Genomic DNA, 116,871 nt, shown 5'->3' with positions numbered 1-116,871 from the left:
ACATTTGATGCCAACCATTATCATCAACAGCTTTTCTTTCTTTGGAGCCCATAAAGAGAGCAAGAGCCCTTGCTTTCCATGCACTTCAGGAGCAAAGGTAATTTGAACCATCAAGCAAGTCTGTGAGGGTTGGGAGAGGACAGAAATAATGGTTGACCTGTTCAGGGCAGGTAAATCATTAACATGCGTCAGGAAAAAGGCAGCATAAAGGAGACAGCTGTGCCGTACACACACAAAGAAAACTGAGACACACAGCAAGTCAGAGACATTTACATTGTAAAAGAGGAAGTTAGCAGCAGACAGGTTTTCTCAGTTCTTAACATGTGAGAGCTGCACATGATATTTACTGTAAATTTAAGTAATCTTTTAAGTTACCTACATGCCCCATCAAAGAACAGGACAAGAGATAAACATAGACTCTAGAGACAGCCCAATGGACTTTACAAGGTGCTAAAGACATAACTACTGGTGTATGATGAATGAAGAACTGTGCTTACCATGAACAGTGGATAGCCAGTGCTTTACCTTATTTTTTCATCTTACTAGAATCCAAGTAGCTCATATGCTTTAAGAGCCTTTTAGGGATAAGTGCTCTCTAGGACTGTATTTGAAGCCTTGAATAGCTTAGCAGCAGGAGAACCACAGGAACCACTCCCTCGTCCAGCAACAGTGTTAGGTGCTTTTGCTGACACAGTAAAAGGTAGTCATCCCAAGAACACGCACAGATATCTGCACACCAATCTTGAAGAGATGCAAGGGTAACCCAAATTTTGTTTGTAAGCTTTTCTTTTCTGGAAAACACCTGGTTTGCCTGTGCACTTGTACTAGTGTTCTGAATCACAACTGCCAAACCTATCCGAGGCAGGTTCTGCTGCAGGTGGCCAGTCTCCCGCAGCCATCACAGCCTTGTTTGCCAGCTGGATTGGCAAAAAGGGCCCTCTAAGCCCCTTCTCATTTTCTAGCTGGAGCTACTTTCAGACTTTACTTACTGCTTGTTGCAGAAAACATTGCTTCTTCTCCTAATCATCTGAGCCAGAACAGTGCCTTTCATTTAGCTGAGGCTCTCTGACAATTTTTCTGCCTAGGTCTCTTCCACAACACCATTGATGGCAGTGACTTTCCAGGAGCAGTTTCCACACCACAAAGGAATCCTTCCTTAGACGTGTATCATCAGTTTTGCTGTGCGACAAGGTGAGAATATGACTCAGTCCTGCTCACATCTCTGGATGAGCTGAGTTTTGCAGGGAGGTTTCCCCCTCCATCTGTGAACATTCACTGCAGGTGAGTGTACAGAAGTGAGTAGTCACTGCTGGGTTTGCATGGCTTCTTGGCACCACAAACACACCACAGTGTACTCCACTATTGTCAAGGCAGCCTGTTTCAATAGTTACATGTTGACCTACATGTTAGGTTCCAGTTCTGACATTTTAACAATAGTGAATTTTATGAACTTTTGCAACTACGACAAAGCTATTCAGATAGAGAAATTTCCGTGTAAACCCAATGTCCTCATTTAGGGCAAATTTGGGAAAAATCCTCCAAATAGGATCCCTCTGGGGAGCAAACCCAAACGGCCCCTCCCCTAACTGGTTTGGGAAAGAGCTTCCTCAGAAAAAAAGTGGAAAAACTATTTAACAAACGAAGTGCCCATAGGAACAAAGAAGGAATAATATGAAAAATAAAACCTTTTGTTGTTTTGAAATGAGATGGCAAATTCAGAAAGTCCTTGCTGTGGGTAGCTCAGCTCTCCCAGTCTCTTATCAGTCCCTCCAGAGGTCCAGGCCCCCGTGGGCCCCAGGTGCAGCCCCCAGTGCTCCCCTGGGTTTTTTAAGTCCAGAGCAAGTTTAAACCATCCCAAGGAAAAAAAAAAAACAATCAAACACACCACCACAACAAACAAACAAACAAACAGTCCAGGGAACTTCTCTGCCCTAGCTAGCTGAAACTAATTAAAAGCAAACAGATCTCTGTCCTGCTGTTGTCTATGCCTCAGATGAACACTGTCTGGAGAAAGAATGTGTAGGAGTCAGGCAGTATCTGAAACAAATTCCATGCTGCTTCTTTCTCCCCCTTTGCTCTTGGAACTGGCCTTAAAGGTACAGAACCAAACAACACAGAACAGACAACTGGGGATACAAGCATCAGAGTCACCCCAGGACACCCAACTATCTCAAATCTCAATTAACAGTATTAAAACCATTAGATCCATAGAAGAATGTTTTGCATCTGAGATTGATACTAGCAGGAGTGAAGGAAGAAGGTTCCCCAAAAATAGAGTGAAAAATTACTATTGCAAAAGTATAAGAAATAATCTTAAGTGTATGAAAGATGTCATTAAAGGGGATGTTTAATAGAAGCAGTGTCATGGTGTCGTACATATATAATATACACACGTAATATATATTCTGCTACTTATGTATACATTTTAAACTTCCTGCATAATGTATATAGTACAACACATAGACTAAACTGTATATACAAGTAAACTTAGAATGCATACATACATACATTATATAACAAGCTACATTATATACACATTGGGCTTCTCAAATGAAAACTGGTAGTGACTCACCTCTTCAGAGTGTATTGCTTGAATGCACTCTGATTGCAACTCAATCTATACCAGGAAGGAAAATTAAATCACCCGCAAAAAGTGCACTGCAGTCAGCCAAAGAGGCCTGACTGAACACAATGAGAAAACCAAAGCACAAGCACACCTGGCCAGCCTGTTCCCAAAAGTCATAACCCTGAACCAGCAGATTTTTCATTTTAGTCTGCCCCATGTCTGAAAACTATATACGGAAAAAAGAGTGGGACTGTGGCTGCTCTGGAGCCTACATCTTACAGATTTTCACAGCTGAGAATTCTAATTCAGATGCTGTTTACCATTTTAAATCTTTCATAAGTCAAATTTTACATGTATGTGTTATGGACAGTGATAGGAACAAAAGTTTTATCCTGTAGGAACTCACGCAGACAAAGCTAAAGGAAGTAGGAATCTTTTTAGGAAGACAGAGGGCTCTGGGACCTGTTTGTTGTTCCTGGGCCAGAACAACATGCTAACAATCACAGCCTTATCCATGAACTGGGTACATAAAGATGTCTGAAAACATAAGTTTCTTTTAGAGAGTAGGAACTCCATGACTCCAAAAGAATTCTAACATACATCATTAAAAAAACAAAACAAAAACAAAAACACAACCCCAACCAACCAACCAACCAACCAAAAACACCTCCAAAGCCAAAGGTCAACAAAGAAGTGAATGCTAACTTTGCAGAACACCTGCACTGTGCTGGTTAGGCTATAGCTGGCCAAGCTGACAGGTGTATACTGTGGTGCAATCCACCAGAAGGGCTTAGAGCTGTAGGAATATCAATAACAATAAGCGACTAGTACGTGTTACACCCTCTCTGAATCGGAACAATCAACAAGGATTTTACCTGATTAGAAGTTTGTTTTGGGCTTTCAGAAACAAGTGAGTTAATGAGGAAAGCAAATATAAATCCCCATCTGCCGTGTGCCGCACAACATCTGCAAGCGTAAGAAAAAAAATGATCTTTGGTGTAGACTTGAGTAGCTGCCGGTTTGCACTTTGAACGTGAGACAGATTCTTTATCCAAGCAGCATGTGGTGACAAGAGATGTACAAATAGCTCTCTCTCTCATATAATTCTCCTGTTTCTTCACTAGTGACTCACATTCTAGTTCATGGGCTGCCATGTTCCTTGAACATGGGAAAGGGAGTCTGACAGAGTTCTCTCTCTGCTATGTTCAGTGTCCATGCAAAAGCTTCAGCTAATTTTGCCAGATTGCAGACATTTTGCTGTGAGAATGCATTACAAAGATGGTACACCTGGATGAAGGAATGAGAACTGACCTTCAGATCAAAGTCCTTGAGTTATTTTGTTTGTTTCATGCTCAGACCAACAAGGCTCAGAACATGACTTGTAAGGCAACTGAGTGTAACAGTAAGAAACAGAAATCTAAAAAACTTCTGAGGAAGCCATTGAAAGCTCACCTCTGCCTATTCAACCATCTACTTTTTTCTCCTGTCCCTTCTCATATTTCTTATGCCAATGTCCACAAGGAATTCCATAAAAGCCACTAAATTACATAACCTTGCTAACAGTGAAGCAGTTTCTCTTCCCTTTCTCTGCCGGTCTCTGAGATATGAAGAAAAATGAGCAACCAGAAAAGGGAGCTTTATGATTAATTGTAACAAATCCACAGTCCATTCTGCCTTGACAGATATTACATTACTCAAGGAATGCAAAAGTACAGTAAAATCATACCAAGAAGTTACTTTCTAAAATTGATTCTTGATCACATTACATGCACCTAACAATACATCATGGAAACCTAATCCTTTAATGGATTTTAATTTATTTATTTGTTTGTTTGTTTGTTTTTATAAAAACATTCTGCAGATGGGATTGGGAAAAAAGCAGGAAAAGAAATGGATAATCAAGGGAAAGAGGTATTCAACACATTTCTGGGAATATGTTACAGTTATGTCTGGTTGGAGTCTCCATCTGATTTTAGACAAATAAGGTTGTATTTGTACCAATTTTCCCATGACAGTTATATCACCTGTGCTTGGCAAATAGGCAGAGACTAGGAAGTTACTTTGAAACTGAAGATGTAGTTACTAATGCTAAAGGAAAGGTCAACCATGAGAAGATAGTTGTGAGACAGCTATGCTGCTCAAGACACTCACAAAAGGAGCCATAGACAAGATATATTTCAAATGGATTAAAATAAATACTGCCTCTTTCTAAATTATGGTTCCAATAAATTTAGAAATGACCACTTTATTAAATGTAAGAACTTGCTAATTTAGATTAAGTCTTGGAAAAAAAATAGGCTGGGGATTTCAACAAATTTTTAATTGTGTGGCATGTAGTTTGTACTGTCTCGTCATAGCTCGATTCCACACACAAACAGGTTGGTATTGAAACTGAGCATCTTCACTGGCAATATGCCTGTGAGACAATTTGTGAAAAAGGAATTGCATAAACTAATTACTAATCAATCAAACAGAAATTTTTGTTATATTTCATAGCTAATGACACTTCTGTGGTCTCCCATATGTGTAAGACTACCATAGATCAGGCATTTTAAATCAGGCTTTTGAAATTAGGCATAAAGAATCAACAACAAAATAAAACCAACAAACAAGCCCTAACCAAAATGAAAGAAAACCCCCTAACCCTAACCCAAATAAACAAGAACAAAATTCTTCACTCATGTATTTGTTTTTCTAGCAGCATTGCAAAAGGTATAACAGGTATCTTTTCTTATGATGTAGAAATGTGGACACCCAATAGCTTTCTTTTATGAAAGGATGCACTGTGCAAGCCTGCAGTTACATCCACAACCTAGTAGCATCACAAACACTCAGAAAGTCACAAAAACTCACCATCTTCCAGTGGATGTTCAAATGGCAGGTGTGCTGCAAAGTAGCAGTGGCAGTCATGAAGAAAGTGCTGGAGGAGTCATAGATCTGTTTTAATCTGAAGAGTGAGAGAGCACCACATGCCCCCGTCAATGGGAAGGGCATTCATGTTTCTCTTTGGAGTGAAGAAGACACTGATCAGAACAGTTAGATAAACTGCACGGTAAGATCTTATAAGGACTAACCTGAAGCATCTTAGAGAGATTTTTTGGTAGGACAAGTTATAGTTTTCAGTCCCTTCGAATAATGAGCTGAAGCTGTGCAGGAAAAATGGCAAATACAGAAAATGAGTACAACAAAACTCTGTATGGAGGAGATGACAAATATTTCACCTCACAGTGTTGTTACCGTAACAAAAACTCTTCTACGCTCAGTTGTGCCCATGGTCTTCTCCCTCCTTTCCAACAACAAGCTCATGCCACGGAAATAGGCATCAAGAATGTAGTCCTTTCTTGTATCTTTTATCTTTGGTGCCTTTTCTCCTAAGGGTAGCAGAGGGTTTTAAGACCTCAGCAAAACAAAGCGAAAATAAAACCACATGCTCAAATAGTTAAGATGTGCTCAACATTCACTTACATGCAACTATCTCTAGCCTTCTCCAAATGGAAGATTCTGATCCTGTCTACACACTCCTGACCAGCTAACACAGCCATGCATACACCTCACTATCTTTTTCTCCACGGGGTAGAAGGAAGTGTTACAGAAACTTTTATTCCTGTATTTCTTGTTGCATCCCTCAATTCTTTAACCTTTACAATCAAATCTGACATTTTCACAGGAAACAACTGATCCACCACAATGCACCCAGCAAATCAACACATGCCTTCCTATTGTAATTAAAGTTCTCCTTCTAAAGGGTATTTATTTTACATATGCATGTCATAAAAGTTCACATAAACCTACCTGAACCACTTTTACTTTTCCCAGCTCAAGTGTCTGTAACCACAGCAACAATAAACCCAGAGCAAGGAACTAAAGCCTTCCTCAAGGACTGAGTAAACTCTCTTCAGTCTGCCTAGCCTGACAAAGCTGAGCCGTACTTAATAAGCACCATGTCAGGAGGAGAGGTGACAGGAGAGGAGCTGACCCCATGAGGTTATCAAACAGTTGCCTGGTCTGGTATTTGTTTGTCTGTGCATCAATACACTTTGGGGGTTTTGCTGGCCTGACTTTATCATTGACTCAAACAAAAAATCCTGTATATTCCTTTGCAGGCCAGCACAGATTCATTTACATTGCCATCATTATCCTTGATCTTCCAGACAGCCATGAGACTATCTTTTTAGCAGATGCTACTAGCAGGCAGGACAACTGCTAATATAGAGATTTGATATGCTTGCAGAGATGGGCTAAGTAGTCTGATTTTTTTACAGAGTCCTTGAAATTCCTTTATTCCATTCCACTCACCATAAATGGACATTTCAGAACAATGAATTTTACAGATAACATGCTACTTAATCTGTTTAAATGAGGGAAGCAGAATTATCAAAGAGTGAGGCTCCAGGCTTAAATATATGTATGGTTACCTGACTGGAAAAAGGCATTCTGCCTTGGAGATTCTGGAGACTAAATTCAGTATTGAAGAAAAAAAAAAACAGCAAAAAACCTAATTAAACATATAGTCTCAGAAACCAAATTGTTTCATTAAAAAAAAAAAAAAAAAAAAAAAGAGAGACCACTATCTCTCTATTCTAGCTGAGCAATTAGGCTTGTCAGCAAGAGATTTAAAATGCATCAGGGTATATTTTTGTTGCAGGATATATTCCAGGTGTATATTGATGCTAAGAACCTTTTCCCAGGCAGACTTCTGACATATTTCACAGCTGGGGACATGTTAAGCACCTGCATCAGGCACCATTACGTCTTACAGTATGCTTCATAGTATTGCTGCATTTATTTCTCTCCTCCTACTCTTTTTTTTACTGTTGTTAAATAGATCTAGAGTAAAATGTGGAAGTGGGAATGTGAATTCATATCAAATGGCAGAGAATTATTTCACTTTTAGATGTAGGTGAGAGCTGAAGAAAAAAAATGGTGAAGTGGTTTGGGTTGGAAGAGATCATAAAGATCATCTAGCTCCAACCCCCCTGCCATGTGCAGGACACTTCCCACTAGACCAGGTTTCTCAGAGCTTCATTCAACATATCCTTGACTCTACCAGGCATGGGGCATCCACAACTTCTCTGGGCAACCTGTTCCAGTGCCTCAGCAGCCTCACAGCAAGGAATTTCTGGAGAAGTCCTCTAAAGGATGCTTGTTATCAACTGATTTTGACATGCCTTTACACTCATTCTAGAGTAGCCACAGGCAAAGCCACGGGCTATAAGACTACTTCAAAAAGTGATTGGCTGAGATTAATGAAACTGTTTGCAATTGAATCTTATTTTAAAAATTTCAGCGTTTCTAAGAAGAAGCTTATTTGAATAGTATTTTAAATTCTCAACATTTCCAAAAAAAAGCTGCACTTCCTTGATTGTTAGCTCTGCATCAATCTATGGACTGTTATGGAATAATACATACATATGGAATAACACAAATACATAATGTTTTCCATATGGGACATTTTGGGAGCTAAATCTTCAGGGAAGTTTGCAAGTCCTACATTTATAGACCAGTTCTGCACTTAAGGCGCCATTTTCTCTGTGCATGTGACACCCACAAACTCAAAAACTATGATTTCTAAACAGAGCATAGGAAAAATTCAGTACTTCTAGAAGTTAAAAATTTCTCTTAAACTGGATAGCAGAAAACTAGTAACTGATGCTACTTGTCATTTCTGTGATTCTGGCATGGCTTCCCAAGTATTTCTAAAGAATATTCTGAAGCTTCCCCTTTAATCTTTTCCCTTCCTTGTTTTATAGAGACTTACTGCAGTTGAGTTTTATATTTATTATATTTGTGCTCACAATACAACAAATAGAAAAAAAAATTTTATATTGAGAGATGCAGTAGGAGAACAAAATGGAAATTCTAAACTTAGATCAAGATTTTCAGAAATATTTCATGTTCTTGAATGTAGCTGAAATGCTTCTTGGTAGATGTAATTGTAACCAAAAGAAAAGTACTATTACTTATTGTTGCTTTCTAGTCACTCTTTCCATTCTTGAGGCAGCTTCTCTCTTTGTCAGATACTGAAGATGAGGAGAAGTTACCTCCAAGCACTTTTGGTTTTTTCTGGTGGCAATACTTTCCTATATGAAGACATACAGGAATTAATGCTCTTTGCCAGGACATGCCCCCTAATCCTCTGGTCTAAGATTCTGCAGATTGCAGAGGATACTGAAGAAAGTTATGCTACATACATATAGAAGTTAACGTAACAACAACCACAGCAACAGCAACAAAAAACCTAAAAATACATAAATGAGAAAACCCACAACATTTCCTTTCTCCCACTCTCTTTTTGATTGTCAATTGGGTTACTTCTTGTTTTTGCATATCTGGTCTTTGTCTCTGCTAGGGGATCCATAAGCTTCCAGATCACAAATTATTATAGTAATTAATTAATTAATTAAACAAATTAATAAAAGCAATTATTTACATTTTTATGACAGAAATCAAATAGCCACTTGAAATTTCACTGAAAATTCTAAAAGCCCCTAGAAATTTAGCAGTCTGGTTTAATGCAATCTAAATTGTGAAATGGTTTCTATCATGATTTTATTATGAGCTGTAAATAAATATTTTAATGTCACTAAAAGAGGACTATGCAAAGTGCCAAGTGGAAACTTCTCAATGATATTGGAAACTGCTTCTCACCGACTTGCATACAAGAAAGATCAAAGTATCTGTCAATCCAGGTAAATTCAGATAAAGTTGTAAAGTTTTAAATATTTGAACCACATTTGGCCCAAAAATTCAACATGTGTAGATACCTTTTGGAAAACACCTATCAATGCCAGGGCATTGAGTTTTCTTGTCTGAAGTAATATTGCATGATCTAAAATACTAATTCCAAAGCTTTGCTTTTGCAGCTGTACATGTGCGTCATTGTATAGGGCTTGTGTGTCCGGGTTCTGGTAGTGGAAGCTGCTTCTGTGAGAAGCTGCAAGAAGCTTCTCACATGTCAGATAGATCCAATCCCAGCTGGCTCCACGATGGATCCTCTGCTGGCCATGGCCAAATCAAGAAGGAAAAGGAAGTTGTTGCACAGATGCAACTCTCTGCACTCAGAGAAGAGCAGAGAGAATAGGAGAGAGGAACAGCTCTAAAGACACCAAAGTCAGTGTAGGAGTTGCACCAGAGCTCAGGTTCCCCTGCAGCCCGTGATGCAGACTATGGTGAGGCAGCTGTGCCCCAGCAGCCCATGGAGGTCCTTGGGCATGCAGAGATCCACCTGCAGCCCCTGGAGGACACCCAGGATGAAGCAGGCAGATGCCTGAGATGAGTCTGTGACCGTGTAGGAGGTCTGTGCTGGAGCAGGGTCCTGGCAGGGACCTGCCCACCCATGGAGAGAGGAACCCATGCTGACGCAGGTTTCCTTATAAGACTTGTGACCCTGTAGGGGACCCATGCAGCAGCTCTTCTTGAAGGACTGCACTCTCTGAAAAGGGACTCACATTGGAGCAGTTTGTGAAGAGCTGTATCCTGTGGGAGGATCTCGTGATGGAGAACTGTCTCCCACGGGGGACAACCCATGATGGAGCAGGGGAAGGACTCTCTTCCCTGAGCAATGACAGGGACAATGTGTGATGAACTGACCATAAAACCCATTCCCTGTTACAGGGACACTGTTAAGGGGGAAGGAGACAGAGCTGGGAAGAAGGGAGGAGTGGGGGAAGGTGTTTTTAATTTTCTCATTATACAGCTCTGATGTTTTTAGTAACACATTCAATTAATATCCCCATGTTCGGTCTGTTTTATGATCTATGTGTGATCCCTTCCTCGTCCTTATCTCAGTCAATGAGCCTTTCATTTTCTCTCCCCTAACCAGTTGTGGAAGGTAGTGACAGAGCAGCTTTGGTGGGGACCTGACATCCAGCAGAGTCAACCAACCACCAACTACTAAAAAGTCCTTTTTATGTCTCCTGCCTGGGCCTGATTTGCTGTATTCATCCCTTTCCCTCTGTGCGCAGACATTCATGCAAGCCTCCTCTGTTCCACCCTGAAAGTGCACAAGCCAGTCTCAGAAAACTCAGTAGAAAACTTCATTACAATCGAAATCACCAAAAAAATTGTGCCACTGAAAGACAGGTCCTACACTCATTCACGGTTAGGGACATTTGCGCTCCGGACATTATGTGGCATATTAGCCTGCTTTTGTGCCTTCATGTCAATCTGATAAGTGTGAACAAGCTATTGAAGCATTACAATAGCAGAGTTTCTCAATGTGGCAGGATGGAGTCAAATGTCAGCGAACGTGCTTTTTCACTGATGCTTTACTGGTTAATCTTTAACATCTGAAAGTTATTTAGATTAGAGTTTCTAAGAAAGTTTCTTGGTGTTTTTTTTTTTTTTTTTTTTTTTCTTCCCAGACAGGCTATAAAGAAATGTGGGGAGGAGAATAGTCTAAGTAATATAAAAAGGGAAATAGATAAAGGAGAAAAAAATGAAAGAAGTAACCAGAGCATATGTAGTGGAAGAGTTTCCCTACAAACTCCTTTCATTATGCTGTTTTTGTTTTTTGGTGGTTTTTTTGGTTGGTTGGTTGGTTGGTTTTTTGGTGTTTTTTGGTTTGTTTGTTTGTTCGTTGGTTTTGTTTTTGTTTTTGTTTTTTTTTTTTTAAAGAATCTACCAAGACATAAGAGGATTTTCATTCATGGAGAGCAAAGAAACAATCCAATCTTGCATCAGAGCTTGCTTTCTTGCCAATTGAGGAGAGGTGACGCAAAGTAACTTTTAATCATTTTGAGTTCTATCACCCAGTTGCCAAGCAAGGACATCCCTGTACCCGACTCTAATGTCTTTAATAGCCTTGAGAAGTTCAAAAACTGCAGGCAGGCAGAGATGGCAGAGCAGTAAACTGGGCTGACTGTCCCTGATTTTGTCATCTCTTGTAATACCTTTGTCTTCTTGAATAGGTGACAGCTCTGTCTGGAATAACATTTGGTGACTTTGGAATAACACATAACATCTACTTACTGGCAGATTTCTGCAGAGTCTAATCAAGGAAATCTCTGGTTTGTGTAGCATGAGCTCAGATTTTACACAGTTTGGGAGAACTCTTACTCTGCTCAAGATATTTTTGACAATAGCTGTTAACAAAGCCAGGTGTCAAGGCACTGTAAAGCAATACAACTTAGACAGCCCCTTTATTTCTTGCCTAATATCCCATAACAATTTATAATAATGTATAATACAATTTATAATATTTAAAACCTGTGGATGCAATAAAATACATTTTTGCTTTTCTGTTAGTGTTACATTAATGTTTTCATCCTTTAAGAAATCATTCATATGTTTAATGTACCTCTGCTAATAGTATTCAGTGGTATGAGAACTGAAGGGGTTAAAGCTTTAGGATAGCAGAAAGGAAGAGTGGATGATACAATCATGCAAAAGAAGCAAGGTCTAATGTTTGTCAGCTATTGTCAGTTGTCCATTTTCTGGTTTAACACTGGCCTGGGACACCCACAACATTAGGATGGCATAGAATGCTGCTAAAAGCACAGTGCAGGATCATCTGATAAAGTGGTAAAATCTCAGTTCTGTATGGAGCAGAGCTTGCAGCTTGGTACCATGGAATCTTCTGTCTTGGACATAGTGACAAGAGACAAGGCAATGAGAGTATTTTAAGAGAAATTAATTCAGTTTGGACTAGTGAAACTGGATTTGAAGTTAACAAATTTGATTTGCATTTAACAAATCCTGATATGAAAGGCAGCAACATTAATTTAGGTAAAGAAAGAAAGGAAGACCATCTACAAATGAGCATAAACAGCAAAGCTGACAGTTACATTGCAAAAATAATTATAAAATTGAGAAATACTTTAATATAGCAGTTAGTAGTAGAAGCAGTGATGATGGTTTACAAAGATTTCTGTAATACATCAGCTATACTTTTATTTAACTGAATCTCTTCAGAGAAACTAGACCTAGATTTATATAATCACTTTTGTACATGACTGCAAGATTTTAAGAAGCTGCAGGTGACTGAGGAAAATAGTGAACACACATCAACTATGAAATGAAAAAAACCCAAATGACAAGTTTTCAAGGCATTTTTGACTGACTTAATGAATAAATGCACCAAATATGAAAACCAATGACCTGCTAGTCCATAGAAAAATACTGTATCAGGTCCAAGCGAGTTAACAAGCAGCCAGTGATTCCAGAAACGGCATGTATATGATAATACTGGGTTATAAAAAAGCTAATGAAATCTCCCTCCAGTTTTCCTTACTCTGTGGTACATTTCTGATTTAACACAGTCAAGTGTCTTTCAGAGCAAAGTTTTCATGTTCTTTTGCTCAAAACTATTTGAATTTGCAAAGTGCTACATGCATCTAAGCATGTAACCAAATGGAAATCGAGAAGACAGGGGAGGACATGTCTAAGGACTGCCCAGAGAGGTTGGGTGATACTTCAAAAGCAAACAGAACTACCAATTTTAATACAAGCTTGATGAATTGCATTGAATGTATAAAGGACTGAGGAGTTTGGTGCACAGACAGGCCAGGATTACGTCGTGGCTTGGAGAGCTGTGTGGGCATGGCTGTGTGCAGCAGAGAAAGGAGGCACAAACTAATAGATTATGAACAGCCTGCTGGGGAGAGAGAAGACAGGAGCTGGGGAACATGAAGGACCTATATTTGATTTACCATAGATAAAGCAATGGAGATAGAGAGAAAATGCAGCAGCGTGAAAAGCTTTGCTTTCACAGCTCCCATGACCTGGTCCACATGGAGCTGGACTTTTACCTCCAGATTTGGAAGATCAGGGCAACACAGAGGTGAGCACTAGCCCCGGTGAGGCACCACTGTAGCATGGAGAACTGCTGAACACCCTGCACATCTTGTGTATCTTGTGGCACAAGTAGGGTTCTACCTTTTAATCTGTGAACTAGAATGGCTCCTTTGTTTCTTTGTGCTTGTTTTGTCTGGGGTAGAGTTAATTTTCCCCACAGTATCTGTCATGGGGCTACCTTTTGGATTTCCACTGGAAACAGCATTGATAACATAGGGATGTTTCAGCTGTTGCTGAGCAGTGCTCACACAGTGTCAAGGCCTTTTCTGCTCCTCACCCCACCCCACCAGCAAAGAGACTTGGGGGGACACAAGTAGCTGGGAAGGGATGCAACCAGGACAGCTGCCCACAACTGACCAAAGGGATATTCCATCTCATATGGCATCATGCTCAGCATATAAAGCTAAGGGAAAGTGAAGAGTGGGGAGAGGCAATGGTCTGGGGCGAGCAATTGTATTTGCATTAATCGTCTTTCTTGAGTTTTATTGCTATCTCTTTGTGGTTTGGTGTTTTCTTTGTTTGGTTGTTCTTTTGTTGTTGTGCATTTTTTTTTTGGTGTGTGTGTATTGTTTTTTCCTTTTTCCTTTTAATTACAATTTACAGTTATAATAGTAATTATATTTTATTTCAACTTTTAAACTATTCTTATCTCAATCCATGAGTTTTCTCACTTTTACCCTTCCATTATCTACCCCGCTCCATCCTGGGGTGGGAGGGAATGTGCAACCACTGGTGTGGTGCTTAGTTGCCCTCTGAGATTAAGCCATGACAGTCTTCTTTTTCTTGTGTTTGTCACATTTAGTGCTTGAGCAGTCTCGTGAACTACTACCTTTTGACTTGCATAATTCTGCCTCTTTCTGGCAGGGAAAAAACTTTGCTGGCAGTTTTCAAGGCCACTAGAATATATAATCAACCTTCTTACTGCTATGAGATGTACTGCTAAGACCTTTCACATGTTTAGAGCACACAAAGCAAGCCTCCTTAAGAAGTGAAGCCTACAGTCCAACACAATTCTGCTAAGCAGGAGTATAATTATTAGACTACAAGATTCAGCAATTATCACAGATATCTACATTTAATATAGCAGCTCATTGCTGAGTGTTATTTAAATTACTTTGATATACTTCATTAGTCAACCTAAACTTCAGTAGTTAACCAGAGTGGCAGAACAGGATGAAGCAGCTATTTCAAACATTAGCTGTGTTATTACAGGTGTATTAGCTGTCTGCAACACAATTAAGTGTTCTGGAAACTTACTTTATAAATAATGATGAATAGTATTCAGGTGTCAAAGTTCCACGCAACTTTAGACTGGACTACTTTTTTCTTGTGAAACAATTTGTGCACTACCCTGAGAACATGCAATACATTCCAAGCACCTGCCAAATGTGACCATTTCCCACAGATGTACACGAGAACTGCTCAGTTTAAGGCTCCTGTTGCAGTAGTGACAGTTTAAAACCACTGAACAGCATTAGACTGTTTTAAGACTTAGCTTAACTTCAACTCTCATAGGCCATAATGCACGATTCAGGTACAAAAATATATTCTCTGGACCATAGACTCCACCCGGAAGAACTAGTGACAGGGAAATTCTCTTATTTTATGAAGTCCCAAAACATTTTTTTTCATCTTTGCTAGCATGAGAATAATCCTCAGCTGATTTCCTGTGGTGTTACAGAACAGCGTGGGAGGTGATAGCAACAGTAATTAACTGTTGAGCAACACAAGACACTCCCTTCTAACTGCCACAAAACATGAGAACTTGATATTCTTAACATACACCTACTCCTTGGTGTATCTTTTATCACAGCAAACATGGGCTCCCCGAACAGCTATATTCATTGTGTCCCTTTGACACAGTGTACCTATAGAAAATAGGAAAGAAGCATATCAACAAAGCTCCATCCATCCAGGTGAACCAATGAAGTGCCCCCAGGCAGGCAGATCAGCGTGTGGTGGGGCTGCTCACATCTGCTGAATGTAACAGCTTTGTTTCACGCCGCTGCCTGCAGAACAGACGTGCCCTAAGTCTGACAAAAGCATTATCCTTTTTTACTCTTGTCTCTCTGTTTTCTTCCTAGGCCCCCCCTTTCTGAAAATGGCAATGACATGTTAAAGATCCATCATACAGACCAAGATATATTTGTGTGGATGAAATTAAAATACTGCAGGCAGGCATTAATAGCTATATTTCTTTCAGAGGCTATCATTAAGCTTTAAATTTTATATACAAATGGAACTGGCTGGCTACTAAATTTAAGTTTAATTCTTGTCAGTGATCTCCAGCAAAATCATAACATATTTCTTCATTTACAATGAATATGCATTTTGAGATAACTTTTCAAAAAATATGATTCAAAGTTTTCTTAGAAGGTCTCAATAATTTTGTTGGGAGCTAAGACCTTTAGTTAATGAAAAGTAGTCTATTCAACAAATGCCTTGCAATTAGAAACAAAAGAAAGGGACAATGCTCAGTATTTTCCAAATGTGAAGAGAACAACAACAACAACAACAAATCTTTTATTAAACCCCTTTTCTCTGCCTCCCACATTAATCCATTTTGTATTAAACAAAAGCATATACATATAATTTTTATTGCTGAATACATTACCCAGTTCTTGCTTAAACATGTTACTTTAGATTACAAACATATGGCTGTAAAAATAACTGGTTGGACTGATTTAAACTGCTGATTAAAATCTCCAGTTTGGCATGAGGAAATTTATTACAAAACCTGTTTAGGACTGCAGATGTATCTCTGTCTCAGAGCTGTAGGAAAAGGGTGGACTTGCAATCTTCCCAGTGTACACGTCTCAGTGAATGTCTGGAAGACTTCTCAGCACAAAGCTAAATGTGTCACTAAACATATATTGTTTTTTTCCTAACATGATTTGAAGGTAAATGGTGATAAAATGAAAATTAGGAAAAATGTTGTATGCATATGCAATTAAAATATTCTTTCATATGTAAATAAAATGCTTCCTTAATAGCCCCAAATATTTTCTTTTTCAGTCTTTTAGGCTCAGTGGAATTTGGCAGGACTGGGCGTGGTTAAGGGTTGCCGGCATGTTGGCTGACATGAGTTAGTTGTCATCTGGGCAGTGCCTGTGGGCTGGTGGGTAAGGCTGACTACACACAGAGGCATGATTAGAAGAGATGAAGATGTGGGGAGTAGTTATTCACCTGCATGAATTCCTGGCCACTCAGTCATCCCTTTTTATCCTCCATTCCCATTATTTTTATAAAACAGACTAAAAGAAAAAAACGGTGGAGGATGGAAGAAGGCATGTCCATTTTGTAATTCAGTCTTAACCACACAAAAGGACTTTATTGATGTTTTACATAGTTTTGTTTAGTTGGGTGTTATAACCACTAACTGCTGACCACTGAAACTAATATACTGCTTTCAAGAACATCTCTCAGGTGCCAAAACCTCAGCACACATCTTGGTGGCTAAGTATGCAGCCAATACTCAAGCTCTTTCTTTAAGGACTACTTTAACGCAAAAACTCTATATTTGCACAGATGTTGCTGTTTAACTGATATGCCCATAATGTGACTAGGTATTGCAAACTTTACACGTAGTAAGCTACCACTAAGCTTACAATTCACTCTGGCAGGTGCTAGGCCAGTGTGCGCTGAAGAACTCACAATTCTCAACTACATGTAGACCCTTGCCTCCATGTAAAAACGAGGTAGGAACAAAACCAAGAACTATCCTCCAGTGGTGCCAAAGCAGTGGTGTTTCAAATACTTTTATATCTTGTGTGCATAGATATTTTTCTGTGTATACATTCAAGGTAGGATAAGAACTACAATGCAAATATTTTTTAAAAAAGGGAAAAAAAAAAAAAAAAACACAACCGATCCTATTGATGTTGGCAAATATTTTTTTCAGGTTTATGAATGGGGTTCTTGAATTTTGGGTCCTAAGCTGACTGAGGAAATGATTCTTGATTTAAAAAACAAACACCCCCCCCCCCCCCCCCCCCCCAAAAAAAAAAAAAAAACAACAAAAAACAAACAAATAAACAAACAAAACTCCACAGATGTCTTGTGAGAAGCCTGGCCTGACTACAAACCCAAACAATGCAAAAAAAGATGGCAAACAAATCCTAAATTTTAAGATTTGTCAGTCTGTGTGCCAGAGTTAGTACACCAGGCACAGAAAAAAGGGCAAAGGGAGATAAGCATATGGTGCTAACTTGTTATTCCCACTACTTGGGAGATAGCTGTATAGAAATTCTCACGTGCTAAGGCTTTCCTCCAGATCTGTGTACAGGAAAAAAAAAAGAACAAGGTTTTTCTTGGCTGTCTTAACATCAGATACTTTCTGAGCATCATAACCTAGGCATAAATAATCAAAGTTCTACCTTACTGCCTCCACAGAACTCGACTTCTACTTAAGCTGAAGGAGACTTGTCTTAGGCTCTTTGTATTTCTTCAGCTGGACTAGTTTAGTCTGACTCCACCTTCATTGTTTCCTCAGGCTAGAAGGGAAAGAAAACTCTTTGATCTCTTGTAAGAACAAATAAATTCTTCTCCATCTTTTGATACTTACTGTATCAAACTCAAATAAAAATCTCTGCCTTGGCAGACAAAGAAAGCCTTCTAAACAACATTCAATTCCCAGAACTGCCTGAAAAGATTACATTCTCTAGAATCTAAGATTAGATTCTATGGATCTAATATGTTCTCTGATACAGTATGACTACTAAATCCCAGTACTACTAGTGAGATAAAAATGCAGTTCATTGCGGTCTAAGCTCTCTCCTTAAACTCTTAACTTTTACTGTTAACAGCAAGAATCCAGCCATGAGCTACTTGACTCTCAAGTGAATAATTCTATTTCAGTATAAACAAAACACCCATTTTGACATCTGACTGGATTTTTAGATGTGGATTTTTCTGACTGATGGGTAAGGATGGGAAGTTTGATGAGGTCTATACCACTCTACTTGCTCTATTTCAGGTTCTCTAAGAGTTTTGATACTACAGAAATATATGCAATAAGCATATAAGCAGAAAGGCACAAACAAAGGGGAAAACTCAGTTACTTACAACATTTAACTTATACACAAGAAAGAGATTGCAGTTGCAACTGATACTGTTGGCTTAGTACCTAGTTCTTGGCAGTGAGAAATCAAATACAGTATATCTTCACTGCTCTAAAATTTTCATTTTGAAGACACCAACACCAATTTTATATGCAGAAGATATAAAATACAATTTTTTTCTAGCAAATGGTTAAATAAAAAAATTAACACAAGAACAGAAGGAAGTAGTGAAGGAAATAATAGCAAAAATGCCATTCTTCAAAGTAGAATTTTCACAGAAATTGGTATTTGAGATGCTGCCTGGCACCAAGAGGTTTTACACCTCACAAACTAAGCACCACGTATCAGCAACTGCCATTATTATGTGGAAGGCTTGCAGGTGCTGGGTTGTAGAATGTGTCTGGATCCTTGCCCACAATGAAAGACGGTGTTTCTCATTTCCCTCAGAAACACCTCTCCTTCCAGCAGAGGACAACAGTCAAGACCAAGATTAACACCAACTGATATATCACCAACAACTGATATCGGAAGAGGACTTGGAAGGACTCCTGCGAAGAAGGTATTAGTTGCCAACAGGTGCAAGAAGCCCCCAGAGCAACTAATTTCTATTTTCAACTGTTTGAGACATTAACCCAAAGGTATCTGGGTAAGAAGATACTTGGACAAGTAATTCACGTCTTCTTGAGCTGAATCCCATGTTGCTTTCATTCATGGTGCAACATGAACAAAAACTGGTATGTAAAAGGTTATTTGGCAATAGTGCATGAAATCTCTCTCCCAATGTTATCTGAGAAATGATCATTAGGAACAACACCCAGACTGAGCCTCTCTTGACATACCAGTAAAAACACTGTCTGCTCCCAGCAATGTGTGATGTCTAACGAGCTCCTGTGTTTTAATGAACAGCCTTGGACACTTTTTTTTTGCCTGAATAAGAACCCAAGTGGAATAATATGTTTTCTTCTCACACTTCCAAAGAAAGTTCCCAACGTGAGGTGTGGCCAGGATGGAACATTGTTATGACCAAAGCACCCTCTCCTGCAGCCCTACGAACAGTGCTCCCAAGCGAGACCCTTCGAGCTCTCCTGGGGCAGCAGCTGTGACCAGCAAAGCCCCTCTGAGTGGGGCCTCTCAGAGCCAGGGAACTCCCAAGTTTGCTGCGTTCAGAGGATCCCTGAGCAGTGATACACCCAACTCCTCGAGGCTCCACCCTTCACAATGGCATTTGAAGTGGCTATTTCACTACCTTCGAGGGGAATTTTTCACCTTGTACAGGCTCTTTGTGTCTGTGTGCATCCAAGTGTGCCTATTCTGTAACAAGGGCACGAGAAATGCCACTCTCCCGGATCCTCTAAGTACTTTAGGTTTGGGTGTTAGGTCTGTAAGGAAGATACTCTTGTGGTATAGTAAATCTAGATAAATCCCTTGCTAAATAATTTAACTTCAGTTATAAGTTACATGGCATAGTTTTTGGTTTATTTTGGACTGGATTGATTGACTCTGGATTTTTGTTTGCTTTTCCTCGTTGTGCCCTTAAGAGTGAACCTTGCCAATGAACCTTGTCATGTTGTTGCTTTTATACTGGACCTGTTTTTACTGGTACATTTGCTGGTGATGCTTTAAGAAATCTGAAAACATTCTTTAGTGACAGAGACTACATTATGTCTGAAGCACAAACTAGTAACTGAGATGAGACAATAACCCCACAAAACTCCTCCCTTTCAAAACAGAGAAGGCATTAGGACCACAAATGTTTTAGATGAAAACAGTTTGGAAGGATTACATTCAATATTTTTAACTTGAAATGTGATCTACTTTCTGCCTTGTACTGTACCTCAACCCTGTTTCTGTCCAGGAATCCTTCATGTTTGCTAAGGATGTGTGATTCATACATAGAAGACTGATGTTAAAAGGAGCACCAAAACCTCTAAACTAGTTTCTATTCTTAGCTTTCTGGGGCAGATTCAGATAGTAGATGATAGTGTCACCATATAAACACTTGAATGGAGGATCCCAGCTATACCTTTTTCTGAAGTGAATACTACATTTATGGAAAAAAAATGCAAAACTGAAAATACAAAAATAACAGGCATAAAAATCTGTTGACTCCTACAGCTAATAAGCACTTGAAAAGAGATACAATCTGTTCCATGAAGACACTGATAAAAGTAAGTTGGAAGCATTTCTGAGCTTGCCTTCTTTCATGGAAAATCCTCTGTATCATGTGTCTTTGGAAATGAGTGGGTTCTCATGTACTAATAATAACAGGAACAATGTAATTTTGACTGGTCCCAAGGGCTTTTATTTTTTCTGTATCAGCTGGTTGACACTGAATAAAGTATACCAATGTGTAAGTACAAAAGTCAGCAAGTATGAAAAAGTAATCCTTTGGATTTAACTTTACAGTGAAAAAGAAACACAGAGAACAGTGGAAACTAATTTCTGAAAGACCTTGCTCTAACAGAACTGTACCTAAAATCCAGTTGTGATAAATCCAACAATGTCCAATTCTGAAGATAAAGTCTGAGAATGCAGTGCTTGAATGTCAACTTTATATCAGGTCATAATTTAAATTCAGCCTTCGTCATCACTGCTGCTCCATGCATCTTCATATGCTGGATTTAAATGTTGTTGAGGCAGAGACTAGAGAAAATAAAAATTCCCAGTGTTTTTCTTAATTAAAAATATATACATATACATATATATTTTAATAGATATAATATTATACACACATATAATCAAATAAGGGCAAAGATAAATTAACTTTTTAAATGACTAGATGTAGACAAACGATCTCTCACAAGTACTGGGTTATTTTTAATTACTTTTTTAGACATTTTTGCTGATTAGAGACATGACAAATTATAAAAATAAATAGTCCTGTATTTAATTCTGCTTTCAGCATAAAATATCTGGAGGACTGACTGGAAGTATTACAAATGTTTGGTACATTAGGTCATAATTGCCTTGGCCCATCACAGCTTAGCGCTACAGTGTCAGGAAGCAGTCCTGACCTCCATCCACATCCAAGAAATATTTCTCACCTCAGCTCCACTAGGGTCCAACTAAAAGGTTTGTGTAGCTATGCAGTGCACTGAATCACAGTGACTTAGGGTAGGTTTTTTTCTTGTTTACTTCTATTCTGGTTTCAGATTCTGGTCATACAAGCACTCAAATACCTATTCTAGCACCAGAGAAGGAGCAGGAATTAGTGGCCTGTGGACAGCAGAACAGCTTCTTACAGAGAGAGGACTCATCTACAGCATTTGCAAACAGCAGCTGTAGTTTAACAGATTACAGAACAATGGCATATATTACATAGTGCCACTGTGTCAAATTTAAAGGAGCGGTTCTAATCAGAACTAAGTAAATAGTCTTGTTGCTGTGAGTTTGTTTCTGTTTTTCCGACTAAGAAAAATACAATTCATTCACATCAAAATTTTCACAGCAAAGATGTTAATTTAAAGTCAACATATTTTGGGTTTAGGGTATCAAACCTTTGGAACTGTATTTTTCTTTTCTGCTTAAGTGTAGGATAGTTTTTAAATATAGAAATGTACAAAAGGCAAATGTTACAATTACACTTCTTATCATTTCCCCATCTAAAATGGAACAATGCCAAAATTTTACAAAGTAGAATTTTCATATGCTATCAGCCATAACATTAATACACCCTCATTTTTCAACATTAGTACAATTCATCAGACTCTGATTCTGTGAATGGTTTCAGTTCCTTAAAATATAGACTTTTTCCCATTCAGGTTGTTCACTGAAATATTTTTTGCCCAAGAGGGAGAGAAAGTACTTTACAGGAAAACAGTCTTACATATGGTCTTCCCTGCAATCACCCTGAATGTCTTGCCTTGATCAAAAAAACCCCCACCTTATTTATAAACTCCTTTATTATATTTTCATATCAAAAGTATTTGTGTATGAATTGTGGTATCCCTAATCTTACTGCTTACAGTATATTCTTTAAAAACAGGACAAACAGCAGAAAGCAGTTTGGAAATTAAAGAAGCAGAATTTGAAAGACCCTTCATAGGGTATATGATTTCAGAAGTACTTGACTTCATGGTCAAATGACATGGACTACTCTTAACTATGTAGGAAGCTAGCAGCCTGCAAAAGATTTGACTATATTTTAAGAGAAAATGTCTTCTCAAACCCCTACAAGAATGAAGAGATTGAACAGAAATAATAGGTGCTTCTCCTTTTAATGAAGAATTATTAAAAATGTTGATGGTGAATCACATACTTCATATTGAATTTCCACACAACCTGCCCAAGTGTAACTGTAATAAAAAAAAAAATACAGTTCAAACTCAAAAATTCACTACCTTTTCGGAAATATCATCAGGAACTGGCTCTCGCGGAGCTGGTATCCACGCAAGGATATTGCAGTCTTTGCTACCACTATAAAGTTCCTGTACAAAAAACCAAACAAAAGTTACTTTCACACAAGTTTACTGAATAGCGACATTGTTACCATACTGGGCAGGAAAAAAGGTAGAGAAAATTATTTCAAAACAAAGGCAAACAGTCAATTTGTAATTTATATTATAATCTGGATAATTTTATAATATATTATTATCTGGAGCATTTTAAATAGTATGCCAAAACAAAATAAATATGTTTTTATATTTTTTCCCAGGTTGCTGACCAAAACCCACATTGAAATGAACTTTGTTGCTTAAATCCATTTTCCTTCTTCCCTCTCTCTTGTCTCCTGAGAAGACACCTATTTTAACAGTCAGGAAACTTAGGAGACTGTTTATGCAAAAGTAAAAAAAAAACCAACTTAAAAAAAATCCAACAACTTAAAAAACCACATAAACCATAAAAAGGCAAATATTATAATTTAAAAACAGGAATGAACTCAGAAGAATCAAGAATCTAGTAATACATGTCAGAAAAAAGTGTATGTATGGAACAAAGAAGTATTAAGTGAATATAGTTTCAGTATGCCTAGGGAAGGAAAAGAACAGAGTACAGTGTGAGGCTTGTACCCTGTTAAGAAGGTATAGATCAGAAAGACCAACTTACTAATTTTAATATAAATAACTCTATAATGGTAATGACGAAGGACTGAGATCCCATTGCACAAGGCACCCTGCAACAAATGGCAACAAACAGGCCTTAAACCAAATAGCTGTAAGTCAAATATATCTTAATTTTCTTATTTCTCTACTAAAGGGAATACAGATTTCTCTGTCACTTTAAAGTGGGGAAATTTTACTGGTGAGAAATACTAACACCATCTTTGCAGTCAATTTTGCACCTGTAACACTTGCATTTTCCGAAGTGCTGCTTAAATAAGCAGGTATGAAAATATTCTTAAATGTGCTACTTAAATGAAAAGGTATGAAGATATTGAAGGCATATTCACATATGCCTTCAATACTGAATTATATTCCTGCCTATTATATGTGATGTCGGACAACTACTGAGTATTGTCATATATTTAAACTCCCTGAGTGAGACATATAAAGGGGTTTTTTTGTGATATTCAGGCTGACAGTATGAAAGTCTTGCTTTAAGTATGTTGGCTTTTAAACTAGCAACTCTCTGCACATGTGCACATTACGAGTACACTGATGCAGTATAAGCTCAATACATTATCACAGGTCTGCCTTTGCAGGAAGTTTTCTATATAATTTATGTGTAATTAGAGCTGCATGAATTATGTTGACATTTGGTGCAGAAGCTTAATGCTCAATTCCTATAAACATTTATGCAGGTAATCTTATTCAAGCGAGCTGCCATACTTTTAACAAACTGGTCCTGTGCATCAAGTTGTTCATGTATAAGAAACATTCAAGATTAGAGCTTACAATTTTAAGAGAGATAACCTTGCTTAAAAGAAGACATGTTACACCAAAGTATAGGTTAAATTCTACTTTATTCTGTCAGCAGTGCTCTACTTTTGCCTTCTGTCTTTGATAGAATATAGAATATCACTAAGAACTTCAAAAGATCTTTCCATGGCAAAATATCTCCTTATAAGCAATGTCACAGTGACATCAGCATACTTCCATTTAATGTTTCTTACCACTTGTCTCACTTTCTGATCCTGATATGGCAAGATCTTCAGTTAATACCCACTGCATTAAGCAATACTTACAATTAATTATTACTATCTAAACTGGTGACTCACACCATAAGTCAGTCAAAGGAAGAGCTAGTGACCTCTATGTAGAATTATGGTACAATACAAGACAGACGCATATATTGCACTACAAACATGCTCTATGCATGTTTATAGTACAATATATGGAAAGATTGCAAATAAAACCTGATTTAGTTTTCAGTTAACTTTACATAATAGCCTACAACTGGATCTGCCAAATACTTTGGCAGTTGTTGCTAGCATTTCTTCAACAGTATGAGCAGCTATAATTTAAATCAAAATTGCTTCCTGTTGCATAGCTACTATTTTAGGACATGTTATTCATGCATGACAATATATGTGACTTCTTTTTCTGAAAGGGAAAGGTAGGTCTTGTTTGTTTACTTAAATCATTCTAAGCAGATAATATGGCACACTGGTATCTAGTGTGTTAGATTCAACTGTAAACATCATCTAAGATATTGCACAATGAAGATTTTCTCTTCCACACCACCCTTGAAATTACCGACCTCCTATTAAATTAATGCTTCTTATTAAAGGGCCAAATTCTGCAGTTCTTATTACTCAAGCAGTCTAATATCTTATTAAGTTTACTGAGCTATTTACATAAGAACAGTACAGGCAAAAAATAATATAGTGGATTTTATGGCTCTGTTCCTAGGGATCAGAAAAGGCATACATACACACATTAACTAAAGCTCACATCACTCTCTGGAGACAGCTCTGTACCGTACCTCAAGCATAAAACATATATTTCACACAAACATGCTAATTAATTTGGATAAGAATAGATAAAGACTAGTATAATTGAATTCCACATAGCTAGCTGCTTGGTTATCAGTGATCACATTTGATTATATGGTTCCAAGTAACCAGAAGACACTTCTCATCTTAAATACATAACTGGTGCAAAGTTTAAGTTCCTTCTTAGAGCCTATTCTAGTCATGAGGTGAAATAAAGATGGCAATTAAAATACAGTAAATGAACAGAAAGAACATGAGGGACTGCTAGCAAGCAATATCAATAAAAGATTCTGAATACAGTAAAAAAGAGTGAGAAAAATCTGAGGACCAGATTTGAGAATGGGTAGGACAAAAACCAGGATTAAAAACAGCAGAAAAATTTAGAAGACTGTTAACATGAAGAACATTCTTAACAATGACAGAGAATACTAGATAGAAATGGCCAAAACTACAGAAAAGAGGTAGACCTTGTTACCCATGAATACAGTATACTACAGTCCAATTAAGTGCTAAAAAGTAACAAAAAAGTTACAAAGCCATCTGCTACACATTTCAACAGTATATACATAGTTTAGGCCAGAGAGACTAACAACCATCAAAGAAAACTTCCAGCTTTCTAAAATTAATTATATTTTGATATGTAATTAAAAATTCCAAAGGTCAAAGTGAGCTAATACGGCATTCAGGGGGAAAAAAAAAAAAAAAGGCAGAATAATATAGACAAGAATGAACTGTCTTTTTTTCTTTTTTTTTTTTTTTTTATCCTAAATATGACAACGGAAAAGATTATTAAATTATTCAGTTACTGTAGAGTTAAAATATAGGTATATAAATATCACTCAACAGACTTTGCAACAGAACAGGTTTTGTTAAGCAAAATTGATTTTACTTACAACTAGTAACAAAATACAAATGTGCAGCTGTGAATAACTTTGCAGCATGTTGATTTTAATAATGCTTGAGAGAGTAAAATAGAAGAGGTGACTACAAATTTTACAAACAACATTACATTCTCAGGAATCAAATTTTACAGGCAAAAATCATAATTTCTACTGGAATTACATGAAGACTGATGAATGCACTTAATTGTCTCAAGATAGGATAAGATACTTGGAACTACATGTGTGAAAACAGTGAAAATAACCGTACCACTTCCTTTGGTGTTGACAACCTGATTACAGTGCGTTGATTTGGCACAGCCTGGTTTTTTGGTAGCAGGGGAGGGCCACAGGGGTAGCTTCTGTGAGAAGCTGCTAGAAGCTTCAACCATGACCAACACAGCCAATCTGTAAGCGCTCTGAAGATGGACATGCTGCTGGCCCAGTCAGAAAGGTTGCCAACACCTCTGTGATGACATATTTAAGAAAATCAAAACAGCACACAGGCAGTTTTTTCCCTGGCGTGGTGAGGCACCGGGGAAACCACCACATCTGTGCGGCCTGCGGCTTCTCTTTGCCTGCCTGGCCACCCCTAGCCAGCCATGCTGCGGGCAAAGAGGGCAGGGGCAGCAGCGGCTTCTCCTTCCCAGCACCCTGCATGAGGAGAGGCGTTAAACAGCACCAGCGCCACCGCGGCCGCCACTGCCCACGCGACGGCGGTGGGGCCACATGGCGACGGTGAAAACATGGCAAACGACTTCCCAACGCGGAACCTGGACAAGATCAACCTCTCGGCACAGCAGGATGCTGCAGGAGTCTTTGAATTTGTGGAACTTGTTGGCAATGGCACCTACAAGCAACAGCTTTTCTTCTGGTGAGAGAAGAGGAGGAAGTGAGGACATGTGAGGGAAAAGAACATGGCAGCACCAAGGTCAATGGAAAAAGAAGGGGAGGAGGTGCTCCAGGCACTGGAGCCAAGATTCCTCTTCAGGCCGTGGTGAGACCATGGTGAAACAGGCTGTCCCCCTGTAATGCACGAAGTCCCTAGGGGATGCAGAGATCCACCACAGCCCGTGGGAAAAGCGCTCACGCCAGAACGGGTGGATGCCAGAGGGGGCTGTGACCTAGTGGGAGACCCAAATGGAGGGAGAGGGCCCCTGCTTCCAGAGACAGAGACAGGCCCTTTGCTTCCAAAGCAGAGCAGCCTATCCTTAGAGGACTGCACTCCATGGAGGAGTGACCCACACCACACCGGTTTTTGAGAAGACGGTCTGCCCGTGGGAGGGATCCCACAGCATGGCAGAGAAGACTCCTATCCCTGAGAGAACTGAAGATGATCTTGGGTAATGAACTGATAAACCCCCACAGCCTGTCTCCCTGCACTGTTGGTGAGAAGGAGGAAGGGGCTGGGGAGAAAAAAGGTGTTTAAAAGGCTTGTTTTAATTCCCATTATCCTTCTCTGACTCTGTTAATAATGAATTTACACTTTTAAATTTGAACCTGTTTTGTCCTTAGAATGTTTTTCTCCCAATCCTTATCTCAACTCATGAGCCCTTTGTTAGTTATTTTTTTCCCTCTCCTCTGCCCAACTGTAGCAGGAGAGGGTAAACGAATGACTCTTGTAGGCGCCTGCCATTTGGCCATTGTCAAATCATGACATACAGCAATATTGTTGCTCAGACCAACTATTTAATACAACTGAAAGCAAAGCATTTACAAAAAAAGAAAATTCAGTCACATTTCTGCAGTACAGAACTGAACTCTGGAAAAGGGTGCTTCTGAAAAAGAATCAGGAGTCACATCAGATAAGCAAATGAAGTTGTTGACATCTCAAACTTCTAGATACAGTGACTGATGTAGTTGTGTGCGTATGCACACACGAGTGATCCTCCACCATGGATCTTAAATGCCAAGGTGGAGCCACCACATGTAAAACATGTTATACAGAGACCTAATTAGCTTCACCTCTTCAGTTTATCAAAAAGCACACCAAAGACAACTTTACATAAACACACTGGAAGTTTTGTTGGGAAACTATTCTTGAAAAGACAAAAAGCTTTTCAGGAATATTGTGGAAAAGATATGCTTTAGCCACAGTGTGAATATTGCAATTGATGTATCTCATTGTCTATTCATATCAGAACTGCCTTCCAGGTCTAGCAAGGCCTATTAGCTTGGGGTCTACCGCATGTCCATAATGTGTCCGTAATTTTCAGTGAAGTCTGTTTCAGTGATACAGTCTCAGTGATTCAGTCAAAGCTACTGGACTCAAAGCAGAAGCTACCAGAGTCATTTCTGTGATGCATTGTATGAGAGCTCACAAAAAGGTATCTACATGCCCCTTCTCCCTCAAATATTTCTGCCTGATGCTCAGAACAACAGGCAAGGAAGAAGGAGCTGGAACAAGAAGTATGATCCTTAACACATGAGGGCAACTATGTAAAGGCCTGAAAATCCATACTATCATCCATTCTGCTCTTGGCACAAAACACACCATATGAACAATCTTTTCTAAAGTATCTCACAACAAATTAACCTTTGTTATTCTTAACTCTTTTGTTACAAGAGCAAAATACACCAGAGGGGGATAGGAAAAGAAAAAAAGGCAGAGAAGAATAAGAACAAAATCTGTCAGTACTATGAGTCCCTGTAATGCTATGGTATTCCTCAGTTGAAATGCTCTCGGAATAATTTAAGAATCTTGTAATGTTATCAACACCTTATCCAAAGTGTAACTACAAACATTTCAGCAAGATCACCTTAGCAAACTACTGGAGAGCCTTCTCAGTACTCACAGCAATACTAATGCACTTCACATTCTTCCTTACTGTGATTACTCTCAGGTATCTCTGAGAAAAACAACTCTTCTGTTTTACAGAAAACAAAAGCCTTCACGCATATGCTTTATTAATGACTAAACAAGACAAAAAATTACTGAAAGTATATTGAGAAGTTACATATGTGAGACAAAACAAGCAGTGTAAGGAACCAAATCCAGAAAATGTCATCCCAAAAACTTAACTTTTCCTGGATGACACATAAGCCACAGTACTCCCTCTTATGATCTTTGATTAAAGCCTACACCTGAGAAGTGAATGCTTTTATAGTGCAAATGGTATGGCAATCTGCATAAATATTCCTGTTTGTCTAGAATATTTGCTTATATTTTACTTACCTGAAAATGAGGTTGAAATACACAGCAGTTGACAGTACTATAATGCCCTCTAAGCATAGTTATCAGCTCCCCTGTGAAAACTGTATAAACAGCAATGGTACTTCCATATGGAACAAAGGCAAACTCTGGATTACAGCCACAAGAGATGGAAAATTTGAGTCCTTTCCTACTTTCATTACAGACTTTCCCATAGTTCACCTGCAAAATGAAAGATCACATAGATTACACAGTCAGCTATTAAACCCACTGGAAATTAAATGAAAAGATCAAATTTACTTCATGTTTAATACTCAATAAAATTATTTTTGGGTTATGTTAATATCTCTTGATATTTCATACTACAGATGTCTATCAAGAGAATTATTTTTATGTTCAATAAAGTTTACTCTTCTTAGTATATTTTTTAAAAAAGGGAAAGAAAGAAATGCCTAAAAATTAGCAATTCCACACTAAGAAATAGGATTTGCACAGGCTGTTGCAGGCCAGATCTGCATCAAGCACCTAAAACCTAATGGAAATTAGACATCTTTCAGGAATGTTGTGGTTTAGGAATGGTATTTTCCAATTCAGTAGTCCTGCTATAACTACTCGCTCGCCTGCCAAAGCACAAAAGGCAGAGATCACAGGTTGAAATATGAACAATTTACTGGAAATAGCAATAAAAAACCAAACAGTAACAGCAACAATATTAGTAACAAAGGGTATGAAAGAGGGAAATCATTTACAAATTCAACAAAAGAATACTGGACTTTTTTTTCCCAGAGTAGCTTTGACAGGAAAAATTTCTAAGACCTTACTGATGAGGTGTAAGGAAAGCCTTGCAAATTAAAATAGTATAAAAGCACCTTATTAACACCTGCACTAATGTCTCGAGCTACAGAAAAACCAAAAAATCAGTGATCCAGCTGGTAACAGAAGACTGAACAAACTGTATTATATACTTTGGTGGTGGTGATTTGAAGACAGAAAGATGTTTGTGTATGAGGTGCTGAAAACTGGCTGGCAAATATGGGTAGCATGGAAAGCAGTCTCTTTTTTCCAAATATCTACAAGGAATTCATTTTGCTCTGTTCTGAAACTAAACAGCAGAATTAAAAGATTTCTGAGGTATAGAAATTTTCTTTCCTTCTTTCCTGATAGCAATGACAGACCATAATTACAGCTGACTAAAATTCCATGGACACTGACTTACCTAGTCATGTTCTTCTTTCAAAATAAACAAAGAAAACAATTTTCTTCACTGAACAGAAAATTAAAACAAGACCCTTCAGCACAAAAAATTCCACAAGCCATTGAAAGGACTGGAATATCAGAAGAAGTTTAACATATTTCCCTCCCCTCCTTTCTGCTGCTGTGTGATTACAACACAAATCTGGAAGGATAGATGAATAGATATTTTTAACACTGCCATGCAACTCCACAGGAGATATTACACAAAAACAGAAAGAGAGCTGCAAGAAAGCCAGGCAACCAGTGAAACTCTCAGGTATGGCCAACTGCTCTATGGATAGTACATTTACAACTAATAGTTTGAAAAAACTCCAGACTTTCTACCAACAGTCACTGCTTATTAAAGTTTTTATTATGGTATGAAGTGTACACAGCTATACTCTCAAATTCATGAACTTGGAGTGACCATATTCAATCCAGGCTTCTTCATATTCTTTTTCTTTATAATAAGTAGAAAAAAAGAAATCTGGAAGAAAAATATTTTCAACAAGTCTTCCAATGAAATTGAGAAGCTACATCCTTTACAAAAATGAATTCCAACAACTACAGAAATTATAAATCTCTTAAAATTAAGTGAAACTAAAAATGCAACTGAAGTTCCTTGAAAACTTACTAAGGTGTTTTCTCCAGTGGAGCTGTTCCAGAGTCGCATCCGATCATCTGTGCCAATGGTTAGCAGGTGAAGTCCATCATTTGTATAGCATAAACCATTAACTCTCCCATTGTGAGCAGTGTTTGCTGCCGGGGAAAAAAAAAGCTGTCTCAGGTTTCTAGAGAAGAATAACTACTTTGTATATATCTTTACTTCAATGTGGAGCACTGGAAGTGCTGTTTAAATGGTAACATTCAGTTAAAAATAATTAATGTTTTGTTTCTAAAAGCATCTGGCCAGCTAACAGCCACCAGCAGTGCTCCTCAGGGTGTGGTTCATGGGCCAGTCCTGTTCAATCTGTCATCCAGTTGTTGATGCCCCCTGCCTGTCAATGTTGAAGAGGCCTCAACAACACCCTCAACAAAATACTGTAGCTTTTGGTCAGCTCTGAAGGAGTCAGAATAAGGTCTCTCTGTATTATATTGCAATACCTAATTTAGACATACCTTTTAGGTAGAAGTGTGACCTTTTTAAGTGTGTGCTTTTTAAAGATTTTATTAGAAAATAATTATTATCTGCTACTGGTTTAGTTTATATATGTTTCAGTATATTAAATATCCTAGCCTATACGATTGATACTAGATAACCAAAAAATCATTTTGAACCTGTCAGACACAAATAAAGTCAAAAAGAAAGATGTTGTGATTGAACATGTTATTCAAAGGAATGTATAAAATTGCACTAGTTATCTTTACAGTTACATCAAATAATGTTTTTCATTAAACAATATTTCTCTTTCTTTGACCAAGTACAGGCTTTCTTTAGAACATTTTCCTCTCAATAATTTCTTAAATTTCAAACAATATTATATTTTTATAAAGGCTAATCTACAGCATAAATGAATTCTGCCACTCACGAGATAACAGAATTTTCCTTTTTATTGGAAAGCCATTTAGAACAAGATAGACTGCTGTTGTTAAGGCAGTCTCTCTAAACAAGGTCCCAAACAACAAACACTGACTCAGAAGTAACAGAAGTATAAGAGAAGTAACTGAACAAAGCTGAATGGCCTCTGTTATGTACTATGTAACAACTGGATTATCGCTACCCTCCTTGCTGGTCTTAGTATTCAAAACATTCATCAAATATAAGAAAGCTTCTAGTTACATATGAATTACCACCAGTTATATTTTTAATTACCTGTCTCAGAAGATGCTTTGGACTTTTCCCCATTGTGCTGGTCAAGTGTACTCAGACATCCAGACGCTCTCCTGACATCCCATAATTTTACTCTACCATCAGCACTAAGAAAGATTTGCACAAATTAGGGAAATTTGAGTGCACTATGGTTCAGGAACTGTCTTTGGTCAACCCACCTGGCACTCACCTTGGTGCAGCAACTATTCTGAACCACTCATCATGCAGGCACACTCAAGTCAACAGAATTCCATTAAAAATATTTTAAGACAAACTTCAGACTTTCATTTACATGTACTAACAACTTTACCTGGTAAACTACCAGGACCTAAGAGAGAATCTTCAGGACCTAAGAGTGAACTTGTCTCTTTGATTGCAACATAACACCCTTGCATACATACACAGCCTAGGAATAAACTTGCTAATTCTTCTGCTAATTGAACAGCAGCTACAGACTCCAGCATTGTCTGTAATAGTGATCTGAAACTCGGTCTTTTGTTATCACAGATCTACTGTATGACTGGTACAGAAATTGATGACAAGTATACAATTTTTCATCTGTTACAACAAGACAAACAACAACAAAAAGCCCACAAAGAAACAAACCTCTAAACAACACACTGTTAAAACATTTTCCAACTTTGATGAGCCTTTCAGAAGCCTGACTTCAGAAACCAAAGGTCTACAAATCTGGTAACTTCACTAAACCTTATATAATAGCCATTCCACTAAACTTATGAAATAGCTATTCTTCTCTGCAAAAGAAAAAAAGACATGGCATCTATAAAGTGAGAAATATCACACTATAATCAAAAGTGAACATACACAAAAGTTATAGAAAAGCCAAGAGGATGTCTGGACAGAAAACAAAAAAGGCCCAGGAATATCAACATACAATCAATATTCACTGAATGACTGTAGCTTGGAAAGTTACATCAGCTAAGCTACCCGAGTTATTCTCTTTGATGTAAGTATGATTATCAGAATGGTAATTTGAACTACACATTTTACTTTATTACAACATGGATTAGCAATGCGCACACTAGTAAACAGTAAGACGTGAGTATCTCCTTAATAATCTACCATTTTCCTATGCCAGTAGTTACTGTTTCAAAACTCTGCACAAACTTGCTATAAAATAAGCATGACTTGTACAGCTCTTAAGGTTTCATTTTTCTAGGGAAAAGCTATAAAATTGTGAATAGGTAAAAGTCAATGAGAAAATTAACTCCAGAAGTGCATTTGAATTGAAATAAGTCTGCATAAAGAATACATTAAACTTTTACTGACCAATATTCCAGTGTATTTAACAATTCAGCAACATCCCTACCTTCCTGTTGCCAAAATATATTCATGACGTGGGGACCACGACACTGCCAATACTTCTTGTCTGTGACCTAAGAATTACATGAAAAAGCTTATTATGCACACCATTTTATGTAAATAACAAAAAGTAAAAGCAAATATTTAGTTGCATAGGATTCACCAAGGCAGAATAATAATTTGAATTGCAAGATCAATTTAAATTTTGTGAAACTATATTATTTTGGGTCAGAAGTTACTTCTCTTTCTTCTTCCTTGAGTGGGATTGCAGTGAGCAAAAAGTGATACACACATCATTACATGTCTATAATTTTTGATAATAAAGATGGTTTTTACCTATGAAAAACACATTACAGCTCAGTCACAGCTTTTTGTGCGTCACTGGTATTCTCATACATTGAGGGAACTCTCCATTTATTTTTCTTCAAATCTTTTAATAATGTTCAATATAAACTATATCTACCTTACATATTTACAATTTAAACCTTACTCATTTTATCCTCTAAGAATTTTGTCCTGAATTTGCAGTATTTTTTCCCCTAACTTATGGGAAAGTTACCAATGAAGCTAGTGAAGGGTGTTGAGCACAAGTCCTGTGAGTAGCAGCTGAGGGAGCTGGAGGTATTTAGTCTGGAGAAAAGGAGACATGGGACTTTACTCCTCTCTAAAATCACCTGAAAAAAGCTGTAGCCAGGTGCGTGTCAGTCTCCCAAGTAACAGACAATAGGAGAGGAAGTGGCTTCAAGTTGCACCAATGGAGGTTTTGATTGACTATTAGGAATAATTCCCATACTTTCCAAATAAAATTCTGGCTGGAAGAGACTGCCCAGGGCAGTGGTTGAGTCACTACCCACAGGAATATGCAAAAGATGTACAGACGTGGCATTTAGAGACAATTCTGTGGTGGATTTGGCAGTGCTGGGTTAACAGCTGGACTCAATGATCTGAAAGGTCCTTTTATATATAATTGTTTGTTTGCCTTTTTTTTTTTTAATGCACACATGCACACACACACAGATACACAGGTACACACACACTTTAAAACTGGGAAAGTTATATTAAATAAATACAGACAATGGGAAGGATAAGATGTCCTAATGGAAGTGGAAAGACTGCAATCACGCTTCATGTCATAAAAGAAACAAATTGTTGAAAAATAAACCAAATCATGCAATACATTTTTGCTAACACGGTTTAGAGGCGGTGTGAACCTTGTTCCTGATGCATTTTCTAGTATTTGCTTTCCCATTACCTGAATTAATCAAAGCACTGTAATGACCAGGCTAATAGGAAAAACCTCCAAGATACAGGTACTACAGGATACACTTAGAAGGCTCAGAGCAGATAGATTTACTGTGATCCATTAAACTACAGCCATGCATATATCTCCATTTCATCTGCTAGAGTTAGCCTATGTGAAAACATTTATACATATGGCCAAGACTACTGATTACTTCAGTTCTGCAAAGAATTAATAGATTATGCTAAATCAGTAACATATTCTCCTTCCACTTATTCCTCCAATCTAGCACTTGAGGTAACAGGCTATTACAGGCTGTGTACAAAGACACAACAGAGTTTGTGCCTGGAAAGCACGAACTCTTGTGTCAAAATTAAGAAGCCCTGATGATACTAAGCAGGATCTTTAGAGAACTGTTTTTGTCACTGCCCTCCCTGGAGCTCTTGGTTCTAGAAACAGAACATGAGATGCCTGTTACAGCCAATTCAGTTCACAGAAGTTTAACAGCTTAAGCTCTGCATCACAAAAAAAATCACCTAGGCTCCTTTTAGGCTTAGCAGGCCAGTGAAGAAATAAAGATGCACTGGCACATTGTTGGGTCTGACTAAATGTTTTTCTACAGTTTGAAGCATGAAAATTCACCTCATAATTGCCTTCTCTTGAGTATGAATATATACATTAACACTTTAAAAAGTACACCTTAGAAAAAGGCCATCAAGGGCAAATTCTCATTCAGTGCCAAAAATAATGGATTATGGAAATTACAGAACAATAAAACTTTACATTTAACTGAATCAGAAAAATACAAAGGATTTGATAACATTATTCTATAGAAAACTTGTTCTACAGAAATCAGAAACTTCTGAATAAATCCATTCAAACACATGGGATATTTTATTAAAAGGAGTAAAGTTTTATTTTCATTTTGGTAAGGGATTTCTTTTCTGGGGTGTGGTGGGGAGTCTCTGTTGTTTTACTTGGTCTTTTTTTTTAAAGACCAAGTAAAACACCACTTGTTGACCACTCCTTAACCCCCCAAACCAATGACTACATTTAAACATGTAATAACTAGTAATCAATATTGATTAGACCATGAAAATGCCCAAACATCTGTAGTAACTGATTGATTAATGTTTGCATTCTGTAATTCATTAGCTTTACAGAAACACCCAGAAGAACATTTTGCCACTGTGTAACTTTCACAACCGGCTATAAATAAATTAGTCATGCTACTGACAAAGAATACATTGTATACAGTGTTTCTTTACAGGACTTGTTTTTTCTCAAAGTAGTTATTGTTTAACATTTATGTTTCAGACTAAAAAGTACCCTGCAGAATGTGAGAACTGGATCCAGACTTCAAGTCGCAAAGCTGTACTTTGGGGCTTTTGGTACCAACTGTAACAAGAGAAACAAAGAGCTAAAAAATCCCCAGCATTTGAGAGAACAATAACAATAAAATCTTAGCAATTACAAAAAAATAGAAGAAAAATGCTAGCTGCGTATCTGCTCATTAGTCAGAGCAAGGCTTCTATTAACAGATTTATATTTTTAGTACAAACAAATTTACCATGCAACAAACAAAATTCAGAAACAGCAGGTAAACAGGACTGTACTTGGGAAACCTAAAAATAGCTCCTCAAATATTTTTTTGCTAAACATAGTTAAATTGTGTACATGTAAGCAATACACAGATCTATTTACAAAATTTACTATATTTGGATCTAATAACCTTTAAATAAAAACTTATGTAATGAAAGAATCTAATTATAGTGAAGAATTTTATCAGTCAGCAGAACTGACTGATGCATTATTTCGGAAGAACAAATATGATACTATCATTGACATCATCCAACTAATGGACAGTATTTTACTGTACCAGTAAACTTACATCTTATGAAGACTTGATTTATGTAAAAATAAGACAGTATGGGAAAAAGCCCAAACTGAAATATTACTTGCTTATTATTATAAACCTTATCTATATATATATTTGTATCTATATATATATATCCATTTCTTAAAAATACATACATACCTGCTATTAAACAATGCTTTGTAGCAACTGGAGACATGTGATGGCTATAGACTGTTCCCTCAAAGTGAAATATATCTGCAGGCTGATAATAAAAACATTAAATTAATTATAATGCAAGTATATTAGCAGAATGTAAATGCTTACCATTATTTTTCAAGTAACAGCTACAAGTAAGACTAGTATTACTATTTACATAATAATGATAACTCTCCTGGTTAGAAGCCAGATCACACAAACATCACAAAGTAAGCCTGTTTCCAACCAGAGCTCAGAGATGACCCAAAAGACAGACCAACAAAACCGACAAATGAGAAGCATGAATGAAAATGATTACAGTTATCAAAAATTAATAAAGCTAGTAAGTAAACAAAAAGGTTATCATATGGAAATAGAATCAACACGAAGAAGGCATTCATGGATATTACACACTATTTTCAATTCCTAAAAAAAATAAAATACTTCCATGTAAAACTATTATCTGCCTCATGAATGTTTAAAACAAATGCAATATATTTACTTTAATAAAACTTAATATTTACTTTAATAAGTAAATTGCTTTCAGGTAAACTGCTTTTGTTGTCTCATTCTAAAATAGAGTATTTGAAAAATCTCTTAAAACTGAGTTGTCCCTACTTTCAGAACACCATTTAGTGGCAGAACAGGTCATTCAATAACCTTCATGTGTACACTGCATCTTTCAACAGACGCTCACAGAACTATCTGGAAACTTAATTGTTTATGAGAAGATTTAGCAACTGCCAAGATAGCTTTATATTAAAAAAAAAGGTAAAATTTCTTCCCTATTATACTCCTAGAATGACAGATCTCTTTTCAAAAAAAATCTTCCGCTATCTGTGAAACAGCAGTCAAATAGTATTAATGTAAATTCCTGTTCCCTATGAATACTTATATATCAATGATACTATGATTCAATGTAAGTGCTCATAGGGAACAGGACAAACTGCAGTCATGAATTCACAGTTCGACACAAGATGCTAGGATTACTGAGTCAAAGCAACACAAATGCCTAAATAATCTGTTTACCTTATTGTCAGTTACATTGGTTAGAATATTTTTAATGGTTTCTCTCACTCTCTACTGATTTTTAGAAATGGTGTCTATAGTGCTGACAACAGCAGAATTTTGGACCTGGATCCTGTATGTCACGACCACCAGTCCTTCAAAAGCGCTGGTTATTAAAAGTAAGTAGCCCTGCCATATACTGCCATTAGACTCAACAATCCCCAAGAATGAACTGCAGACTAGACCTTACTGGACAAGTTTACACAGCAAAAAATTCAACTAGTTGTATTCTTGTTCACAGCAAAAGCAGAAAGGAATTGTTCCAAGGGTTCAAAGCTCTCCTACAGTTTAGACATTCAGGTCTTCAGAAATGGGCAGGTACACACCAAGGTTTACACGAATGCCAGGACCAGATCACCCTGCTGCTGCACCCACAGTTTTAACAGGTGTCTGGTTTTCATCTTTGGGATGCATAGTCCTGTTCACCTCTGTAAGAACTTCAGATATGCAATAAATAACATGTACACAAAGAAGGTTGCAATCTGTAGAAACTCTCTTACTTGTAAAGTATTTGTATCCCATATTTTCAAGGTTTTATCAAATGAGCTCGATGTAAACATGCCAGTGTCATGAGGATACCACTGGACTGTCTCCACACTGAATTTATGTACATCAGGATGACTCCTAAAATCAAGGAAAATATTACAACTGGTTAGAGTTTTGATAATCATCTTGTAGTCATCTTGGTATTTAATGACAAGGTGAAAACATAAACATTTTTCTTAATTTATCCTGAGGTTTTCAAGAACTATATTATTGCTGGCTCGATTTTCATTCAACTAACACTCATTACTTTGAAGAGTCTTCATTTCAAGAAACGACAGATCATTACCTTTTCAAAATACGGTAACTGTAGCATATCTTTAGACACTCACAAAGCATAAAAAATGTCTTTTGAAATGTTTAAGTTGCAGTGTTTACAGACAGCATGTTTAAATGTGATGACCTAACACTAAAAAGCATTTAAGCTTCTTAAAAATGGATCCACTGAAAAATACAATCATACATACAGTTCAAAAAATTCCTTAGCATTAGTGAAAAATTACAGCTAAATAGTTATTGACAATCCTTGTCTGACAAAGTCACCAGAGAGCAATAGGCTAAGTTACTGAGAGTCATTTACATTTATATTTCATTCAGAAATGAAAGAGGAAGAACAACAGGAAATTTCAACTAAACTGTGGATACTTAGAGACTGTAATGTAATTAATAATTATCTCTGTCAGAAAGAACTGACAGCAGAGCCAAACTTGACAGCTCCAGGATACAGACTCAGCTGACCAGGCTCTGAATAATATATGTCATTCAACTACCTGGCAGACGACTCATATCTGAGCTGGATTTATATGGATACAGCCTCAGGGGCCCAAAACCAGCGATTTGTTCACTCTACCCTCTGCAATAGGATGAGGGAGACCATTCAAATGGTGAAGGTGTGAAAAGTTGTGGATTGAGATAAACACATTTTAGCAAGTGAAAGGGAACAAATCAAACCCTACACCCCCAGGGATAAAGCGAACAAACAAAGGAACAAAACAAACCCCAACCAGTAAAGTCATGCAAAAGTAACCCCTCACCATAGGCCCAGACTGCTGCACATGACATTTTATGATATGGAATATCAGTATGTCTCTGGTCAATGTGGGTGAAGTGTTCCAGCTGTTTCTTCATAGCAGCCACCCCCTGAAGGGGCAGCGAGGAATGGCGAATGCCACGACACTACCAAGCACTGTTCAGCACTCACTACAACATCAGTGTGTTATCAAGACTGGTTACAAGTCAAAAACATACTACTATACAAACTATCATGAAGAAGACTAACTCCATCCCAGCCAAATGCAGTACCAAACAGTTCAAGAGGCTCAAACTGTGTCTAGAAAAGGGCTCATGAGATTTCCTTGCTTCAGCTCACGTCTTTGCATTGTTCTATTGAATGTCCTGGCCCCAACAAGCAGTAAGTATTGCAGCGATATGATTATGCAAACAGAGAGGTAGATCTTCAGTACTGCCATGGATAGAAGAGCATGTACTTCTGGGTGTACCTAAATCTGGATTCCTGGCCTAAATTTGTCTACAGAAGCACTGCATAACACTACCTTTTAAAGGCAAGAGTGGATCATCACAAAGGAGAATGAAAATCAACACCTTTCACCTCTGAAGGGAATTAAAGGAGCCATCATCTCAATGGGATGCTGAATTCAAAATAACTAAATGCATGACAACAGTCTTGCACAGTGTTGTAAGCTATGTCAAAGTGAATTATGCTGAAGGAAAAAAAACATAAATACTTGTTCTTCTAAACATGAATGTTGGCATACCTTTAAAATATTGCATCCAACACTTGTGATTTGTCTTTGAATGAACCCAAATTCTCTATTGAATGAGGACCTTCAATTCAAAATTGCTGAAGTGTGCCATTTTTAACAACTCAGCCTTCTATAGAAGTGTCTCCTCACACCTATAGCATTGATTTCTCCTTATTCAAGAATATGGGTCAACAGTAAATGTTATTTAACCCAACATGGTTTCTCAAATAAGTTGAACTGTTGATGCAGAATAATGTTTCCACAATGTAATCAGCTCGCTCACTGCTCCTGATACCTCTTATGCAGGATGGACAGCATGGCTGCAAAAACAAACCCTTACTTCCTCCAGGCAAAGCAGGAAGGATGTGACTTGCATCCTGGGAACAGGATGGGGAGTTCTAAATGGCATAGACTCTGATTTATTAAGGAACAAAGCTAGCCACAATACATAGTGACTTAAATAAACTGAAGCACTCCCTATGATCTTCCCTTTTGGCTTTGGGAACTAATCAGTGGTTTCAAATAGATATATTACCTCAGTGGGAGGGAGTTAATGAAAAACACCATCAATTGATTACAGATGCACTTAGCATAGTCCAAAACAATGTTTCTTTAGCTCTTACTACTATCCAAGCTCAACTATGGATGCACTGACGACAGCTACAGTCACAAAGGAAGGCAAAGAAACCATTACTCATTGAAATTCGAGAGGTAATTTCAAAGAAATTCTAGTTCTGCTGATACTTTTCAGTTTTACCTATGATCCCATCAGTAGCACAGCCACAGCTTTTGTGTTAACAACACACAATGCCTCACTACATGATATATACCCAGTCATTGCATTAGGATTAAAACACAACAGAACGACACTCATCCTCTGGAGTACAGAGTATGGGCCTGAAAAGACGGAAATAAATAAGAGACTACTGATGTCAACATGTGCATTGCATGAGAGCAACAAGGATACATTTGTGAACATAACACCATCAAAATCCAAGGCAATTGTTGTGACACCATGCAATATATTTTGAGATTCATCCTAATGAAAACTTGGAAACTGTGTATATTGGTAAATGATGTGCTTTTATGAGACCCTCTTGTAATTTTGTATTTGCAGATAACATTACTGTAGACACAAGTAATCACTCTCATATTTGTGCTATAACTTTGTAAAAATTATGAAATATAATTTTAGTTATTCAGCTCCTATTGTATCCTATTAAAATATTAAAATCTAATTATACTCCGATTCAAGAGTGCAGCAGACTCCCATGGGTACGAACCTCATGCAGGTAAAGAAATTGTTACAGCAAAAAGTTCTGAGCTGCTTGTTCAAAACAACCACCCGCACTCCTCCCCCCCCCCCCCCCCCCAAATGACAACAGTCTTTGTTTACTGTCTATCATGATCTGGAAGAAGTAATCACATGACTGAGTAGGTGAAGAAAGTGGTAGGACACCCTTTTTGGATGGCGACTAAAAGCTACCAGAATTCTCAACAGAGTGCTTCACCCTGTTGTCATTTTGTTGATGGCAATTCTTTTGCTTTTTGTTCTAATAATTATATTGTATGTTAAGGTTTGGATAATTACCTAACAATTAGCCTATGGGCTACCCTCACTGATACCAGATAACCACACACTAGAAATATATTAGATCATCTAGACTGTTTGCGTGAAACATTCTCAATTCTGTTTGGATATTGTGAAGCTTGAGTGACTAGTCATGGGTGGATTATGGGGAAAGATGGCTGGGGGTAAAATTACAGGAAACTGAGAAGTTATATTCACATCCTAACAGAAGTTATAATAATGTGAGAATTACAAGGTGAAGTGCAGTTGCTTCTTCTGAATGGAATGTGGTGAGCATGACTGAAAGCTATTCCACAATGATTCCCCCTACCAACAGCTTGCAACCTCAAGCACCTGCTATGGTGGGTGAAATGGGGCAGTGGAGCCATGACACCATGGCCAGGCACTGCTGAAATCCATGCAGGGAGGGAGGGGTACCTTCTATCTGATAAACCACACAGCACCTGTAGATAGAAGATGTCTTGCTGTTGAACCAGCAACTGTGGTGAAATTGCTGTCCTTGGATGAACTTGATTCATTATCATCTAATTGTAATACTAACACAGACCTACATGCCAAAGTTCAGAATCACAGAATATTCTCACTTGGAAGGCAGACACAAGGATCATGAAGTCCAACTCTTAAGTGAATGACCCATATGGGAATCAAACCCACAATCCTGGCATTATTAACACCATGTTCTAACCAACGGAACTAACCTCAAGTTAGCCTCCTCCAGGATAAGATCACCCCTCACTGAGCATGTGCTCTGCATTTTATTGACTGTATTTTCAAGAGCAAAGGGAGAGAATTTTACACCATTCAGTAACAAAGGTATAGCACCTAAAGCTCCAACTAAACTAATGGAATAATATAAAAGTAAGTCAAGAATGCTGAAAGTAGGGAAGATTCCATTGTAACTTCTAGGATCAGCCAGCAAGGTGATCTGTCTTCTTCTCCAGAGGAATGCTTGTTAAAAAGAACCTTACTCTATGTGTGCTTTATTATGGATTATATCTTCTCTATATATTGGTCTGAACATGTTTTTGCAGTCAGAAACCATCATTAGCAGGCCTTGAACCTTAACCTGTCATAGTTTTCTCTTATTAATAAAGTTATTCCATAGTTAGAGTGAGTCCTTCATGGACACTGGTACCCACTGGCAGTGGGTAATATACATGAATAAAGTGGGAAGCCCCACTGCGGGGGGTCTCTCTTATGCTGCTGGTGTGTGTCCCTGAGCAAGTCAGCTGAACTACCCTCTGATCCAGCAGGACTATTCAGTGAAGGGTCCCTGTAACAGGGTGCTGATGGGCTAGTTGGACACAAAGGTCTCAGCTTTCCTAGGGCATTGCAGACTAATATAACACTAGGGGTTGAGGAAATCTTCCCTTTTCACATGACACCTATGATCTGATTTCATTTGAGCTAACAAACCTTTCTGCTCACTTGAGTTGCTACAAAGCAGAAAAGACAGGAGAGCTAGCCTGAAGCCAGCACTGACAATACTAAGCAAGAGATACAGAGCAACTTTTGAGCTTAGTTTAATGACTTCTGCACTGCTCCTCCACCTCTGAGGCATATCCTGGAATGGCCTGTTACTCTGGCACAGTGCTAAAAATCAACAAATTTTATACAACTACTCTTCAGGGAAGTGTGCTGGTTTTGGCTGGAGCAGAATCAATTTTCTTCACAGTGACTGGCATGGGAGGCATTTTGGATTTGTGCTGAACAGAGCTGGTTACATAGAGATGTTTTTGTCATTGCTGAGCAAGGCTTACAGAGAGTCAAGGCCTTTTTGGCTTTTCATACTGACATGCTGGTGAGGGGACTGGGGATGCCTGAGAGGTTGGGAGGAGACACAGCCAGGACAGGTGACTCAAGCTGATCAAAGGGATATTCCAGGCCATGTAACATCAAGCTCAATATATAAAGATGGGGCAAGAAGGAAAGGGGAGGACACACACTTGAATGATGGTATTTGTCTTTCCAAGTAACCACTATGTTGATGGGGCCCTGCTTTCCTGGAGATGGCTGAAGCAGTGAATTAATGCCTTGGCCTGCTTGCATTTGCAGCTTTTGCCTTCCCTATTAAACTCTCTCAAACCGGAAGTTTTCTAGCTTTTACTCTCTTGCTTTCTCTCCCTGATCCCACTGGCAGAGGAGTGAGCAAGCACCTGTGCAGAACTTGGTTGCTGGCTGTAGTTAAACTATGGCAAGCTAAAAATCTTTAGTACCTGCAGAACCAGGAAATCAAGCTTGACTCGGAGTGAGCTTACTCTTGGAGAGGCATTTCTAAGCACTGTGCAGAAAAATTCTCAACCCATGGAACTAATTATTTGGGTACAGTAACTATAAGTGCACAACACTGGACTGTAATCAACTGCACAAGAACAATTAATTCTCTCATAATCCACAGGGCTGAGGAATGAACTAGCAAACTCTTGAATAGCTCTGCAGGTATCATCTCTAATCTGGCTAAGCTAAGTAGTAGCTACACACCATTCAGGCTAGTTTCATGTCTCAGGATGTACATTATTCCCAGTTCATTCCATATGAAGTATTTTCATCCATTACTCAAAATATCCCAGCCTTTTCTACCAAACATACAGAATTTATTCTATGGATAACAAGTCACTGTCATTCATTCTTCCTAGACATGTTTTGAGTAGTAAAGACTAACATAAAGACAAGCATTATCTGCATGTCACCTAGAATCTGGTACAGTTTGGTTACTCTTAAATGGCAGTTTTTGTCACAGGACAGCATGAATCATATGAAACCAGGTAAAGCTGTCTGCGCTGACTCTCAAGAAAACAGAGAAAGTTTTCTTTTTGTGTTTGCAACAGTGGCCCTATATTCTAGATGAGAAATATGAAAATCATAGCCCACCATCAGGAATTCTCTTTTGTTGTTCTATATCACTGGATCAACAGCAAGCCCCATTCAGGGTCTATTCAGAAATAGCTCTAAAGGGCTTCTAAAGGGCAGGAGCTTATTCTTTAAGCAACTTTGAGACCAGACTTGTGTGCTGCCCTGCAAACCTGGAAGACAGGCAAACTTTCACAACATGTCAGCACTACATCCTTAAAAGATAGGAGCTAGACAGTCAGAAGGAAGGTGTTTCTGAAGTATAAATTCATTTATTAAGTCAGGAATTCTGAATAATACTCCAAATATGCAAAGATATATATAAACTGTAGCTAATTAGTTCCAGTAAGTATTTAAAACATACTAGGAAGCTTCATGAATGCTATGAATAAATAATTGAGGCAAGAAACCTACTAAGTTTATTTAAGCAATAATAATCATAAGCCTGTCATTTAGAGCAGTGCCACACAAAATCCAATTCTACTAACAACACTGATGCCTCAAGTGGTAAGAAATAAATGATGCATCTATGCAAATTAACACCTACTCAAGAAACAGACAACTCACTGACCACCCTCCTAGACAGAATCTGCAAGGACGGAATATTTCTACTGACCTAACTGAAGTTAATGATGGCCTGATTTTAGCACAAATTTGACAGCTTTTACATTGTGCCTTCTTGGCATGAATTTCTTCAATTTGCTGCATTTGTTTCAGAATTCATTTCGGTTCTGAGATTTGGGGATGTATAGTCATTATACATTCTTAACTACAGTTTAAGATAATTTTGTGCAAGAAGCCCAGCCATCAACACTTGTCCTATTACCTATGGGCTAGTTGCCTTTTTCTTTCTCAGGATCCAAGATATTGTTAAGGCTTTTTATTGTTACAAATCTCTTCTGTTCTTTTATACCTGACTCATGAAGACTTTGACTTTTAGACCTCAAAGGATTTGTAGACTGGGAAAAAATAAGGGGAAAATGCAGCTACCAATTTTTTACAAAGTAGAATATCTCTTATTGTGAGTCTTAGGTGAAGTTCTAACCTACTAGACAAGCCTATTATCCAAATAAAGGAAAAAACATCTTCTGCTAGAAGACTTAATGTCTGTAATGGAAAAATTTGTACTGCCTGTAGGGACAGCCTGACAAATCAATAAAGGCTTTGACTCTTGATAAAGATTACACACAGCACAGTAGTTCTTTAGAAAAATACATCCCATGTTTTCAGTAACACATCTACCTTTATTCAAACATGTTTTTATGAATTTTTGTATAAATCACTTCTGTACCTGCTGAATACCTGATGAATCAAAAATTGTAAAGCTGGAAACAGAGAGTGGGGAAATAAACAACTGCAAACAGGTATTAGATTTTTCTTCCAAACAGATGAAAAGGATTATGCAAAAAATTGCATAATAACCCTTCTTAAAATATATTTATTCAAATTCATTATATATTATACATATATTTATTCAAACTAATTATATATTTGGGGGGGGAATACATGGAATATTTCTGTATTCCCTGTATAAGACTGTATAATTCTCCATTCTTGTAGAATACTGTTGTATTCTACAGCAGTGCCAAAACTTCCTTCTCAGTTACTGGCATAGAGACACCAAATTTCAACATGAAATAATAAGAAAACTCACAGGTGAGAAATTATGCCTTAGAGGAAGGTTTGGGTTTTGTTTTTTTTTTTTTTTTTTCCCTGTCTTCTTTTTCTAGCGCTAAAATATGAGGTTAGAGTACTAGGTCTGATTTCTTTTTGTGGTGTCTACAGCAACATAAGACTTAATAATCTTAGTTTCCATATGAGTACAATTTATGTCCTTAGTTTTAACTTTTGAAACTGCTATAGATTTGCTCAAACAATACCACAATCACTGTACATATAGTGTAACTATTAGAGCAGACAAATTGAGAAGAAACAATTAGCTCCTGCTACTACCCTTCAAAGACATCTGGCAGCATTTTCAACTGCCTTTTTATCCTAGAAATAAGAACAGAGATTAATTCGCAAGTTTAATTCTAGTCACACAAGAGCTATATCATGTACTTTTAAAAGACTTTCAGAGTACTTACCTTCCAACAGAAAAAAGTGCTTTACACGTGTAACTTGGTTTCCTGCTCAAGTTTTCAAGGTCATAAAGTACAATAACACCATCCGATCCACCAGATAACATGCTGAAAGTGTTAAAAAAGCACAGAAGTTAAAATACTCATAATCTCAATATGCTCAATATAACAGTGTTCAACAAGACAGCAAATCCATAGTATCAACACACAGTGAATTACCTATGTACATTTTTACCAACCAAAGCATGTACTTACTATCTTCCCTCAATAGGCTCAATATCAAGGGTGTTGATACCACTTCCGTGTATTCTTTCCACATCTCTATCTTTATTTAATTCCAAACTTAGAACCCTACCCGCAAAAAAAGGAAGAGAGAAGAACAACAAATTCAGAATTATTAAATTTTATTATGTAGCTCTGAATAGCTGAAACCTAGTTTCATGCTTCTTCAATGCATTTAACTCATCCTTGCCATTTTTTTGCAAAACTACATAATACAGAGACAGAAATAAGTCTTGTGAAGTTGGCAGAAAAAAATACTTTGCTGTTTGGAAGGCAAAAGAGAAACACATACATAAAACAAGCTCAAAGAAAAAGCAAAACTGAATTTGGGGTCAACATATTAAACAAAACCTGGAATGTAATTTGAAAACAGTAAGAAAAAGTGGAATTAAGAAGGCTGCAATCACCACAAATATTGGCTACTTTGAAGCTTCATCACGCAGCACACTTTCAGGCTTCATCCTGCTTGGAACTACGGACACCTAGTGGATGAAGTAATTTAGTTTATCAAGCTTACAGTATTTTCTTTAATGAAAGGAAGTATGTATACTACATTTTCTGCAATACTAAACAAAAGCTAGGCTTCACCCCATGGTCAAACTTCCAAGACGATCTTTTCTGACATGCTATTCTTAGCTTGTATTTTTAAATACATTAATATTGCATAGTCCAAAAAGAAATACTCTGCTTCATTAAATCATAATATAAAATTTAGCCTTGCAACATGATCAGAGCTTTCTATGGCACCATTTTTTACACACCACAACACAAACATAAGTAAGTAGGTAACTGGAAAGCTGTGAGGCAGAGTGCCCCTACGCAGCTTCAGCTCAAGTGGCAAAAAATCCTGATGTGAGAACCTTAGGCAGCTACAGGCAGGTCCCCAACATCTTGTCTGCAGACATGCCATATAAGCAGCAAATCATTTAAGCTCTCTAAAACTATGTGAAATATAATTATGCAAGAATTCATCTAGAATAAGAATTCTGACATATACAAAACAACCAATTTAAAACCTTTGAGCTCCAGATGGAATTTTAGGAAGCAAGAAATGCCCCAGTGCAAATGAGTTAAAACATATGACTTCAAAATATAAGTAAAATCCACTTAATACTTCATTTTTAAATTTCTTTAAAGTCAAAATTAGAAAGTTTAGGAAAGGAAAGGCTATGCAGACAATTGCCCAAGTAAGGTTAAGTCGGCCCAGTGTATTATCGTTCTTAACACTGAATGCTACATGAGTGCTGAGGGTACAGAGGGACATAACTGAGTCGTCAAAATGCAAATGCAGAAAGAAGCTTCCTGAACTACCAAAATTCATTTGTGTTTTAAATATTTGTTTTACAATGATACAAGGTCATAAAGCCATAAATCACCAACGTAGATCCAGAAGCTGTGTGAGTAATTGAACTAAGGTACGCTTTATTTGATTTATCTTGAAATTCATCTGCAAAGTAGATTCTCTGATACTGAACAAATACCACATTACAACCTCTAGCAGGAATATTAACTATCCGTCTATGCTCCCACCACTTCCCAAAAAACTACTAAGAAAACTGCCGCAACTAACTCTTTTTCAACCCGCCAAAAGGCTGGGTTTGGGAAAAGGAAAGACGAGCATCTGAGGAGACATGGACATTTCCGAACACCTATTTCCTTACAAGCGGAGCGCTGCCGCACGCAGATTGAACCCCCGCAAGAACCGCGTCGACAGCAATGGCAGTAACTCCCAGGTTCGCGGAGCGGGGCACAGCTTATTGCGCTGCGCACACTCCGCCCAGGGCTGAGTACACAAACACCAGGGCTGCTGACCCACCCACGCCACCAGAGCTCCGCGGGGCACTCCCAGCCGAGGCGGGTGGGCGCGCAGCTCCGCCGCCCCGGTCCCGCGCACAAGGGGGCCGCGGGGGCGCAGCCCCCTCACCCCGCCCCGGGCCACCCCAGTGCGGGCCAGGCAAGCGAGGCTTCGCGGCAGGGCGGAGCCAGGGGCTGCCGCTCCGGAGCCTCCCCGCGCAGGGCCACCCGCCCCGGCCCCGGTACCTCCGGGTACGCTCGGCCCGGCGCAGCCGCTCGGGGTCGTCCAGCCCGGCCTGGCGCGCAGCCATGAGCCCCAACATGGCGTGAGCGCCCGGCCCGCTCTGCGCCGCGCCGCCATCTTGTGGCGGGCGGCGCCAATGGGCAGCGGCGTTGCTGGCGCGCCCGGCGCCCATAGGCGGGATCGGGCCGGGCAGGGCGGCGCTGCGCACCGGCCGGCGTGAGGCGGCGGCGCCGGGCAGCGGGGTGCGCTCCGTGCGCCCGTGTCTCTGCGTCCCTGCGTCCGCGTCCCAGTGTCTGTGGGCGGCGGCGCCGCGGCCTTGCCGCCGGGATCCCGGTATGAGCCGCGCCTGGCAGGCTCTCCGCGCTCTGCGGCTGCGGCTCGTGGGGCCTGCCAAGGAGCTGGTGGGCACGGACCAGTTTGGCAACAAATACTACCGGGTGCCCAAGCACGAGAACCGCGCAGGTACGCACCGCGGCTGCAGGCGGCCGCAGGGGGGGACCTGCCCTGTGCCCTTGCGTGGCCCCTCACCCAGCGGGGTGGCTGGACGGCGTCTGATAAAAAATTATAGCGGCTGAAAAGTAACGGGAAGGGAAGTGCCGCGCATAGGGAAACACATGCGGGTTTCTGGTGCTCTAATGCCAGAAAAACCGTAAAGCCACTCACTGGAGGGTTTCAGCGCAGCCCGTACAAGTTTGATAGGCAGCAATTATCTGCTCTTCTTGGTAGTTCGGAGCACTTCTTCATTAGCTTTTAAAGCTGGAGTCCAGAGAAGGGCAGTGGAGCTGGGGAAGGGTCTGGAGCAGCAGTACTGTGAGGAGCAGCTGAGGGAGCTGGGGGTGTTTATCCTGGAGAAAAAGAGGCTCGAGGGCAACCTTATCACTCCCTACACCTGCCTGACAGAAGGGTGTAGCCCAGGGCCAGCCTTCTGTCTCGGGCAACCAGTGGCACGACTAGAGGAAATGGCCTCAAGTTGCACCAGGGGATGTTCAGGTTGGACATCAGGAAAAATTTCTTCACAGAAAGGGCTGTTAAGCATTGGAACGGCCTGCCCAGGGAAGTGGTGGAGTCACCATCCCTGAAACTGTTCACAAAACAACTGGATGTGGCGCTTAGTGCTGTGGTTTAGTTGATATGGTGGTGTTTGGTCAAAGGTTGGTTGCACTTGATGATATCTGAGGTTTTTTCCAACCTAACTGATTATGTCATTCTATGAAATTAATTCTTACATGTACATTTATTGCACTCCTGTAGAAAATACTTTTCCAGGTTTCTGGCCATGTTTCAGGAATCTGGATGCCCTTGTTGTCTGTGGATGCTCTTATTCTCTATGGATATACTACATAATTCATGGAAGGTGAGGTCCCTGAAGATGGCCGGGTACACATGCTAAAATGTTGTACAGTCCTCTTTCCTCTCCCTGCACAGGCTTTTTTATCTGCTTGCTGTACTCCACATCTTTTGTATGACTGCATCAGCTGGAGCATCCTGAGGCTCTGGATGCTTTTTACTTGTTATTCTTCAGAATCCAAAAAGAGGCAGAAAGTCTGAGACTGTGCAGTTACTTAATCAGTATGCATTCTCTTTAGAAACACGTAGTATCTGCTGGAGTAATTTTCCATTTAGAGCAGTTCCTCTGACATGTTTTGCCATTAAACTTCCTGAAGAACTGGCAGTGACTTAAAGCAAATGTCAGACAAGAATCTGTGAAGAAATTGTGAACACCCTTTTTTCACTTGTGTGTTTTTCCTCAGGGTTGATATGCTGCTGTAGTTAATATGCTTCCAGTTAATATGCTTCTTCTTGATCTTGCTTTCAACTTTTGGTCTTCTCACTGCTGGGGTTCATGCTGTCTTTGAGGAGTTTGTCTTTTACCAAAAGGCTTTGTCTTTTACCAACAAGAAACAGGGAAAACTACAGTCAGATTTCTTCTGTTATGATTGCTGCAGTGTCATTCCCTGTTGACCAGTTAAAAATTACTTCTATCAGAAATACTAGTAGTATTTTTTCTTGATATTTTTTCCTTGATATTAGAACATGCCTTCCACAGTGATAGCCATCTGCTGCAACTTTTAGGTTTACTGCAATGTTTGGAGCTGCAGTTATAGTGCCAGTAGGAGGACAGGAAAGGTGGAACATACTCTGCAGGAGCACAGTATAAGGGGCTTTTAAGGTTAGTAAAGAGTTGAAATAGTTGTACCTAAGACCACATTGTGGCAGTCCTTGTGTTTCCCAATTTTTATGCAGACTGTATGTGTAATATTACTGAGAATTACACTCCAGAGATGAAGTGGCTCTGATTTTTCTTTGAGCAGGAAGGACTGGCTCCTAAATGCTCTGCAGTTGCAGCTCTGAAATCTGTGAGAGCAGCGTGTATGTGAATCTTAAGGCTCTTGCACGTGAAGTCTGTTTTAGTAATACATATGGGAAGTACTACTGCTATGATTTTGTGAAAATACTACTGGTGAAAATTCTGCTCATTTTCTGTGTATTTGTCATTGTGCTTTAGCTTGATCTAAAAAAGCCTTAATCACTCAGCATCAGCAGAATTACAACGCTGAAAGACATAAGCATTTCTTCTTACAAAATGTGATGAAATGTATGTGGGGTGTTTTTTGGTTTTTTTTTTTGTTGTTGTTTTTTGTTTTGTTTTTTTTTTTTAAATTAAAGTGTTCAAACATTGCTTTTTTATTCTGTTGATTTCTCCTATGTTAGGATAGTAGTTGAGAGTACTCACTCTTAGAGATACTTGACCATGAGATGTGTGTTTTAACATTAGTCATTAAGGAGAAGGGGAAATAAGTAGAATGAAAGCAGCATCAGGCTTCGCAAAAATTCTGAAAACAGGTAGGAAATATCCTGTGAATGTCTTACAAAGAATCTGTGAAAACTCATGAAGGTCATATCATAGCTGTACCTCTTCCAGTGGTTAAAAGAACAAGTACAAATTACCCTAATGTGGATGAAGACCAGGAAGTATAGCAATAAATTAACTGGGCTAAATAATAAATTTTTAGTGACCATGAAAGAAAAAAACAGATCCTCCATAAGTCATATTAACTGGTACAAGTGCTGGAAAAATGGAGGAACAGGTATTATCTCCCAAGTGTATTCACAAGGTAGTGAGTGAAAACTGATGTGAAATTGTTGGTTTGAGAAGATAGGTTTGTATCTTTTTTTTTTTTTTTTTCTGCTTGGGCAATACTTCAGTGTTTTTAAGACCTTTTTGTGTGCTAAATTTAAGAATATGGGTTATGAATTTGCTATGCAGGTGCATAGCAGGCTAGCAACTGTTCTTGGAATAGTCTGAAATGCTACCCTGTCAGATGCAGGGAATCCACCAGCTGCCTGTCAAAGGCAGAACTACTCAAAAGTTTTTATGAGGCATTTGGATGAAGAACAATAAAGTATTTTTATTACATTTGAAGGTCAAACTGTGCATGAGGAAATGGGAGCTGTGAGCATGTCATGGCAAATCACTGTCAAACTGTCATAAAATTCAACTAGGGGATCCCAGGTAGGCTGGGATCAAGACCTACCTCTTAATAGAGAAAACATATAATTTAATGGTTAAAGGGTTCTGACAACATGGATCTATACAGCTGGCAAATTTTCTGTAGTACAGCATGTAGCAAATATTGTGCTGTTACAAATTTCATTTCTGTGACCTCTTAATTTGGATACCCATTTTCTTCCTCCCATTTCCAGCTGACAGACTGTCATCCACTTTTCTTACAAAATGGACTTCCTTGTGAATGTTCATTATTGTTTTAAGACACTGTTCTCCCTGACCTTCGTTGTTTGGGGTTAATTGGATGTAGGATATTCTATTTCCTCACATACTGTTGACTCATTTCCACTGTAATTCATGCCTTTACGTCTGTGAACGGCCAGCCTTGCGGTGTCAGTAAGAGAAGATACAAAGTTTCACCTATTCCAGAGCAGGAGAGTATGCCAGTTCTCCCTCAGGCTTGTGGCTGAGGAGGAAAATCATTTTGACACTAGTGAAGTGATTACAGATGGTTGCAGCCACTTATATGGGTAATGGTAACCAACTGCCTCTCACAACATTTTTAAACAGCATCCTTTGCTGTACAAACAGGGTCACACCTGGCATTTGTGGGCTTTAATAACTTTGTAAAGAAGTTTAAAGATATGGATGGCGAAGGTAATAGAAATTGAGGAAGGTCTATAGAAGTTAAAATGTACACAAGAAATTTCTGATGGTTATTTTTTAAAGAAACTAAGAATTTAAAAGTGCTGAGAAAGCAATGCTCTCATTTCAAGTGTTGGACAGCGTTATTTGTTGTACATTAGGAAGATCTGCTGCATATATAATTCATAGCTCACCTAGTGTCCTAACCATATAGAGACCAGTGCAGGATTGGAGCGATGCTGGAAAGTAAATGAGTTGTAGAGGAAACCAGTGAGATGTTGTGTGCAGGTTTCACTGCAAGGTCACTGCAGTGTGTATGCACCATGTTTTGCTGTCTTCCCCATGGATTTAGGGAGGACTGAATATCTCTGTCATTGGCCGAGAAGTGCTTGATCTCTTTGTACTGTACTGGATCAAATGTTGCTGAGAGTGCAAACTAGACAGGTCTTGCTTTCTCTTCACTTAGACAGGGTAGATCTATCAGGACAGGCTGGGCTTTGTTTCAGACCAACATCCTATCTTAAGCTGGAGGTGAGAGTAAATAGTATAGGTAGTGTTTATGCCACCTTCTGCTTTGATCAAAGGATATCTGACACCTTTCATTTGGCCTGCCCTGGTCTTTGGCAGGCATTTGGAGCAGAAATAATGGAGCGTGTGATGCAAAGAATTAATGTTTTCTTTCTGTCAGTTGTGAATTGTGTTCTTCTACACTGAGTTCAGGGTCCAAAACACTTTCGGCACCAGAGACGTTGTCTGTAGTAGGGAGTAGTAGGAGCATGTCAATGTATACAAGTGGTTGATGCTGAGGTTCCTAAGTGGTTGATATTAAGTTTCGTTATACCTCCATCATCTGTGATTCAGAGAGTTTGCTTCTTAAAATTTAGTCTGTTTCCAGGAGTGAGTATCTGCAATATAGACTTCAGAGAGCTCAAAGAGGTGCAAAATTTTTAGGTATATGCTGCAGGTATGGCTTTCACATTGCTGCAGCACCTAATATGCTGTTATTTTTTAAAATGTTTTATAAATGAGAATTTCTTCTTAAAAAAGGCAAATTATACACTCAAAAACTACTTTGATATCCAAATCAGCACATGGTAAATAAATACAATGCAGGACTTGCTTTGATTCAAGTCACTATGGTAGATGTAGTCTCACCAATATCCTAGAGTCTTGAATGTCCAGGTCAAACTCAAGATGTAGCAACTTTACCCCGAGACCACGTTTACCTCTATCATCACAGGAAAGTTACCTTGCTTTCCTGATTTTGCCTGAGTAAATAGGCTCTTAGGAGAAGAGCCAGATACTTGAATAGGTTTTGTTGGGATGAAGGGAATAATTGTGGAGATTAAAGAAGTATCAGTGATGTGCAAGTGCTGATTTTAACATGTTTTGCCTTCAAGAAGTTCTAATGAGTATTAGTAAAAAAAATGTGAGTTTGCAAGAGTATTGTAATTCTCTGGGGTGAATATAGAAAGGATTGGCCTTTTGAAGTGGAGGGGTAAACAGATGTAAAATAATGCTGTTTCAGTCAGGTTGTCTTATTTCTCTAGAAAGAGTGAAAGTGAATGAATGCTTAAAGTCCCTAGACTGTAAGAATAAGAAGTCATTAGATTCAGTAAAGAAAGTAATGGCTAGAAATAGAAAAAGAGTTAAGAAAAATTTGAATGCCAATATAGAGGGAGAAGATTCTAAAAAAGTAACTACTGTCAACATGAATATGGGAGAATTCAAAATTGGAGTAGTTAATTTCCTGAAAACACGAAACTTGAGACAAGGTACACTGTTTAATATTTATCAAGAGCTTTTATTTTAAAGTTGGGAAAATGTCATCTTGAAAATCAGGTCACACCTTCAACAACGTACTACGATTGGGCTTATTTGAACGTAAAGATGGTTCTGTATTCAATAGCATTCTGAAAGTGGTGGGTTTTTACAAGATCACCTTAAAGTGATGACAGTGATAAAATACAACCACACCAAACTTGTCATGAGAGGAGCATCCAGCATAACTCTTTAACGCTGAGATAACTCTTCAGTTGATTGTGATAAAAGATGGGAATAGGCAACTGAGTAGTGGTGACTGATGACTCAATTCAGTATATTGGACAAGTATTTCACTAAACAGACTAGATTTATCAATGTAAATAATTTGTTTTTCTTATCAAATAACATACTGCCAGGGCATTGCCATAGCTTTAGTACATGATTAATTGTTCCTGCAGTAGAACATGGAGTGATACCTAAAGTGTTAATATATTGCTAGTTGAAAAACAAATTCCTTATACAGTTTGTGCATTTATTACAACCAAATATATCCTGCTGGAAATAGCTGATTCCATTTTCCATTGAAAATAATTTATAAAAACTCTTAATAACCACTTTAGTTTAAAAATACAGGAACCTAACAGGCCCTAAATACATAATACCTGGTGTATAATTTTTTTCTTCAAAAGGCTGATTAATGAGCAGGTTATATTTAAACTTTTTCAATATCTTCATTTGCACTCTTATGTATTGTAATGATTAAGAGTTAAAGTGAGCACTGTAAAGTACCATCATATGCAAATTTTTATAAGAACAGTAGGTCATCATCAAGGGGTCAGTTTATTTCAAAGATGATATTGGTGTGTTAAAAGCATGGCTTAAGTTTTAAAGTTCTCTTTTTGGTAACAGCAGACTAAGCTTTGATTTGATTTGGACCTTCAGCTTACACAGAATTACTAGAAAAAGCATGAAGTATTTTGTATTACATAGGTTTTGATACGTTGCACAAACTTTGTATTAGGCAAAACTTTGCATATGTGCCCTAAGCTTCTGATGCTATGAGCTTGAAGAAGGAAAGTGGTAAGCTAAAGTTTTTCACTATCCTTATCAAGTACTATTGAGAAATACATGTACTGTTGAGAAATACATGTAGCATTGCCAAGTTTGAGTGGTAAATTTTGTTGCTAATAATTGAATGCAAGCACTGACTTCTGTGAGAAGCATTTTCTTCTTGTGAAATGCCCACTCACATCTGCATAAGTCTGTATCTTGTACAGGAAATTCTCAATAAAACAGAAATACGTAAATAAAGAAGAATCTGTATAAGGAAAAGTACCAAGTATTCAGTTGCATTATATATATAAATTGTGCTATATCTGATTGAGTTCAGTCTTCAGTTGCAGTATGTACATTTTTAAATGAAAGTTTTTTAGAAAGATTTTACATTCTGTTGAGATTAATTGACTCCTCCATGATAGTGTTAGTTACTCCTTCTTTCTTGTTTTGGGTAGTGGCCTGTGACCTTCCTGTGCATCAGAAGTTTAGAGTAGAATTTCTACTTTCCTTCAAAATCTTTTATAAAACACAGCTTTTAATTGAAGACTAGACTGAAACATTCCTGTAATGCTTTATGATGAATGGCAGAGAGTGGAAGAAGCAACAAATTCCCAAAGCATATCTTCAAAGATAAAAGCTATGGTTTTCTTCTGAGTCTGAATGTTAGCTTCCTTGCTAACAGGAATGAAGTCTGAGGAAGAGACCGAAACTGGTTGTGATTGTATGAAGCATTTGTAAGCTGATTATTGAGAATTGCAGGTAACTGTACATCATATTACTGAACATAAAAAGTAGTTTCTTGAGTTTTTCAAATGCTGGTGGAAAGCTAATAAATTTTAATTTTACATGTCTGATGTTAAGATATTAATGAAACAAAGAATTTTAATATTGATTCATGAATAGTCAACCAAATTTTAGAAGATCTCATTATCTTGGTTGTGGAAATAATTCTATTGAGAAAGGGTGCGTTTGTTCTCTTTCCAGTTGCAGACATTGACACTGCAGCAATACCTGTCAGTTAGAGGTTTGTCCAGGTGGTGGCAACATTGTTTTAAAAACAGAAGAACAGCAAATACTGACAGCTCTCTGCGTATTCCTTTATGGAGATATTATAGAATACAGGAGCATAGTTCTCAAACAATTGTGTGTATGTTTGTACAGAAATAAGACTTGCACTGCAGACTGCTAGTTTCTAGGACTGTAATTCTGGAATGACAAAACAGGCTTTTAATCTGGATGATACTTTACACAGCAAAGTAATTACACTTTGAAGAGCTCATTGCAGATTATAAAAGCATTAATATTTGAAAAACCTGTGTTTGTTTGCAGTGATATAGAATCATAAAGGTATGAAAAAGACTTCCAAGTTCATTGAGTATAACCTTTGGCCAAACACCATGTCAACCAAACCACAGCACTAAGTGTCACATCCATGTGTTTTGTGAACAGTTTCAGGGATGGTGACTCCACCACTTACAATGTTTAACACAGCCCTTTCTGTGAAGAAATTCTTCCTGATATCCAACCTGAACCTCCCCTGGCGCAGCTTGAGGCCATTTCCTCTAGTCGTGCCACTGGTTGCCCAAGACAGAAGGCTGACCTCGGGCTACACCCTTCTGTCAGGCAGGTGTAGGGAGTGATAAGGTTGCCCTCGAGCCTCTTTTTCTCCAGAAAAAATACCCCCAGCTCCCTCAGCTGCTCCTTACAGCACTGCTGCTCCAGACCCTTCCCCAACTCCGTTGCCCTTCTCTGCACTCACTCCAGCACCTCAGTGTCTTTCTTGCACTGAGGGCCCAGAGCTGCACACAGCACTGGGGGACAATCCCTGCCCTGCTCCTGCTGGCCACACCATTGCTGATCCAGGCCAGGATGCCATTGCCCTTCTTGGCCCCCTGGGCACACCCTGGCTCATGTTCAGCTGCTGGCACCAGCACCCCCAGGTCCTTTCCAGCCACCCTGCCCCAGCCTGTGGAGCTGCTAAGGACAGGATCTGGCACCGGGCCTTGTTGAACCTCACCCCATCGGCCTCAGCCCATGATCCAGCCTGTCCAGATCCTTCCAAGAGATAATGCTCCCACCCAGCTTGGTGTCATCTGCCAGCTCTGACGTTGTTTTCAATATAAATTAATGTATACAACTGATGTTGTATTCCATCTCCTCATTGAGATCATCAGTAAGGAAACTGAACAGGGCTGGCCCCACTCATGACCAGCCACCGGCTGGGTGTAACTCCATTCACCACCAGTCCCTGGGCTCAGCTATCCAGTTTTTAGTGAGGTAAGTGCATCTGTTCAAGCGACAGTGGCAGCATTTCCAGGGGATTGCCATGGGACAGTGTTGAAGGCTTTACTGAAGTCTGAGTAGATAACATTCAGCTTTTCTCTCATGCACTAAACGGCTCATCTGGTCATAAAAGGAGATCAGGTTAGTCGACCTGCCTTTCCTAAACTCATGCTAGCTGGACCTGATCCCCTTGTTCTCCTGGATGTGCAGCATGAGCACACTCATGATAATCTGTTCCATATGTTTTCCTTTTTTTTTTTTTTTTTCTGCCAGAAGCAAACTGGCAAGAGGCATGGTATGTTAATCTCTGACTTGAAAAACCAGGAATAGAAATAAGTAGTCATGTGGACAGGTAGTAACTTGTGTATTATCTGGCTGTTGCTACAGCCAGGCTTGATCTTCAGTGTGCATATTGGTATTAAACTGAGATGCTGATCTTGTTGAATTCTGCCTGCTACTATTAACATTCATATGCTGTGCATTTTAAAGTTAATTATTGTGCATTCGGCTTGAAAAGCTGTTTTGATTCTTTCTGTAGAGGTGTGTGAAAAGGTAATGGTGTGAGTGGACATCTTTTTTTTTAGGTTTCTTCAATTACCAAAAAATCAGATAGTTTAAAAAAAAAAAAAAATCAGAAAACTCTTTTAGTTAGTAACTCTTTTCTACAGTGTATAGAGAGAAAAAAGTGGTGTAATGCTAGAACAATAATTGTTTTTAAGAGGTGGAAAAACCTTAGTAGTGTTTTAGTTGTGGTGGTTTGAACCGCTGACACCTGTAGAGCTGAGATTAATAGGGCTGAGCGTGTTGCAGACATGATCATTATACCGAACAGGATTGTTGGCATATCATCATGCCTGCTTTGTGACTAAATTCCATGCCTTTTAGTTTCATTACGCTGAAATAAAGGAGAATTCAACTTACTTTTCTGGTTCCAAAGGAGGTTAAAAATCTATCATTAATATGCATAAAAAGAACAAATCATCTACTATGTGTAAGATTTTAGGGTCTGAAGTCATATTGGGAAATGAAATAATAGATTTTACGGAAGAGAGTACAAGTATGTCACTAGCAGGTACAGGCAGCTTTTTTCCTAATGTGTGTATAATTAATTTCTGTGCATTGTTTACATGAATTTGGGTAAACAAGATTATAAATACTATATACATGCTTTGTTACTTGTGATTCTGATGTGAAAATTTGCAGTGTCCATTTTTGCTGGTACCTAATTGGGTGTATCTTTTTTAAGGAATTGTTTGTTACTATAAAATAAGAGTGCAAATAAAATTAATCATTTAAATAAAAGTGGTGGGGCTACCCACCAGTGGTGTCATTTTAAAAGCGAAGATAAAATGACAAAGAGCTTAATAAAAGAATGCAGTTGAGAAACCATGAGATTTAAAATAGCTGAGTAATGTTGGCGTGCTACCCTGTGGGCCACTCTAACTTTTTAAAGTTCTCCTGGAGAATAGAGAATGTGGTAAAGAATTAGGCCTCGCTTCTGCTTTGTGTAGTAAGTTTATTGTGTTCTTTATAAATCTTTAAAATAACAAGGTTTCTGTCACCAGAGGCTTTATAGTGGTAAGGTCAGGTTTGGCGATACAAAAACTGCTTTGTTTTGAGGAGAGGGAAGAATCAGTTTCATGCTCATGCTCTGGGCAGAGGGGTTGCACGGAAAGGAAGAACATCTAGAAATTAATGTGACAGGTTGAGGCAGTGGAAATGGTGAAGTAGGGAGGAAGGATCTTAAATTCTAAATGTCCTTTGTTTATTGGCCCTGTGTGTATGAAAAGCAATGTGCTATTTCATCCTTCTTGAAGTGAAGGAGTGATTTGACTAGCCTCTTTCAACTAGATGATCTGGGAACACCATCAGCAGGAATTGCAGTCAGTATGAAATTTAGAAGATATCAAAGAAATAGTGGATTCTGACAGACTTCTTCAGGCAGTGCTGTAGGAACTGAAAATGTCACCAGCTTTGGAATTATTAAGCACATGTACTGACTGATATTTTGTGTCTGTAAGAGGGATATCAAACTCCAGGATGAAGAAAAGTTAGTGCAGACAACTACAAACAGGAAGATAGAATGGAAAGATGCATAGCAATATGCAGCAGGATGTCCACTGACTATAACATCCACTACAGATGAACAAGTGATACTTCTTCAAATAGAAGTATATGCAGCAGTGGGGGAAGATGTTGGAAAATTCTTTTAACTTTAGCACAGTATTGTATGACCCCTGTATTCATGGTTATTGCTTAGTTTTGTACCATGCAGTGATTAGTACAAATACCACATGTCAGTGAGTCCTTGTGATAACTCACTGTTGTGACTAATAAGTCTTGTGGCGCCTAATGCTTTATTATTGATTTATATTAGCGATTAATATGTACTAGTCTTAGTTTTAAGAACTGAGATAGAGTGCTGGAGTAAAGAATGATAAGAGAAGTTCATCATGACCTGACCACATATTTGAGGTAGTCTTCAGGGAAGAAGATTCTTCAGAAGATCCAGGACCATAAAAGGGAATTTTGAGGGATGGGATGTTTCCAAATGACCACAAGAAAATTCTCGAGACACTCCTAGCAAGATATGTTTGGGCTACAGGAAAATCTCTGTTTTGGCACCTAGAACACCTTTTTACCCTCGTTCTTTGCTTTACTGTGGAGTCTGCAGAATTTTACCTCTCACATATTCTCACTCTTCTCTGATTGCAATTTCATCGGTGCAGTAACTTTTTTTTCTTCTTAAGTATGTTAAATCAGATGTTCCACCAGTGTTGTTGATAGGCTTGGCCTTGGCCAATGGTGGGTCCATCCTGGAGCTGTCCGGCACTGCCTCTGTCAGACATGAGGGAGTTTCTCACAGCTTGTCAGGGAAGAGAAGCTCCCTGTAGCAATCCCCTCCACTAACAGAACCTGGCCACACAAACCATATATATATATATATATATATATATATATATATATATATATATATATATGTGTGTGTGTGTGTGTGTGTGTGTGTGTATATATCAGTGACTCGTTATTATGGTCAAGAATACCCCAGTTTACAAATTGTAACAGGAAGAAATAGAAAATAATGAAGACATTCAGATAAGCAAATTGAGCTCTTTCATATCATGTTTTGTTCTCTGGATTATAATGTGCTACCCAAGGACTGCAGTCAAGGTCAAGGTTCTGCCTGAATCAGGGGAGGAATTCATCCAGGAGTATAATACATGTTTGATTCGTATAAAAGTTAGCCATTAAGATTGATAAGTAAATTTATTACTGCATTGTTAAACTTAAGTTAGCTGAATATTGATATTGTTTCTCTGAATGTACGGTGCATAAGAGAGGAATTTGAATTTTTGTCTTTATTCAGCATCTTCAGTACAATAAATTGATACTCAGAGGAGACTGCTCTTTCTCCTATAAAGCAGACCTACTGACTAGGAATTGAGGAAGCGGGGGAAATAAAGTTCCCAGGCACTCAGAATGTCAAGATCTGTGCTTTCCAGTAGGACTGCTGGCAGTTATCTGTAACAGATGCATCCAGTAACAGGATGCTAAAGGAACCCTTGCTCCCATGACTAAACATTATGAATTATTTCTCTTAAAGAAAAGCAGTTGCTAACAGTAGCAATTACGGGGAAGGAGGTGAGGGAACACCCAGAAAACCACAGACAATTTTAAAAGACCTCGCAGTTAAGGATAGTATGTATGGACCATCTCCTTGATGGTCCTGCATTCTCACTCCAAGTGGTCCTTGCAGCTACTTCTTCAGACTAGCACAAGGCCAGCCAGGCACAGCAAGTTCAGTGTTAGCCTAATTTGCTTGTATCTAGCAGCATTCCTTGTTCTCCTATCAACAAGCCTTCATTTTGTGTTGAAAGAAACCAAAAAACAAATAAGTCTGCTTCATGCACAAGAGCTTCATAGACGTATGAGAGTTGTGAAAGGTCCAGGCAGAGCAAGAGAGAAGCCTCAGAGAAGCCTCCTGGTTATAACAAAGAGACTGCAAAGACTGTTTAAATAAGTCTGAAAAGTGCTAGAGTTGATGTTTAGCCATCAGACCTTACATGCATGTGCTTTAGAAGTGGTTGCTTTTCCCTGTATGTTAGCTACAGTGCTGGTTAGTATAGTCATCACAATATTGAAACAACTAAAGCTTCAGATGGACTGATGCTCCAAAAACATTTAAAAAAATTTTGGTGTGGTGCCAACAACCTCTAATTATGGAACTGTGGATGTTTCAGATATAGTGACACAGTCTTCGTATGCAGCTGTAATGTGTCTTTTCCTACATTTAGTCAGTTAGGTAATGTTTGTTATAAATGATGGCTTTATTATGGTGAAAATCATCGTTCTGTTTTCTCTTTTACTACATAAAGGTTTTTAAAATCCGGACTTTAAATGGATTTCCATAAGAAATGACACAAAACGTATTCTTTTGAAATCAATGACAGAATATCTGTTATCTTCCAGAATTTGACTTTTTGCCGTATTTGCAAAATACCTATTGAGAAAGTTCTGTATTTAAATGGCTAATTTAATGCATGTAGTGTGTTCTGGTGTTTAAACCAGTGTATAAAAACAAACTGTAAATACTTAATCTAGGCAATATGATAGAAACACTGAACTCTAAAATTGCCAAAAATTACACTGATTACACTGCTAATAGTTCCATTTTCTGCAAAATGACTTGGCTGTAGTAAAATTATCATCCATATTTATTTGTGTCATAAAGTAAATCTCTGCTCTGAGAGTTAGTAGAGTCTAGTATTTCTGCCAAGGAACCAGCGATCCTCTTCCTTCCTCTGGCTGCTCATGTCTGCCTTCTAATACTCATTACAAGTGTTTGTGCAGCCTTTTGCTAGTTCTGTGGCCCGTCTAACCTAGTGTGCTGATTTTTTTTCAGCAAGAGGAGTTACTTGGTCTGGTTCATGGTACAAGCTGTGTAAATGCCTAAAAAGCATCCAGGAATGAGAACAATCCAGGTTGGCTACTTTCCGTGGCTCCTCTGGTTTGAAATGCTAGTTGAACTACTAATCCAGGTAATTCTAGTAATTCTAAAGAGTCAAAGACTGCATTTTTACCTGTCTGTAGAGATTTGCAAATACTGGTATTGTTCTTAGTTCCTATTTGTAATAGCAATAGAACTTTGCCACTGTTGTCTTATACAAACCAAAAATCTAAATTAAACCTATGTAATGATTATGAAATAATCAAAAGAATAGTTTTAGAAAAAAGTTATGATTTTTTGTCTTTTCTGGGATTTTTTTTTTTACTACTCAGTGTAATAGTTTGCATCTCTGTAACAGTTTTTTAAGATCAAAATGGAGACATTTTTCCATGCTATTAAAATGCACTTGATAGTTCTATATGGTTATTTTCTAATTTCAGGGAAGAAATTTTGCTTAATCTGTCACACAGACACACAGAGAATGATTAGGTTGGAGGAGACCTCTAAGATCGAATCCAACCCATGCCCTAACACCTCAACTAGTCTAATGCACCAAATGCCACATCCACAGTCTTTTTTTAAACACATCCAGGAATGGTGACTCCACCACCTTCCCGGGCAGACCATTCCAGTACTTTATTATTCTTTCAGTGAAAAACTTATTCCTAATATCCAGCCTATATTTCCCTTGACTCAGCCTGGGACTGTGTCCTCTCATTCTGTCAGTTGCTGCCTGGAGAAAGAGACCAACCCCCAGCTGTTTACAGCCACACTTCAGGAAGCTGTGGAGTGATAAGGTCACCTCTGAGTCTCCTTTTCTCCAGGCTGAACAACCCCAGCTCCCTCAGTTGTTCCTCACAGGGCTTGTGTTCCAAAGCCCCTCACCAGCCTCGTTGCCCTCCTCTGGACTCTCTCGAGCATCTCAACATCCTTCCTAAGCTGAGGGGCCAGAACTGGACACAGCACTCAAGGTGTGGCCTGAGCAGTGCAGAGTACAGGGGAAGAATGACCTCCCTGCTCCTGCTGGCCACACCATCCCTGTTCCAGGCCAGGATGCCATTGGCCTTCTTGGCCACCTGGGCACACCCTGGCTCATGTTCAGCTGCTGTCACCAGCACCCCCAGGTCCTTTTCCTCCTGGGCACTGTCCAGCCACACCGTCCCCAGCCTATAACGTTGCAGAGGAGGGTTATTGTGGCTGAAATGCAGGATTCAGTGCTTGGACTTATTAAACTTCATCTTACTGCACTCTGCCCATCCATCCAATCATTCCAGGTCCCTCTGCAGAGCTCTCCTGCCTTCCAACTGATTGACACACGCTCCCAGCTTAGTGTCATCTGCAAATTTACTAATGGAAGACAATATCCATGTCATCAATAAAACTATTGGCAGAGCTGGCCCCAGCACAGACCTCTGAGGGACACCACTGGTGCCTGGCTGCTAGCTGGATGCAGCACCGTTCACCACCACTCTCTGGGCCTGGCCATCCAGCCAGTTCCTAACCCAGCACAGAGTGCTCCTGTCCAAGCCGTGGGCTGCCAGCTTTTCCAGGAATGTGCTGTGGGAGACAGTGCCAAAGGCCTTGCTGAAGTCCAAATAGAAAACATCCAAAGCCTTTCCTGCATCCACCAGGTGGGTCACCTGGTCATAAAAGGAGATCAGGCTGGTCAAACATGACCTACCCCTCCTAAACCCGTGCTGGCTGGGTCTGAGACCCTGGCCATCCTGTAAGTGCTGTGTGCTGACACTCTATAACTGCTCCATTACCTTGCTGGGTACTGAGGTCAGGCTAACAGGCCTATGATTACCAGGATCCTCCTTCCCACCCTTTCTGTGGATGGGTGTCACATTGTCCAGTTTCCAGTCATCTGGAATCTCACCAGTGAGCCAGGACTGTGGGTAAATGATGGAGAGCTGCTTTGCTCATCTGCCAGCTTCCTCATCACCCTGGGATGGATCCCATCTGGGTCCATAGATTTACGAATGTCCAAGCAGCTCAGCAGTTCTCTGACTGCCTCCTGGATAACAGGATCATTCTGCTCCTGTACCCAGGCCCCAGGGAGGCAGCACACCTCCCTGTGGGATGGGTCCAGTCAACATATGGGGCCCTCTGTTCCCTCAGAAGGCTGTCACCCCCCCATGACTGCCCTTCTCTTCTTTTTGATGTTAGAGGTGGTGATCCATCCCACAGATGAAGCATAATTGGGAGCCCCAGTAGGCAGATAATTTTCTTCTAAATAATCTGGGCCTTCTAAATAATCCAGGGCCTCATACCTATTCTGAAGTGGTACCTGGGTAGGTGATGGGGGTTGGGAGGAATCTTTATTATTACCTCCCCAAGCAGGGAGGTAATTCCACTCCCCTTCTTCCACCAGGTGTCCTCCTATTGCCTGACAGAGGCGTGGGAGTCCTCTGACTCGTGGTGGGCCTCCCTCAAGAATGGAAGGGTAGAGCTCCACCAATCCATTTCCCTTTCTCTTTCCCTAATACTCCTTAGTCTTTCAACTTTCTCCCTGAGCTCAGCCACCAGCACAAGGAGATCATTCATTTGTTCACAGCACAGACAGGCTTCTTCTGCCCCTGGAACCACTGATAAGCTCAAACACTCTGCACAGGAATGGGTCTGTATAGACTCATCATCTTTAGAGGTTTCTATTTGGTTATGCACACTTGTACTAACTAGTTTTTGGTTGTGTGAAAGCCATTACTAACAAAAAAACACCTAACCCGACCAACCAACAGAAACACAGCAAACATCAGACTAACCTCAGTAGCAGGAAAAACCTGCAGCCCTGGCTGTTTGCCCTACCTATGCGAACTGCCTCCCAAACTGCCGAGCCACACCCTCAGAGACGTGCCACTCCCGTTTGCCCACTCTGGGTTGCTGCACTCCCTAGAGGGCTCTTTTAATCAGCCCGCTACTCATGGGTGGAGGAGCCATACCCTTGCCTGCGTGACTCACAGAGTGAGTCCCTGATTTGAGAACCAAGAATCAGTATCCTTAAGCATTGACATTGGTTTAGTGTAATGTACCAAAACTTCCTAGGTTGTTCTTGAAATAATTACGTGGGAGATAACGGGTAGTTTATGAAATCAGCTGGTTTTGTGACATTTTCATCATCTCAAATTGAAAAGACATGCTGTGGTAGCAATTTCTGAGCCAGGGCTGGAAAATGGGCAGCTCTGGATTTGTTTCTGACCCAGATATGTAATAGCATGGGAAAAAGTCCAAAAAACTGGAGCCAGAGGGTGTTGTGAACCTGAAGGTGAAATGCGGTTGACTTTCTTGATTAACATGAATTTGTCATTGATGAAAGGGAGAGATCATATTCATCCTTTGCCTTCTCTTCTGCAAGCTGACAGTATCATTCATGAGAACCATTACTGAGCTAGTTTAATTCAGTTGAAAAATTTGAACATGTGGTTGCATGAGTTAAGAAGGTGGGACAAAGAAAGACTTTGGAACCTTTGAGCTAGAAGTACTGTGGAAGGCTGGCGACTCTGGGTGGAGGTACCTTGAAGACTGCCAGCAGAACACATGCCTCCATATGTAGCTTACTCCTTAGTGTTTCTATAGGATTACTGATGAGGTTCTGCTTTTTGTTTTGTCTTAGATTAAAACAGATCTCTTGTATGAGAAATAAATGGTAATATTTGCAGAAATAGGAAGCTTACTATGATTTGTTGCTATGATCACAGGGTTTTGGCAGGTCTGTTAAACTGTTCTTCAGTTCTGGAAGAAGCCATTTAACCCTGTCACAAGAAGAGAAGATTATCAAATTGAGTATTTTAAAAAAAACTTCATAGAAACTTTTTGCCAATGTGAGTATTTTAAAAAAACTTTATAGAAACTTTTTGCCAATGTAATGTCTACTAAAAGGCCTGTGTGGTCTGTGCAGATCCTGTACAATAGTAAGGTAATGCTTTTTGAGGAGGTCCTTGTCCTTTCCAGACCAGGACTTTCTTCTGATGGCAGGGAGTAGTTAGGAAGGCCCAGTCTCTTGAAGGGCATATTAGATTTCAGACTTTTGCAATAGGCCCTGTATTCCCAAATGTGACTAACTCTACCCTCTGAAACAGACCATAGGTATTTTCAAAGATGTGTAAATAAATAGTTTCTGGAGTAATTAATTGGTTAACTGATTTTTGCTGCTGTGTTGCTTCTGTGCAATAAGACAGTTCAGAACAGTCCGTAAGCCCGATTTTTCCATGTTCTTTGGTTGTTCACATCTTCCCCTCAGTCAAAGGAAGTTGGCTAATCCAAATCAGAGTTAGAGGCCTTGAATGCCTAACCATACTAGCCTACCAAAATAGTTTCAATGTACCAGAAAACCAAGAAAAAATATGCTTGTCTATAAGTCACAAGTCAGTTGTATGTTAGATTTGCTTTAATAATATTGAGGCAGCTGGAGAGCAGACTGTTGAAGTAAAGAAATAAGCATGTGTCACCCAAGCACCTTGGAGCCATTTACAGTTGTGTCTAAAAAGGAAAGAGGGCTTCAACTAGCTGCACATCCTGACATGCCTCCTGAGTGACAGCTTGGCGCTGTCTCTTACTATCTGTTTTTTACAATTTCTGACTGTATCTCTGAACTTGTGCCTTTAGTATGAAGGGTAGTCATCAAACTATCTTGTAGTAATACATTTGTGAGTTACTGAAGTACATAAGACATCAGGTCTTTCAGTATGAATTACTATCTCATGACCCAAAAGATACTGCATTGAATTTTACCGTGTGATTAGGGTATAAGTATTGTTTAGTTGACCATGAAAGGGAGTCATCACAACCAGTGTGGTTCTGGGAGAGTGATAGGGGCAAGCACTCATGTTGTTCCACCCAGGGGAAAATGGAGATCTCTTTATGTTCCATTGTGTTGGATGTCCAATCTAAAAGATCAAGGTTTTCACTCTGGGGACCTACTGCTATGAAAATCTTACTGCTATTGTTCCTGGACTTTGCCAGAAGAACTGTAGAACAGTTTACTGACATCCATATACCTACCATGCAAACTGAATGCATTCAGTAATCTGGTTTGTGGTAAATGTTTACAGCACGGCTGGTACTCTTTAAAAGGGGTTGTAATGGAAATGCCATTACAAAGTAACATTACCTCTGTTAATCAAGACAGAGGATTGGGGATTAAAATGCATCAGCTTGCAGACTCTGTCCTCTTGAGCTGAAAGGGATTGTGTTGCTTCTTAAGTGTTCTTGAATCCCTGTAGCTGTATTATCCTGGTGTAGAAGACATGAAGGAAATCTTCCTCTAGTAGCAAAGTATGGCATAACATGAGGCAGGACTACAACTACCTAAATGTAAGTGGGGAGTTAAGTGGAAATAAACTGCATGAGCTCGAAGAGACGAAAATAGTTACAGTAACGCAGTGGAAACCAAAGACAGACTCAGTGTGTCTGTTCAAATATGTGAAGTGCAAATGTGTGTCTTCTTTATAAATGGGTGAGGGAAGGAAATAAATTTTACCTGCTGTTCTGTAAAATTGGTTTGTTGCGGGTTTTTTTCTTCTGTTGGCAAACACGTCCTGAGATCAAGTCTGACTTCAGTGTCTAGCTTCTTGACTCTTTAGGTGTAATAGATATATTAGATAAAATAGTTAGGCATTACTTAATGATAAAACTACTGCTGCTAGATCATGTGTTCTGCATGCTATCAAGTCTGAATTTATAGAGACTTGTGGTTTAACCCCAGCCAGGCACCAAGTCCCATGCAGCTGCTCACTTCCTCCCCCGCCAGCAAGATTGGGGTAAGAACTGAAAGGCTAAAAGCTGGGGAATTTGAGGGGTATGAGAAAGACAGTTCAATAAGGAGAGTGAAAGCCATGTATAGAAGAAAATCTGCCATCTCAGGATAGCATAATGGTTACTGAGGAAGAAAAATGCCATCACTTCAAATGTTGTGTCATGTGTTGTACACACACACACACACACACACACACACACCCCCCTTAGTCCCTTACTCCTTTTTGCCCCTGCTTTGGATACTGAGCATGATATCACATGGTCTGGAATATCCCTTTGGTCAGCTGGGTCACCTGTCCTGGCTGTGTCTCCTCCCAACCTCCCAGGCACCCCCAGCCCCTCAGCACCATGGCAGTACGAGCAGCAGAACAGGCCTTGGCTCTGTGTGAGCTCTGCTCAGCAATAACAAAAACATCTCTGTATTATCAACCCTGTGTTCAGCACAAACCCAAAACACAGCTCCATACCAGTCACTGTTTAGAAAATTACCTCTACTCCAGCCAAAACCAGCACAAGGCTGCTAAGTGGATTATAGGCATCTTGATTCATACACTGAGATTGCTCAGTGTAATGCACTAGTAGTGATGATTCTTTGTCATTTTTCTGTCAGCCTCCCTTACTCTATATTTCTCCCTTTGGGTGTTTAAAAAAAAAGTCAAACAAAAAAAGTAAGTTAGGAAATCTCAAATACTTAACTTCCTCCATACTGTAGATTTGTTGTCTGTAAAAGCCTGATTTCTATCTTCCATATTCTACCAAAAAACCAAATACCTTGAAAAGAAGCACCTTCTGAAACTAGAATAAAAATAATTAAATTTGAAGAATAGTGAAGTTCTCTTGCTGCTGGTAAAATGTATTTGTTTATATACAGTTATTTCACATTTTTGACCTTATAGTAGGAAACACCTGCTGTGGAACTACTCCAAAACTGTTTGTACTGCTGAGGAAAGAACAAGAGCCATATTTACTTTTATTTTATCTTCCTGGATATTGCAGCAAGATTTTTCCCATCTGTGTTGTTTACATTTATTTTCAGGTTTTTATTATGCATTGTCTTTTATCTCTAGTACCTGCTTGATCATTGAGATGGAAAGATAGCCTTTATCCAAGGTGTTTAAAGTTGATGCCTAAGAAGAGGTACTGTAGATAAATAGGGATAGTAATGGCTATCCCTATTAGCAAAACCACAACCCACTCATGGTAGAAATTTTACACTTCACATCAAATAGAAGGTAAAAGAAAGTTTTGAAATTATTTTGCGGGTATCCATGGAGTTCTTCCAAAACTTGCTTGATTGATACAGACCCATATGTGATAGAAGTCTGCCTGTCTCAGGCCGTAGAAAGAGAAGGGTACAGAGGAGACTCCTCCTTGCATAGATGTTTGAAAACAAAGTAACCTGTAGTCCAAGTGAAAAATAGAAACCTTGTAGAGGTTCTAAAGACACAATAGACTTCCCACAGTTCCTGACTAGACAACCAATCTTTGTAGCAGTGCTATAAATTCTTGAGTAGGGTGGGATGTGTATGCCGTGTCAATGGATAATTGGGTTATTATAGTTGTGCCTGAATGGCAGATTTAGCAGTGTGGAAAATCAGGAAAGTCTTACTGAAAATATCTTATACAGAAAGAACCTGCACATTGCAGAGAAAGCCTGAGTACCAGAAAGAAAGGAGGAGAATGATGGCATTTATCATGATTATGTGGAAAGGGAAGAAATAAGACCTGTTTTAGACATGCTAATTTTTATATGAAAGTTATACATGCATTTGGAAGATACAGACAGAGAGAGAGAGAAGGTAAGACAGAACGAGGCAGACTAAACTCTTAGTAGAGAAGAATTTGTTTCTCTGTACATGATGGGTGAACATTGAGAGGAAACTCAGCAAAACTGTGGAGTAATTTATTTTAGCAGTAATTTGCATAGAAAGAAATAGCAAAAGTGATTTATGTTGTGGTATCTGTATTACAAATACTTGTCTGAAGGGTGTTTGTGTTGCAAAGATTGCAGTGTCTCCAGAAGTTAAACAAAGGAAGACAAGCAGGGATGAAGGACAGGCAGTGCCATGAGGCAGTTGCCTTGTAAGTACTGCAAGATAATTATTAGTTACATATTTCTGAGAGTAGCTGTTAGAAAAATTGCTGCAAATACGGTAGTGCACTGGAGCTTTTTTAGTTCATTTTGCTGATGCAAAGGAAAAAGCTGGAAAGCAATGAAACAGCATATAGAGAAAAATGTAACTGTAGTGAGAAAGGGTGTGGTGGCAAGTATTTTTGAAAGCAGTATTGTTGACAGACTGTATAGAGGAAATGTCATGAAAGGCCAAATAAGTAAACATTAGCAATAAGGTGAGAAGCAGAAAAAGGTTGGATCGAATCAGAAATTTTCCTTATAATGAATATATTTTAAGAACAAATGGAATAAAAAGGACTAAAAATTTTTAAAAAGCACTCTTCAATGGAAGCTTTACTGTTGGATGGTGGTTTGTATTTGTGATTCGGTCCATTTATAACTGGTTTTGGAACCAGTAAAACAGTTCAGAGGGGGAAAGTGAGCAGAAATGTATGAGCATTTGATCTTTAGAGGAGTCTTATGCTGCAGTTTTGGTGTCTTTTTTCCATCCGCTGTCTCGGTTTGACGCTAACGGTGAACACTCCAGAATGAGTTGCCTCCCTTTATAGGTTCAACCTATTCCACCAATGAGGAATTGATATGAGTGGAGACAAATGCAACAAGTAACAGATAACTGACAAGCAGAGCAGCGATGGGCTAGAAATGAAAGCAAATAACCATGAGATACAAAATTGCTAAATCTCACAGACTCCTCCTAAACAGAGACACAAAATACTGTTTACCCATGACAGCGACCAATGTGAAATATGTGTGTTATTCCTCAAATTAAATCACTGTGTATTTATCTTTAACATTTAGTTTAAGTATTGCATAAATGTATAATGTGATATATATATATGTGACATATAATGATGTCAGCTCAATCACTACAGCTGTCATTATTTTTGGGAAGGTGCACCCTCTTCTTAAAAGGCATTATTTTTCAGTTTAATTTGAACTATATTTTAAGTATTGGTTCAGATAACAAACAATAAGAAACTCCATCTGTTCAATTGTGTAGAAGAATATTTAATATCTGAAGCACATTATAATTTCTAAAACTGAGAGCATAATCTGTTAGTTTTCGTTTTTTTTAAAGTTGTAGTTATACCAAGGTGACTCTTGATACAGTTTTGATCCAGAAAGAAGTTATTTTCTATTTAAAACTGACCTATCTCAAATTATGAGGGTTTTTTCTGTCACTTATGTGTCCCTGCAGTGGCCATGCAAATTATGTATGCGGTATTCACTAGACTTTTCACCTACCTCTCCTCGTATCCTCAAGCTGTGAAAAGTATAGCAACCACTGTGAGTAATTTTAGTAACAATTCACAAGTAGCAATAACATTTTACTCCTTTTGACTACCCAGCTCATGTGTAGCCAGCATATCTTTGAATAGCAGCACACGCCTCTTTTTCTCAGGGTTGTTTCCCAAGGCGTGTTCTGTAGTTTGCCTTCTGTCATGCTGAAAGAGCTTGCAGACCATGAAGGCAAAATTTCTGTGAATTTAGAAAATTTTATGGTTTTAGATGGCATTTTTGTCATTTACACATTATTATTTTATTTTGAGTCATTTCAAAAGGCATTCAGATTTATTTTCAAAGAGTTACTGGCAGACTGAAATTTTTATGTTACTGTAAAGTTCACACAGTAGGTTAAATCATCCCTATTTAATACTTTAAGGTGTTAATATTTTAAAATAACAATGTTATCATGAAATCATATGTAATAGAAGACCTCATAACTACTAGTAAAATTGAAACAGTTTATAGGAGGTAATTTCTAGGCAAGAGTGGATAATCTGCATGAATAAGATGGCAGACTATTGGACTGACATTGGCATAATGGGGTTCTGATGCATTTTATAAATGAACAAATGCGGATGCAGAGATTCTGAGGTGTTTCTGTAGAATTCTGAGCCATTTGTGTGCAGTGAAGTTCAAGAATGAGTTGGCTCTGGATTTGAATCTGTAAGTGTATATGTCCAATCTGTTTAGTTGGACTAAATTAAATTACTTCAGTTAGTTCAACTAAACTGGGGAGAAAAGAGGGGACTAGAAGGAAGATTGAGCTGACTAAAAAAAATGGTGACATTGCTAATTAGGAAAAGATACAGTGTAAGGAAGTCAGCCAAAACTATAAAAAGTGACAGAGTTGGCACAAAAGAAATTAGTCTATTGGGTGCATCTGAAGATTTGTGTAAATGTGATGAGTAAAAAATGGCTGAAGATGAATGAGAACTGAAACATAGTATTTAATTCTACTTAGAGAAAAAGATTCTGCAACTCGTTGTAAAATGAAAGAATGCAAAATATTTTTCACGTGGACAGTAGAATTATTGCTCATTAGAATATTTTTTAAAGTATGATAAACACCTAACAAATAGTGTGCTTGCATGTGGAAAACAACAAAATAGTGGACTAAAAGGAAGGTGATTGGTAGTTTCTTCAGTATAGTATTAATAAGTGTTTCACAGATACTAAAGAAAATAAAATGGTGAAAAAAAAATGTTAGAAGAGAGCTTGCCTGATGGATGTGTAGTGTATGATGTCAGATTAGTCTGATAGCTACTACCCTGTATCTTCAACAGGACTTCCATTGTTTGCCTTCAGAAGAAAAGGTGGATGTCCTATGCTTGCCTCTTTTTTATTCCAAAGGTGTAGAAAGCCTTGGATGGGAGAATCCATACAAGGAAGTATACACTCCTGTTTTCCTTTTCAATGCTCTCCTTTCCATAATTTGACTATAGGACAGTACTCTGAACCTGCTATTTGTGATGCAGATTACAAAAGGAATTAAATTTAGAGGGTCTTTAACATCTCTGTCTGCATCGTTGACTGCTAAATTCAGTAAGGTTCATGCCCTTCAGGGAGGGAAATTTGTGTAGAGAAGATGCAATGTCATAGAAAGCAACTATGAAACAGGTTTTTGATGGTTAGTTGGGGTTTTTCCCTTTTCAAGAGAAAGCAGATGAATAACAAAGCAGTTTGAGCTAATCTTGAATAAGTGAAAGAAAGACATTGAAACTTGTGATGGTTTTAGTGGGGACTAGGAATGCAGTTGTAAATATTAATGACCATGGAAGGCTAGGATTTTACGTTAGATACCTAGAAATTGTTTAGTGATTATCTTTTTCCTTTTACATCAAGCTTTAGAGAAGTCTTATATTGTGCACTCAGCCTCTTTAGGAAACTTTTTTTTAGATTCTAAATTCTTTTTGTTGATCATCTCATTGATGGAAAATATTTGAAAATTACACTTAATGTGTAGAATAACAGAAAAAGGATAACATTTGCTTGGTTATGCATTAATTAGCATGGCATCACTCCAGATGAGGCTTTCAAGGCTATCATAAATAGTGATACTGGAGACTACTGAGCAACGTGATTATTCTTGCAGTTTTGCTAATGGTTCAAAGGTCTAGAACACAAACATTTCTGGAAATCTGCGCAGAGATTTCTATTATACTGAGATATTATAAATACTATATATGTTTTGGGAGGCTGGGTACTAATCATGTTTCCTTCTAAAAGATAAACCTTGTGTATATTAGGGGTGATGCAGTATTATTATAGATGCCATTATCTAAGCAACGCTTATAAAATACTAGAAATTAATCAGGCCTTGCCTGAGGGATAAACTGACATTTCCATTCACTTTTTAATTTCCCTGGGACTTTACTGGGTTAATATGACAATTTTTCCATAGGGATCCATCGGCTGATGGAAGGAAGTACTGTGATTCTGTTTCTTTCTCCCTCAATGGTAACAACTGTAATATTTCTTTTTTCTCTTCTTGCTAGTGTCCAGTTGCTTTTCCACAGTTTTGTTTGTTTGTTTGTTTGTTTGTTTGTTTGTTTGTTTTGGTTTTTAGGTAGGAATGGAGAGAATTTAGGTACAAGGTTATGGCACTGGACAACTGGCCACGGTTGCAGTATTCTTTATGTATCACATCTCTGTTTCCTTGTTAAAGTGCCATCAACAGTGAAGGCCACGTAGAACATATGACAGTTCATGTTCACAGAGAGGGTGTGTATTTTATGCCTATGGTGAATCAATTGAATGTCCTCCAAATAATATAGTTTTAACCACTGCATGTGCCTGCTTTGGAAACTCTTGTTTGCTTTATACGACTTGATTAAACGTCTCATCAATTTTCAATAAGTTATTTTATTTGAGGTGCTTCTAATACCTTGCCGAAATTTAAGTTTAGTGTCTTCCTAGGTTATATTGAAAGGGAAAATGGAATCACACTCTTCAGTGGCTTTACAGTGCAGAAGATGGCATTAGGGAAATACATAGATCATACTAGGTTTTAAAGGATCACGGTTGGGTTTATACTACTGTGGGTTTTCTTTTATGCAGCTTTTTGTGGCTTATTAACACTGTTTCCAGTTTTCATTTACTTCCATAAGATTTGAATTACTCTGATGGAAGTTTAATCTGCTTCCTTTGGAAGTGCTTCAACACCCTGAATTTTAATAAAGTGTCATGGTCTAGAACTTGGAAGATATGGATAAAATATAGAAGCATTTGTTTTTGAGAAATGGTGAGGTTTTGAAATAATGCAAAAAAAAGAGATAAATCCTAAAGAGGCCAGTTATTATACAATGATTAATACAATTAGGAAGGATTCTGTTCCTATGCTTTGCAGTTATTACAAACTCTTACCAGTAGTGCTCTCAATATTTTGAGAAATAGAACTAGATTGCCTTGTTACGCCTACCTTCATTTCTGGTAGGCTCCACAGATAAAAATAACCAAATAATATTCAAGATTCTGTTATAATGAAAGCTATTATAATAGATTCAGTAATTACCACTCTTAGTACCTACCTGAGCAGAATTGCAGAATTTATAGCTAAAACTTGTGACTGGAAACCATGTGTGACAGAACATCTGCTTCACTATATAAAATTACTTGTATTGGAGGAGAGATTGGTGTGTGTCTTCTTCTTTTTTTTTTTTTTTTTTTTTTTTTTTTTTTTTTTTTTTTTTTTTTTTTCCTTCTGTTAAAGCTGATAAGTATATGACAGTGTAAAAGTGAAAGTATCAAGATTATTTGATCTGGATGTTGTAACTCAATGAAACTAAATCAGAGTTCTGTTGAAATAACATTTTCAGCAAAGTTGAGAGGTGTTTTTATCATGCCGAGCAGGGAATGTTCTAAGAATAGCAAGTTTAATAAGTGTAGGAAGCCCAGTAATTTTCCTCTGAGTGACATGCCTCTCTGACCTGCCTGTTTGCCAGAGCATAAAATTTCACCTAACTAGTGCAAGTCCTTCTCTGGCTGCATACCAGCATTGTTTCCTTGGGTATTTTTTGGAGACTAACTTTAACTTTGACATAGACTAGTGCTCTTGCATATTTATTGGTTTTTAAATCAGTGAATTATACTTAAGAAACTAGTCAGGGAAAGAAGGTCAGTTAGTTCTCAACTATGTGAATAGATAAATCATCATTAATAGTGAATTTTTCTTCCTTTCTATAATAAACAGACAAATTAGTTTGCTTGGATATTGGTAAAGTAGTATTGTTTTATATGTTTCATGTCAGTGCCTACAGAAGAGAGAAACAAATGTTTCTCTGAAGCAAAATATTTTAACTGATATCTTATACTTCATAAGCTATGTGTGCCTCCTAAGCTACTACAATAAACACTAATTGAATGAGAAACTTTGTTGTATTGTATTCAGAAAACAGTAAACCATTCAAAACTCCACTAAAGTTTTGATTTTTGTAATTTATGTATCTATTTTCTATTTTCCATCAACATTTAATGTAAGTTGGGGCTTAAAAGAAACAAACTGTCTCTATGAACTATTTTGGCACCATAGGAAATTCTTTAAGTTCTATTGCACTTAATTTCTGGGGGTTTATCACTGCAAAACACTGTAAAATGAATAGCAGGTTCAAAAGACTGATTTGAGAGTATTTGGAATGTTTTGAAGGCCTTTCTATTTTTCTTCTAAAAAGAACAAATGGGATTTAATTTTTTATTGTAAAATAAAAAAGAAACAGATAGGGTTTTGTGGGTTATTTTTAACCCTTTCAATGTCAGAGTTGAGGTAATGAGGGGGAAAATTACTTGTCTCAATCTGGCAGGCACTATATCTGGACTGGCTCTATTTTAGTGCAACTCAAATTCTAACATGAGAAAATTGCAGAAATTTACAATTCAAAGTGTGTTTCATCAGGGAGAAATCCACAGTTTGTTTTGACACTCAGTTAGAAATTCAGCATGAAGATGGACGTCTCATGAAATTTGCAGCTGCTGATTGAATTTATATTTCCATAAAGGCCACCAACAATAGCAGCCTGCAGGGGAAGTGGGGGGAAAAATGACAAAACTTGTGAGGCTAGCATTTTTTCCTCAGCCCTATAGTAACAAATTATTTGTAATAAGGTCCTAGACTGACCACGATTAAAGAGAAATATAGGCAGCCAGAAAGGAAAGATTTTTCAGTTTAACTGATTTGATCTAAAAATGCCTGAATTTGGATATTTAAATATACATGCAGACATCTGTACAGCATGTAAAATGCAACTGTAAATCAGAAGTGTCCTTAAGGTGAAAAATAAGACTCTTGCTGATAATTACAGAAAGTTTATCATATGTGATTTGATTGCATAATAAATTATCAAGATAGAAAATAAATGTTATTGAAATATACTAAAATAGGTTATCTTTATTAGGGGTGAAAATCTCATCTGTGGCATGCTCCATCTCATTCATACACATACACAGATAAGAGAGAATATGTTAGATTCAATTTTATTTCTCTGAGTAACATTATGTTGGTCATGTAAAAAAATAAATATGCATTCACATAAACCAGATCCATGTTATGAAAACAATTAGTAAGAAATGCCATTGAGACAATTGCTATAATAGAATATAACAAATGTTATCCTTCTGGTTACAATGCTTTGTGCTTTTCTGTCTCCGTTTTTATGGAAGAAAGAGGGCAGGAGAAGGAAAAGGTCAAATATTTCTGAAGTATCTTCGTTTTTGATAGAAGCAGCAAAGCAGTATCATCGTCAATCCGTTGACAACTTTGTTTCAGAGTATCTGTTCATCTTGACTGTTGAGAAGTTCAGTGTTCAGCTCTTTTCTTTAATCTTGGTGTTAGAGATTTCTGCCTGCAGCTCTCAATGCACCACAAGGCAGCTACATACACCAAGTTGTGTCTGGAAACCTTTTCCTCATAGTTTGTAGTCTGCATTGGTGCCATCCTTTACTGCAGTTAAGGAAGGTCAACAAATAAGAGTTTTGAGGTCAGTAGGCACTCGAGTGTTGCAGAAACTAAAAAGGGAGTTCTCCACAGCGGGACAAAGCAGAGTTGCAGTTTAGTGTGGTGAGACACAAGTCATGTGGTTTTGATATTTAAGAATTAAAGTGCTTGTGTGACATCTTAGTGTAAAGATATGGGGATCACATATCTTAGCTGCTCACATCAGAGAAGAATGAGTTAGAATGCTAATTAGGTTAATTGAGCAAATTTGCAATAATGAAAATATCTGTGAGTGTCTTTATTTCTGAGTTTGCATTTTAGACATTAAATTGATAGAGAATAATAGAGTAACTGTTTTTAATTTTATTACCAGTAGGTTTAGGAACCTACTAGTCTTTGATGTACAAAGAAATGAAATTGTTTGGTTATAGAGTTTCTAAGTATCACAACTTGTGGTTTTGTTGGCTGTAAACTCTGTGTATCAAATACTTGTATTACAGTTATTACAAGCTATTCAATTCTAAAGGTTTCCATCCAAAAATGGTCTTTCTTCTTTTCTTTCTCTAGCATCAGGGTAATTGCTTTCACATAGAAATTTTTGCATAAACTTATTGACAACTATTACAATACTTGCACCTGGTGCGATACTCCTAAATCAATGAGCACTCAAATAGGTATTTAAGTACTTGATGTTTAGGTCTTTACATACTGTGAAAGTGCATAGACCTCAGTTTATTCTATTTAGTCTACAATTTAGTTAAGCCAGGACTGTGGAACTTGAACAGGAAAAAAACATCAAATGTCGACTCTATGTTGCTTTTTTTGTAAGCATTTCCCCTTTCTAACTTGAAAAGAGATGACACGAAGTCTGAAAGTTGAGTAGAAAAATAAAATAAAATAATGATTTGACTCAGATGTAAAAAGCTTTGACTTATGGTTAGTCCTTGTTCTTAGCTGTTGCACTTTAGGTCTTTTCCTGCTTAAAATAGCTTTGGAAGCAGATCAGGTATTGCTGCAATTCCTTGGGTATGTGAAGGCTTTTTTTTAAATTTCTTCATGACCTATAGCACTCTGAGTGCACCAAAATCAGCTAAACTATGGGATTACTGGAAAGTACCTTAACTAATGGGTATATGCACACAGGCCAACTTAAATAAACTTCTGGAGAGAGGTTTGAAAGTAACCTAACAATGGAAAGCTAGAGAGGAATCACACACACACAAAAACAAAACAAAAAACCAAAAAACAAAACCCCACAAACAAACAAACATAAAACCTGTCAAATGGTAAATTGTTTTGCATTGCTATTGATCAACTGAATTACTTCTTACTGATATGTGTTGTTTAACATTGTTTTAAAAAGTACCTTTGAAATACTTGTTTATCGTAGAATTCTAACCAAATAAACTAAACATTCTTTATTTCTGTATAAATGAAAGATGTAATTTTGTAGAAAAAAAGAATAACATTTAAGGCTCCTTAAATATGTGTAGGATATGCATATACATGAAGTGGGTGATATATCTCAAGGACGTTAACTTTTCTTCAGAAGTTGCACTATTGGGTTGACTGTGGCTGAAACAGATAAGTGTTCTTCCCTAACTTCCACAATGAAAAGCAAACACAGTGAAATAGTACTCTTTCTAGTGGGGTACAATGTTAGCTGTTATTGTGTTCAGACCTTGTATAAGATTGAATTTTCTTTGCAAATCTCACATCTGCAATCCTTTTGTAAAATTAATTAAAATATATTAAACCCCAGAAGTAGCATTAGTATCCTGAGAATCTGTGTGCAGCTAGTTGTAATAATTCTATTTATTGTGGAAAAAGCGGAGATGGTAAATGAGTTTTGCAAAAGATTTCTAATTGAAATGTAATGAATCATTCAAACCAGTCTGCAACACGGCTGTGTTGGGTCATATTGCAGGATGGATGTTCTTCACAACTGTGACTTTCTTTTCATTTTATTTACAATTCATACCCTTGCTGTCATTTAACAATTTCTCTTCCCTGTGTCACTGCTTTTTTGTTTATCTCCCTGCATTATGTTTTTATTTATAAGAGTACAAGTTATTGTGCACTTGCTATCTGCTTGCTCAATTCCCTTTATACATGCTTGCGTCCCATTTTAAGCTATTTTCCATACATTTACAGAATAAATTCAGCACCTGACTCTCAGATTTATTCACATTTTGACAGTAATTGGTAGAAGGGCATTTCTTGAATGTGATAAACCAAAAGAAACCAATAGAACTGTTGGAAACCTTCATTTGTACTAGTATCATTTGCACTTGTGTTCCCAAAAGAATGTAATGTTGCATAATTCTAGTAGGCTTATTGTAGACTTATTTACAAAACAGTGCTTCTTTTTAAAGACATGGTATGTATAGGGCTTCACAGACGAGAAGGAAGACCCAAGGCTTTCCAGTGAGCAGGGGGTGGGAGCTGGTGGTGCTACATCCTGGTGCCAGATTAAGAGAGCCCAGGGGCTACAATGGCAGTGGCTATTTAGCAGAGGGATTTGTCTGTCCCTTGGAGGAAATTGTTTCACCAACAAATGTTACTTAATTTAACTGCCACAGTCTAAGATACAGCAGGTTTTCAAAACATAAGATTTTTGTGAACTCCATGGGCACTGATCCCAGAGGAAGTTACTGACTTTGTCAGCTGGCAATTCTTTTGGTAAGTGAAATGAGACTGTGATGTTTGTAGTGTACGTGAGTCTTTTTTCTTTGACAGTACATGTTCCCAAAAATGGAAGCACTTTCCCTGGCTTCAAACTTTAAATCGAAGTCTGAAGAAACATGTCTTCCTTTGAGAAGAAATTAGTACTTGAATACAACTCTGGAAAGCCAAATGTATTGCTGTTTCAATTTAAATATAAATAGCAAAATTGAAACACAATTTTTGACCATGAGTGCCTCATACATACAGCTTTAAATGGCTTACTGAGTCAGCACTTAACAAGTTTAATAATTCTTGATCCTGCATTGCTGTAAAACTGGAAGTCACTGATCTGGTTCATTTCAGGTTAATGGAAATCAGAACCATCGAACATCTGTGGTCTTGCTGCTCTTAAAAGTTGTAACATGTTTCTGTTATGATTTTATAAAGCATAAAGCATTTTAGATTATTTCAAGTGTGTTAATTATTGGAGAAGATAGAACTATATCTGTAAGTGATAGATGTTAGGTGCAAATACTTAACTATTGTGTATTTCAGAATATTGTATTTATTGTATGAATGAGTATAATGAACTGTTGGAAGTTATTAATTTGTCACTTATCAAAAGTTAATTAACCTCATGGAAATCTAAATTTGGGGGGAAAAATCATTATTCTTCAAGCAAAGGATATTATTTTAAAATATTTATATCTTTACTAAGTTGAAAATAATTATTGCAGAAACACTGGAATTATGTCCACGAGGTGACATGAAGACAGTCATCAGTGAACAGACTCCCTCAGCTAAAAATCTATACAAAGCAAAGACAGCAGCTTTCACAAGTTAATACTCACCCTTAAAATGGTTGTCTCTTACAAGAAACTTGTCCCTTCTTCAGTCGAGATGAAAACTCTTGGTCTTGTTCTGACAGTGATGCTGCTCCTGCAGCCTATAGATATGTTAATCTACATTTGTTACTTCTAGAGGAGTAGTTCTTCCTCTGCTTTGTATGAAAAACCGCTCATAGTTTAGTTGCTTTGCTAATTTAAGTGCTCCTTCACATTTAGCAAAAACTACCGTTTGTTTGGTGGTTACCAAACAGGAAAGAAATGGGTGACCCATTCCTTGAGTGTTGTAAGAGAAACCTTTGTTTTGAGTATGTGACATTTATGTTGGGTTGCTGACAATGAAATAATAGGCTGTTAGTGAATCAAGTACAATTTAATCTCTTCGAAGTACATAGCACTTCAGTAAAAAGGTATGCTTTAAAAATGCTTCTTTCATCACGAAGTTTAGCACACTGCTGTGCAAACTGGAATTTAGGCCATTTGCCTTAAATTCACAAAGGCTGCATGTTCAGTCTGTGCATTAAAAAAAAAAAAAAAATCTTAGTGAGATGTTTCTTCCATGGACTCAAACCATCAGGCCAAAAGAGTCCTGGTCCTAAGTTCTCATGATCATCTGATATTAATTCAGTTTGAATGGGAATTGTTACTTTCACATAGTAGTAGTGTGTGAGAGGAAGATCCTATTTCCATCTGCTGACTTCAAAACATGCTGATATTTTATATCTGGCAGGGGCACTTGTTCAGGTAGCTCAGTTCAGGTGCCAGAAATGTTCAGCTTCCTGTTGCTGGTCCCACCCCTGCTCTCACAGATAATGTGTGCCACAGTTTTTTTAGCTGTACACATTGTACAAATTTGTTTGAGGGTTAATAGGAAATATTTTTCAAATAATGGTTTTGTAAACTGAAAAACAATCTAGGGCTGCTGAAAATATTTAGAATAGGGTATATACCTTTTTTTTTTTTTTTTTTTTTTTTTTTTTTTTTTTTTTTTTAAGACATTGGTATCAGAATAGTAATAATTTGGTTATAGAACACCACAGTTTTGGGATTCATTATTTATTTCTGTCTGGAAATGGCTTTTTCTAACTGTAAATACATGTATATATTATTTAGTCACTGCAGTGCATTAACTAGGATATTTTGCCCATAGAAAGACTCTTAGAAGTTACTGAAAAAAATATTAATTTTATAACATCTGTGCATATCTGCTGTTAACCATGGGTTTTGTTGTGAAAATATAGCTTGGTTTCTAGGCTCCTAAGTCTATAGATAAGTCTGTAGAAATTTAGAAACTGATTCATTATGCCATTGGCTACCCCTTTATGTTTCACTGAGTATTTCTTTTGCTAGCTTTGACTATCCCCTTTTTATGCCAGCAGGCCAGGAAACTTCTGCTAAACAGTTTTGTTTGGGGGCTTTTATACAAATTCATTCCAGTCATGACATGTTGGGTTTTCGGTAGACTGGGACTGAAAGGTTTAGAGAAAATATGTGAAGTAAGAATGTATATAAATGTAACATATGTAAATACTGTATCACTTGCTGAAGGCTCTGGCAATTATTTAGGCTTCTTGGACCTTTTGCCAGCTTGAAAACTCTTGCAAACTTGCAAATTTTGGCTACTTTGATGTTCAGTGTAAATGATGTTGTATCTGATATTATGTGAGACTGTTCTGTACATCTGGTAAATTCCTTCTGAAGTGAGCTGCTTTTTGTTTTAAGACACAATTGGATATATTGTGTTATGTATATAATCCCAAGCTGAAGAATTCATGGTTCTTCAGTGTTTCTAACATCCAGTGGTCACATGAAAATCAGGTTAATTTAAAAGTTAACACTGTTCTTATGGTGCTATTTTTAATTGCTTCATATGTATGCTCTTACAAATGGAATTTCTTGCACTGCTGTAGCAAAGACCCAAGTTTTTTTTGAAAATATGGGAATGAATTAATAGGAAGCAAAAAAGTCAATAAAGTGAAAAAAACCCACTTTCCTAAATGGTAAAATGTTTTAATTACACTCAAAGAGGCCTCAGTGTGATCTTCCCTGCAAAAGCCTATGTAAATTATTTGTCAGTGGTGGTCTGCCAAAAAAAACCTAGGGGACAAGGAAAATCAGACAGTTGAAGTTAATTAGTGTCATGTGTGCATCACAAATGCAGAGAGACTTAAAAGCCACCAGCAGTACTCAAAATAACACATTTGGGAAATAAGTTCTGAGTTTGGCTGTACAGTATGATTTGACTGTGGGATCTTGAGGATGAATTTTTATGTGAGTTTTATGAAAGCTTGCAACAGAATAAGAAGTGGAATATTTTATTAAATAGTACCAGTCACAAGTTGTGGTACCAGTTGGAAAAAAACAGTTCTTCACTACTTTTTCTAATGGTGATTTATTCAGATGTTGTGATACACAAAGTATGGGCAGTTTTTTTAAAGGTGCTGTTCTAACAGTAAAGTCTGTTAAATTTACAAGATTGGAGAAGAGGGTTTTGGGTTTTTTCTGAGACTTGGGCAGCATCAGCCCTAATTAGATAAATCTTCAGCTTTTCTGGAGATCTGTATGTGAAGAAAGTAATTCTGTAGTTTTGTTTTGCTTTGTGTAAGAACAGTGTAAGAAATTAAATCATCCATTATATTATTGAAAAAAAAAAAGTTACAGCAAGGTATGAACTATAATTTCATCAGCATATAGGAATTGTATATTTATAAGACAAATAAGTATAAATCATATAATTTCCAACACTGATTAAAAATATCTAATTTTGAAGATGAAGGCATTCTACACCATACTCTGCCTGATGGCATATCTTGAAAGAATAAAAATGTTGCATTGCTTAAAAATAAAATATAAAGCTAAAGAAAAATCTTAGAGAAGGAATTTCAGATTATATACAGGTTCTTATTTTAATGTATTAAATACTTAATAATGAATAATAACATGGAGTTTAGCTACTAATAGTTCTAAGTCCCAAGTGGTTTCAGTTTTTAAATGACTTCAGTTGAAATACTTGTTGAAAGCATACTGAAGGAATGAACTGCATTAATCACTTCATTATGAAATAAAATGTTTTATGCAGATATACTTTGTATTTCCTCAAAATGTCAAATTTCTGCATATCAGCACCCCAGGAAGAGAAAAAGATAGTAGAAAATGCCTAGGGAATATTATTAGGTTTTACCCTATGAGGGATGAGAATCTGGCATATATTTCCGGTACCTGCTAATTTAAAAAGTAAATTAAAATACCCTTTCTCCATACAGTAGTACAGTATCTGACAGTCAATTTGCTGTGTACCACCTTACTGTTTGAATTTTTAAATTCTTCTTTGACAGTAATAGAATCAGAATGTGGGATGTAGATTCAGGTTCCCCACACTGTCTCCCCTTTCAATATACTGAATCCCTATCACGTTCCTACCTACTGAGGGTTTTTTTGTTTTTAAAGAAAAAATATTTAGTTCATAGGCTGTTATGAAAAGTCATAGAAGTACAAGGCAGTTGCCAGTAATTGGAGATGTTGTGGCCTGACTGCTTTGCAAATGTAAACAGTGAGCTTTGAGTGCTGTTTATCATCATCAGTAATACAAGTCAACTTGGAAATAGATCATTGAAGCTTTTCTTGAAGTTACTGAAATATAATGTTTCAAATTAACTTCTAGATGGTAATAATTTTCTCAGTATTTTAATATTTCGTTTTCATCCTATATGTCATTGCACTCACGTGAATAAATACAGTTCTTTCAAAATTCTAAGGTGGTCAGCAATTATAAATTTATATGGAAATACGTAGTATATAATATGTATATATAACAATATAGTATAAGTAAAATTAAATATTATATTTATTAAAATTTTTTACATGTAACTGCATAAAAATTATATATAAAATATATAATATAAAGATATGTATTTTTCTTTCCTTTTTTTCTGCTATAGGGCAGATTATACCAGAAAGAAGATTTGTAGAAGCAGTAAATCGTGAAGCATATCAGTATCAAATGGGTGACTTTCCAGCAGAATGGGAAGGTAAATACTTTGGATTTATTTCAAGATAATTTTGCCATTGAATATAGGCTCTGTATTTTTAATGGAAAGCCTGACAATGTAAACAAGTAATTTGTCATCTTTCATTTTAGGTAAGGCAGGCTTTTATTTAACTGCATGTTATGGATTAGTACAGTTTAGTTTTTTAGTCATGGAGGAATGGAGAATGATTTCCTGGGTCAGGACCTGGGAATTGCTTTAGAAAAGACAGGGACCTATCAGAGGGCTAGTTGGAATATTGGCATCTGTTTTGACTGCTGAAAATTGTTGGCTACGACTTTGGGAAGTACCATATAAAACTCCTTGATTTCCTGCAGGTTGGCCCTTTTCCTTTTTTCCTTTAGCCAGAGAGAGACAGGTAACATCGAGCTGGGCCTGCTGCTCCCCCTTTTTGGGGGGAAGCTGACCTGAGGCCTGGCCGGATTCCATCAGCTCCTAGGTTGGGAGGGGGAAGGAGACATGGCTGCTTTACAACAGCTACTTTCTCCAAAATTCCCTGGAGCAGGGAGAGATCTCTGCTGGGCCCCTGATGAGAGCTATGGGCGCCAATTAGGCTGAGACCACCCCAATTTACATCGAGGGGTGGGCTGAAAAGCTTTATGATCCTGCCTGGTTTTTTTGTAATTCCGGACTGCCCAAGTACTCTGATCTCTAATGTTTCTGCATGAGTTCTGTGTAGCCTTGAACATCTAATACCATAAGCTACCGCAAAAGAGACTCTGGGCAGATTTCTCAGGACTGGACTTTCTGTTGACAGTGGACTTCTCCTGCAGCAAGCAGCAGCCTGACCGTCCTCTCTCTGATGCCAAGAGCAAGAAGAAGGAAGCTGCCCCCTGCTCTGTCCTTTTCCTGCCCGAAAACTCACGTGCTCTTCCCCCTCCTGACTTTCAGCCACCTCCTTTATGTTCGTCCAGCACCATCTAAGTGCTGATACTTAGTCAACTAACAACTTACGAGGGAAAATTCTATAAGGAAAAAAAGAAAAAAAGGAACATACCTAACCCCCAACATACACAGATATTACTGTGGTCTAATTTGTCAGTGAGCTGCAAATGAATTGAATCTACAACAGGTTTGGAGGAAATGTCTTAGTATATTTGCTTTACCTCGTTCCCTTTCCATTATGCTTGATGCTCTTCTCTGAGGGAGATGATATTGAGCAAAGAAAAAACTTCAGGCCCATTATATCCCTTCATGGAGTCAGTAGAAAAATAGAAAACATTCTTATCTTGTCTGTCATAGGTTGGCACAATTTGGTTTTTAGTTGGGGAGGAATGTGGAGTGTTGCCCTGTCAGGACCTTGGAGTTGTTTTGGAAAGGACAGGGACCTATCAGAGGCTAGTTTTAGATATTAGCATCTGCTTTGACCACTGAGAATGTTGAATGCAACTTTGGGAAGTACCCATATAAATCCTGATTTTGTTCAGGTCAGTCCTTTTCCTCCTGGCCAGTTGAACAGGTGACATCGAGTCGGGATGTCCTGTTAGCCAGCTGGGCCTGTCACTCTCCCCCCTTGAGGAGAGCTGGCCCTGAGACCTGGCCGGGCTCCATCGACTCCCAGTGGTGGAGAGAGGTTGCAGCTTAACGTCAACTATTTTTAAAACCTCCCTGGAGCCCTGGAGCAGAGAGGGATCTCTGCCAGGCCCCTGATAACAGCTATGAGCCCAGTTGGGCTGGGGCTATGCCAGTTGTCGCCGAGGGGTGGGCAGAGCTCTCCATCCTGCCCCCTCCTCTGGTGACTCCCAGGCAGAGGGGAAAAAGAGTGAAGAAGGAGAAACCCAGCTGATCTGAGATACAGTGGGGGATAAGCTGCTGCCCACCAAAGATCGAATGGCCTCTGCAAGCCTGGACAGATTTAACCCTTTCCTGGCAAAAGAAGCTACCAAAGCCTAACCCTTCCATGAGAGAGAGAAGAAAGAGACAGAGTGTGTGTAGAAAAGGCACAGCATAAAGTCAGTGGAGCAAGAGTGAAAGAACTGATAAAGGTTATTAGACGGAGGGATTGAGGAAGTGGACATTTTTAACCAGACTTCTCTGGTGTAAACTATGGAAAAATAGACTATTTCTTATAATATCTTAATGTTGTTTGGGGGAATGCTAGTTCTAGTCAAAAGTTAGGGACTGGTATAATCAAGATTTAATCAAGAATCTTGAACTGAGTAAGCCCCTCCCTCCTGGGTTAAAAGGAGGTCTCTATTTCTTTTGAGATAGAGATGATTTTAGAGATAGAAGAAGAGAATCCGTGTTTTGTACTAGCAAATGCATTCTTAAACAGTACCCCAGATACATTGAAAGGCCCATAAGTCGCCAGGGAAAAGGCTTCTAATGGGTGGAACAGCACAGTCTGCAAAAACTCCAGGCAGTTGCAGTTTTGTGACCTTGGGAGCCACATGACTGTTTTTGTTTTGTGGCGAATGTCTCCATAGGACTCTAGAGAGACTCCTTTAAATGGAGATACTGACTGAAAATCACAGGTTGTGTCTCTCCATGTTGTTTGTAAGAAAGTTAACAGTTTGTAAGGGGAGGGAAGAGTGTTTTAAAATTTCATTTTGGGTTTTTTTTTCCAACTTTTTTTTTTCCATTCTTTTAGTGTGTGTTAATAAACCTATTTGTTTATTTTTAAGCTTGAACCTGTTTTGCTTCTCATGATCCTCTTCCACAGGACAAAAGAGTAAATACTAAGACCACTACACTAAATTCAGTAAACAGAATTCAATGAATGTGAAACCACTACATTGTCTTATCATTGTCATTACACTAATTCCTAGGATTTTTGCTGTGATCAACTGAGGCTAGTACTAAGTGCTGAAAGCTTTTGAAAGGTGTTTCAACACTATTGTCAGTGTTTGCCAACTATGCCGAAACCACAGTATCAAGAGTTTCTGTCTTCTACTGCTGCAGTACCCAGGTTGGCTTAGCAAGTCTTGCTCTAGTTGTTTCTGGTTCTCTGTCAGTCCTAAATAGCTGTCTTCTGAAGGAGCAGCAACCTGATAGGCTTGTCCTAACTAAATCAATTGGTACTTGAATGGATGAATGCTATTTATCCAGCCTTCTGAAGGCCTTTTTCCTCATCCAGAAGTTCTCTAGCCATCTGTGCTCATCTTAGTTCTCTGTGACTGTCATGCAAATTGCACCAGAGACACTGAGAAGCTTCAGGTAACTGCTCTCCTGTGAATGAATTCTCATTAAGGACAATTCAGTAATCTCTGTCTGCAGTTGGCTGGAATTAGGAGGAACACAACACAGACAGTCAGATTGTCTCAGATGGGTGTGAGCTAATCATCCTTTCACAAATGGTCTTGGACTGCAATGTTCAACCAAATTGCTACACCAAACCCATTGCTTCACGCTGTTGGGATGTGTATAGCACTAGAAAGTTCTATATCTCTCCAGAAATTTAGCACAAATCCCTCTGATATCACAGTGTCGTTCCAAAGGTTGCAGATTTTTGGGAGGTTGTGTGTGATCACATACCTTCATGGGTATATGGACTTGCTTTAAAAAAGCTGCAGCTGTCAGACCTGAGACACACTTTTCAAATCAAGTTATCCTGTTCAGGTTTGTTTTGGAGAAGAAACAACCTGGCCAGTACAGTTTTTATGAGCTATATTTACAGTTTTATTGCTTAACTTCCTCATCTTCATAATAGTGAGGTTTTTTTCTTTGTGATATTGTCAGCAAATACAAGGAATTCACAGAGGAAAGGAGAATCTGCAGTTTGCAGCTTGAGTAATAGTCTTTTTCTCTTAAGTACTTGTCCTGATTTTGGCCAAGGACTGAGTCTCCTGCAGTCACTAGGAGAGGGTGTGGCTGATGGGGTGTGGCCTGAATCCAGATGTTGTACAATACCACCTCAGGTTATTGCTGGGAGTAGGGAAAGGGGATTCTGGCTTCTGAGAGAAAGGGTTCAGCTTCTGGTTGGGAAAAAACATGGCTGTGGTCATCTCACATCATCCTCGGTGGGCATTTTGCATGTAAATTACCCTCTCTTTTGTATCCTTTTACTATTTGTATTAATATATGTTTGTTTTCTGATCTCATTGCTGTTTCCAGTAAATTGTTATCTCACCCCATGATCTTTGCCTTTTGTGCCTCCCATCCTCCTCCCTAGCCACCCTCAGTGGGGGAGAGGGGAAGAGGAGGGGAGAAGGAGCAAGCGGGCGGAACTGGGGATATCATTCCTCAACAACAGTACTGAATTTCTCTAGAAGGTAGAAATGCATGCATGCTTTTTCTCCCTGGTGCATTTATTAAGCAGAATCAGTGTGTAGTATATGCTTCTGAGAGATAAAGATGGAAATTCTGGAAAAAAGGCTAACCTGTGCTTTTTTGTACAATGCTAGTCTAAACTTTGCAAATGGTTTTGTGGATGTAGACTTTTAAAAGTCCACAACTGGTACTTCTGCTGTGAGTATAGAAGCTGTTCAAAGAACTACTATGTCTTTGCTACATATTGTGGGGTGTGAGAGATGTAGGATGTTCTGAATTCCAATTCATCACCACTTCTTTTTTGCCTCCTGTAAAAAAAAAAAAAAAAAAAAAAGAAAAAAATCTGAATTAGTTAAATATTAAAAGGAATGGAAAGTGTAGATGGTTCAAATACTACTATAGAAGCCAGTTATCTGAGGAAGAATAGTTCAATTCAAGATTTTTGGACACTCTTTGCTGAAATGCTCATTTAATTTCTGTCCCAAGTTTTTCCTCTTTAACATTGATCTAGAAGTTTCCCAGGCCCACAGGACCTGTGCTGAACTTTCACTGTGTGTCTACTGTCCAGATGCTTGAAAATTTCCTAGTGCATTCTTTCTGTGGGTGTTCATATTAAAATTCATGCTATTGTGGATGCTGATCATTCCAGCAAATGGCCTGAGACTTTGCAGAAGGAGTTCTAAAATACTTGCCGTTTTCTCTGAACAGTAAAAAATGAATGTAAGGTTAGAATCTTATTTAATATTTATTACTTTGTTTTCTCTTTGCTCTTGGACTCTGCTGGGCACACACATCTCCAGGGGCCTCCTCTCCAAACCCTGTGTATGTACTTTGACTTTCATGTCCTCTGCTTAAGTTTTGGCTGGCTCTCCTTCCTATCTCTCTCAGGCTTTACACTTTTAGGACTGTGCTGAAGAGTCTCTTGCCTTATCTCCTCCTTTTCTTGGGATCTGTAGAGGGCTGCTTTTACCTGTACTGCCTTTGTTCTGGCAGGACTCAGGTTTTTTTACTCGTGGACAATTCTTAATGGCCACCTCATTTAAAAGCAGTCATCCCAGCACCCTTTCCCTTTCTTTGTTACCCTGCACAACTGTGTGACTGGCTGTATGACTAGGAAAAGAAACCTCTTGTGACTAAGATTAATAAAAGTACTGTCCCTGGAAATACTTAATAGACATCACATGTCTTAGGAGAACTTACACAAAACCAGGGACAAAACCAGGAACAAAACCAGGGACAAAGGATAGCATACGGAGTTGGAACAGGCTTTAGAGAAATTAGAAAGAGAGGCTGAGTTAAATCTCATTCTATACCCAAGACATTCAACTTGGACAGCTGGTAACCTAAGCAACTGATTCTGAAGCTGTGTTTATCAAGTTTTAAAGGCGTAATAAGGTAAAGGAGACCAAGTAGAAAGCCATAAAGCATCACAGACTTAATCTGTGCAAAATGTTTCTTTGAGAGGGTGTTTGCCTCCATACAAGGCCAAGGTTTACTCCTGAAGGACTTGTCTGGAAATTTTATGCTAAAGATGTTAGCTTTAAGTGCTCTGCAGGATTGAATTATCTACATACTCAGAACTGTAAAATTTATGAAAACTTCTAAAAAGTCCATTAAGTCTTTTGTAAAACTAAAACAGAATCCCCTGTGTTATACTTAGTGTCAGCTCTTTGTACACATAAAATTCAATTAATTTTAGTTTTAAAAATCCAAAAGTGTATTTCCTCTTGTACTATAGTTTTAATTTTAGAATGCAATCCGTGTGTATAATACAAATATTACCTATTTCTGTTTGGGTGAAGTCTCTTATATTTTACATCAAAGTGTGAGTGCTTGCTTTTCCTTAAGGCAATATGGATACACACAACAGAAAACATTTCTGTATTTTAGTTCTGAATGTTCACCTACTTAAGAATGTGTAATTCTTAAGATGTGTCAATAGTGCTCCTGAGGGGAAATCTGTAATTTTACATACCACAGAGATTCATGAGATGGCATACTTCATGCAGCATTTTTTTGCCATCTAGTCCTAATCTCTCCTTTCTTTTTCTTGGTAACACTTAGTGATTAATGGGAGTCTTAATTTGCATCTTCACTTTTATGATCCTTGCAGTGTGTTTTCTGCCAGTAGGAGTCTTAAAGTTCAATGAAAATTTCATGCATACTAATAAGAATGCAAATGAATGCTGATGAAAGAATGTGAATGTGTCAAGGTGAGAAATGTCCAGCTTATTTGCAAAATTCCTTTTAGACAAAGGTGGAATTAAAATGAGTGCATGCAGATAAAATTAGAAGCCGCAGTTTTAAATGGAGGCAATAATTACTGTCCGTACAATATAAGATGTGCCCAAAGTATGTGTTCTATCACCATCTACATGAGCTTTTGAAACTAGGTTGTGCACTGTTTCCCGTGCCCCCTCCCTCCAGACTATCTTCTGTTAATGGCCCATCAATGCCCAGCTGCATGACTCATAGGTAACTCCCTCCAGGAGCTATCTCTGTTTAATGGGCAATCAAGGACCCACTGCAAGACTGATAAAATGATATCAGCCCATTGTGAGATGCTCTGCCCAGGGGGAGGAGCCAAGCATTCCCACCTGGATATAATCTGGGATTTTGGACAGTACAGGCAGCCTTACCCAATGGATTCCCAGAGGACAAGAGCTATCAGACAATTCTATGGGATCACTGCTTCAACTGAGTCATTGGAAACCGATACAGTCACGGACAAAGACCCTCTAACCCTTTAAGTTCGAAAGTGGTATGTTTATTCACCGGCGGGCGGCACGGGAGTCATCTCCGAAAGGCGTGGCCGCCCCGAACAAGGCTCTTTGCTCTCTATTTATTTTCCAAGATCTTACCTACAATACATATGCATAACCCCAGCACCTCCCATCCCCGCTCTGTATTAAAATGAGGCTATCAGTCCTTCACGCGTGCGCAGTTCTTCTCTTGAATTGGGTTGGTGGTCTCGAATTGGGTCAGTGGTCTCAAAGGATGAAGTCAGGAGAGTCTTCATCAGGTCTCTGTGACCCTCTGGCACGATCCAAGGTCCCCTGCTTCGTGATTGATTGATGCCAAATCCAGGTGCTGGCCATTGTTCTTAGTGGTTTCAGTCTGTTCTTATGACGGTTCACTTACTCCACTTTTTCTATAAACAAACTCATAATACAACAGTTAGCTCTAGCTTGGGCATCTAATAATCATTAACCTACCATTTACTAATCAAACGTACATCTTGATCAATATAAATTGCTTCTAACCCTTAGCTAAAATCTTAACTCTTAAAAGTCATGTATCACAACAAGACCACTTCATCTGGACTGCTACCACCACTGCAGGGTATCAAGTTGTATTCTGACTCTGTCAGTGATCTTTTGTACTATTGCATTTATTTTATTTTATTTTACCTTTTTTTTTTTTTTTTTTTTTTTTTTTTTTCTCTTAAGTTGTTTTTTTCTGACTTGGAGTCTCTTGGTGGTTTTACTTTAAAACCAGCACAATTCCTTTTGCTAAAGATTTGGGGGGCAGGGAGGATGTTTTTGTTGCACTCAGTACATCCATGTTACCTTCTCTGCCAGGTTTAAAACATCTTGGCTGACAATGGTGACAGCATTTTGTTTTGTTAGCTTGGAGAATGGGAATGTCATGTAAAAATTTTTCCCAGCTCTATTGGTCAACTGTAATGCAAAGGTAGTCGGTTGAAGACAGATGCATGATACAGTAAGTCCTGAGTTCTGAACAACACCTAACTACTTTATTGTTCCAAACTTCCTTTTACAGCCAGTTTGAATTTCCCAGGCTTGAAAAGTCTATTGGTTGGGAATCTCTGCACCAGTCAGATCTCTGGCCAGTGTCTGCATCTATGGGTTTAGATGGGATTTACTGAGGTCTTTGTTCCCGTAGGGACTTCTAGTACAAGCCAGGTCAGCCGAATCAGCTGTGTTATGATCAGACTCATTATGTCCAGCTGTAAACCAGCTGTACATTGCTATATTCAAGTTCTAATGAAGTATATGCCTGTGTGCATATATTGTTCAAATAAATGTAATAAAGCACCTACCTACCTTGTTTCCATCAACAAATATTTGACTATGGTATAAAGCTGTCAATAATCTAATGTGCATTCACCAAAGATGTAATGCAGACCATAAAGAAAGTTGCAAAAGCTTTTTTCTTTATTCAGCTGTATACGTAGACATATTTTCCAAAGGTAATGCAAAATATATAAACTTCGACGTATTATTTACTTGATTTTGTTAAACCTATTGCTAACTCAATAGGAAATTGGTTATATTTTTGTACACCTTCATTCTCCCTTTGCTGACATGAATTTCTCTTACACTGGAGTTATGAGGTGTTGGTGCTTTTTTTGAACAGTGTGTTGAGCTCAAAATTTTATTGATAACTTAAAAATCAAAGATTTGAACAGCTTTTAAAAATCTTCCTGCCTCAAAGATAGCCACATAAAAGCTGGTGAGAGTTAAATACATTAGAGTCCTCCCATCCTTATCCCCAAAGATTAAGGAGTGTTCAGGTAGATTATTAGTAAAATATATTTCTTTTGAAAAACTGATAAAACTATTAGATGCTAAACTGCAGTGTGCTAAAATATATTGAAATCAGATTATGTTTTCTTTCGTTTAAAACTTGTACTGCATCTTGAGCTTTATGAAGAATATTTGAGAAGTGGATTTGCACAGAAGACTATGATAATGTTTAACTAACTTCATCTTATGGATATAAAACGATTTTAGTAAATTTTCATACTATATACCTCCCTCAGCTGCTATATGCCTCTCTTTCTTTCAGTGAAGAATTCTTTCATTAAATAATGACTTTCTTTTACAGTTCATGAGAGATATTAAAATTAATTTACTTGTAGTACTTCAGAAAATAGTATTGATATTTGTGCCAACAAGTTTTATGTACCATTAAGCTGAAAAAGATTTGTACTCCTGACATTCATTAGAAAACAGGAAGGTTAATAGCTCCAATAAAGCCATGTTTTCAAGTGTTGTTATAACTGGAAAGAAGAAGATCACAGTGTTAAAACCATGTGCATTATTTATGTATTTAAATTGATACAGCTCTGTTATGGAAAGGTTGGTACATAAAATCTTCCTAAATGAAGGTTTGTTTCTTTGCTGTTGGGTGTTGGTAGTGACTTCGGTTAATGAATGAAAATGTATCATGTAACAGTCCTTACTTTGCAACATTGTTCACAGGACATATGTAATTGTGTTACCCTTCACTGTTCTGTTTGCAGCTTTTTAAACGAGTAGATAATGAAATGATGAAATCGTTTACTAGAAGTATTCCATTCATCTGAAAATCATTAGTCCAATAACTGCTAAAAGTCACAGGTGCTTTTGAAAAAAAATCTATTGTAATGTTTATTTTTCAGCAGTACTTTCTAACTGCAGCTTAATTTTTGGAGTATTTAATTTTTTTTCTTTATGGTATCAGTTATTATAATCATCTGAAATTAAAATACAGCTGGTGTTTTAAGAAAATATTGGCAATTTCAAAAGAAGGAAATCAGTTTTTACATGCTGAGGACTGTGGGATTGAAAGCAGTGATACTATCCTTCCATAGGTCAGAAGCAAGGCATCGCAATGCAGAAGATGATATTTTCTTGAAAGTACTCTATTAAATTTATAGCTTTACTTTTTATGAGACATTTTGAATTAGTTTTGTTTCCTTTTTCTTTCTCCAGCTGTATCTTTTATTGATCAGTGTTTAGTATACACACTTTGCTATATCAGAAATCTCTACTACTTTTTGCTTTTTTTCTGAATGATATTGCTATGTATTTCAGTATTCTGAAACTGTTGCTAAGTATGGACAAAGGTTACTTCTGTCAGGAGGAAAGGGTTATGTGGTAAGATTTTCTTCAATAGCACAGTTTTTTTACAGCATGTATGCAAGGCTGCCAGCTGAGAGGTGACAGTCTCAGTTTAGTCTCTCATTTTGCCAGATTTTGCCATTTGAAATTCTTGTAAAATTTCAGTGTTTATAAGTGCTACAGGTACATGCAAAAAGTTCTGTAGTGCTATAGATTTAATAGAAAGTAACTTAGTTGTAGTTTGAATTACCTTGATGGGCTGTTTTTCTTCCCACTGACATAAAACTTGCAGGAAAGGGTGATGTTGACTGTTCATAGCTCTGTCAGTTCTCCACAATGACAGATTTGGATCTATTTTTTGTTAGTACTGCTGAGAAGAGATGACAGGGGCTGCTTTAAAGAAAAGCAGTTTGAGAAAGACATTTAAAGTATGTTTCTTCAGGAAGTAGCAGCTGATAGACAAGGACCAAAAGTATTACCTTGCTTCATATCTTTACAGGTATTTTTCCATTAAACTTTACTATTGGCCAAGGCTATTGGCCTTTTTATCCTGACTAAATTCCAAGCTGTTCTACCATATAGTCTCCCTTTGTTCATATGTTAATTGGAAGCTATTCTCCCTAAAACCAGTCACATACTGTTGCTGAAGCCATGGTGTTAATATTTCACCTTCTATGTAATTGCATTTTCAGGAGTGAGATGGTGTTATGACTGTGCAAGTTTTAGTGTCTTAGGCTTGTCTAAATCATTCCCAGGTTCCCCTCAAAATACAGCACAGATAGTATTAGAAAATTAAAATATGGAATAGTTACATTTTAAAGCATTTCTGAAACTTTATAGATGGCAACAGGTGAGGCCAGGAATTTGAGTGGATTATAGCAAAATGTTACTTTTGCTCTAATTTTCAAGCATAGTAACAAAAATCTTAATTATCAAAACAAATATATAAAATAACATTTTGCTGCATCTCAGCACTTGGAAGTGTCTTTCCTTATGTTTATCATTCTGGCTACTTTCATTCTGCTACTAATTATTTGAAAAATGTGGGCAAAAAGACAAATCCAACCGAGAACCTGCCAATTGTGTGGATTGAAAAGGCATGAAAAAATGCTACAGTAGTGTTATTTCTAAAAAGTGGTGTCAGGTCATTCCTCTAAATAATGTCTGTAGTAGTTGGAGCTCTCTCTCTTAACTCATTGACTGTACAAAGTGAGACCTGTCAGCCTCTGCAATGGGGTGTCTGGATCCTTGCCTCCTGACAGTCTCAGGTAACAGCAGTGTTAGTTATGGGAGTGGGCAAAATTATCTTATTCAGAAAACCTTAGCCGAAACTAGCATCACCACTGCTTTTACTCCTCCATTCCTCTGCTGTCTTTTCCTGCATGAATTAACTGCGGTGGAGGGATCCTTCCCCCAGTCACAGTACCCTCTCCTCCTTGAAGTGGGTAAAATCCCACAGAGCCACATGATGTGCTTCAGTCCAGGCTCTGCAGTCCCTCAGTCAGGTCTGGGGCTGTATTTTCATACCCATAAAGGAATTCTACCTGGTAATAATATAAAAAGGTTTTCAGTTTTAAGAATGTCTGAAGCATGTACAGGAATCCTTTTTCTCCAGAGTGGTCTAAGTCTGTTCTTACTTCCCATCAGTCAGCTTGTCATTTTCTTAGGGCGTACCTCAACTCTATTGCAGGCTCAACAATAAGCCTGGGCCATAAGCCCTGCTTTTAAGCCCTGTTTTGACAGCCAAGGTGATACATAAACTGTGCCCAAGGTCTACACACAGGGGTGACACCATCCCCCACCCCTCCCTTCTCAGAAGAGTATTGAAACAGGAAACAACATCTTGTGCCTACATTTTGGGAAATGACAGGTTTGCCAGGTTGTAGTGAATTCTATTGTAACTTTTTTCCCAAATTCCTGCTTTCTGTAACAAATTCATAATAATTTTGAGTTTTAATACTGTTTGTGATCTTTGAAATAATCCATGTGATTTTTTCTTTTTTTCAGCATGGATAAGAAAAAAGAGAGAAGATCCACCCACCATTGAGGTGAGATGAAATGTCTTTAAATTTTCAGTTGTTGCAATGAAAGTACCATAATTAAGTTACAGTGGACTCATCTGTGCAGTAATCTATCACTTGTGGGGGAGAATTTAGTGTGTTCCTTGCCTAATTGATGAAAATACACGCTGACTAGGTATCTTACACTTAGAAAAAAGTAAAATAAGTGGAAATAGAAACTCCATTATTCTTTAGTCATTCTCTGTGAATTCTTTTAAGATGATATACATAGGTTCTTTTAGATGACCATAACCATTGAAGAGTCACCTCAATTAAATTCTTAAATTACTGCTACGGCTTTTTAGTTAATGTGAGGATTTTTTCATGGTAGTTGATATTAAAATACGAGTTTCGAATCCAGCTGCCAGTGGATTCATCCAAAACAGAAAAATCAATCACACTAGCACTTTACAGTGCTAATAGTACAGGGACTTGCAGCTATGTCCTTTGCCATGAGAGAAAGCAGAGAAATGTCCCATCGTGTCTTTCATGCTGAAGAGTTTGTAAAGAATTTAGAAACAAGTTTGACTGCTGATCTGTGTATGCAGATGCATGCACATGCATACATGACTTGCCCAGCATTTCTATTACAAGTTGCTAAGCACCAGCTAAGAATGAGAGAGAAGACATTGTTTGTTGCAGAAGATTCAAAATTACACCCATGGAGTCAGATACTTGACTTGCATCAGAAGTAACTGTGTCAAGTTCAGATCTGTGAAGATATGTTGGCATCTCCAGCCATTTGGTCGCTGAGATCTTCTGGAACATCCTGGCCTGTGAAAAGTTGTCCTGATGGCCTGTGTGTTGGGGAAGCTTGTCAGCTGATGCTAACAAACTGTAAATCATTTAAACAAGCTCCTACACAATGTAGAGCTTTTCAGCTAATTTTCTCTGCCCCTCTTTCACACTTGCCACTGAGACTATAGAGAGAGTAAGGGCTACAATACACCCATGAATGAAAGAAGTTTAAGTTAAATTTATCCTTAAACCTATTCAGGGAAGTATGTATGTAAACCCACATAGTAAATGTGGGTTTGTTTCTATTTATTTTTTAATTTTTCCCCTTCCCTTCCCAGTCTAGTTACTTATGTAGAGCTGTGAAACTGGTATCACAACAGTTGTTCCATCTAAGTTTGGACTGACCTAATTTTAATTACTTCTGGCTTATGCCAGCTGTATGCAAACAACTTTTATTATTGAAATTACCACTTAATGTGATACTTGAAGATTTGAGATGTTGTGTGTTTTGTTCTATCATTTTTGTGAGCCAGGCTGCTGTGGTAGTTGCTCTGAGGTAAACCTGCTCCAGGGCAAGCAGCCTTGGGTCTGGAATTGGTGCAATAAAATTCCTTCTGGTGCTACAGATGTTGGCTCATTTTTGAAATAGGGAGCAAGAAGTCTCCACAGGTGAGAGAACTGTGGAACCATGGTGTTCGAAATATTGTGCTTTCCAGAAAAAGAAATTTATGGAGAGTGAAAGATTGCCATGACTAATGATGCATTCAGAGTTACAGGCCTTCTTATATTTTTAGTTTCATGAGGTAATAGATCTGAGGAATAATTTAGCAGCCAGGTGCTTTACCTGCAGGGCTGTGCATTGACCGTATCACAGAGCAGGAATGATAGACTAGGAATTTGAAAATAGTTACCTTTTCAAGTAATCCCTGAATAGTTTTTTCCTGTGTAAGAAAAAGTAGTTCAAATATATGTATGTTAAAAATTCTTACTAATATTTTGAAAACAATGCTCCAATCATTTTATTAATATGTGATAGAAAAGCCTAATTTTTTTCTCTGTATTACAGAGAATAGTTTGGGGCACTATGTATACTTTTCTCCTAATTTGAAACTGGCACAAATCTTTACATCACAATATCATAATAAATATACCTATACTAGTGAAGTACATGTAGCATATTGTTTGGTCCCTATTTGTAGGGCTGATTTGCTTAAGTGTTTTAGCTACATAAACTTTACTGGCTGCTATTCCATATTATATTCCCCTTTTGACAGTAAAGATGGTATGGTAAACTGCTGTTTGACAGCTATGAAACAAGGGAATATTTGTGGCATATTCCATGTTGAAACCCTGTATAATAAATCTTGTTCTTTTGTGTATTTCTCATGAGAGCAGACTATTTCTGAAAAAGGATGTAAAGCCCACAAATTTTGCATTTTTGCTTTAATGTAAATTTGCTGTCAGCCTAATTGTAACAACCCTAAAGTTCCTAAAGCATAAGTTTCTGGAGCTGTGACTATGTTCCTACCACTGCAGTCTGTAAAAATACTTTTTTGGATGGTTTTCCTCTCTTTCCTGTACTTTGCCCTTCATTTTTTTTCCTTTCGAATATCAAATAACATATGTTAAACTTTATTACAATTTCTGTTGCACTTCTGCTAGCCTACCATCCCCCTTTTGAATCTTGTATAGGGTTTTTTTTAATATTTGTCTATCTTTCTTTTATTAACTCTTGACTATTTATGCTAGAGGTTGCCCAAGTTCTTAGGTTCCCAGTATCATGATGACATTTATGATGAATTTTTTAATTGAAAATATTGCAGAGATACAGCTTTATAAAGCAGTTGGATCTTACTGATCACACTGATGACCACAAGTTGAGAACCAATGGTTTGGTAAATGCTGTAGGCTAACAAAATGTGATTCATAATCATCAGGACATGTTAATCATTTAACTGAGAACAAATATGAGTTATTCCACCCTATCAGTGGTCAGAGTAGTTAGGTCGTGACATCAAGCTAAGTCTGTTGATGATTTTCTTGATACTTGATCATGTTTTGTATTCAGGCCATTCCTTCTTCCACAAACACCTAACTGATCTTCTTTTGTTTGTTTGCTTTTTACCATTATAGAGCTTTCACTTTCACTCAGAAAAAGCTGCTTTAGCTCTCTTTCTTTACTTTCTCTTTTTTTTATTTTATGGAAGAATACTCCAAGTCAGCTTATGCAGTGCTAAATGTACCACACACCTAATGGTTTCTTTCCTCCTTGTGTACTCCTCCCTTTCCCCCCATTTTTGAAGGGAATGATTTGGCCTTCTGTGTCTGGCTAGACATAACTCATGAATGCTGCTCATCACCTTGGTTATTTCAAATCTGGCCAGTTACATAAGGAATGTTAATGCTGGAAGCCTTGGGATATAAATGAAATAAAGATAATTTTCTGGGATAGTGGTTAACAGTTGGTTGCCTTTTGATTTTTTTACAGCTTGAAATATGCCAAGTGTCAACTCAGTTATGATACGGGTGTTAACTTGACAAATTAGTGCAGATCCTATTGATTCTTATGTTCTTCTTAAACATACTCTGTTCCATGGTAATCAGGGAATCTGTCTTAATACAGAATTCTGGATCATGCCTTTGCCCTGTATGAGCATGTATACACTATGTACAGTGCATATACTCCTTAATAACAATGAGAATCTGAGCTTGAATATGTATATTTTTGCAATAATACAGCATCCTGCCATCTGTCCCTTTACATGTATATTGAGTGTGATCGTATATGTTTGGCTGAAGAAAATAATCACCTTTATTCCTGTGCAGCTCTAAATTACATTTTAACCAGTTTATCTAGTGATTAATAACTAAATACGTTTCTTTATTATGTATATAGGAAAGTAGATGTATGTTGCAAGCATTTTTGCAAATAGGAAATATGCCATTGTCTAGTGACCTTACAGTTTTAAATTAATGAAAATGTTTTAAAGGTGACTAATATTAAAATAGTTTCAATCAAATACTATTTTGTGGAAGAAGGTTTAATAGTTTATCACTTTATGTGCATATTAGTTCACCTGCTAAGATTTAATGCTATCAAAATTTATTGAGAAAAGTTGTCTTGATATATAGCAGTTGTTTTATAGAAAGGATGTTCCATCCATGCAAATTATTTCTTTGAAAGGCTATTCCCTTCCATTCCATCAGCCACAGTCTATCTTCTTTATAGCTCATCCAAAAATTTCCAAGGTAAATGTAAATGTGCTATGTTGCATATACTCATACCTCCCAGTTTTCCTTCTGGCTGCAGATTTCTCTACTGACTTTAAACATGGCAGCTTTATATTCTGGATTTTTCACATGTTGTTTGGAAAAGAAAGAAAAGATGCTCATGAAGACAGGGAAGGAACCTTCTTTCTTCAGGCCTTTCCGGGCCTAACTTCTGTTTGAGTTTTTTTTCTTATTTCAGCAGGCATCAGATTTATAGAGGCTGTTAAGGAATTCTGCTATCTGTAACACAAGATATCGGAATATATTTAGAAATCTAACCATTATTTTCTCCCAGAACAGACCTTATAGCTACATGCTACTGACAAAGTCCTGAGGCTCAAGGATATCTGAGAAACTTGGCACTGTTTAAGGCTATGTCGGTAGAATGGAGACAGAAATAAAGTTACAGACTTCCTTGGGGTGTCAGAAAAGTAATGAGGAAACTTGCAATTATGGCAATGCCAAGAGAAACTGGTATGGAGATAAATGGTTTGTCTCTGAACCCACAAGCGTGGTATCCTGAAGGTGGTAGATGTGAACCCATAGTAACACATCTCTGTGCACACAGATCTTTGTACTAGATAGCACTTCCCTGTTGATAAAAATGCTGCTTCCTCTGTAGCACACACAGAGGAAGCTGCACAGCCACAAATCCCAGTTTGAACTGAAACCTCTCTGTTGTTCTGTAAGCAAGTGTGTCTTACATTAATATTTTGTGGGAAGTAAAGTAGAATTGCATGTTCCTTTAATTAGCGTTAAGATCCTGAAAATAGTTTGAAACTGAAAACCACAGTAAATGATTGCTTATCTCATGCAGTATACTTGTTACACAGTAGTAAAATTCAGTGAGTTCTGAATTGCACAGTTGGATAGAAGGTGAAATGCTAAAAAAACCTTCCGTGATGACACCTCTATTCTTCTAAACTGTTTCTAGGATATCCATAATTATCTGTTTTGGCAAACTCCTTGTCAAGCGAGGAATAAATGTACTTCCATGAATTGTATTAAGCATAAGGTTTCTTCCTCTCAACCCCCAAATAATTACATTGAAATTAAATTCTATTTAGTTCCCACAGTGTATATCCATTCTTCCCATTTGTTTGATCATAAGTGTTACTTATTTGAGAGATGGTATGATCAAAAGTAGGTTCATTCATGTAGATTAGTTTACATAGAATTTGCATTCCTTTAAGGAGAATGGAATGCTGTTTAGAAAAATGCTTTGTTTGACACTGTTGGGATTGCATGTTATAATTTTGCCTCTGTCCACTTTCAAATGCTTCAGTTGAGACTTTGTAAAATGAGAACACTAACATGGAGATTGTGCATTCTTCTGTAGAGGCTAGGACTTAGCACATAAGCAATTTACTCCTGAAGCCACCAAAAGCTGCACAGTGTGATTAACAGTTCAAGGAAAAAAATATATAAAAAGCACAGGCATAAACATGTCTCTGAGCAAAATATTTCCCACCATTGTCCAGAATCACAACCAGGATTTGGGCCATATTCAATAACTTAGGTTGCACTAAGTAGCATTTTACATAGTAAATTATTCATTATTCCAGATAGGATTATTATTCAATGCAAAAGGACCGTAACATTTGACAATATAAAGAACTGAGCTGCACAGACCTTAAATAGAAGGGGGGAGTAGTCATAGAAGTCAATATAAAAAAACAAATTAAGCATTTGCAGAAGCCTTCATCTTCTAGATTTTTTTCTTCTTGTTCATTTTAACTTTCTCTTCAAGTTTGAAATATAACTGCTTGTCAACCTCCACAGAGGAGTATCAGGGCCAATTTGCCCCATTGCTTCCAGATTGCCCACGCTGCAGATACCAAAGCCACAGAGGAAAGAGATGCTGCTGCTCTCCTGCTCCTATCCTTGTGGGAAGGAGTGAGTGGAGCACTGGCTCTGTGTCCTGATTCACTGACCATAGCTGAACGGGGGTGGTGGGCAAAGTGAAGCGTACCAGGAAAAGGACTGGTACAGATTACATCATATGTAGACGAGGGAAAGCAAGGACTAAACTGTGACTGAGTCACAGCTGTAGTTCCTTGTTTGCTCTGTGGGGATCAGGGCTATGCCTTGCCCTTTATTCAGGGCAGAGTGCAGTGGTACCAGGCTAGTTTGTGGGTTTTGCTGCTTCTACACAGTTTCATCTCTAATCTTGAATATATGTGTAGTTTTGGACAAATATCTTTGCAGAATTGTAAAAATTATTCAGGCACAACCCCCTACTGTCTCCATGTGTTGGTGATATGCTTTACAGTCCGGTGTCTCTTCCTTTTGCCTCTTGCTACATTTTTTTGCCAAACACGTGTTATACTGTGGTACCCTAGAAAGTATGTCAGCTCATGCCAGAGATCCTGTAGCTCATAACTAGCACTATAGTACTTCAGTAATAGCAAGCACTGCTTGTCTGCAGATGTAATTGAAACAAAAATTACTGTGAGTTATGATTAATATTTAACTGGTTTAGCTTGGTAGTAAATGTGGTATTAGCACTGCATGAAAACTTAATGTTGCAACTGATCAGAGATTTGCTCAAAAACTGAACCTGTGTAAAGCAAATCTTACATTGATTTGATTAATGTTGTTTGTTGATGGGCCAAGGATATTTAGTGTATGTTCTTTACAAAATTAGCAATCAGTGTTTGATTTAAATCACTATTTTGGCTAATCCAGATAAGCCTTTCAATTTCAAATGGCTCCTCTGTTTTTGCCATGCAGTGACAGCTTTTCATTTACTACATTGTTTCTCATTCCCAAACTGGTACTGCTGGGCTCATGTTCTGTTGCTGAGTTATCAAGACCTGCCCTGGATCAGAACATTCAGTGCTTCCCAAAGATGATGTCCTCTCTCTGCCTCCTACTCCTGAGATATGACGTAATAGTCAATTATTTCATCTTGCCTATTTAACTTGTCAAACTGGAAAATGGAGCTTCATTTAATTGTTTGGTGATATTCTAAGAAATGGTTATTCAGCTTAACTGCTAGCATTTTGCCTGAGTTTCAGTTAATTTGATAACGAAGAAAAATTCTGACATGTTAAATTGTCTTACATAATTTTTTAATACTCTGCCAAGACAATTTTTAAATTCCATTTGTTATTTTTGACATTTTTGTCAACCTACAGATACGAATTTTTAACAGGCAGAGTTCTAAGTTCAAGTTCATTCATGATTAAACATAAAATATTCACACTAAACGTAAAATATAAGTATTGTATGAATTGCACTGTCTACAGTTCAAAAATCAATAATCTGTCCAGCTGTTTCTCAGATCTGGCATCAAATAGTAACTAGCTAGCATGATTCAAATCAAGAGAAATCATGAGTATTTCAACTTATAATAACTTGGGAAGTGAAATAGTTTCTAAGACAACATAAAGAAGCTATTTCTTTCTAATTTAATCAAAATACAAATGCATCTGAAAAGAAATGTGGCAATTTTTCTCAAAATTAATGATAAATAAAACCCTTTTAATTAAAGGGTTAGGTCTGGTGTCTTTAGAAAACTTCATGGAAAGCACCAATCTGTTAAAATCACCTTTAAACCCTGTTCCTTAGATGCTGTACATTGGTGCTGCATATCTGCATGTACCTGCATCGTTAGAGCTCCATTCAAATTTTGCACTCAGGAGTTTGAAAATATTTTGTGAGAGGCAGGTGCTGGTGTGACTGTGGCTGGCTTGAGGGCTGAGAGGGATACAGTGGAGGGAAGGTTGGTTCCTCAGGATGTGAGGTTTAGCAGGTGCTGCAGGACAGAAAGGGCTCAGTAGTGCCATTTTACTGTGGAGAAGAATAGCAAGAAGTGTTCTGCAAAGACTGGTCCCTACTGGGGCAGACTCCACTTGAAGGAATGAGGGTGTCTGGAGAACCTGTTTTTGTATTCATAACACCTTCCTTCCAAGAGGAACTAATTTTATTCATTCTGTAAGGCTACTAGTTTATTCAGGAAAGGGAAAGAAATTACAATATGGGAGTCTTTAAGAGCAAAAGAACACTGCATTCCAAATATCGACCCTACAAAGCAGGTCTTCCCGTACAGTCAGGTAGGCATCTAAAATCCTTTTTCTAGATTTTTCTCGTTGGGTGGAGTGGAAGCGAATACAGGTTCCACACCACAGAGGATACTTTGTGATACAACTCAGCTGCTTGAGTTACCTGAGAAACTATGTATTTGAAAAATACATAGTTCGCAACAAAAGTGAAAATCTCCTGCTGGTGGCAGGAAATAGAGACCAGTGCCTTTTGCAGAAACATCTTTGGAAGACAGCAGCATGTCTTGAGCTGTGTTGCTCCTAGGAGAAGGCCATCTTTCATTCTTTGATCATGCAGCTGTTACCAATACTAAGATTCAGATTATGCAGAAGTCAACAGTTTTGTGGATGAAAAACAGCTGCCTCAAACTCCACACAGGGCTGCTTTGGTATTTCCTTAATAATAGTGTTCTTCAAGAAAACTTTAGACATCAATTCCTTTAACTCTGCCTTCCTAAGGAGGGAAGACAATGCAGCCCCAAACATTAGAAGTGTTTAAAACAACTTAAAATAATCACCAAAGCTGGACAACCTGCAGTGATAAAATGTCTTGTTTTACTTTCCACCTGAAAATAAACGGCAGAATATGTAGTTGGACTTAACTCTTGGCAGATCCTTGTGTACATCCTATTCCTTATGCTGGGAGCTGATACATTTCAAAGGGAACATCTGCATGTAGGTATTTCAACTGCTTTAAAATGTCACTGAGTATCCTAAGGCATTTTTTGTGGTTTTTTGTTTTGGTTTGGTTTGGTTTTTGTTGTGTGGTGTTTTTGTGTGGGGTTTTTTTGTTTGTTTGGTTGGTTTTGGTGGGGTTTTTTGTTTGTTTTTTGTTTGTTGGTTTGGTTTTTGGTTTTGGGGTTTTTTGGGTGTTTGTTTGTTTGTTTGTTTGTTTGTTTGTTTTTTCAGCATAGCCCCAGTTCTTAGAGTTTTCTTTTAATAAAAATGTTGAAGGACATTTCTGATACTCTTGGGATACCTCGTACTTCCTGAGAATTGCTGGTTCAAAGAGCTTTGGTAATTTATTTGTACAAAAAGAGAGTGTTGGAAGAACAAGCTAATCCTTAAAAAAACTGCAGCTATCTGATAGGTTCTCTGGCTTGGATGGAAAGATTTTGTATTTCCCTTTATGGTCAGAGCACATTGCATGTGCATGTACTTGTATTTTAGCAGGAAACTTAGTGAGGGGCAGTTTATAGTAAAGATAGACATTTTATAAAATACTGTGATTCATCTTGGAGGATGAGAGCATTCTGAACCTGACAATGTAATGTAAAAAAAAAAAAAAAACAAAAAAAACCCCACAAACTAACTTTTAGCCCTCTGTTACTTTTTTTAGCAAATCAGACAGTAAAGGATTGTTTAGCAGCAGAATCTCAAAGTGAGAATGTATTTGACCCAGTTTTTCTGGCATGTCAATTAACCCTATATTTCCAATTCATATTTTCTTTAATTTGAGCACAGGAACCCAGTGATTCCAGTATACGTGTTAGTGGAATGAGTTTAATGCCAAAAATGAATGGGTACATTTTGTAATTGAAAAGTTTTTGTCCTGGTAGATTGTGTAGAAAAGTCTGAATAAGTCACTTCAGTTTGGGGTGGGTTTTTTGCATTTGCTAATAAGAATAATTTCTTGTGTTGTTTTGGTTTTTTTTAAGATCCACTTTTTCATTTCACTATATCACAATTATACTTTGTCCCCAGAAAGCTGATTAAAAGAGCCTTATTTGAGTCTGAAAACCAGAGAACAATTCTATATCAACATTTAAAATGGACTTGGAGTATTTGGTATTTAGTTACGGCTGCTCTTACCTAACTAAGATACCTTTATGTTGAAGTAATCACTTGAAGAGGTTTAAAATTAATAGTAGCTGTTCACAGTAAGTAGGTTATGTTTGTATTTTAATAAATCAATTCCCATTGTTTTAGCAGAGACAATGATGCAGTCTTCAGTTATCAAGAAGGTTTTGGTTTACTTGTTTCTCAGTTGTGGTTTAATGCAAGCACCATAGGAGTAATCCCCTTAAAAATCAGTAAGGTTGTGGTGGATTTACATAGGTGTGTGGTGAACAAGCATGGAATTGAGAGATGCCACAAGGAGGTTTTGCTGTACTGACTATGAAAATTTGATCTTGTTATACTTGGCAGTACTCCTATTTGAGCATGTGAGAATTTTCACCCTCTTCAGTTTGCAAAGTCATTTGCATATTGCTTGCTTACCTCCATCCAATTTCCATTTGTATGCAGAGGGTTCTGCCTCTGCTCTACATATTTGTGAATTTAAGTACAGAGGTTACTAAAAACCAAGAAAAGGGGTTACTTTCCATTATACCTCTAAGAGAACATGTTTTGGGTTTGTATGGCCAGGTTTTGGTAGCGGGGCAGCTACAGAGGTGGCTTTTGTGAGAACCTGCCAGAAGTTTACTCCTTGTCTAGCAGAGATAGTCCCAGCCAGTTCCTGGATGGACGTGCCTCTGGTCATGGCTGGGCCCATCAGAAATGTGGTAATGCCTCTCTGATGACATATTTAGGGAGACTTAAAAAAAGTTTTGCGGAGTTGTAATTGTGCTCAGAGAAGAGCAGGGTGACAATATGTGAGAGGAACAGCCCTGCAGATACCCAGGTCAGGGGATAAGGGACACGAGGTGCTCCAGGCACCAGAGCTCAGGTTCCCCTGCTGCCCATGGTGCAGACCATGGTGAGGCAGCTGTGCCCCTGCAGCCCATGGAGGTCCCTGGGGATGCAGAGATCCACCTGCAGCCCCTGGAGGAGACTCAGGCCAGAGCAGGTGGATGTCTGAGAGGAGGCTGTGAACCCATGAGAGAGGCCCCTGTTGAAACAGGGTCCTGGCAGGATAAGGTTTCCAGGTAGGACTTGTGACTCTGTGGGAGATCCATGGTGGAGCAGGTTGTGCCTGAAAGTACTGCACCCCGTGGAAGGGACCTACATTGCAGCAGTTTGGAGTGGACTGTTGCTCATGAGATGGACTCATGTTGGAGAAGCTCATGGAGACCTGTCTCACATGGGAAGGATCCCATGATAGTGTAGGGAAAGGACTCTTTTCCCTGAGCATTGGCAGGAATGTATGATGATGAACTGACCATAACTCCCATTCCCTGTCTCGCTGCACTTGCTAGGGGGAGAAGACAGAGCTGAGAAGGAGGGAGGATTAGGGGGAAGGTAATTTTAAGATCTTATTTTACTTCTCATCATCCTGCGAAAGGATTGAGTCTGTTTAGCTTGTGATAGTATTTAGTGTGTGATCCCCCATAGTCCTTAACTTGTGAACTCTCAATTGTATTTTCTCTCTTCTGTCCAGCTGTAGAGGGGAGTGACAAGCTCTAGTAGGCATCTGGCATTCAGCCATGGTCAACCCCCTACATAAGTTTTTCTCTAATTACCGTCTTTTAAAGCATTCTTAGGTGTTCATAGTTGCTATTTCAATTCTTGGCAGTATTGCATGTATTTTAACACCTAAATTCCTAAAACAGTTTAAAGGTCTCTTTCTCACAGAGGAGTGTACTGGTTTTTCCTTAACTCCTCTATATATTTGTAATCTAGAGAAAAGAATTCAGCCTTTTTCTTAATTCTGGAGGCCATCTCTGTTGACATAGGTGACTGGAAGGTGATCAGGAACAGTCACTATGGGTTCACTGCAGATAAATCATGCTTGAGCAACCTGGTTGACTTTTATGATGACACAACTACTTGGATGGAGGAGGGGAGAGCAGTGGAACCTCGACTTCAACAAGGCTTTTGACACTGCCTCTCATAACATCCTCATAGGTGTCACCCTGGTTTTTCTGAGTTTTTTAAAGGCTTTTGATTGTTCATAAGATGGAGTCAGTCTCTAGCTTCTGTACAATATTAGGAGCAGTTTTTGCTTTTTCTCATACATGTAACTTAAACAAATCCCTTGTTTTTCATTCCTTGTCCTTTGTTTGCATATTTCTAACCTGAAAACAATTGTAACTGACAGTTGGTCTGGCCATTCGGCTGGGAGGTGATAACTCCAGAAGCCAATCCACAGCCAGACCCACAAATGTATAAAAAGTAAGAAATAAACAGGCAGAGAGGCTCTCGGCCTTAGTTCGGCCTTGGGCTCTCGCTGAGGAACATCTCTGCCCTGCAAATCTCTCGTCTCCGTGTGGTTGCTTTGCGTGTTGCGATCACACATAGGATAACTCAAGGGGTGTGGGCTGGATGAGTGGACAGTGAGGTGGATTGAGAACTGGGTGAATGGCAGAACCCAGAGGGTGGTAATCCCTGGCACAGGGTCTAGTTGCAGGCCTGTCGCTGGTGGTGTACCCCAGGGTTCAGTACCGGGCCCAGTATTGTTTCACTTACTCACCAGTGACTTGGGTGAAGGGACAGATGCCTCCTCAGCAAGTTTGCTGAGGATCAGAGCTGGGAGCAATGGCTGATAGCCCAGGGGGCTGTGCAGCCCTTCAGAAGGACCTCGACAGGTCGGAGACATGGGCAGAGAGGGAGCACCTGAAAATCAACAAAGGCAAATGGAGGGTCCTGCACGTGGGGAGGAACAAAACCCCAGGCACCAGCACGGCCTTGGGCTGACCTGCTGGGGAGCAGCTCTGAGGAGAAGGACCTGGGGGTCCTGGTGGACAGCAAGCTGTCTGTGAGCCAGCAGTGTGTCCTAGTGGCCAAGAAATCCAATGGGATCCTGAGGGCATTAGGAAGAGCATTTCCAGCAGGTGGAGATGATCCTGCCCCTCTACTCAGTTCTGGTGAGGACTCACCAGGAGTGCTGTGTCCAGTTCTGGGCTCCTCAGGACAAGGGAGACACGGAGCACCTGGAGCAGATCTAGCAGAGGGCAATGAATTTGATTATGGGACTGGAGCATCCCTCCTGCAAGGAAAAACTGAGGAGAGATGACTGAGAGGGAACCTGATCAATGTCTTTCAGTATCTGATGGGAGGATGTTGGGATGGAGCCAGGCAATGGGCAGAAACTGATGCACAAGAAGTTCCATCTGAATGTGAGGAAGGACTTCTTTACTTGACTGAGCACTGTAACAGATTGACCAGAGGTTGAGGAGTCTCCCTCACTGGAAAAAATCAAGCACAGTCTGGACACAACACTGCACTGTGCTCTGGGGTGACCCTGCTGGAGCATGGAGATGGAATGAAGTTGGACCAAATGACCCACTGCACTATCTTCCAATCTGACCAATCTGAGATTTTGTGATTTTAAGTATTCATTTTGTAGTCTTGCATTAGGAAGACCCCAAAGGTTGCACATCTATTTCTCCTAAAACTGCCCTGAGGCACAGGTACCTAACACAACAGGCATAGTGAATTACAGGAAGAGATGCAAATGATAAATAGCTCTAAGTATCAACTCCAACATAGGAAACAATGCAAAAAGTAGCTTTATTTTTAATGTACTTTCACATTTGTTGATGACTGTATTTAATTTCTTCTTTTTGCTTCAGTAGAATAGTGGACACCATAATGCAGTTTTTCTTAAACAAGAAGACTCAAACATTAAGAACCTTCTAAGATAGGGCTGAATTTGCATTTGTAGAAAATCAACTAATTTTGCCACATTTTTTTTTACTTAAATACCTGAAAATGTGGGTTATAAAATTAAGAAATCACTGTTTAAAATGTTTTATCGCTACACTGCAAATTGCATTTGCATCTGACTTACCTAATTATCTTTCTACTCTGTTCTTAGGAGATTCTTAGGAATGAAAATTACAGAGAAGAAATGAAACAGAAAGTCAAGGATGTATCTGAAAAGGATAAGCTGCTCCAGGCCAAGGAGTATGAGGAAGGACTTGTTGCTGAACCAAGTCAAACTCAGGTTAAAGGCCATGCATCTGCCCCTTACTATGGAAAGAAGGAGCCCTCACAAGACCCCACGAGCACTGCAAATACCTTCCAGCCAGGAGCCTGGATGCCACCAGGCAGTGGAAGTAGTCAAAAGAAATAAGCAATTTAATGGACAGATACTGTTAATGGATAAATATTTTAACAGGCAATGTATGCAGTTGTTATGTACAAGAGCGCAATAAAGTAGTATTAAAGCAGCTTCAATTACTTTTGCAGAACTATTCAAATAGGCTTAATCACGACCGAGTATTGTCAAGTGGGTAGACTGAAAAACATGTTGTATTACTAAGTTTGGTTTTGACAGTTACTCTTCATCAGTTACTCTTGAATTCATAGCTAAAAGACTATCGAAATTTTCTTAAAGTCTGAATTGATTTTTCCCTTGAAGACTAATTTAGTTTCAAAACTGCTCTTGATCTAAGAATTGTAGTCAGTACACTTACCAAGATGTCTCTTCAGAATAAATCCCTTGACAGTGCCAGCGTGCTTTCTGCTGGGAAGCAGATGGAAAAGTTAATTTCAGGAACAGGAATCACTATGAAACTACACTGATCATGCACTGTACTCATTGTAGGGACATTTTTGTAACTTAGAACAGTCAACATATTTGAAAGTTTGATTTGCAACTTGCACAGGGTAAAATCAGTTAAACTACATATAACTGCTATAATAGAAGCTAGAAGTACTAGATAAAACTGCTGGAAGGTAACACTGGGTCTGGGACAAGACTGTCATGAATATTTAAAAAAATAAGTTAGTTTTTATTCCTGGTGTATCTGTGGACTTCCCTAAATGATAAGATCACTTTGGCCATAGTTTAGATACATAAAATGTGCAGATTATTTGCTTAGAGATTATGTTTGAGAACTTCAAATAAAAATAAAGATCACACAAATCTTTTTTTCAAAAAGTATCAAATTTATTTATGGAGTGTATCCTTCATCAGTTCTCCTCCCTGTGTTTCAAGCTATGTAGGTATCAAAGGTCGAACACATACATATTTGACAGCACTTCATACAAAACATGGAGACTTAATCTCACATATTTATAAAATGCCCAAATATCATATTCTAATAATGCTTGCTTTCACCAACAAAATTGAAAGGGGATCAACTTCACAATTACTTAAAGCAATTTCAGTTAGACTCCCCACTTCTGATCCCCCTTGGTGTCAGCCAGCTCTGTAAGTCTCTTCATTTGAACAATGGTATTATTTTAAGGTTTTATTTTTAAACCTGATTAAAGAGTAGCTGCTAGAATGCACAACTCTGTGCTGCTTTTTAGAAATATGCGAAACGTAAAATCTTAATGACTGCTACAAGCTCTTTTGAACTAGACTATGCAGAGGCCACCAGAGACTATTATTAAAAAATAGGCTTTGAAAAATTAATCAATTCTGTTAAGAAGAGATTAATTGGAAATAAGGTTAAATAATTTTGATCTATTTACAACACAAACCTGACTTTTTTGACGGTGTCAGCATCTTGCAACCTGTAAGGCAGCAGAGTTTCAAGGGCCATGAGAACTAAAGTCCAATCTAAACTCAAGTCTTAGATCAAAGGTAGCCCGCAGGTTAGCAAGCAGAACTGTTCACCAGCTTGTGCATCATCCTTGCACAGCTATCTGCTTTAGGTCTCTGGAGGTCCCCTGGAGGGCTCAGAACACTATGCCACCTGGGTCTTTGGTCTCACCCCATTTATGGCTATTCTTTGAGGCATTAAAGACTTTATGAAGGCAAAAACAAATTAGTTACAGGTGGAGCATTCAGGTGATTGTTAGGGAAGACCAAATTACAGTACTGTATTTTACAGAACATGAGTGCCGTAAGAGAAATGAAGCTAATAAGAACGAGCAATCAGTTTCCTAGAACTTGGGCTGAAGTTAAAGGCTGTTGATGGCTTGTAGTTCAGGAAACAGGAAAATCAAAGGTAGGTTACTTCTGCAGACAAGCACCGCTGTCAAAGACACTGCAGCAGCCGCTATGGGCACACACAGACATATGCAGTGACCTTAAAGGAAATCAGTCATGTCTGCTATCTAATGCTACAGCTAGCTTGTCTCTACAGCCCTGCTCAGGGTATGCCAAAACTTGCATTTCTGTAATCCAGTTTATTATTCACATTTTCCCCTAAAATTAACAATTTTAAGACATTTGGTAAGTCATAGGTCAGCTAAGAGAAAACAGAAAATAATTTACCTCCAGAGCCAACCAAGAGGTTAATTTTTTAATTTAACATGCAAATTTAGAAAAGCAACCTGCACTAGGATACAAGTAGTAAATTTAATTACTCTAACAACTGTCACTTGGGCAAATTTTAACACAGATCAGCAGGAAAAAAATTACACTGGAAGTATTAAATTTCATATTTCAAGAAATAACAGGATCAAGTATCAAAGGACAGTTACAACACAAAATGTACAAGTATTTCATTTTAAAAGTGGATTCTTTGCACAAAGGCCATTTTCGCCCATTTAATCCTTCTTTGTTCGTTTGGCTTTTGCAATGTTCTCCTGGCGTTTCTGTTTCTTCTTTTGCTCTCGTTCCCGGGCCTCAATCATTTTTGCAAGCTTCCATGAGAGCGCCGCGCTAATTACGAACAGCGGCGTGAGAGCCAAGATCACGGTCGTGAGAAAGCCGTAGGGGTCTTTGGCAGCCCACTCCACGATGTACTCAGCCCAAGCCTTAATATCGAACATCTTTTCTGTTTTCCTACGGAGAAAACCCTGTGGAATATTTAAAAAAATAATAAAAATTCTGAGTGCTCGGGAAAATAAAAGCACACATACACAAGAACAAAATGCAAGAAGTTCCACCTTCACATGGGGAAGTAACAACTTTACACTGAGGGTGGCTGAGCACTGGAACAGCTGCCCGGGAGGTCATGGAGTCTCCCTCTCTGGAGATGCGCAAAGCTCACGTCGACAGGTTCTTGTGTCACCTGCTCTAGGTGACCCTGCCTTGGCAGTGAGGTTGGACTGGGTGTACCCAGAGGTGTCTTCCAACCCTAACGATTCTGTGACACCAAGTACCATTTTAATGTAAGTTGTCATTGTTCACGATCAAAGAGGAAGACCATTTTTGCTAGAAGTTAAAAGCAGTGCTGAGTATGTGAAAGCGCAGTACAAAGCATTGATTTTAACTACGTTAAAGTTCCGTGCTTACAGAATAGGCATTCAACCCAACAGAGCTGCAAATGCTACCAATGTATTGCTAAATGGAAAAACAGGTTTGTGGTTGTCTGGAAGCGAAGGAAAGCCAGCCCGGCTGGCGTATCTCTCTGTAGGTTTCACCACGGAGGCGAGGGAGCCCCGGCAGCGCTTTGAGTACCGATCTAGCGCCGGTCGAGCAGCCAAATCCACCGCAGCGGAGCCGGCCCCGGCCCCGGCGAACGCCTCTCCCGTCCGAGCCTCCCGCCCCGCCGCGGCCGGCACCGCCTCACCTGCGGCCCGGGCACCCTCCGGGCCTGCCGAGCGGCGGACGGGCGAGCCGAGCTCCCTGCGGAGAGAACACACGGGCCGTGAGGGGACGGCGGTGTCCCCGAGCCGCCGGCGCCCCCAGCCCGAGCCGCGCTCCCGGGGCCGCCCCCCGCCCGCCGCCGCCCCGCGGTACCGCGGCCCTGGAGGGCTCCGGGGTTCCGAGCGGAAACAGGAAGGAGGCGCCTGCTCCGCCCAGCCCGGCCCGGCCGGGCGGGGAGCGGCGAGCAGAGCCCGCCCGCCGCGGGGCTGGAGCGGCCGCGCCGAGCCCCGGCCGCGCTGCCTCAGCCCCGGCCCCGCCCGCAGCCCCGCGGGCCGGGCGCTGCTTTTCCCCGAGCCCCGCCCGGAGCACCGCGGGCCGGGCGCTGCTTTTCCCCGAGCCCCGCCCGCAGCCCCGCGGGCCGGGCGCTGCTTTTCCCCGAGCCCCGCCCGCAGCACCGCGGGCCGGGCGCTGCTTTTCCCCGAGCCCCGCCCGGAGCACCGCGGGCCGGGCGCTGCTTTTCCCCGAGCCCCGCCCGCAGCCCCGCGGGCCGGGCGCTGCTTTTCCCCGAGCCCCGCCCGCGGCACCGCGGGCCGGGCGCTGCTTTTCCCCGAGCCCCGCCCGCAGCCCCGCGGGCCGGGCGCTGCTGCCCGCCGGGAACCACGCGGCGGGGAGCGGGAGGGTTCGTCTATCCATTAAGGAAAAGAAAGCTGTAAGCCGGGAAGAAGGAGTTTCGCGGTACCCGGATGGGTAGTTCACGTTGCGGAATAGCCACTGGAAGCTGGAATGCCGCCCGTGCCTGAGCTGGGAGCCCCCGTGGTGTCTCCGTGCGCTCGCTCGTGTTAGGCCCGTGCGAGGAACGATCAGGAGCAGACCGCGGGTACCTGGCCCGTAGCTCGGCAAGATGCCACCTGTGTGTCCGGATTCTTTTGGGACCGCTGACCCGCTCGGGTGGGCGTAGCGTGGCTCTTCTCGGGGCCACGTGGCCGTGCAGAAACCGCTGGCTATTGCACTGCTCCCCACCGGCCTGACCTCAGCAAAAATACTCAGCTGATCTCTGTTTATTCTGAGCCTTTAATATGCTCATACTGAAAAATCAATTTAAAAAAAGAGAAATCATGTTTTGCCTTTGTATGTTGCATCATGCCTTCTCCCTTTTCACAGGCACGCAGATGTGAATAGCAACTTAATCATGTTTCTAGTGCAAGGAAACGTGTAGATTAGGTTATTAGGCGAATACACGAGGGAATCTTGCAATTACTCAAATTGTATTCAGCAATTCAGGATCAATTCTCTGTACTATACCAGCAAGTGCCACCACAGCAATC

The 116,871-nt window shown here is 38.7% G+C and overlaps 3 protein-coding genes and 1 long non-coding RNA gene across 8 annotated transcripts; 1 reads left to right on the top strand and 3 right to left on the bottom strand.

Annotated features, from left to right (window-relative positions):
- Positions 1-20,696: 20,696 nt before the first annotated feature.
- On the bottom strand, positions 20,697-49,319 carry ERCC8 (ERCC excision repair 8, CSA ubiquitin ligase complex subunit). 2 transcript variants are annotated; one of them, XM_040090910.1, is made up of 12 exons: positions 49,201-49,319; positions 47,134-47,229; positions 46,885-46,986; positions 38,551-38,674; positions 36,968-37,049; positions 36,259-36,327; positions 33,697-33,763; positions 32,370-32,473; positions 31,191-31,315; positions 29,348-29,545; positions 22,761-22,847; positions 20,697-21,063 (listed from the first exon to the last, which is right to left on the bottom strand). In XM_040090910.1, the coding sequence occupies exons 1-12, from the start codon at positions 49,275-49,277 to the stop codon at positions 20,995-20,997; spliced, it is 1,200 nt and encodes a 399-aa protein (XP_039946844.1). In that variant the 5' UTR covers positions 49,278-49,319; the 3' UTR covers positions 20,697-20,994. The 2 variants fall into 2 exon arrangements, with proteins under 2 accessions (XP_039946844.1, XP_039946845.1); XM_040090911.2 differs by lacking the exon at positions 49,201-49,319 and adding an exon at positions 48,822-48,907.
- Positions 49,320-49,456: 137 nt separating this feature from the next.
- Positions 49,457-112,975, top strand: NDUFAF2 (NADH:ubiquinone oxidoreductase complex assembly factor 2). The gene is made up of 4 exons (XM_040090543.2): positions 49,457-49,660; positions 85,954-86,043; positions 98,127-98,167; positions 111,932-112,975. Exons 1-4 carry the CDS (start codon positions 49,534-49,536, stop codon positions 112,187-112,189), a joined length of 516 nt encoding a protein of 171 aa, XP_039946477.1. The 5' UTR covers positions 49,457-49,533; the 3' UTR covers positions 112,190-112,975.
- On the bottom strand, positions 93,091-104,070 carry LOC131378770 (uncharacterized). Its single transcript, XR_009208623.1, has 3 exons — positions 103,820-104,070; positions 102,203-102,427; positions 93,091-93,421 (listed from the first exon to the last, which is right to left on the bottom strand). It is a non-coding gene; the product is annotated as an uncharacterized LOC131378770 (long non-coding RNA).
- Positions 112,976-112,986: 11 nt separating the features above from the next.
- Positions 112,987-115,774, bottom strand: SMIM15 (small integral membrane protein 15). Of its 4 annotated transcripts, XM_040090544.1 has the most exons (3): positions 115,700-115,774; positions 115,530-115,585; positions 112,987-114,813 (listed from the first exon to the last, which is right to left on the bottom strand). In XM_040090544.1, the coding sequence occupies exon 3, from the start codon at positions 114,784-114,786 to the stop codon at positions 114,562-114,564; it is 225 nt and encodes a 74-aa protein (XP_039946478.1). In that variant the 5' UTR covers positions 114,787-114,813; positions 115,530-115,585; positions 115,700-115,774; the 3' UTR covers positions 112,987-114,561. The 4 variants fall into 4 exon arrangements, with proteins under 4 accessions (XP_039946478.1, XP_039946480.1, XP_039946479.1 ...); XM_040090546.1 differs by lacking the exon at positions 115,700-115,774 and having other exon boundaries at positions 115,418-115,540; XM_040090545.2 differs by lacking the exons at positions 115,530-115,585; positions 115,700-115,774 and adding an exon at positions 114,904-115,502.
- Positions 115,775-116,871: the final 1,097 nt, after the last annotated feature.

Source organism: Hirundo rustica, chromosome Z (genome assembly GCF_015227805.2).
Source record: "Hirundo rustica isolate bHirRus1 chromosome Z, bHirRus1.pri.v3, whole genome shotgun sequence".
NCBI lineage: Eukaryota > Metazoa > Chordata > Aves > Passeriformes > Hirundinidae > Hirundo > Hirundo rustica.
Note: the sequence above shows the minus strand (reverse complement) of the source record. Positions and strands in the feature narration are given on the sequence as shown.

Bases quoted from the DNA above. Each gene is read 5' to 3' on its own strand.
- ERCC8 (XM_040090910.1), bottom strand. From the start codon at position 49,277: ATGTTGGGGCTCATGGCTGCGCGCCAGGCCGGGCTGGACGACCCCGAG. The intron at 46,987-47,133 runs GTAAGTACATGC...TAACACTTTCAG, and splicing joins GAGCCTATTGAGGGAAGATA to CATGTTATCTGGTGGATCGG. The intron at 32,474-33,696 runs GTAGGGATGTTG...AATCTTTCTTAG, and splicing joins TATATTTTGGCAACAGGAAG to TGCTGATGGTAGAGTAAAAT.
- NDUFAF2 (XM_040090543.2), top strand. From the start codon at position 49,534: ATGAGCCGCGCCTGGCAGGCTCTCCGCGCTCTGCGGCTGCGGCTCGTG. The intron at 49,661-85,953 runs GTACGCACCGCG...TTTCTGCTATAG, and splicing joins CAAGCACGAGAACCGCGCAG to GGCAGATTATACCAGAAAGA. The intron at 98,168-111,931 runs GTGAGATGAAAT...CTCTGTTCTTAG, and splicing joins AAGATCCACCCACCATTGAG to GAGATTCTTAGGAATGAAAA.
- SMIM15 (XM_040090544.1), bottom strand. From the start codon at position 114,786: ATGTTCGATATTAAGGCTTGGGCTGAGTACATCGTGGAGTGGGCTGCC.